Source organism: Panulirus ornatus, chromosome 3 (assembly GCF_036320965.1).
Source record: "Panulirus ornatus isolate Po-2019 chromosome 3, ASM3632096v1, whole genome shotgun sequence".
Classification (NCBI taxonomy): domain Eukaryota; kingdom Metazoa; phylum Arthropoda; class Malacostraca; order Decapoda; family Palinuridae; genus Panulirus; species Panulirus ornatus.
This window is the reverse complement of record NC_092226.1, coordinates 12,394,178-12,504,326: the sequence shown is the minus strand read 5'-3', so window position 1 is coordinate 12,504,326 and position 110,149 is coordinate 12,394,178. Positions and strand designations below refer to the sequence as shown.

General features: G+C 41.1%; 4 protein-coding genes across 4 annotated transcripts; 1 reads left to right on the top strand and 3 right to left on the bottom strand.

Moving 5' to 3' along the window:
• Window positions 1-3,434: 3,434 nt before the first annotated feature.
• LOC139760502 (peroxidase-like) lies at window positions 3,435-38,540 on the bottom strand. The gene is made up of 19 exons (XM_071683792.1): window positions 38,167-38,540; window positions 24,417-24,554; window positions 21,380-21,453; window positions 19,071-19,143; window positions 18,498-18,689; window positions 18,098-18,297; window positions 14,460-14,636; window positions 14,216-14,294; window positions 13,798-13,943; window positions 13,368-13,495; window positions 11,447-11,560; window positions 10,701-10,833; window positions 9,974-10,101; window positions 9,251-9,360; window positions 8,599-8,691; window positions 6,999-7,168; window positions 6,094-6,202; window positions 5,605-5,696; window positions 3,435-4,042 (listed from the first exon to the last, which is right to left on the bottom strand). Exons 1-19 carry the CDS (start codon window positions 38,253-38,255, stop codon window positions 4,029-4,031), a joined length of 2,259 nt encoding a protein of 752 aa, XP_071539893.1. The 5' UTR covers window positions 38,256-38,540; the 3' UTR covers window positions 3,435-4,028.
• A 786-nt stretch (window positions 38,541-39,326) lies between these two features.
• LOC139759708 (uncharacterized) lies at window positions 39,327-46,131 on the bottom strand. The gene is made up of 3 exons (XM_071682107.1): window positions 45,349-46,131; window positions 41,176-41,714; window positions 39,327-40,832 (listed from the first exon to the last, which is right to left on the bottom strand). Exons 2-3 carry the CDS (start codon window positions 41,644-41,646, stop codon window positions 40,014-40,016), a joined length of 1,290 nt encoding a protein of 429 aa, XP_071538208.1. The 5' UTR covers window positions 41,647-41,714; window positions 45,349-46,131; the 3' UTR covers window positions 39,327-40,013.
• Window positions 46,132-50,688: 4,557 nt separating this feature from the next.
• Window positions 50,689-59,560, bottom strand: LOC139760493 (uncharacterized). The gene is made up of 7 exons (XM_071683780.1): window positions 59,267-59,560; window positions 58,555-58,725; window positions 57,475-57,632; window positions 55,696-55,860; window positions 55,433-55,542; window positions 55,100-55,314; window positions 50,689-51,887 (listed from the first exon to the last, which is right to left on the bottom strand). The coding sequence occupies exons 1-7, from the start codon at window positions 59,438-59,440 to the stop codon at window positions 50,949-50,951; spliced, it is 1,932 nt and encodes a 643-aa protein (XP_071539881.1). The 5' UTR covers window positions 59,441-59,560; the 3' UTR covers window positions 50,689-50,948.
• Window positions 59,561-68,069: 8,509 nt separating this feature from the next.
• On the top strand, window positions 68,070-105,308 carry alphaSnap (Alpha-soluble NSF attachment protein). The gene is made up of 6 exons (XM_071683759.1): window positions 68,070-68,243; window positions 86,780-86,976; window positions 94,249-94,355; window positions 96,736-96,894; window positions 100,397-100,570; window positions 102,782-105,308. The coding sequence occupies exons 1-6, from the start codon at window positions 68,152-68,154 to the stop codon at window positions 102,926-102,928; spliced, it is 876 nt and encodes a 291-aa protein (XP_071539860.1). The 5' UTR covers window positions 68,070-68,151; the 3' UTR covers window positions 102,929-105,308.
• Window positions 105,309-110,149: the final 4,841 nt, after the last annotated feature.

Below are 110,149 nucleotides of genomic sequence, written 5' to 3'. Positions count from 1 at the left end.
GATACATCAATAAACTTGTTGGTAATACTCTATAAACTAGTTAGCAAAACCAAAATTATCAACTGCCATTTTCTCAGTTTCAAAATTTGTGCTTAGGTTCACTCACAGAGAGAACTGAGGAGTGTTTGTACTTCTGAATGGGAACTTAAACATAGAGTACACCATAGTAATGTATGATTGAAATGTGCTTCCCCCACTGAAATGCATATGGCATTTTAGGAAGCTAGTTGTGATGAATCGTGAGTTTTATGAAGCATGCAGAATTGTGGAAACCATAATGTTTCAAGATGAAACAAGTAACCTTACCCAAAGCTAAAGATCAGTAGGTAAACATGGTTTTGGATTTGTCCATATAGAACAGAGTGCCAAGAGAGCTATTTTTCTGTGTTATAGGTTTGCTTTTATGACTTCTGTACTGGACAATTGTCTGGATTACTTTTTTCTGAAAATTATGAACTTGATTTAATTCTCATTTTGAATATTGAATTTTTTGTACCCTGCAAACATAATATTTTTATAAATAAATTAACTTTATGAAGTTAACAGAAGATAAGTTTTGTGTTACCAATGAAGGAAGGAAACTGACTGATAAATGCACAGTTATGGTACAGTATGATTTTGCTAATTCTTTAAGCAGAATTTCGAAGTTTTCAGTAATTTATCATGCACTTAAAAAAAAAAAAAAAAAAAAAAAAGAGCAGGAAAAATATGTACCTGTGAAACAAATATCACTTCCCACTTGTTGTCCACGTCTTGTACAGTAACGTGATGGGCATGGTGGTGAATTAGGAAAGAAAATCTCTTAAGACTCAGAAAGAACTCCAGTTAGTGATATTTCATTTTCTCATGTGGAGCCCCACATGGTAACATGGTGTGTGTCACCTCCTATGGTTGCCTTACTCAAGTTGCACCAGCATCCATAGCAATAGTGGCTGCTACTACCTTGTTTGATATAGTACATATTAAGAATATGTACTATGGTGTGGGAGGCAAGTTGCTAGAAGCAGAGAAAAGTTTTTAGCGAGGATGTAAGGCATGTGTACGAGTAGGAAGAGAGGAAAGTGATTGGTTCTCAGTGAATGTCGGTTTGCGGCAGGGGTGCGTTATGTCGCCATGGTTGTTTAATATGTTTATGAATGGGGTTGTTAGGAAGGTGAATGCAAGAGTTTTGGAGAGAGGGGCAAGTACGCAGTCTGTTGTGGATGAGAGGGCTTGGGAAGTGAGTCAGTTGTTGTTGCTGATGATACAGCGCTGGTGGCTGATTCAGGTGAAGAGTTGCAGAAGCTGGTGACTGAGCTAAGCAAAGTGTGTGAAAGAAAGCTGAGAGTTTATGTGAATAAGAGCAAGGTTATTAGGTACAGTAGGGTTGAAGGACAAGTCAATTGGGAGGTAAGTTTGAATGGAGAAAAACTGGAGGAAGTGAAGTGTTTTAGATATCTCGGAGTGGATATGGCAGCAGATGGAACCATGGAAGCAGAGAAGTGAGTCACAGGGTGGGGGAGGGAGTGAAAGTTCTGGAAGCATTGAAAAATGTGTGGAAGGTGGGAACATTATCTCAGAAAGCAAAAATGGGTATGTTTGAAGGAATAGTTGTTCCAACAATGTTATATGGTTTACGAGGCATGGGTTATAGATAGGGTTGTGAGGAGGAGGGTGGATGTGTTGGAAATGAGATGTTTAAGGACAATATGAGGTGTGAGGTGGTTTTATTAAGTAATGAAAGGGTAAGAGAGATGTGTGGTAATAAAAAGAGTGTGGTTGAGAAAGCAGAAGAGCGTCTATTGAAATAGTTTGGTCACATGGAGAGAATGAGCGAGGAGATTGACAGTGAGGATATATGTGTCAGAGAAGTGGGAGACCAAATTGGAGGAGGATGGATGGAGTGAAAATGATTTTGAGATCGGGGCCTGAACATGCAGGAGGGTGAAAGGCATGCAAGGAATAGAGGGAATTGGAACGATGTCGTATACCGGGGTCGACGTGCAGTCAATGGATTGAACCAAGGCATGTGAAGCGACTGGGGTAAACCATGGAAAGTTCTGTGGGGCCTGGATGTGGAAAGGGAGCTCTGGTTTCGGTGCATTATACATGACAGCTAGAGACTGAGTGTGAACGAATGTGGCCTTTGTTGTCTTTTCCTAGCGCTACCTCGTGCGCGTCTCCGACGTCTCACAGAAGATGGTTAACACCAGTTTCACAGCCTGCCGTCGCGGCAGTCATTCACAATAGTTTCACCTTTAAAACACTTACTCTCCAGTGGAGTTCCCAGGGGAGCAGTTCGTTCTCCAACTCACTTCAATCTCTTCCTTCATGACCTTCCATTACGTCTAGCAACCCACAACATGAAGGTTATTTCATATGTGGATGACCTCACAATCACAACATTGACACTACAAAATTAACAAATATGCAAACTGCATTATACAAATGGAACAATGGCTCACCCAGATCAGAATGTATTCACCTACCTGGAAATCTTCATTCACTCTAAATCTTAAGTCAGACAAGAATCCAGTTCACACCTCCAGTCATCTTGAATGGACAATCACTCCCTATAAACAAAACACCAGCAATCTAGGCATCACATGTGACTCACACGACATTCATTCCCCCATAAATAACATCAATGCAAATGCAACACATAAACTACATGGCTACAGACATTTAACTAGCACCAAATTTGAAAAAAAAAAATCCTCTACAATCGATTCACTTGCTCTACTGTAAACTACGACTCACCTGCTTTGTATGCTGTCCTCTCGAAAGCAATTTAGACAAAGTTGCACTCTGCATAAAAAAATAATGCATTCTGAACAATCACTGGCTGCCTAGACACTACAAACACTTGCCATCTTCACATTGAAACAGAGACCCAACTACTAGTCTCAGTATCCCCCCTCAACATGCCTGGCACTCAATCCTATGCAGTAGCATTAGAACCCTCATCCAAAACATTCCACTACAAACCACTAACCTAACCCTCGAAAAGGAAGAAAAAGCTTACCCCAGCCTCACACTTACAGTAACTTTTACACATACATCCCCGCACTCGACACAACTGTAACAATGATAAAACATATACCCTTCAAAATAAACCAACACTACATACACCCTTTAAAAAACAATCACTTAATAACTAATCCTCCGGTCATAAACTCCAGCCCAACAAACACATCGCAAACCACTCCACAAACGTCACACTCTCCTGCTTACCTTCTGGGCATCACCGATCACTACAAACAATTTGATATGTCCCAAGACCCTTCATGGGCGATACAATTACAGTACTGTAAAGAAGACATTGCACTACTCTCTCTACACAGACGCTCACACACACACACACACACACACACACACACATCACAAAACTTTATGAACCAGTGGTCCTCACCAGTGGATGTGCTGCAGGTTAGAAGGGATTCTAAAATGGGTGCTGAGGTTACATATGTTAATATATTTTCCTAGACTATACTTCAAAACACTGAAAGAGCAACAATTATAGATGAGAAAAATAAACGAAGCCAAAATTCAAATACATTGTTCAAAGATAAAATACAGTTCTTAACAATAAGCAGCACGAGTTCCCTGTAACATTATAACAATATATTAAACATATCTTCATAATTAAATACAAAGATAAATGAAAAGCGATCAGAAAATAATTGAAACTACCTGGAAATCCCTCTGCTCTCCGAATTGCGCTTAAGCAGTTTCACACTATAGTATCTAGGTAAGCAGCAGTAGCCAGAATGGGATTTCTCAGTTGTGGACTTAAGTGAGCTAAGTCTCCACCGAGAACATGGATGACAACACAGTGATTAGAAAGGTTCAAGAGTGAAAATAATGACAGGTTACTGATCTGGGTATCATAAGTGTGGTCCGCTCCCTTATGGCGCTAGGTGCGTTGAATTAATGAAGATCGGCACAAACCAAGGGTTGGCAGGTAATGCTATTCACTGGTGGTGTTTGTATGAGATAGGTGCCTCACTGACCAACTCAGGTGTTTGGAATGGATCCAGGACTTGATATCACCATGCAGGAACTGAAAGGATACGTGATGAAGTTGATCAGAGACAATGGTATGCATGTGGAACTCATGAAGGGGAACCAGAGGGCTTCAGCACTGATCTGCATCACAATCCTGACCAACCAGCCTCCGTTTTCTCATGTTGCCCACCACATTCACATGTCCTTCAACCCACTCTATCCCAGCTGTTACTACAGTACTATTGTGTGGCAGGTACAGTCTGCTATTGGACAGGAGACGGATATCAGTGATGGAATGTTGCTGATCATGACAGATCCTGATTTGAGACCTATTACATACAACAATAAGGAGTTTAAATCTAGTAAGCATTAATTACAGACACTGTGATGAGGTACAAACAGTTGAACTCCAAAAAACCTAGTTACCCTCTGATGATGTGCAAAGAAAAAATGTTTTACACTCTCTTCCTTCTCTTTGTCCTATCTGTAGATATTTCTATGGCTGAACAATCAAAAGGTTTAAACACTGTACCCCACCAAAGGTTGATAAAGAAGTTAAAGCTGCAAGCTTTGTCAGTGGATAGAGATTACCTTATTGAAAGGGGGATCAGGACGCAGATAAGAGGAGCATTCTAGAAACGGGCCGAGGTTATGATTGAGTGTGCAGGGCTGTCTTGGACCCGCTGCTGTTCTTGGTGCGTGTAAGATTATCGTTCTGATGGACTAGAGGCTTACTTAAACATGACTGTGGGCCATCCCAAGGTCACGAGAGAACAGTTAATGATAAAGGTCGCATCAGATTTTAGACGAACATGGACGAACTCCATAGTGGTAGTCTGATATATGACTGATGAAATCCAGACTATACATAAGGTAATGAGGATAAACACAAAGAAGGCTTCAGTGCAACTGTTCCCTCTTTGGGAGACATTACGGGAATTTGATTATGAAAAAGACCTAGGGTTAATAATGTGACTAATATCTCGTCAAAGCTGCACATGAGTAAAACTGCATTGGTGGTAAACTTTACTGGTGAATATTGGAACTGCATTCAGGCGCATGGATACGAAAATGTTTGGTAAGCTATCCATAAAACAGCCCAAACTTGGACTATCCATCCTGGGTCTGGCCACCGCACCTAAAGCAACTCAAATATCTCAATCAGAGGGTTTAGAGAACAGCACTTGAAGATGATAACTGCTTTAAGAAAAATGAGCTTCATGATTTTGAAGCTGAAGGTTACAGATTACTCCATCATAGAGGAGAGAAAGAAGGACGTTATAACAGTCATCAAGTTCCTGATTCAGTTAAATGATGTTGACAGTGAGCAGTTGTGTATGATATGCGGTACCTGCCCAAGAAACTGAGCAAGAAGATGGTTGGTAAGGACATTAAGGAAACTGCTTTAAAGTAAGGATGGTGGAAGGTTGGAATAGACTGAACAAAGAAACTGAATATTTGCAGCTTACAAAAGATTAAGAGATAACTTCAAAGAATATACAGTTCAAGAGATGGGACCCCAAGAGTCCAGAACTCTCTCCCTACTCTCTATCATTAAAATGTGAACACAAGGTATTGTGATAAATGTTAGTACAACAAATATGTAATGATTCATACCTTCCCTGAAATATGGATATTGTGGAGGGTCAGTCCAGGGAGTGAGATCTAGCCTAGGTATAAAACCACTCTCACATGACACCCGAGGGTTACTACATCCATGTCCGTGACAAGCGACCATCATGGAAAGATAAAACATTTATTACACATTTAAGAATTTGATATCCTCTCTCAGAGGTAAGTAATACATTCAAAAAGGAATTTATATACACTGTAATGGACTAATACTATCAAGTTCATGAAGTAAAATATAAAATGGAATCTGTTTTCATCATCACCGCTAGCTGTCAACTCACAAGGATATATTACTTCAGTGATTTAATATTAAGAATATTCAGGAAGTTATTACCAAAAAGTTCTGTATGATCATCTTTATTCCTCACATGAAAATAAAATCCTCTTGCAACTTGATTTCTACAACCTATCCTCTGATGACTATAAACTATTGGTCAGCATACAAACCAAGGAGGCGGCGTCTGACGCACTTACGTTATGTGGTTCAGTAGAGCCATGGGAGACAGCTGTAGGGTGAGTAGGAGATCCGTGTTATCGCACAGTATCCGGGCAAGGCTCGTTGTACGAATGGATTCCAGTTGTGCTGATGATAATGATGATGAGGAGGATGAAATTATCACTAGTTTTACTATTTACTTTATGGAGCAGTACTGGAAGGTGAAGACACTACATGGCACATCTGATGGCCATGATGTAATGTAGGAGGGAAATAATGCTACGTGACATCAGATGGCTCTGAGGGGGGAGGAAATGACAACTATGTGACATCACATGGCCATGAAGCAATGTAGAGGTTATGCAACAGTGTAGGAAGGACACAATATGGTATATCAGAGGATTATGAAATAGTGTGGAAAGGAGACAACATCATGTGATAACTTAGAAAGTGGGTACAAAGGGTGAAAGCTAAGGTGCTGTTTACTGCTTAAGACTGCATGATGAAGGTCACGATTACTATAGCACTGACTTCCACATGAGGACGGATGAGGTAGCTGTAAAAACTGGAAAATCAAGAAGCAGCTGAGGATGGATCAGGCTACTGTAATGACTGAACAGATAGTAGGAAGAAACTGGAGAGAGATTTGGATAAGTAGACTTTCTGCATTGTTTTTTGTTTTATGCACGTTCTGAAAAAAGGTATCAGAACTTTTTCACGAGGAACGATTGTGTGAAAAATTCTGTGAAATTAATTCGGCTCTTTATATAACAGAGATAATGAAATGCAGTACAAGTGTTTGAGTATCATATGGCGTTAAACACTGTTGGTCAAATTGTAAGAGATTTAAAAGCTGCAATGATAATGACATGTTCATTTCTATTCCGGCATGATGAGCAGTGATTGTAATAAAAAAAAAAAATCATCTGAGTCAGGTACTTACGGAGAGTGAAGGAGGAAGGCTGGCCGGGAACCTCATACCAGTAACGGTCACCTTGGCGGAGGCGCTGCATCTGAAGAGCCACAATACAGGCGAAGGTTGGCCCCAGCATTGACCCTGGCAGCGGCCGCTCCGACACTCCACCACTCCATAGGTCGATGTCGTCTACATGGCTACCAGCCAGCAGTAGTAGGTTAGTTAATAGCAAGGCAAAATGCTGGTGTCCGAAACTATTATGTCGGCAGTCGTACTATCTACTTTATAATCTACTAAACGTGTGTATCTACATTCTTGTGGTTTAGTATTTATTTTGTGTATCCACCTTGGAGAAGAATTCGTGAAAGTGCTGTAGTTATTTGCGTGTCAGCAAAGGGATCAGTGGCCAGTTGTAGCCTTGCTGGAACCTGCCAATACGTTACCAAGTTTTGTGAAATTAAGATGTATGACGCTGAGCTTTGCACTGGGCAGGTTCTACACACGTACAAAATCTAATATCAATATCAAAGAATTATACTCTAGAATTTCATTGTGGATCACAAGGTAATGTTATAATTCAAGAGGAATGTAGCATACAGCGACGTCGATGGATTTATAGTTTTCTCAGATATCATTTAAGCTGATACACAACTGGTTTTGCAACATCAGATAATGACGGAATATATATTTGGATTAAATATGTATATTTCTAGAGACATGTAAAATGAATTTTGATGACATTAAGGCTCATAATGAGAAATACCGGGGTTTGACAAAATTCATGTTAAGACTAGAGTTCTCCCAAAAATTCACTAGTGTCCTAATATTTTACGAAGATGGGACTGAGTAAACCTATATTTATTTGAGCTTCTTTAAAGAAACGATTTTTTTGAAGCATTTTCTTCTTGAACGTATTTGCTTGATATTCTAAATAAGGATACATCCAAGATAATCAGTAAAGGCTCGGGTTTGACATGTGTGAAGTTAATCAAGTTACTTTAAGCAATAATGTAAGGTCTCAACATTACTGGAAGATCTTCAAAGGCTTTTGACCACCAGCATCCTTCAATGTACTCTGCATGCAAGCTGTGAAACTGCTGTCGTATTAGACACCGATAACCCACCCAACATTACGATACGCATCACCTCAGAAGGGTGACCGATTTGACCCCTCTAACAATCGTCCAGTTGCTTTGACATCTACCATTTCCAAAGTCTTTGAATCCCTCCTCAACTCCCATATCCTTAAACACCTCAAAAATCACGGTCTTCACTCTGATCACCAGTATGGCTCGCGTAAGGCGAGATCCACTGGTGATATTCTTTCCTGTCTTTCTAATATGTGGGTATCATCCCTGAAAGATTTTGGGGAGTCATATGCAGTTGTCCTTGATATATTGAAGGCTTCTGATAGGGTGTGGCAACGGGGACTCATCTTTAAGCTCCCCTCTTTTGGCTTCCCTCCCTCAATTTGCTCCATATTTAGCTTCCTCTCCGTCCGATCTATCTCTGTGATTACCGATGGATCAGCCTCCCACCCCTCCTCCCACAAGTCACGTATAATAACATTTGCCACATGTGTTTTTGTCATATATAATACGAGTGAAAAGAGCAAGTAAGGCCTCACCTGTAGAGATCCTGGTACACGTTGACTGTGATATTGGCCATGTAGTAACCCAGGTCCTGGAAGGAATGGACTGGTGGCAGCCCACAGAGCCGTCTGTGTGGACATAATTTCTCAATTCGCTTTCTATGACATACGAATGTTGCCAAATGACTTTCTGAGTATTTAACTAAACTTTGAATTACTTCTACACTAATTGCATGTATACATTGTGTATGTATCTATACATACATACAGCACATAGACCCAATTACACACCACAACACTCTTAAGACCTGTGCAACCGACTGGTTGACATGGCCAGCTTCCTGAGAGCCGAAGGATCTCTATAAGGATAGAAGGGATTCCAGGGGTAGGAATATATATATATATATATATATATATATATATATATATATATATATATATATATATATATAATATATATATATATAGATAGATAGATAAATAGATATAGATAGATAGATAGATAGATAGATATATAGATAAATAAATAGATAGATAGATAGATAGATAATTGATAGATTCTTTGCATTTAAGAAAAATGAGGTTGTAGCTTACTCAGCTGTACTGTTCGTAATTGCATGACAACATTCACCGAGCAGGAAGATGGTCCAATGATTCACTGAGGACCAGAGCCTATCGTAAGACGTACCTGAAGGAGGTGTAGCCAGGTAGACCAAACTCTCTGCCACGTTGTAGGTTGATAGACACCAGGTCCAAACCGTAGTGCTTCCCTGGCTGCTCGAAGAGATGGTTCGTCACCTACAGAGAATGCAGCGAGTACCAGTAACGATCAATTTCCTAAGCCTGTGAACTATTTATTCTCTATTACAATAAACTTATACAGTCGAACAGACATACTGTTGTTAGGTTGCATGAATTGCAAATGACATTATCGTCAGCAGCATCTTTATCGCCTGCCATACATCCTGGATGAAAAAAAAAATACTTTCATATTAAGGAGTGAGCTCTGCTCTCTTCGGTCAAAAAGATATATCAATTTCTAATGAAGAGTAGTGTGCCTGTCACCGCTTTTCCTCACCTTCCGACTTGCGTGCCTCCTTAATCAGTAAAACAGTAGTGATGCTTTACATACCTAAATATTTTCATTGTGGTATAGAATCACAGTTATTATCATATCTCATTAACCTTTTAAGGAAATGAAAGATTCTTATCACGTGATTTTGTAACACTTCAAAATTGGGTTTATATTTTCTATAGCTCTATTCATTTCTGATGTCAACAACAAAGACATCATCTATGGAAAGGCTAGCATCAACTTACAACCAGCTAAAGAGAGGTAATACTGGCACTTGCCAAAAAAATCTTATCATTATGAGTTCTGGGAAGAGAATAATTATCTTCGTGTCCGTACCTCCTGCGTGACGGAGTTGTCCACGGCTTCTGCCGGCTGGTTCATGAAGCCAACATAGTACTGGTCCAGTATCCCCGGCCGGTACATGTCCCATGGCTGTTGGATGAGCTTGCTCAGCCGTGTGGAGTCTGCAACACACACACCGATATCACAACACAACCTCATCATCATGTACTACCTCACCTAGTACTACCACCGCTCCCTTGCTCGTCATTACCAAGGTGTTGCCGCTGACTTGCCAACCTGCGCGAGTGTGCGTATGTATGCTCATAATTAGTGCGTGTACATAGATGGAATTCTTGATACACGTGAAATACGGAGGAGAACATCAGTCCTTAGAGGAGAGGCGTACATGGCAATAAGAAATACACGTTCTGAGTATTTTGGAATGATTCATCATTTACTGTAACTCAAACATTCATTCTGAGCTTCCCAGACCTGCTTGTAACACAACCAACATGGTCCACCTGGCGTTTATAAGATCACATAGCATTCTAAGTCGGGTAAATGTTCTCTGGTTAGGTCGCCAGCTCTTCACTGCTGAAGGGTAATGTAAGTTTTATAATGGCTTTTTCTACATCATTTAATCAACTACAATAATTCGATATTGAATCTTGTGTTGAAAAGCTGTGGTGGTTTTTTCCTACATGACTTTGTTATCTGAGGTGACTGAACCTCCTTACTGAATCATGACCTTGAGTAATGGATTTCCTTTGCTTCCACTGACCTATGAACCTGTGGGAGGAGCTCCACCTCTCCACGGTAGAGGGCACGAGGGAGTGGCCGAACCTGTAGGCGGCGGCGACGAAGGCAGCGGTCATGGAGGGGTCCACGGAGGGGTCATGGCCCTCCCAGTAGCCCTGAGAGGTCACAACAAACAGGTCAGCAAGGGTCACACTAATAGGTCACAAGTAAGCAAGGTCACACCCGTCGTTCACAACACATAGGCCAGCAAAGATTACTGAGGGTCGCAACAGGTCAACAAGGGTCGCACCTCACAACACATTGGCCAGCAAGTCACTAGTGGTCATACCCAAAGGTGAGTAGGGGTCACAGCCACGACAGAACGATCAGAACATACGGGCTAACAGGGGTAACAACACAGGTCATTTGGGGATCACAACCACATCAGGTTGGCAGGGATCAGTGAGCGTCACACCCGCGGGTCACAACACACAAGGGGTCACACCCATCACTTAAACCTTACTGAACCACTCTTTCCCCACAGGGACAAGTGGTCACACTCTGCCTCAGATGAACTGTATTGTCTTACTCCTTTCATCACAAACATCTTGCCCAGGTGTGTTGGGAGGAATATGGCCTAACTTATGATTTCCTCTTTGTTTTTGTTTCCCCCCCTTGCGTCATCATTTTCATTCGTGCTTTCTTTATTCTCATCTCTCTCTCTCTCTCTCTCTCTCTCTCTCTCTCTCTCTCTCTCTCTCTCTCTCTCTCGTGCCCTAGGGTACTCACGGACTTCTGCAGCTGTAGCTGGTACCGGGCCATGACCTGTTCCCCCAGCACTAAGGGAAGGAACTCGTTGAAGGTGATGTGTTGAATCTGTGCCACCACGATGCGCCTCGTCTCCTGAAGTGGAATGCACGGCTACAGCCCTCCCTCCCTCCCTCTCCACGGTGATACACCTACTGCGTTGTGGAAGGTGTGTACAACGTGTGATCAGACACAACAGTAAACATCTGACTGTGAAACAAGTGATAGCAACACGAATGAAGTTCGTATATATATATATATATATATATATATATATATATATATATATATATATATATATATATATATATATATATATATATATTGATTTTCATTATACTTTGTCGCTGTCTCCCGCGTTTGCGAGGTAGCGCAAGGAAACAGACGAAAGAAATGGCCCAACCCCCCCCCCCCCATACACATGTATATACATACGTCCACACACGCAAATATACATACCTACACAGCTTTCCATGGTTTACCCCAGACGCTTCAATGCCTTGATTCAATCCACTGACAGCACGTCAACCCCGGTATACCACATTGCTCCAATTCACTCTATATATATATATATATATATATATATATATATATATATATATATATATATATATATATATATATATATATATATATATATCTGTGTATGTATACGTTGAAATGTATAGGTATGTATATGAGCGTGTGTGGGCGTTTATGTATATACATGTGTATGTGGGTGGGTTGGGCCATTCTTTCGTGTTTCCTTGCGCTACTTTGCTAACGCGGGAGACAGCGACAAAGTATAATGAAAATCAATATATATATATATATATATATATATATATATATATATATATATATTATCCCTGGGGATAGGGGAGAAATAATACTTCCCACGTATTCCCTGCGTGTCGTAAAAGGAGACTAAAAGGGGAGGGAACGGGGGCTGGAAATCCTTCCCTCCCGTTTTTAATTTTCCAAAAGAAGGAACAGAGAGCCAAGTGAGGTTATTACCTATAAGCCTCAGTCATCTGTTCTTAACGCTACCTCGCTAACGCGGGAAATGGCGAATATATATATATATATATATATATATATATATATATTTCTTTCGTCTGTTTCCTTGCGCTACCTCGCAAACGCGGGAGACAGCGACAAAGTATAAAAAAAAAAAAAATATATATATATATATGTATATATATATATATATATATATATATATATATATATATATATATATATATATATATATATATATATATATATATATATATATTATCCCTGGGGGTAGGGGAGAAAGAATACTTCCCACGTATTCCCTGCGTGTCGTAGAAGGCGACTAAAAGGGAAGGGAGCGGGGGGCTGGAAATCCTCCCCTCTCGTTTTTTTTTTAATTTTCCAAAAGAAGGGACAGAGAAGGGGGCCATTTGAGGATATTCCCTCAAAGGTCCAGTCCTTTGTTCTTAACGCAACCTCGCTAATGCGGGAAATGGCGAATAGTATGAAAGATATATATATATATATATATATATATATATATATATATATATATATATATATATATATATATATATATATATATATATATTCTAGAATGTATTTCATTGATAAGCTTCTAGTAATCAGGTGGTATGTGGTGTGATTTTCATGGTCGTCCTGGCACCAGCAACCACGTGGTATGGTCGTCTCTGCACCAGCACCCACGTAGTTTGGTCGTCTCTGCACCAGCAACCACGTGGTATGGTCGTCTCTGCACCAGCACCCACGTGGTATGGTCGTCTCTGCACCAGCACCCACGTGGTATGGTCGTCTCTGCACCAGCACCCACGTGGTATGGTCGTCTATGCACCAGAACGCACCTGATCTAGTCGCTTCTATACCACCACCCACCTGGTCTGGTCGTCCCGGCACCACCACCCACCTGGTAGAGTGTCTCGTCGTCCCAGTGGGGGTTGAGGACGGCTAGGAGGCGCGCCAGTCGGTTGTGCTGGCGGAACCAGAGTGTGTGGATAGCAGTCAGCATCAGCTGCTCGTTGACACGGGTCTCTCCTGCCGGAGGCACCAGATTCTTAAACTGTAAGTCTCTTCATCACAAGAGGACTGAATGCCACTACAGAAAACAGAATATCCATAACCAAGACGGCACTGAGCAATATCGTCTGCAACAAGAACGAACTAAAAGTATACCCCTTAAAGAAGTGGAATCGAACTCTATATCGAACTAAAAGTATACCCCTTAAAGAAGTGGAATCGAACTCTATATATATATATATATATATAAAGTTTTTTGGAAGTTTCATAACTGTTTCACATACGAGTTAAGTGCAGGGTGGCGCCACGGTCGCACTAACCAGCCAAGAAGCAGTAGTGGTCTGGGGATAACCTAATGCAGCCTTGGTCCGGGTCGTCGAGCTTCGGAGGCAGGAGTTCCCGAAGCCCTATCGAGGCGAAGGAATCGTTCATCCTCAGGAGTCCTCCGTGCATCGCCCTCAGACGCCTGCGCCACAACACCACACATCAAAGCTAAGCCTCAACTCCCTCACAACTGGTACGTCAACAGCGAGTGTCTGACGGTCACATTCACACCAATATAATAATTTCTACGTTCAGTATCCATCAGACTTAATGTAAGAGATAATGATGAAGTAATGAAGCAATCGCTCCTGTGTATGATAGAGCCGGGGAACGATATTCAGGTCTACTGTGAAAGATAGATTTCTACAGAGATGTTCCAGTACGTAGTTACCTGGCGTGGCTGTGGGAACTGACCTAGAATGGGATAGGCTGCTGCCGTAGACGGTGTTGGCGTCGATGACACTCGTGAGCATGTTGAAGGGCGCTCGGACACCTGTGTGGGTCCGCAAGGTTCCCATATCGTTAATGAACATAACAATCAAGAGATGGCAGCACTGGGCGACTTCGTATACACTCTATGTTCGATATTACCAATCTTGTGAAGGGGAAAAAAGATACTATAATTATCACTCAAAAGTAACTCGCAGTTCCTCCTCACCTAGTCTGCAATCTTGCCTCACACCAGAGAGGGCCCTCATGAACTCCATGCACGTCATTTTGAACTGCCTGTAGAAGTCATCGTTCTGCGGGATACGTATGGGGAGGCAGTAGGGACTGGGCGAGGCGCCCGGGGTAGACCGGCAGCATCTCTGAGGCTGGTTCCTCGCCGAACGACCTGTCCCCACCAAACACAAGTTACCGTAAATGAACAACGCCAGAGATGTCTTTTAAGTACATGGTCCGTCACTGAGATATCAAGACGTGATACACGACGTAACCTCAGCTGGAAGTTACCGCAAGGGTCTGTCCTCCATACCTGAGGGGATTACTTTAATAGTGGTCCAGAGGAATGCAACAAAACCGGTACCAGTACCGGGTGGAATGAACCACACACACACAACACACACACACACACAAAGTAAGTTCTGTATCTGTTCTCTTTAGGAGGAAGACTATGAGGAGACGTAATAACTATGATTTATTTCCATACCGCCATACCAGCTTTAATATGGAATGGTTCTCTTCGAAGCCAGAAGAGAATCCAGGACAAAAGGCAATAGCTGGAAGTTCAGTAAGAGAATTGAACGGAGGGAAGTAGGGAACCATTTAAGGAACAGAATAATGCACGAGTTGAACCAGATGAACAATGAGTAAATGCGACTGTAGTGAGAAACGTCAAAAACATATGTAAAATTGCAGGGATAAGAAACAGGGTCCAACGAGTGTAGTCGTACGCATGTGCAAACTGGTATGCACAGACATACATTGAAATGAATAGACGGTGTATCTACAGAAACCATTGGTCACTGTATTGTTCAGATAAATAAAGAAGGTGGGTCTCCAGGCAACAATAAGAAGACTTTCTGAATTATATAAATGACTTTTTGTGGAAGGGAACAGAGGACGCTTGTCCGAAGAGCCCTCTGGAAATGAGATGAGGTCATCAATGGAGTACCTCACAGCTCGCTTCTGGGACCAATGTTCTTCTTGAAGTTTGTAATTGACTTACTAGAAGGACTGAATTCATACATGACTATGTTTGCACATGATGTCAAGGTCTGAGGGAAATACAAAGCGAGAACCACGTCAACTTACAAGCTCCAAAACTTTAAATGATACAATGTTGATGAAAATATTCAACCAAAAGTGAAAATGAGGATGAGACACGATGAAAGATGGATTCGATAAGAAAATCATTACCTCACAAGACTGTGTGTGCGAGTGAGACTTTATAGTCGACAATATACCTTACCTGGGGACAAACTGTCTCCAGGCAAATATTAGGAAAACATTCACGTACGTGGATACGGAAATATTTAGCAAACTGTTCATATCGTAATTTGTGCCAAAACTAAAGAAGGCATTCTCAGGTTTGATTTCTGCACTTCATGAAGCAAAAAGCTAACAGAGGAAGTTTATAGGAAGGGAAGATCCCCGTACAATACCAACAGGTAAGCACACCGAAATATAATGGATCTTCTATATCGTATTTATATATAACGTTAATGACATGGTCTTGATGAGGGCAATCAGTTGACCTTGCCGTCTCAGAAAACAAAGAAACGAATAAACAAAATACAAAAAAAAAACATATGAATTCATGAAGTTATGGTGTGGTGGTACAGCGATTCAGAGATGGGGGCCGCACGAGTTCAAAAACTCCCTCCCTGTTGGGTACAAATACTCAGTTACACACACACACACAAGAGGTCAACCAATGATGATACCAGAATTAAGAGAGCTAAGTTACGGGGGAAATGCCAGAGGCTTTAAATTTCCCCTACTTGGAAAGGAGAAGAGTGGGGAATGACCTTTCAGTTCACATACCAGCTTCATGACGCAGGCGAGGGAGCAGATCTTCGAATAGAACTGAACCACTAGAAGCCATCACGATACCATATAAGAAACTATTAGGATAAGATGTTAGGAATTAATTTCACAGTATGATAGTGGATACGCTGAAAACCATGGGATAAAATGTTAGGAATTGATTTCACAGTATGATAGTGGATAGGCTGAAAACCATGGGATAAAATGTTAGGAATTGATTTCACAGTATGACAGTGGATACACTGGAAAACCATGGGATAAAATGTTAGGAATTGATTTCACAGTATGACAGTGGATACGCTGAAAACCATGGGATAAAATGTTAGGAATTAATTTTACAGTATGACAGTGGATACACTGGAAAACCATGGGTAAAATGTTAGGAATTAATTTCACAGTATGACAGTGGATACACACTGGAAAACCATGGGATAAAATGTTAGGAGTTAATTTCACAGTATGACAGTGGACACACGCTGGAAAACTAGGTTAGGAGATGGTTAAGGTGGTCAACGTAGTACCTCGGTTTAAAAAGTTGCATGATAGTGTTTACAAGATAGGCCAGCACTCCCTCCCCGTACAGAACAATCAGATAATTGCACAAACAATGGGGAAATCACCAGAGAAACGACACACATTCACGGAAAGGAGGTTATACTTAACAAGCCTTCTAGAATCGTATGAGTGAGCTCCATTTTAAACAGACGGATGGATGGATGGTGTTCCAGAACTGACAAAAAGCGTTTGACACCATACCTCACATACGTGGTTGTTCAAGAAATTGGGTCTTCAGTCAGGAGTACGAGCCATTCTCTATGAACAGAGAATGGCTTCAGTGGAAGGTAACACAGGACGCACGTCAGAAGACCTTACCGAAGTGGACTGAGATCACCAGTGGTGTGCCACAAGGATCAGCATTGGAACCATTGCTGTTCTTGGTCTGTGTATATGACTTACAAAATGAACTGAAATAATACCCGAGGATGCTTACGGGTGAAGATAAGGTCACGAGGGAAAGTGAAGAATGATATTTACATCACCTTGCGCGGGCTAGAAAGTCTCCGAGGTTGATCTGATACATGGACGAAACTCTTTAACCACAGTAAGTGTCATCAGGATGGGGTAGAGCAAAACAAAATTGATATGATCATCAACTAATGCGAAACAAGCTTCAACAATCTCTGTGGAAGGAACTTTGGGAGTCGATACTCTATCAAATCTAGATGCTGCTAAAAACTCCACCTTAAGAGAATGATAATAAAGACAAGCTGACTGCTGGCAGAAATTATGAATCGATTTTAAGTCTATGGATAAAGTAATGCTCAGAATCTATTCACATAGTATGTTAGGCCAGAAGTAGAATATGTTTCTCAAGTTTGGCTTCACCGCAGAGACTTTCAAAAGGAGGGCAGTACAAGGTAGTGCCAGGGTTCAGGAAAACAAAAGTTCCAGTGACAATCATGGGCCATAAACTTCATAAGCGACATCTGGCTGTGTTGGTTCCTGGCGCCCAGCCACTTACCTCACGTCCACACTCGAGCTTTACCTACGGTCGTGGCTGAGTGAGTTGTGCCTGACCTGCGAGGGGGACGGGGTGAGGGCCTGACCTAGGGGGGGAGGGGTGTTTGAGCCTGACCTTGGAGGAGAAGGGTGTCTGAGACTGACCTAAGGTCGTGGCTGACCTGAGAGGGAGAGGGAGTGGGAACCTGACCTTGGGGGGTTTCTGACCTTGACCTAAGGGGAGGTGGGGGCTTGAGCCTGACCTAAGGTTGTGGCTGACTTGGGGATGGGGGTTGAGAGCCTGACCTACGGGCGTGGCAGTGAGGGTAAAGTCGTGATCCATGAACTGGCCCCAGGCGACCAGGTAGAGGGTGGCGGTGTGGTCTTGGAAGGCCTGGTCACGGTGAGCCACACTGGAGACAACTCGGGGCGACGGGAGGCGGCCGCCCCGCACCACACTGTCCCGCGGGGCCCCCACACCGTCACTGTACGCTGGGGGGACCAGCCTGCAGAAGACAAGGCAGGTAAAGGACTTGTATATAGCTTATATCTTCACTTAATATACATCTTATATCTTCACTTGCATACATCTTATATCTTCACTTGCATATATCTTTTATCTTCACTTACATATAATATCTTCAGAAGCATGAAACAAGCTGCCCAGCAGCTGGCCCCAGCACGGGGTGAGGACCCAGTACGGTACCTGGCGAAGACGCTCCTGGTGGCGGCCAGGGTCGGGAGGCGGAGGTTGTTGCAGCGGCCGTCGTGGGAGCGATACCTGCAGGCCACGCAGGTCGTCGGGACGGCGAAGTCCGGGCAATAGCGGCCCACCAGCGTCCGGCTGACGTTCATCTTGGGCAGCGCTGACCACACCTCCAGGTAACTCAGGCCGTACCTGCCGCACCACGACACTGGTCTACTACCAACACACACACACACACACACGCACCACAGGTCAACCAGCTGGTGATCTACAAAATAAATCTACCCAGGAAATTATGCTCAAAAGACGCCTAGCTCATTTCTGACGCTGCAGGAATGTCGTGTCAGACGTCTACTCGCTGTGAGGGTCGAGGTTTTGCTCAGGCTGAAGGGCACACACAGATAAAAGTAGCCATTTCATGAATGAAATGGCTACTGATGTTGACAGACTAACCTCAAACTGTACTTGACACTTGTCAGCTAGTGGTACTTACCTATGGGTCAGTGTCAGGTGTATGTAGCTCTGACCTGGGCCAGTGTCAGGTTTATCTGGCACCTGACCTGTAGCTCTCACCTGTGGGCCAGGATCCTGGTGGTGTCCAGCAACACCTCCCCCAGGGACGCGACGTCCTCAGGTTGCCAGTCTCCTACAGGGGGTACCAGGACGGTTAGGGGAGGTCTGACGTCATGCACTAGCACACTGTACACTATGATAACGAATTCGTTATCTGATGCTTATAACACTATTCATGACAACGAATTCGTTATCTGATGCTTATAACCAAGACAACTTGATCATCTATCTGTCATGGATACAACCAAGATAACATAGCTTCGTAACTCTTGTAAACAAGATAAAACGAACTTGTACCTGATAACAAAAAAGTAATGTCATGATACAAGTGCTTGCTGCCTGAATCAATTGGACCTGTTCCTCTCATGCGCGTTCGTGAGATAAGCACTTCATGATTACTAACAGTTTACCTTTGTACTGCATAAACCATGACAGAGTTCATTTGCTCTTTTTCTTTTTAACCTAGACTGTTTATAAGCTAACATCACGCAGTTCTGTATGGAATAAAAAATCAAATATTACTCCTCAGCTTCGGTAAAAGGCAAGCAGCGCTAAACTTTGTCATTATGGCTAAAATAACTAAAATGCGGAGGGTCTGGATTAGTTTCGTAAACTCGCTACGTCTACTGTTGGAGGAACCCGCCGCTGAAGAGAGCGAGGCAGGTCAAGGGGTGGCTGCGTCTGGGTGGCGAAGAGTTTAGCATGTAATGTCTCGTCTCCCCATTATCTCCTGCCGCAGGTGTTAAAGATCTCCTAACAGTTCTGCGGGGGAAGCTCTACTCTGGTCTAATCGATAATACAAAACTGCTGCTATTTACCAAACGATCGCAGGACCTAAATATCCGAAAGTCCCGCTGTATAATATTCCCATAACCAGTCTTATCGAGGATGGTAACAGCTGTTGACGCAGCGAGGATTCTGAGGCAGCCCGGGTTATTGTGTCTTTCCCTCGTCGTCCTCATCCATTGCCGCCAGTAGATACAGTAAATACGAGGCGCAACAGCCTTACATCCACCGTAGTGAGATAAGTGATCCATCGGAAAAACTTGGACACACGAAGACTTCTCACACTCTCGTAGGAGTGAAGGTAGTTTCACATACAGAAGGCAGGCTCGACCGACGCACCAATCTAGGGAGTTAAAAAGACTAAGTGCCGGCTACAGCGCTGCCAGCCGAATGACGTAACTGTTTTGTCTGAATTTTCTGACCGACCTTCTGAGCTCAACATGTACGTGTAATTTCCACAGGTCATAACTAACACATGTATCAACTCTAGGGACAAATGAATGACGCTGGGCCAACAGCATCAAGTAAATGCGTAGTGGACGAGCATGGCCGGATTTAGGGCAGGTTTGAGTGGCCTGTTGCACACGGCCCCCTACAATATAGAGGCCAGTATAAAATTGCTTTCAAAATGTACGTTTCATTAGCGCACAGGGAGCAATGCAACCCCCACTCCATATAACATAAGGACGCCGACATCTCACCTGCCATGACCAGGTGACGCCAATACATAGTCTATCATGACCTGGGGGACGTTAACACCTGACCTGTTGCCACACCTGACCTGGAGGCCGGCAAATAACGTAATGAACCCGAGGTAGACCGATACCAGACTCGTCCTGACCTGGATACTGCCACTTGACCTGTTATCATGACCTGGATACTGCCACTTGACCTGTCATCATGACCTGGATACTGCCACGACTTGTCATCATGACCTGGATACTGCCACTTGACCTGTCATCATGACCTGGATACTGCCACTTGACTTGTCATCATGACCTGGATACTGCTACTTGACCTGTCATCATGACCTGGATACTGCCACGACTTGTCATCATGACCTGGATACTGCCACGACTTGTCATCATGACCTGGATACTGCCACGACTTGTCATCATGACCTGGATACTGCCACGACTTGTCATCATGACCTGGATACTGCCACGACTTGTCATCATGACCTGGATACTGCTACGACTTGTCATCATGACCTGGATACTGCCACGACTTGTCATCATGACCTGGATACTGCCACGACTTGTCATCATGACCTGGATACTGCCACGACTTGTCATCATGACCTGGATACTGCCACGACTTGTCATCATGACCTGGATACTGCTACGACTTGTCATCATGACCTGGATACTGCCACGACTTGTCATCATGACCTGGATACTGCCACGACTTGTCATCATGACCTGGATACTGCTACTTGACCTGTCATCATGACCTGGATACTGCTACTTGACCTGTCATCATGACCTGGTTGAGGCTGTAATGGGAGGGAAACAAAAGCTCACCTCTCCTGGTGGAGGCGTCGAGGAAGGCTCTGTCGACGTCGCTGTAGGTGATGCAACTCCAGCTGACTGAAGGCCTGTCGGCGAAAGGGCAGCCGTCAGTCGAGTCAGTGTAGCAAGCCTAAGGTTCGAATCCTACACAAGTTACCGAGACGATTTACATCCAGTAATTCTATAAGGGCGTAAACATCAACTAGAAGTTGCCAGATTAAATATCAGGTTAAGCTATATGGTTTAGGATGATGTATATATATATATATATATATATATATATATATATATATATATATATATCTTTCATGCTATTCGCCATTTCCCGCGTTAGCGAGGAAATGGCGAATCCATACATTCCTCAACTGCTCCCAAAACCTTTGCCTCCTTACTGGCACTATGACTCATCTCCACACCCACAGTTCCATTTGCTGTCACATACATTCCCAGGTATCTAAAACAATTCACTTCATCCAAATTCAAACTCACATGCCAGCTAACTCATCCCCATGCACTACTAGCTAACAATCTTGCTAGTATTCACATTTACTCTCCGCTTCCTCCTTTCATACACACTCTCCCAAACTCAGACATAACTTCTGTTGCAGTTTCTCATTCGTATCTGCCACCAGTGCTGTGTCATCAGTAAACAACTGACTCACTTCCCAGGCTCCCCCCACCCTCTTTCTCATCCCCCCAAAAACTGCATGCTCGCCTCTCTCCCCAGAGCCCTTGTATTTACTTCACTCACCACTCTATCTACAGACAATTTATGATGAAATCACACACCCCTGCCACACACCAACCTTAATCTGGAAACACTCACTTAACTCTCTCCCTACTCGTATTTCTTGATAAAAACTTTTCATTACTTCTAGTAGGTTTCCTCTTACACCTATATTCATAAAACTTTCCACAAGGCATCTCTATCAATCTTATCATATGTTATCTCCAGATCCGTAAATACCACATACAAATCTTTCTGTCTCTCAAAGTATTTCTTACACTTTCTCTTATACACCTTCCAGTCATTTGCACTCTTTCCCTATATCTCCCATACACCGCCCTTTTCTCTTTAACTGCCAACTTTACGTCAGACATCCCACCTATCACTATCCTCTCTCACCTGTTTACCTCCCACTTCAGCATACAAATGACATCTCTTGCACATGCCAGCACCGCTTCTCTAATTTTTTCTTTTTTTATATGTTGTAGCTTCAGTCACGGACAAAAGTCCACATCAAGGCCAGGCCTTAATTGGAACATAGGGAATTATGAAACATAAAAAGACAAGGGAAAGTATATATGTGAATTTTGGAGGAAGTGAAAGAATTGTCTTTTGAAATGTGCCAGGTTATAGATATTGGGAAGACATGAGAAGGTAGAAAGTTCCAAAGCCTTCGACGTGTAGGGAAAGAAACAGGTATCAAAACAGCCCACCCTTGAGTTGCCGATGGCCACACAATAATCATGTGACGCAGCAGCTTGCCGAGTACTGCGTGGTCTAGCTAGTGGCGGGGGCACACAAGCAGACAGCTCTCGGGAACAGAAGCAAAAGTAATACCTATAGAAGAGGGAAAGTGAACCAACTTTGCAGCAAAGGGTAAGGGGGTCAAGTTTGGAGATTAGCCCGGGAGAGTTTATGCGTCGGATCGCTTTCGACTCAACCAAGGATGCAGAGCTAGAACCACCCCAGATGCGACAGGAGTACCCCTTGTTCCTCAGTCACTCTCTTAGCTTCGCTTACTCTCACCTTTGCCGTTCTACTCAATCTCTGATGGTATCTCTTCGCACAAGTCTCTTTTCCAAGCTCACTTTCTCCACCCTCTTCTCGCATTTATCGTTTCCTCTTTTCCGAAAACCTCTACAAATCTTCACCCTCGCCTGCACTTAGGCAATGATCAGTAATCCCACCAGCTGCCCCTCTCAGCATATTCACATCTAACGTCTCCTCTTTTTCATGGATATCAGTTAGAATGCAATACAATAATACCCTCTTACCAGCTCTCTGTATGTACCTCTTTTTAAGCAAGGTTATACTAACCACCAGCTCCCCCCCCCCCCTCCCCCTTTTTTTTTATCACACGACTCAACAAGATATTCACCATTTCCATTCACCTTACTGAATACTCCATGCCTCCCAAGTATACCCTTAACTCGTACATCACTCACATTCACATTTCAATCACCCATCACTGCTACCCGGCCTCTTGCATCAAAACTGCTAACATACTCACGCAGTTGCTCCCAATAAACTTGTTTCTCATATTTTTTTCCCCTCACAGTCCGGTGCAAAGGCACTAATAATCATCACCCATCTCTCGCCATCCACCTTTGATTTTACCCACATCGGTCTGGAGTTCACTTTCCTACACTCTCTCACACACTTCTGCAACTCCCGTTTCAGCAATGGTGCTACCCCTTCCTTAGCTTTTACCCTTACATCAACCCTTCACTTTACCGGCAAGACATTCGACCCCATTCTTTCCCTTCATCCTTGAGGTTTGTTGCACTCAGAGCCACACCTTGCAGGTTACATCCTCAACATACTACCTATCTCTCCTCTCATCTTGGTTACATCCACACACACACACACACACACACACACACACACACGCACATTCAAGACACCCCCAGCCTCAGTCGTTGAGGAGGATGAGCACTCCTCGCTTGGCTCCTTCTTCTGTTCATTTTTTTAGAAACTGAAATACGGGAAGGGAGGTGGTGGTGGTTCCCCCCTCCCCCTCTCCCTTTCTCCTTTTCCCGCCCCGCCCTTCTTAGTCGCTTTCTACGACACGCTGAGAATATGGAGGTAGAACTTCCGGCATGTACATACTGTATATGTAAGAAAATTAGGGTATAAAAAGGATATAAAATATTGGTATACTAGTTTCATGTAGTCAAGCAGTCTATCGATCGTGATCTACTAGATTGACTGACACCTGAAAAAAAAAAAGTCAAATATGGATTTTGAAGTGTGGCCTCCAGCAGAAGAGACGAGACCAGTATTCCTGGAGGAGGTTTGTGCGGGAGGTGAAGAGGAACTCACGGTGGCTGGAGGAGGAGGAGGGGGTTGAAGGTGTGGACGAAGAGGCAGGAGGTGGGAGGTCGTGGCAGGAGGAGAGCACACTGCATGTTCCCTCCCGTGGTCACCCCCTGTACCCGCACAACACACGCCAACACAACCCTGCAACAGAGGCATTGTTATAACTCACTCACGTGGACTGGGAAAAGAAATTGCTTGACGAGACACGTCCATTCGAATCGAAAATGATGATGACATAAATATTCATCATTCTTGTAAAAATATTCAGTTTATTGCTTAAGCAACAAATATTTTGTTAACGATTTTTTTTGTTCTTACTGAATCGGTAGCGAAAGAACGATAGAGCTACTAAACCACTATCAGATATCTTAAACATCACTAGTATAAGGCAATTAAACCTATAGTTTGAACAGTTTAATATAGAAATTTATTACAAAAAGTTCCTTTCTTATATATCTCGATACGTAATCCAATCGTTGTTGTTCGACTGTTGTAAACGTCATTCAACTTATACACTGCTGAATGATTTATTCATTGTTGTCTAAATTCTTTTGAACACTTTTCTCACAATAATATATTTCAGTCACTGAGGCCCAGTACCTTCTGTGTACTCTGTATCCTTTTTTGCGTCACCGCCCACGGGATGGGCAGCGGCGCACAGTAAAATATAATATTCGCTCCTACGGCAAGAATCAAAACAAATCTTACCTTGGCCCTTGCTTCTCTATGTATTCAAAAACCTATTCTTGTACACACCAATGAATATATATATATATATATATATATATATATATATATATATATATATATATATATATATATATATATATATATATATATATATATAAACAGAGGACTGGGCCTCTGAGGGAATATCCTCACCTGGCCCCCTTCTCTGTTCCTTCTTTTGGAAAATTAAAAAAAAACAAAAAAAGAAGAGGGGAGGATTTCCAGCCCCCCGCTCCCTCATCCCCTTTTAGTCGCCTTCGACGACACGCAGGGAATACGTGGGAAGTATTCTTTCTCCCCTATCCCCAGGGATAATATACATATATATATATATATATATATATATATATATATATATATATATATATATATATATATATATATATATATGAGAAAATTTTTTCAAATGACAGCTAAGATTCGACAATGATTCGTCTTATCGTATTAAATAATCCAAAGCATTCTTCTTCAGCATTTGTAAATGTTAGCTCATTTGGAACGACGTGGTCTACAATGTAGACTCAATCTTTCGTATCGTGTACTTACTTTTTGATCGAAAAGCGCTTCTTCAGTGAACTCAACTTGCTTCATGTCCTTGACGTCCAACCTCTGCAAAGTTTTTGATAATCAACTCTGTCACATGTCCATTAGAAGGAAGCATGACTGGATGTTTGACGCTTTAATCGGGTTTAAATCTAAGAACAGGCTGATCCTATTTAATCTACTGCCTCATTTTCTTTGTGCAGCTTATTCTTCAGAATCCTCCTCCAGAACCCCTATGATCGATTCCTCTGCTTAATGTAACTCTTTTACTGTGACTTTGAGAACCTGGTGCACTTCTTGGTTCTGATGCCCAATACTACTTTGAATACGCAGAATCATGGCAACCGTTTTCTTCAGTCTCTGCCTACTTAACAAGTACTGAAACAACCTTCCAGTCGGGTTGTCCTCTACTGTCATGACATGAATCATAACACAGCTCTTCACTTGTAAGTCACTAGTATTCATCTCTGACTTCGTCAGTGTCTCCTGCGGCCAGTTACTGCCTTCATGTCGCGGGGAAAAAAATCGGTCCTGCGGGCCAACGCGCTGTCTATTGTCCTCCTGTGTCGATCAGTTGGATTTGAGCATAAGGTTGACGCACCTCAAATGCTCTGGCTGGGATTCAATGATCATGGATTACCGCATGACGATTGGCGACAAGCGTAGGAAATTCAGCCTTTATGTATGCTATGCACCTCAAGCCAGCAGTTTTATACGTCCAGAAGACAACCTTTAATCCTGGATTCAACCAGCACAAGTAACGTAGCAGCTATCAAATTCTAATCGTGGCTGGCACTGTGTTCGTCTTCATTGCTGTTTAGCAGGACTTACCAGATAGCAATGTAGGGTAACCGTTATCTTTTGTGTTACAGAGTCTTAAGTATGCAATGGACCCATATTTCATTCCACTGACATCTAGAAAATGATGCAACTGGAATAAAACTTTGGTGCCAAATTCTCTAAGTATAATGCATCTCTTCAGCTTTGCGCAAGCTTGATAAATCAGTGATACAGGCTTCCCAGTCTTATCCTACAAACTTCCTGCAAAATCACTGTGAAAAAAACTGGTTCATACACAGCTCCAGCAGTCGACAGCTACCCTCGCTGATCTAGCCTCCGCATTAATTTAATAGCAAAGGCAAAGTTATCACACCATAAATTCCAAAACAATCTCAAAGTTTTCCCTACTGGCAAGCTGTCGCAATACAAGTCGAGCAGAGAATATACTGCCCCCACCCCCCGACGTCACACCTAGGCCCTGGCATCCACCGGGATGTCAAGACTTCAAACTTCTTGGCGTCACTGAAAGCGACGGCTTAAACTGGAAGAGTTACGTCAGCACTGATATCAAGTCTTCCACATACCGTATGTAACTTCGCCGACAAAAAAGGCTTTTCACCAACAGACTTAGGATTAGGCGTCCTACTAACAGAGTTCAGGAATGTTTATACCATCTTCAGTCTACCTAAGCTCACTTTGACCTCCTCAGCCAAGTCCTCCTAACAGATAAACAAAGGGGACCAGCGAGAAAGAGCGCAGAAAAGGGCTTGTAGAATCACCTAGGCCCTATTTACACCATCTCCAGGAGCCCCTCATCTTGGTGAACCTATCCACCTTCTCAACCAACATGGGCAGCTTACACGGCAGTTTGGCAATAAACTGCAGACCCACCCCCAACCCTCTCCCACCCTACTCCGACGCCCCTCCACCTAGGACCGCGGTTCGTCACCACAACCGACTTCATCCAATCACAGCTCGTAGAGACAGATGTTAAGAAAAGTCCTATACCTACCACCGTAAACGTCTAAAACAATCCATTAACACGTGCATAGCTATGCACTCAGTCTTCTGTTATGCTATGTGATATGTCAACTACTGTGTTACTATAAGTACTCACCACTTACTGGGCAACCAAGGGCATAATGTATAACTACACCATTTACTTTGTAAACATCCCTCAATATCCTCCACGCTGTCTCTCTAGATGTACCTCACCCATGTGCCTATCCAAAGAGTGGAAATATCCAGATTATCTTAATCTCTTTAACGATTAGTTAAGTAACTATTATGACCTCCCATTTCTGTAATATCTGTAATATCTTAACTGTACCTTTAGCCGAATGGTTGCCTAAATCAAATACACAGTGATCTATCTCTTATAACTAGTTTTTGTAATCATAAGTTGTACATCATTTCTAATTTCTTTAAGGATGTGTTACCTTATGGTTGTTCTACAACAGATATCACTGTAAATGACTGAATTAAAGCTTTGGTATAGCGGGCTTTCCGCTACACTTAACAAACCTTAAAAAAGAAATCTCCGTCTCTAATAGGAATACAAATAATAATGACTGATGATATAGATTCTATGACTGCGATGAAAGCATGAACACCATACCTGAACTGAACAAGCAAATCCGTTGATGGAAGAGTCGAATCAGGACCTTAAAGTAACGTATCGCTGAGCGTTACCGCACAAACACATTACGCATATTGTTGGGTGTATGCGGGTGATTTACACCATGATACGGCATGGATCATACCCCATTTGTCTTTAGTGCTTAAGCCGTCCTCGGGAAACGCATATTCTCTTTTGATCATGTCTTATACAGATTCCCAGTGATCCTGAGAAAACCTCTCGTATCGTGAGTACTTGCACTCTAAACTTGCAATCTCTTAAATGCTGTCTGTCGTTTGGCAAAGCTGGATTATCGTCTTTAAATGGGATCGCAGTATCACGATACTGTATCTAGTGCTTTCGCTGTTGCGCGGCTGTTTTCCACCTGCCTAATCCCGCTTCGGTTTTTATCTGAAATGCCTCTTACCTGAAACAATACCTTGAAATTTTCGGTTACATAAACCGACAATCAATTTCATTATCAGTATCATTTACAATGATCCGATTTAGCTCAACATTATTACTTGTATTCTTTAAGGGTCCATAGATTACTCATAATTTGGTTCTCATGGCAGAGTTCCTCTCCATGTGGACTAAAAGTTAACTTTTAAGGATCCAGCTGGTTCTAGGCTTGTGGTATATCATTGCCTGTCATCCAGCCCATCAGACATGGCAAGTCAATACACTGCACTGTGTCTAACGTTGAATTCTTGTCTCGTGTGAAGACAGCACCTCACTATGTACTTTAGCCTTCCTGTTGTGTACCACTCCAAATGGCATATAGATACTCGTCATCGTGAGCTTGCTACTTAACATACCGCTGATTTTATAAATGACCGATACGGAGTGACGTTTCCAATGAACTTGTACTTTAGCCTTGGCCATCAAACTCAAGGTTTTATGCAATCAAAGTTTCCCTTAAAGTTTTGCTTAACAGGATCTGAAATGTTCACGCGTGGCTTGCCTGTTGAATTATCAAACGTGACCTGTGCTAAACTTAGGTGTGGGTGTCCTTTGTCACTGGGCAGCGAAGTTGCACAATGCTGTGTGGACAGCTGTTGATGAAGAACACCTTCTGCACCTCTGTACCCATTATCGTCTACATTCATATTGGACTGCAGCCCGGCAGAATTAGTTAACAGCCTTGCCATACTCAATTTCATTTTCTAACATTGCAAATAACGGTTCTCTAACGCCAGCTGGGTTCCAAATTCTGTATCGATATATTTTCCTTACTTTGCTTTTTTCTTTTTCCCGTTTTTGGAAAATTTTGCCTTAGCCAATACCCCTCCTTTACTTGGAGTTTCCACTGCCTTAGTCATCACGACTGAACTTCGATTACAGCGAGGAATTATGAAAACCTGTTGTCTTACGTGAAGCCCTTGAAAGATGATAAACAAAAACATCAGAAACATATGACTAAAGTCTTTTACAAGTAAAGTTACTTGAATCGCTGCCTTCTATAAGAACTTTTCTAAGACAATCTTTAAGCGCAGTTTTGAGATTACCTTCAATGAACTTCTCCATGTTGATGCTACACACTAACTCAAATTATAAAAAAATATCAATAATTCTAAGAAAAATCATAACACAAATGATGAAAGATATCAATAATTCTCTAAAAAGAATTATAATACATCATAGTAACCATGAACAAGTACAGATAAAATACAAATAAGAGCAATACCATGCAAATATCATAAAACACATTTCAACCATACTGTAAACTTTTCGAAATGTCAAAAATTCAGGTTTATAAACTTGTAAGCGTTGGATACCTTGAACCAAAAGTGTTACTTGTTGCCTTTCCGTCGAACCTCAAAATTCTGACTTGACCCTCTTGGTTGTATTACGTAACTATAGCACCGTCTCTTGCTACTTATCTTTCTTTCCTGTTAATCAAATCCCAAGCGGTAAAATTCAAGTTTAGCTCCGCATCGTTATTAGCTGTGATATTAAGTGGTTATGTTCTGCGGTGCTAATGTGTTTTGAGACTACAGCAACAGCTGAGGAGCGTGATTTGAAGCGACAGCAGCATGGGTTATGAACTTTGAGAAAAGGATGTGGCTTTAATCAATGGCGAGGCAGTAATATTCATGAAAAAAAAAGAAATAGGAGCCTAATGCTAAAACGGTTAGGAGAAATACGCCACCTGTAAACTGGTCTACTGTTAGGGATCTATAGCCTTACGTTCTTGTCTGATACGAGCAATGCTCAATCATTGGTGTAACTGGTGTATTACGACTAGAGTATTGAATGAAATAAATGTCGACTGCTAAGGATGATCGGTGAAGTTTCCTGTCCTGTTGTATTCACATTTTCCCTAATAACATAACCCTCACTACTATACCCTTATTCAGAATCGTTCATTACAAGACATTTTAATGTTCCAAATCATGCTCCGCATGTTATTATACTCGCTGAACACTCCACTAGTACTGTAGAACAAGATCAATCAATATCCAAAGCTGATAACGACACGGAACTATTCATCTGCTGGTCTTTTATCCAAGTGCCAACGTAGCAAGCCAGCCTCCATGCAGAGTCAGTCCAGAAATCACAAGGATGGAAATATAGCCGAGCAGACAAATCCCAGGAAAGCCAACAGGTGCCAAGTGCAACTTGACACCCTAGATGACAGTCACAACAAAGGGCAGCGCTCAGAATATGGCTATTTATATGTCATTTGCGTACATGTTCCTGTGATATATAGGTTTATGATTGAAGAAATTTTCCACTAAGGAGACAGGAAGTCACATCAAGTGACAACAGTTCATTGTAACAGTTGTAAAATTCCAGTTTATTACTACGCCCCCCCCCAAGAAAAATTTGAATATACTTCGAGTATATTTATTTAGATGCATAAATGTTTCTCTAAACTAAAAGAATAACGCCCAAAAAATGACATGTTCTTACGAATGATGAGATCATATTCTTTACAAGGTACTATAATAACATTTTTATGCATTATACCATATCACTCTCACATTAATGACATTCCTGTGTATCACACCACAGCCAAGGATATGCGAATTATAAGTGGCAAATACAATTACAAAGATAACACAGAAAAAACGTAAACAGCCAGACTTTTAGCCAAAATTTAAAGATTGACCCAATAATCTTTAAATTGCTAAATGTTTCATGTAAATTAACACACTACGTACGAATACATACAAGGACTTTTAAAAGGACCCACCTCGGGTTCCCATGGACAGCAAATTTCTAAAGGTTCCATGTTGATTTTGGAGGGTTATTACCTGATCTTCCCGAATTCGAACCTACTTCGAATCGCCACAGAGCCCAAGTGCGATTAGCGCCCAAGAGGACAGTCGCTACACAGGACAGGCACCCGACAATAGCAATATGTATATATAGCAATAGTGAACGTAATTTAACCTTCACATTCGCCACACATTTACGTAAATCGAGCAAATCGGGTCAATGCTCTCCTAAAAAGACCAATCCCAAGCTAATGCTCACCCTTACCTGAGAGAGCAATCTAAACCAATGCTCGCTCACCCTTATCTGAAAAAAAGGATCCTAATCTGATTCCTGGCCAAAGCTCACCGAAACCTGTGTGGCGACTTGTCGAGGCTGAGGGTGAGCACTGGCCTGGATTGCTCTCCTTTTACATAATACAGTGTGGTGACGGTGAAGCTGAGGGTGAGGATGAAGATTAGATGAGAGAGAGAGCACTGGCCCGCAGTGCTCTCTTTACACACAATCCTAGGTGGTGGTGACTCAAGTGAGGTCAAGGCTGGAGTTGAGGGCAAGTTTGAAGGTTAGCATTGCTCGGGAATACTCTTAACTTATTTCCTGTGAGGCTGACTGTCTTCAGTCAACCCCTCGAGGCTATGGTAGCACTTAAACTTACCCTTGAGAAGCATTCTCTGAAACAGAAGGTGGACTTCACCACAACTAATACGGGAACCACTAAACGTCAACTCGACATCGACAATGTTTTCAGATTATGAAACACATTTATAAATATTTCGTTTTATTCTGGATCATCCTTTGTTTACGTAAGTCAACCAGAAATATCAACAAAAAATCTCATATACAATACAAAGCCAGAAAATGCCAGAAAATCGACATAACTTTGTAAATTACAGCGCCTTATTTTCCCTGGCAAATACACCTAGAAGGCTCTCAGACCCGCTATAATAACAAGGGTGATCATTTTGCGTTAGTGAGATCTGTATAACCACGCTCTCAAGCCCATGCGGGTCTCTTACCTATTATATGGTTGTTACTTACTGAATAAATGAATCACGGTAGGTCAACAATACTTGAAACATTGGAAAAGCAAAGTACACGAAGAAAGAACTGACGGATTTTTGCCACAACTGCCCTCCTACCCAGCCTGTCTGTGGGTGGTGACGCAAAAGAGGATACAGAGTGCACTAAAGGTTCATGGACTGGTGGGCCTCAGTGATGGAAATACATTGCAAGTTACACAGCGAGAAAAGTGTTTACATGGTTTGGGAAACATAGTGAATGATTTGGCAAATTACATGGCAAGTGAAGTTTGCAGCAGTTGACCAACAGTGATCGGATTACGAATCTAGTTAGATAAGAACAGAACTATTCTTACAATAAGTAAACTTATGATATTCTACAAGTATCCGAGGTAGAACACTGTTGTAGATGTAATGTTTGCACATATTTTGTAAGTGTTTGGCAAGTATATCTCTGAACTCACTGATTTTAAAAGTCAAGGATGTAATGCTTCAAGGTGTGAGCATTACTTTGTTGGCATAGTTTACATTTGGTTTGTTCACTATCAGCAGGAGGGGCTAAGGGATAAGAAGATAGCGTAAAAGAATTTGTACCGAATTGTATTGCGAGCTAATGATCCCCTTTACTGCTACTACGACTTGTACAAATCTACTCAAGCAAAGTGTGGAATAAACTGAATTACATCCTCTGCCAGAAGTGTAATTTTATGGTCTTATCTCTCAAAGCTAAACTGTTCTACTTCGTCCATCAGTAGTTAGTTATTGGTGCAGCTCATTTAGAGATGTCATCGCAACCTAGTCTTCTCAGATCGTGGAAAACTTACAATGGGGTGAAAAGAATAGATAAAAGACGACGGTCAGGAGTGTTTTGTTCCGTCTGTGTAGGGACGTGCGTCATTAATAGCAACAAGAGACTGGGTCTCTCCACATAGACATGTCCATTATTCGCTTTCTCGACTTCGACTGTTCAAGTCACAGTATCACTTTCTCCAGTTTACCGCTCGACTTGCACGCAGTAAGTCTTTCACTCCCCTTGTACTCTATACTCTCAGACTCGCAGTAAACATAGATTCGTGTTGAAAAAAAAACTACGCTTTGTTATGTCAAGGGACATACAACAATCATGCTACTTACCAAAATAGTCGTTACGTTTGCCGGCCAGTGCACACAAACATCAGAAAAATAATAAAAATTATGGTTACATTTCTGGCCATGGTGTTATCACTGAGATAATTGTTACAACTATTATTGCTAGCATTACACTTATGATTTTAACACGAATTATTATCATAATTATGTGATACTAATACGAATCGCTATCATTGATTATGATTCTTAATACCAATCATCATCATTATCATCATTATCAAGGAGCCGCTGGAACTGGTATCTGGTTACCAATTCATATAGGTTCAAGAACGGAAGAGTTGAATTCACGGTGTGACAGCTTGTCGTTTTATCCGTTACTTTTGCTCTATACTTACAAACCGATGACAGCGTTATCTTGAGTTGACCGTCTCGTAGCAAAACAATATCGTGAGAAAAAAAAGACAAATTGATCACAGTCCCGTAGGCATTTGTAGACCTGAATCTTTAAGGGAAAAAGGAAAGACAAAAGGAAATTCCACAGCTTAGCTGTTCGAAGAGAGCCGGCATCCACCTAGGAACTATGGAAACCAACAGCCTAAAGTGTGGCAAGAAAAGCGGCCAGATAATGCATTCATGCAACGATTCTTGGGCTGAAAAACAATGCTTAGGAAAATTGGCTGGGCTGTTGAAAAAGTGAAATTAGGAAATGATTCGATAAGAGTATTCAAAGTTCTTTTCCTCGCTCATAAACAGCTTAGAAACGACCAAAGGGTTTGTTTATGTTTGTCTGTGGTCATTTTGAGGAGTTCGTCTTATTTCTTTTTTTTTTTTTCTCAGCCTAACTTAACTAACACCTTAAACCTAACCTAAACGCGTGTTCGAGATCTCGCGTGACTATCTGATTTCCTGGTTCCAGAGCCTTTAGAAATCAGAAATAGGTCACTGGTTCCGGAAATGAATATTATTTTCATCATTGTTATTGTTGTTGCTGTAGCTATTATTGTCGTCGGTATTATTTTCATTGTTATTAAAATCACTATTACAACAAATAAGAACATTGTTAGAAATTTCTATATTTTACATAATGACTTTAATTTCACCATCATTCTCATGTCAGCTTCTGACTTGTATGGACAAGCTTTCCTGTCTTACTGACAGATGTTAATGCTGGTGAGTGCTAGGACGAATCAACAAGATAACATTACAAGCTTTTTGATATCCGTTTCTTTCCCTACACCGCGAAGCTTTGGAATTCTGTACAGTCTCATGTCTTTCCCAATAACTATGACCTGATACATTTCAGTTCTTCACTTACTCCAAAACTTTGTAAATACTTTCCCTTCTCTTTTTTTCTTTTTCTCCTTTCCTTAACCTTTATATATTTCATTCAAGGTTCGGCCCTGTGTGGACTTTTGTCCTTGACTGCAGCCTCCAACGTAACACGAAAGAAAAGAAAAAGTAATTGGAACAAGGATTTGCTAAAAAAGAAAAAAAAAAAATCCGGCGTTTTCCTTACTATGAATGAAACATATAGTCAATATCATCATAGATGCAGAGAGCCAGTACGTTGTCTTAGTGGATGTCACTGAATGACCTGAACACTTCAGGAATATTTCCACCAACAAGCTGCAGACCTCCCGTGGCCTTGACTCAACCCAGGACGTTGAAAGGATACTGCAAATATCCATCTGTCAGACAGACAGGGGAAAAAAATTCCGAACACGGACAGGATCAAATGTTTCCTTGCGTGTAGGGAACAAAAGTACACAGGTAAGTCTCTTATAAAGTCATAAGTTTTTCTTTATGAGTGAAACTTATGTACCTCTGTGATGACACTTTCTCAGGCCGAGGTGTTGGTCTGGTGTAGACAAATAACCTTTTCTTTTTTTATTGCTATTATTCGTTCAGTATAACATCTAGAATTTCGGCGTGAGTTGCGCCAGTAAGTCTGGTTGTGATCATCAGATTTATTAGGGTTATTGATTTTGTTCTCCAAAATAAAGGTTATGATCTACATAGCCCCTGGGAAAAAACTGGTGGAAAGCGCATGTATTTACAGACACGAACGCGGTTCGTACCCACACCTCCAGAAACACACTCGTAGCTACTGCTAATCAATATGCAGTCCATTGGTTAAATAAACCAAGGACCCAGTACACTTAGTGTTATGAGTCATTCGTATGTATCACTCGCACAACTTAAAAAGTTAATATTATCAGGGGAAACATCCCCAGATAATGAGTTGTTCTGTTATCAGTCTGTTTCCTGCAAATGCTGCTGTCATATTGATAGGCACCGCGTCAAGCAACAGCTGCTGCCCCTGTTCCGTACACAATTCTATTTGCTCTAGTCAGAATCTATTACCGAGACCAGAGTCTCCCTGACCCTTTGACTAACGAGTCTCTCTCGCGTCAACCACACACTCCCAGTGAACCAACAGTCTGTCTGTCGCCTCTGTCCTGAGATTTATCATTCATGAGTCCTTGTTGTTCTGATTCACCTGGAGGGGGGATTCTCACCCTTTCTCGCAGTCTTCTATCTTGAGGGTACAAGTAGCTCACAGTTCATCATTCATAACAAAGGTATAGAGGATGATTCACGGGAAAGATTTTGTTTTTCTTTGTAAGTTGAGGTACGACAGGACATACTTTCTTGACGCTGTCAGTAACGCTAACAGCTACACCACGTGTGTGTGTGTGTGTGTGTAACCCAAGGACTCCTTTTATGGGGCTTATGCAGCTATAAGGCTGTACTTCTTGCGGTAGCATGGCATGGTAGGGTCCTTAAGGGTGGGAAGAACCTTGACAAAACCGTATTCTTTTCCCGTCTGAGAGAGCCTCCGCTCGCGGAGTTACCATTTAGAGGAGTAATCAAGAGTGTGTGGAGAGATGCGTCACTCGGTGAGGGCGTGTTTGACGGTACAGAATTCCCGACAGTGTTGTATGGGTATGAGGCGTGGGACCCTGGATGAAAAAGTACGGAAGAGGGTGAATGCGTTGGTAATGAACTGTCTGAGGACAATACGTGGTATAAGGAGGGTTGATGGAACAAACAATGATTGGATGAGGTGGAAGTGTGGTAGTAAGAAGAGTGTGGATGAGAGAGCTGAAGAGGGTGTGCTGAAATGATTTGGATATATGGAGAGAATGAGTGAGGTGAGCATAAATAAGAACTTAAACTCGATGGATTCAGAGGGAATAAGGAGAAGGAGGGAACCGGGAGGGAAGTGGAAAGATGGGGTGGGATACAGTGTTCGAGGTCTGAACATGTAGGATGGCGTGAGGTTTTCATGGGGAAGAAGCAAATTGGAGCTTTGTGGTATACAGGGGGTGATGTATAACTGTGGGCTGATTTAAGGTACATGGAATGGTCAGGGGAAACCATTCTTGTATTTCCCCTGACGATGTAATTACACGAAAGTGCACCTGGGAACTTATCGCGTTCCAATTTCCTCGTGATGATCAGCAAATGCTAGACCACTCGCACCATTGTGACCTACTGTAATATATATATATATATATATATATATATATATATATATATATACGAACATAGTGCACAGAAGCGCGCACCTTCATAGAACATACAAACCTCCAACAGCCAGGATTGAACCCGGGACCCCTGTGCAAGAGGTGGGAATGCTAACCGATAGGATATGGGTCCATAGCCTACCTGCTAGCATTCCCGCGTCTTGCACAGGGGTCCCGGGTTCGATCCTGGCTGTTGGAGGTTTGTATGATATATATATGTATATATATATAACCAGGACCCTTTTACTAAGCTCCTGCTGCTTCATGAATGTGCTACAATCAGCACCAGGGTAATGAGGAACTCCTCTGGAGTGAGAAGTTCCTCATCATGACTGCATTCCTGGTCCTCTGACGAGGATACAGCCTCACTGAGGTGACTGTCCTCTCGCCGTATAACCAGGTACATCTTCACAGTGTTCCCCCCAAGTACACGAAAAACATAAGAATTATTACAAGTCGATTGGGATAGGTTAATCCTAAAACTGAGAGAAATCCAGTGCAGCCACAGCAGATCTAAAAAAGCCTGCAAGTCTTGCTGTGGAAAAAAATAATTAGCCGCTTGTTACGAAAGACTAACTCATTACTCTAGAAATCCATGAGATGAGAAGGTATTAGAATAATTAGTCCAGGAATACACTAAATCTATTACTTCTGTAATCCGTTAGAATGATTACTTTACAATTGCTAGATCTCCGACTTCATAATGTGCTGGTTCCATTCGTGTTAAATAATATTAGATACGTAGGGATTTTAAGAACGCCTTAGATATGTAAGTCCAAGACTGTGTTAGACTTGTTACAGCAAGGATAGTGTTAGACCAGTCATGGCAAGAATGCGTTGCATCAGTTACACCAAGAATAAGGCAGACCCGTTTTGCTTTAAGAGTAGGTTCCATCGCTTCGTGCTAGGATATGTTGCTTCTGTTACGCAAGGAGTACGTTACATCCATTATGCTAAGAATATGATAGATCCATTACGCCAGAAATAGATTGGACCCGTGATCCAAGAATACATTAGATCCGTTACGTCAGCAATACGTTAGATCCACAACACCAAGAATATGTTTAATCAAATACGCCGAGAATACGTTCCACCTCTTACTCTTAGGCTAAGACGCATTGGCAATAACTTCATGACTGATCACGCCCAGAGTATATATATATATATATATCCCAGTGATGTTTGAGAACCTAACCGCGAAACGGAGAAAATAATCGACTTACCAGGTGAGTGTGGAGAACCTGGCCATGATGGCGTTGGTGATGGCCCCAGAGTGTGACCCTCGTCTGAGGTCTGTGTTGTGTGCCGACATTAACTGACGCGAGGGACTCCCTGCGCCACGCTGATGAGTGTGTCAGCAAGGTCGTCGCCGCGCTGCTGTCAGCTGATGTCAGGCCGTTGCTTGAACTCTGTGCCCAGTTTCTTTAAGAATGCAGTGGTTCCTGAGGCATTATGTTTGCCTCACTGTCCTGCTGCAGTCTGTCCTCAACACAGAGTTTGCGGGTACGTATCGTCAGGTGTTTGTATATCACTATAAGAGTGAGGACCTGTGTCGACCGGTGTTACACGGGACACGGCCAGGCCTGGAGTGTGTGTGCTGGACCCATGAATGGTTGTGTCTCCTCCAGCGGGTAGGGGAGGGGACCCTGCTGGGGGTCGTCCTACAGGTGAAGGAGGTTGGGGAGGTCAGGGGAGTGTGGGCGCTCCATAAAACAGTTTCGTATATTATTTACTTCCCAGTCCACACATTGCGTATGACTCAGGTGTATCCCCAGATCTTCCAGCAACTGTGGTCGTAATGGTTTCAGACATTCGAACATACGTTAGGGCTAGGATGAAAGAGTATACTTACCTACGAGGAGACCTTTGCCAAAAAGGCAGGGCTGACGCGTAGGACTCAACACGAGAAGACGTCAAGGAGAACGAGTCTTGTGAGTTACGTCTTGTTACGTATAAGACAGAGAGGGAGTATGTTTGTGGACTGGACGCCAGCAGCCCACGTGTGGGTGAGGCAGTTAGACAATAACCCAGGCCAAAGAGTGCAACTTAACAGCCACTGAAGTACTAGCTCACCGTGTCGCCGTTATCAACCCTCCCCACACCCAGGAGGGTAGCACTCCCTGGCTATTATTACTTACATGAGAGAGAGAGAGAGAGAGAGAGAGAGAGAGAGAGAGAGAGAGAGAGAGAGAGAGAGAGAGAGAGAGAGAGAGAGAGCCTAACTGACAGACCTACAACAAGGTATTTTGTCATTAGGCAGGGTTAGCGCGTACTGCTCACTGCAAATAATTGCATCTAAATAGTTTGCCTGTGTCAACAGTATATCATGTGCCTCTAGTTAGGTTATGATTGTAAGAATGATACAGTAAACGGTCATTTAAAAGACATTTTTTATTAATCTATACATGTAATCTTGGAACAAAGTAGAGTTGAGTTTTGATATACAGAGCCAATACTCTACTTTTCTAAACATGATCGTGATTCTAAAATGTCTGTTGGAAAAAAATAATCGCCAGTTCCTGTACTGTGTAACGGTGGTAAGCAACATTAATCACCTCCCGTGTTCACATTATTTCCCTATAGTGTTTGGAGGCATATAGTTCTTTCATATGACTCTAATCCCTTAACAACCACCACTTTAATGTACGGGCCAGAAGTACTCTCGAGTTGCCAGCTACCATACATCCTCACGCACATCGCCACGTATACACCTGGTGTGTGTGTGTGTGTGTGTGTGTGTGTAGCAGTAATGATACATATGTATACAAGGTTAAATGGACAAGGTAATTCGAGTGTAAAACTCTCACCCTGTAACACGCAATATGATAATCACAATTAATAACACTAACCCGGACCTCCACTTCCCGTTGTTGCCTAGGAATAATAATTGTCTTTCACCACTCTCTGCCATGGATGAAAGCCGACACTAACGGATATTGTTCTACGTTATCAATTGAACATCACAGCTACTCCCATGGTCATCATCCCACCAACAGACCACTGATATTGTTTCATACGTTCGGAAATTTTGTCCTATATTTGTAGCCGACATTCCGAACGGAACAGTGTTTTACTGCGAACACACATTGTTGGCTGCCTCGATGACATCCCTACCAACGTGGCTTGCCGGAGGGGTATCGGCTGGGTCACTATTGGCTGTCGGTGTCTTCAGCTTTTCCCTCACTATTTCCTCCTCCAGTAATAGTATTCTCATCCTGGCAGCGTGTTCCCTGGCTTTCAGCTCTGAGTCTTCCTTCAGTATCTTCATTCTTTGGTGATGTTCGTCCTGGGCCAGCGTGAGGAGCTGGGAGTGCAGGTCTGGGCAGCAGCAGAGAGCGGGAGGACGCGAGGCGAGCCTCCCGCACCCGCCGTAGCGGACCGTGTCTGTCCTGAACTCCAGTCGTGGCTTCTTGGCTGCGGGGAACACATCATGCGTCATCGGGCCTTCACCTGGAGCCACAGGGTGAGTAAATAAACTGACAGGGCCGACGCTATGAGGAGAAATGTGGGTTGTGGCCACCAATGGCTTTGGAAACTGGCTGTTAGAAGATGGGGTAGGATGTGGACTGACTAGAGTCGAGTGGTTTGGCAAACTGCATGTTGGGGTTGATGTCTGTTGGTGGTAGCTAGGTACCGCAGTGTGAGGCGGCGTCTGAGAATGTTCCGACGTCGTGGTGAGAAGCTGAGGTGATTTATTAACTGTGGCCAGAGGGTGTGATGTGGGTACTGTGGACTGGGAGACTGGACTCTCAAGAACCGATCCTGGGAACAGTTCTGTGGCCGACACATCCCCGTCTGGGAGGTCCTCGGGTGAGCCTAGCTCGTCTTGCGGTTCGTTCTTGATTTCAGTTTCGCTCGTTAGTCCTTCCCTCAGCGAGACTTGCATCATCTGAGGAATAGGTTATATGAGCGGCTATACCAGCTTGATATATTACTTTGGTCGGCTCTTCTCTAAATACCGCGGGAACAGAATAGCAACATTATGTACTTAACAGTGAATTTCTAGGTTGCTGTGGGCATTGACTGGGAAAGTAGTTATAAAATACTCAAGAATATTTGGAGTGAGGAACGTAGCCTAGTTTTATTTTAACAGAAAATCAGTAAAACTTAAGAACATGCTTTCTCATGCAATGGATACAAGAAAAATGAAGCGTACAGTTTATTGTCATCAATGTAACATTAAAACTATTCCCGGACAACAGTGAGCCTTTCGCCACACCTCTGAACCTTACCTGCTCAGGACTGACGATGTTTGTGTCGTAGTGTTGATAGACCTTTAGGGCATCGTCACCAGACGGGGCTAGGCTGTGGCTTTCCACGGTGACGAGGCTTTGAAGGTGACGCCGCTGATGCTGCATCTGCTGGTGCAGCAAGCCAAGCAACATCTCCGATATGGGATCTGGATCAGGTGGAGGCACTCCTGTCGACACCTCTGCCAGTCTAGCCTCGTACCTCCGCGCCTTAGCCTTCATGTTCTTGTACAGAGTCTGGATCTGTTGACGTGATCGCGGCGCGGACGTGTTGGCGTTGAACTGCTGAGTTATTTCGTCCCACAGTTCGGATTTTCGAATGATGGTCTGTGCGTCGTTTTCCCTGGCATCCAGCACTCCCATGTGGTTGGCTAGAGCGCCCAGCAGTAGAGACCTTTCAGTAGAGGAGGCGCTGCTGCTCCGTCCTCCTCGCACCAGCATTATGCCGTCCATGAGATCAGAGTTCACTGCCTCGCGTCCCTCGATATGCGGCCGCTGACACACACAAAGTTCACTTCTCCCTGTTGATGGAGGACCTGGATGAGATGCTGAATAACTAGCTATGGGAAAGAAAATCAGACATTAGGACACGGTGCTTTGATGCCTGGATGAGACAGAAAGCGATAAGTGACTACAATTAAAGTGATAAGCGAGATATAAGCAAGTCCAAGAAGGAACTTAGACAAACAGGACCCATATGTCTAATGGTAACTCATCTGACATACTCAAAAAGTGTGCTTAGACACTTAAATGGTCACTTAGAATGTTTATGAATTGACTAGAACAAAAAATGTTTCGCTGGAGTGGCAAACGAGCAATGATTGTAGTGATTTGAAAAACTGATAGGGGGGAAAATATGTTAAAATACTGGTTATTGTGACTGATTAAGTCCATCTGTGGAGGTGTTGAAAAAGATAATCAGGAAGCAAATAGATGAACACTGAGAAAAGAGGAATTACCCACGTGAGAAGCACCGTTGGTTCAAAGTGACGGAAACATGCACTCCCCTCCTCCTTTCTCCCACTGAAACCCGTTAAAGAATGCAAAAGTAGATAAGAGGAAGGCAAGTGGCGGACCGCCAATAAACCACACAGAAGGAAGAGTACCCATGTGCCAGACCCATGATACAAACAAGTAATCTCATCTTTCTACCCTACCCCGAAGTGGCGGACCAAGGGAGAGAGAGAGAGAGAGAGAGAGAGAGAGAGAGAGAGAGAGAGAGAGAGAGAGAGAGAGAGAGAGAGAAGCAAAACCTACAGTCAGCAGGTAGTCAATGGGAGACACCAAATGAGGCAAGAGGAAGAAACCCCCGTCAGTCCTTTAGACAAGTTATGAATGCTAAGTGATGGACGTGTCAGACTGAAAGTAATGTATATCATTGCACATGGACAGGTGATTACTGTTAAAGAGCTGGAATTCATGGGAAGTATAAGGGAAAATGTGCCTGATATTGTCGGAGTTATGGAGACAAAACTTATCAAAAAGGAGGGAAAATGAAGATAAAGGAGGAGAATGACTGGCCGTTTACATAAGCTTACAAAGCTTCAGGAAATACTTGTAGACGACGCACTCAGCGAGTAATTGCATGATGGAAGTGCAGAGTGGTGTTATGCATATATAATCCTCAATAGAAATTTAATGGACAGGAAGAAAGATACGACGAAAAATATGAATGTACAGTTAGAATGATACACGAATGGGGTGAGACACACACTTCTGATTGATGGTAAGTTTGATAATGAGGGACTTCAGTTATATAGGGAATGACCAAGGGAACTTGGATTGTCAAAGGAGAAAGAGTGTCCTGGAAATATACGTCGGTGGAGTGTGCCACCATGTCACCGAGCATAACACGATCAGAGAAACTGACACGCCGTCATCACTACATGTTAGCTTCACAAATACAAGCATGGATATGGAGAGTACCATATGTGTTATACCAAGTGGAGAAAGTTAAGCTTGATTATGTGGTAAACTGGGATTAAAAAAAAAGCATAAATACGGCCTTACTCAAGGAGGAGGTATGTATGATCGTGCCTTACTCAAGGAGGAGGTATGTATAATCGTGAAAATAAGACGGAATTTATTACATCATATGGTGACATAAACTGAGAAAAGGAGTTCAGTAGCAAGGAACCAGGGCATTGGGGTGAAACATGCCGTGAAAGTTACAAGGTAGGATTAAGAACTTGGTTATCTTTAACCTCAATTACACAGCGAAGAGGGGAAAAAAAAGGAAACATGGTTATATGAAAGACGTCAGATAGTAGAGGAACTTTGTGATTTGATGTGAAAATACAGACAGCACCAGCGAGCCTGCATTTGGAATGTATAAGAGAACAAGGAATGAATAAAGCAGAATGATAAACGAGGAACAGAGAAGCTCTGTAAAGGATATTGTATATAAGGCAGGAGACAATCCAAAATTTTTCCAGACACTAAGAGTTAAATTTTCAGTTATCCAGTAGGTAGTAAGTAAGACTACGGCATTGAGACAAACGAGTTTTAGGAGAAGATGTGAAGATAATCCAGGTACTGAAAGACGAGGTTAGACAGTGGTTGAACTGTGGAAGACACAATAGCCCTAACTCCAGTGAGACCGACTGGGGAATATGTAGTAGAAAGCAGTCTTACATCTAGGAAAGACAGACAATATGCGAAAGGCAAACAACATACGAAGGGCTTTTCATCTTTGTAAGGTTCACGACCTGAGGAAATAACTCCATATGTGCCGAAGATACATCCAGATACACTTGACATACCACTTGTAAGGTTCGAGAGGTCGCTAGAAGAAGGCAAAGGAGGAGGAAATGAAAAAAAACATTAGAAAAAACTGAAGGATGCTTTGGGCCACAGACCGATCTCCCTGGCGAGCATGGTCTGGAGAGTACTGGAAAAGATAAGGAGAAAGCAGACGGATGACTCCCTGCAGAGGCATCAAGTGAGAGACAACGCTGTTTCAGAGAAAGAAAGTCATGTGCAAAGAACCTCTTGAATTTCTACGAGAGAGTGAGCTCCGTTGGAGGCAAAATAGATGGCCGGGTAAATCGTCTGTATATGCACTGCCTGAAAGCATTTGACACTGATGGAGAAGTTAGATCTCCAGGTCGGAATAAGGGGAAACTTCTTTCATGGACAGAGGATCATAGAAGCGGAAGGGAACAGAGGACGCATACCAGGGAAACCTTCTCGAAATGGGTTCTATACCAGGAACATTGCTGGACTTCTGCCAGAACGTGTTTGCAGATGATGCGGCGGTCATAAGGGAATTAAACAGTGATAAGGTCTGCATCAACTTACAAAGAATCTTAGACAAACTCCAAAGTTAGCCTGAGAAAAGGTTGATAGAATTCAACTCGAGTAAGTGTAAAGTGATAAGGATGGAACACAGTGTTAGAGAGTGTCTCAATTTTGAGTGTCAACTAGAAGGTAACAAGCTGCAGGACTGTGTGTGTGACAGGGATCTAGGGAGTTGACATCGGTCTTAACCTGTCGCCAGAATCTCACATTAGGAATATAGCACAGGAGACAAACTGTCTGCTGGCAGATATTGAAATAGCTTTCACGCAGTATATGCACAGGGGAAATATTCAGCAAACTGATCACATCCTGCCGAAGGCCAATTCTAGGATATGTTCCTCTCGTTTGGTCACCGTACGTCAAGAAGCACAAACAACTGAGATGAATAGTCCAGAAGAGGACAACCAAGATGGGGCTTAAAAATACGACAGCTGAGTTTCAGGGAAGGGCTAGAGCCCTTCAATTTACCCACCACGGAAGAGAGAAGAGAGAGGGGTGATCTGGTCACATTCTTCAAGTTTTCAATCAGATTGATAACATAGACGGTGAACAGTTCGTCGAAAGAAGCACGGATGAAGAAAAAAAACAAGATAACTGCTTGTAATTCTGCAAAGAATTATTTCTATAGTATAAGACTTGGTGGATGACGGGAATAAACGAAACGATGAAATTGGAAATGTCGACAGTAAACAGTATATGATAGTAGAGCAAGTTCAAATGATGCGGGGGCCCCACGAGTGCAAGCAGACTTTCCATACTATATGACATGGACAGATAATCACACACACACACACACACACACACACGTACGTACAACCGCCAGTCGTGTCAATCACTTTCTTTCCATAAACTCACCTGAAAGTCATGCGCCGTAGACCAGGTTGTACCTGAGTGTACCGTCAGCCCCAGGTACTGTACACTACCTCCCGCGGCGTGATCCAGGCTGTACGTAACGTCCTGGTGTCTGGTCGGTCTTTTCACTTGTCCGACAAAAACCAGGTACTACCAGCAGGGGTCGTGGTTCTGGTTACACTGCGGTTGTGATACGACACCAGGTACTACCAGCAGGGGTCGTGGTGCTGGCTACACTGCGGTTGTGATACTACACCAGGTACTACCAGCAGGGGTCGTGGTGCTGGCTACACTGCGGTTGTGATACGACACCAGGTACTAACAGCAGGGGTCGTGTTCTGGCTACACTGGGGTTGTGATACGACACCAGGTACTACCAGCAGGAGTCGTGGTTCTGGCTACGCTGCGGTTGTGATACGACACCAGGTACTACCAGCAGGAGTCGTGGTTCTGGCTACGCTGCGGTTGTGATACGACACCAGGTACTACCAGCAAGGGTTGTGGTTCTGGCTACACTGGGGTTGTGATACGACACCAGGTACTACCAGCAGGGGTCGTGGTTCTGGCTACACTGGGGTTGTGATACGACACCAGGTACTACCAGCAGGGGTCGTGGTTCTGGCTACACTAGGGGTTGTGATACGACACCAGGTACTACCAGCAAGGGTTGTGGTTCTGGCTACACTGGGGTTGTGATACGACACCAGGTACTACCAGCAGGAGTCGTGGTTCTGGCTACGATGCGGTTGTGATACGACACCAGGTACTACCAGCAGGAGTTGTGGTTCTGGCTACCTGCGGTTGTGGTACCGACACCAGGTACTACCGCAGCAGGGGTTGTGGGTTCTGGCTACACTGGGGTTGTGGTACGACACCAGGTACTACCAGCAAGGGTTGTGGTTCTGGCTACACTGGGTTGGTGATACGACACCAGGTACTACCAGCAGGGGTTGTGGTTCTGGCTATACTGGGGTTGTAGTGGGCTGTGCAGTGTATCGAGCTAGCCAGCCTTATCTTGACATGATATCTCGGCTATCGAGCCGTCGCAGTGATAGCGAGCGAAGATAAAAGCGTCAGTTGGATAAGTAGGATAGAGCCGTGTGTGTGTGTGTGTGTGTGTGTGTGTGTGTGTGTGTGTGTGTGTGTATGCGCGCGCGCGTATTGAGCTGCACAGTATGATTGCCAAAGTAAGTTTCACGCGTATTCATGCTTTATGTATGATGATATACTGACAGGTAGATTTCACACCCGTTAAGTAGGTATTGTTCTGGGGTATGTTATCACGAGATATTTACGGAGGAATACAAAGGAATTCAAACAGCGACACATCACTGGGTTACGAATACAAAGGAATTCAAGCACCGTCGGACCACTGAGTCCCTTCGGAGGTGTTTGTTAAGGTGGAAGAAATATGAAATCATAGATCAGTGTGGTGAGAGCAGAAATACGTACGTATTAAAGACAGAGAAACATTTATAAACTCTTCTTGTAGGTAAGGAGGCGCAAATGATGTCATCCGTGGATTTGAATCGAATTGTTTATCAAGTCTGTTCTTAAACGTGTTTGTTCTACTGAAACGTTTGCCCACGAGTATGTAACAGTCACTACGAGTGAAATCAGAAGAATCCATCCCCTTTGTAAGTAGTTAGATGGAGATAATCGAAACCTTTGATCATTCTGAATGCTTGTAACGGATCATCTCTTTAACTTTCTCTTTTCTAAACTAAATAGATTGGGATCGCTTGATCGACCCTCAAGGATTTGTTTCTCATTCAGGGAAACATCTTGGTAACTCGTCTCTGTATTCTCCTCGTTCTGTGTCTTTCCTCAAGCAGGCTGACCAAAATTGAACACAATATTCGAGACGGGGACGCACCAGAGACTTATAAAGAAGAGTAAGGATAATTTCCCTGGACAAATTCAATAGTCTTACCAATATATCCAAGAGGTTTGTTCGCGTTGTTAACTGCTTCGGTACACTGACAAAAAAAAATTGGTCGTAGATCACCAAAGATTATTACATCCAAGTCTTTTTCCTCATGTACCTTTTGCAATTCAAAAGAATTCGTACTGTTACTGGCCTTTTCGTTTTTACGACCTCATGTAAAACTTTGCACTCATTGATACCAAAATCTATTTTCTACCAATGAGCCCAGTTCATCAGTTTGTCTTCCGTCTGAAGCTGCAGATGTGATGTGGTTGCGAGGTCGTATTTATACAAAAGGATCTTGTTGTTAAGGTCACTAAACATTATGGAAGATCGCGTAGGAAGAGAGTGAAGTGTTGGAGAAAGAACTGCTCCTTGGGGAACTCCCTTGTAGAGTTCTGGTGTTTTCGAGTTGAAGTTGTTGGGAATGACTACCATGGCGGCCAGCTGTGAAATTGGCCAACCAGTTTTTGTCACTGTTCTGGAAAGCTTCTCTGAGAATCTTTTGTGCAAGGATGTGTCCGGGGACCGGGTCAAAGACTTTGTTGATGCCCACTGCCACTAGTACTGTGCGGGACGGGGGTCTTTGATTGGTTGAATCCATCTAGGATATGGTGTGTGAGCTCAGTGTGTATTGTGATGGTAGCGTGTCTGGTTCTGCAACCATCCTGTGTAGTTGAGGGCGATGTGTTTTTGCGGATTTTTCCCCCTACAGAGTTTGGATACGGAGGATACAAGTTATATAGGGTGGTAGGAGGAAGGAGAGTTGGATGGTTTGGACGGTTTTAGGATTAGTGTCATGTTGCATGTTTCTAGATTACATATATATATATATATATATATATATATATATATATATATATATAGATAGATAGATAGATAGATAGACCGTTTGCATATGTATGCTTTCAATATAGTTACGTGCTCCAGGCACCAGTTCTACCATTATTGCTACATGAATACCTTTTATGCAGTCCGCCATGGTTCTGTAAATAGATCTTTGGCGGAGGTTGTCGTGTGTCGGGAGCGGCTGGCTGTCACAGCGAGAGGCGGCCGGCGTCCACATCAGATGTGTGGCATCAGGGTTCATTAAGGCGTCAGTGAAGCATCATTTGTGGAGGAACCGGAGCATTCTGGAGACACTTGTTGTTGTTGGTTGGTATCAAAAGCAGCCTTAGATCAGACGCACTTACGATCAATACTTGTTAATAGGTAATGCCAAACGGGAGGTAATTTTGCTTTTTTCATGTCTACGGTGTGAGGAGGACTTTTTTATCTTTTCGTTTGAGGCGGAGGTCATTTTTTCCTTGTCTGTCTGCCCAAGGCGTCAGCACGCCTGTTCAAGACGGTAGTTAACTCTTGGCTTACGAATAGTGATATAGTCATTCCCTTGTGGCTGTGGCGTCACTGGCAGCCAGCTCTCTGTGTCAAAGACTTAAGAGTCAGCAGGTCTGTGTCTCATTAATGAACCTCTTTATCCCGTCCCTCCCCACGGCAGGTCAGGTCAGGTCAAGTCAAGGGACTTCCTCCCCTCCCCATACACACTGCGATCACCGCACTTTACTCCTTTGCATCTTTCGAAGAACTTTTCATTGCTGGTCATCAGACTGGTTTAGAAACTCGAAAGCTGCAATAGTCACCCCTTACTCTTTTCTCTTCCCTAGTGGACAAATGTTTGGTCTCCAGTCTCTCACTTTGTTGTCTTCCTCTGGATTTTTTTTTTTTGTTAATTCTTTGTGCTTCTTTAAATGCGGCTACGTAACTGCAGGAACAAGTTAATAGTTTACATGTCCTCAGCCATGCATTTCTGATATTTGACGGCAAACAGTTCGTCCTGTTAACTATACTCTTACGGTGGAGCTCTGGCTTGAGGGCACGTGTATAATATCGACTCCCAAGTCCCTCTCTCGCACGGATTCCTTCAGTTATTTCCTGCTGGAGATGACATTTGTATCCTCCGCCACTCTGTCCTGTCCTAATTACATTTTCTCTGCCTGAATCTCAACGGCTACAACAATATGACTAACTTTAGAGTTTGTGTAAATCCCCCTCACGTTTTACTTCACTTGCTGGAGTCCACTTTTTCTTGAAAATGATACGTTTGCCCTCTTCCACTCCCTTGGCGCTTCACCTTCCAGCGACATCTTTTAACATTCCAGCGGCTGTGTATCTGAAGACATCCTCAGACACTTGTGTTGCATGTCATCAGGACAGAGTCTTATATGGGTTCAAATAGTTCGTATTGTGTTTTCTAAGCATTTCAAGGCTTTCTAAGGCCTCCATCCCATTCGATCTCGCTAGGCTTAGGGTTCTTCCAGAGTAAAAGCACATTCGTTCTCTCTAGTCTTAGGCTTAGGGTTCTTCCAGTGTAAAAGCACATTCGTGTTATTCACCTCCACACAGATCCCTCCATCTTCTATAACTCTTTCGACTATTACTTGCACTTGACAATTAACGCCTGATGTATTTATACATTGTCCACCTTATCTCTTTCAACGTCTCTCTCTTCCTCCTGTTTTATCATGGAATACTTATTTCTTAATCTCTCATACTCAGGCTGGCTGGTGCGTCGCCTGCATCGTCTTCACAGAACATCCCTATCCTCTTTCGCTATTTGACATCCTTTTGGAACAAAGTCATTTTCTTGAACATGTCTTCATTTCAGACTAAAGGTATCACCAGTTTTCATAATCCTCTGATATGAATTAACCTGAAACTTCGACAACAGTGACCCTCATCATGTCTTCTGAACTCCATTTCCCAGTTTCTGTTCCTGGAGATTTTTTTTTCTTAGTTTAGTTTCCAGTATTGTATCTCTCCCAAGTCTGGCTTCACCTGGCTTTTAGTGCTCGTTTAATATAAAAACTTAAACATTACATTATCACTTTTCCCATTGTGTGAAGACTGACGAACCTCCATGTACGTAAGAGCTTACATTCTTCTCCCATCGTACCAGTCATTCCAGAGATCTTTGAAGTTCCAGAGAATATCACCGTGTGTTCTCGACCATCACAAGTCCTCGCACCAACAGCACTTCCGTCCACACACACACACATACTCCTGGTGTGCATACGGTGTAGCGAGGCTCGACAGTAGTCGCAGGGACATCTCATGAAACGAATGACCCTTGTTAGCTCAGTGGAGAGAGAGAGAGAGAGAGAGAGAGAGAGAGAGAGAGAGAGAGAGAGAGAGAGGAATATGGAAGAAGCGCACGCACCTGTTGAGTAGTGTATACCATTGATGACCCCAGGATGACCTGACGACCATACCCGTGCACTGATGGTGGTACGTTTCACTTGGATCCATTAATGATTCGCACGATCACATTTACTATACCTTATGCAGCCCCAGCCAGCCTCGCCTCGCCTGACTGAGGTTCTACAAAGGGACGTCAAGGTGATGTGCATACACAACTGTAATCATGTAAATTTTAATGAAACAGGTATTGCTACTGTATAATATATTAGTAATCGGGTATTCGATTACAACAGAATCGGCAAATTCTAATTCTATAATAATCGACTGTTTCCCCGCTATCGGAGTGGCGGTTCGAATCTTTCCGATCCAGGACATATACATTGTATCTATTTATTTTTTAATAATATTGCAACATCTTACAATGTATGAAAACTATACCTCAGATCCCTTTAACATGATTAAACCTCAGCATCACAATTCAGTACAGTGTATCGAGCTGTATGCCAGCACACTCGTAGGGTGGCGGAGGTTGGGTGAGAGTGGAGCACAGGCCAGAGAAGAGACAACCGAGTGAGCCTCCCCCGCGACACACCAGCCCACGGGCCGCCGAGCAGCCCTGTGACGCCGCTACCGTGATGCCCACCTCCTTCCCACACTCCGTCTGGAACTTGTGTCGACCCTGCAGTGCCCCGCGGCATGTGACGGGTGCCCATGCCCCGCTGGGTGCTGAGCATCGGAGGTCAGCGTGATGCCGCGCGCAGTCCACGTGTAGATGGGCACCTCGCTCAGCTGGCACCAGGAGAGTTGGGAGATTCGAGTGGACACTGACTTCGCTGACTACCTTGGCACCTGTCAGTTCCTCCAAGTATCGCAGAACGACGCTGCATCCCTTACCAGATACCAGCGGCTTCAGTAGGTCTCGCGTCACCAGCACTTCCTGGTAGAGTCGTCGTTTTATACCTTTACGAGTGATATCGTACTGCATGAGGGGCAGCCAGCCGTCCGTGGCGCCCACGAGCCTCACGCTGGCCGACATGGAGTTCACGGGCACGTACGCCGTAACCACATACGCTCCGCGCCACGTACGCTGCCCGCCCGTCAACAACGACTTCGAGGCAGATACGATGGACTCGCTGGGTGAGAGCAGCAGCTCTTCTTTCAGGAAACTACCGGGCGAGTCGTCATAGGCGCGGTACATGAACGTGAGGAGCTCAGATTGGTTGGTGCGCATGTGGTCATTCAGCTGCGTCTGGAAAGGCAAGATCCAGACTGCGGAGAAGAGGCTGTCGGCTGCCTTCACGACTTCCCAGCTCTCATAGTCGCCCAGCAGCAGAATTGGGGTGGATGTCAGGACATAGTGATGATTGATCCGCTCGGCCAAGTCTTCCTTGTTGGTCGTCTCGTAGTAATGAAACACCTGCAGGGAACCATACAATGATTACAATCCTCACTCAAGGTTACTCACTTTGGATATATCAATGTTGATTGTTAGGGTTATAATTCATATGGCCGATATGATGTACACCGAGTGTATATTTTTAGATATATCTCCTTGATCCTCCTAAATGTGTTAACACATCTTACTCTACTGAAGAAAAGTTGTTGCAGTCGTTGGCATCTACAAATTTGAAAAAGATTCTTTTTTCAGAGAAAACGAGAAGGTTTAGGTTAGAATGGGATCTGGTGTTTTTTTTTTTTTTTTTACTAATCTGCCAACATCAACAATGCAATCTAATCGAGCTTATCTTGTATAAGGAAAAACAAAAACGAATTTCATCATAGGATACGTATGAATTTGGCATACTAAACATTTTTCTTAAGTAACCTACCAATAAGAGAGCACAAGTGAATATTTATCGTACCTCATTTTGCAATGAATTCGTAGCCTGCATACTTCATCATTCAATCACGCACGAGAAATTTACAAGTCAAACAACATTCATTTTGCTACACCGGTAGGCTATACGATGAGAGCCATTGCTTTCGTGGACATTTCCGTCCATTATCAACCATACCCTCCTGCGCCTCCCAAGTGGAAAAGTATTCAAAATGCGCTGTCGTATTCCTCTATATTGTCTAATCTAAAAATGCCATCATGTTCGTGTTTCGCTGGAGAAAACAAATATGTGAAAAGATAAGATTTTGTCACGTCGAAACCTTCCGAACTGAACTAACTTCATGTCAACGCCATGGCAAAAGTGGTTTGGGACTTAAAGCAAAGGGAAAATGTGGCCTTATAAGAAAAAACTAACCCCACCCTGGTCCACAGGGTTTCGTTTCATTCAATAGTTATTTTCTGAAATTCAAATGCCGCCAAGGTGGGGTGCATACGCATTTCACCCCGTAAATGTCGAAAAGAAAAATGCCAACAACTAATGTCTTCAATACATTAATGGACCGTAGCTGATAACTAATCTAAGACATATTATGTAACCTAATCTATGAGAAGATATCGAAAACACGATCTCTGATGAATCGTCTGTGGGTCGCAAAGGAAGATGGTGATGGATGTGCCACAGAACAAGTCAGTGCCATCCACCGAGATATGAACTATAAAAAATGAAATATTGTGTGTTACACGCTGTAAGCTACGTAATCTCTTGTCTCTGTAATACTTTCATTTATAAGGTAAGCAAAAATATAGAATATAAAGATGGAAGTTTCCTTGAATATTAATGTCGGTGGCTATTACAATTCTGTTACCTTACCTCCTCAGCAGTGCTAAACACGGTAGAAAAGTGTATCCGGAGGCAGGGCCCGTGTGAGAGGGGATGCACATGATGCCAAATATTGACTAGTCTTCGGTGCTTGCCCCATGTGACTAGGCTTCGGTGCTTGCCACATACGATGCAACAGACTAGGCTTCGGTGCTTTTCACTTAAGATACAACATACTAAGCATCAGTGCTTTCAACACTTGATACCAACAGACCTTTTTCAGTCATCAAAATGTAAGATCAAGTTAACACACTATATGAAAGATACCCACAAAGAACTTTCAGATGGGGTGAATTTTGTTAAGCATCGTATCTATGTCAGGGTACATTCCCTTCTTAATCTGTACTTGAAATTTTGAATCATAATAATTTGTAATCAAAAGAGCACAAAACACACTAATTCTTTAAGGTACAGCGTGTGTTCTTACATACCACTCGTGTTTTGAGCTGTTCCCAATCATCTTGGCGAGTTCATAGCTCGTCCTTCCCTACACACCCTTAACCAGTTACGTCCTGTACACGAGCCTGATTCTCCTACTAACATATTCCTGCTGTCATCGTCATGGACAGTTAGTGGCCACACAACGTTTTCCGCCGTGGTCTGCGACTCTGATACAATGCCCTACTTTCACCCATATATTTTTCTTCACGGTCAAGAACAAGCAAATGAGACTCATGTATGTTATCAACTGATATCTTGAACGGAATAATTTTTGTTATTATTACAAGGATGTTGCTATAAAATTTTAAGTATAAGCAATGCTGTAACTGTAATGTAAAAAGGAAAAAAATGCGACACTCAATTGGTGAATTAATGTTAAAAGTAATCATGTAAAGCGTATTAAAACATTCCGTTTCATCTGCTTAAATTTAGGTTAGCGGTAATAAATCATTCGAGGCATTTTTATCAATACCATAAATAATGCCTTTTTATACTTTCAATAAAGCCTTTGCCATACTGTTATACCTCTCTCTCTCCCCTCCACCTCTCAATGAGATAGCTGCTAAACCACTCGGTAGAGCACACTGACCTCTCGCTCTTTTGACATCTGGATGAAGTCATATAAACCTCCCTTCCCAGGCTAGCACCATGGGAACCAGCATGCCACCTCCTCTCCCTCCACCCTCCACTCCATCCTGGTTCCCTGTTCCTTACTAACCTTCCTGCCTATCCTTATCGCAGCATCATAGATGAGGGAGGGTACGCTCAGCGAGAATCGGTTGACGCCAGCCTCATCTGCATCTTTATGTTAGCATTATCTGTATGTCAGCCCTTATACCTGTACTTGGGTGTCATTGAGCGTTGTTGTTAACGACCGGTGACGAATATTTGAACACCTAAAACTCATTTATGTAAGATAACCTTAGCAAGATAATTGTAGTGTACAATAGTATTTTAGTTTTACTGTGGTTTCTATACCTGTCGTTTCTATACCCGTCGTATTCATTGTCTATAACTCGTTTATTATCCTGAAGGGTTGTAGCACATAGCAATATGTGGTCTGAGGGAGGGAAATGAATGAAGGAATGCTGGAATCAGAAGTTGCACCGGAGCTAGATTCCCGGGCCCTGCCAAGGTGGAGCAGGATGCAGGGAGATTCGATTTGAATGATAATACTCAGTCGTCAGTTAACGCTGTCTAAACTGCATTTGGCGGACAAACTGATATTGACTATCCCGACACCGATATAATTTGGTTTCCCAAAGATAGGCTGTTCGGATGGTACTGGTCGCTTATATATTTTTAGGCACTCATGAACACCAAAACCCAATATACCATAGCTCCCGGGAATCACTATCAAAACAGTGCGTTTACGTTGAAACATGGGACAGATATCTACATTTTTTATCAGCATAAAGACCTTCCTTTGATACTAGCAACATTTTCATCGTTGGTGCAAGGGTGCAAATACCTTGGCTGGTCTGAGACCGACGGCGTGCAGCAGGCTGAGGAAGGAGTCAATGTGGAGGGAAGCGCGAGCCACCACCAGCGGCCGCTGGCTGTGAACGGTAGCCAGCAGGTCCCCGACGGCCGTCGCCAGCAACCGCGCCGATGGCTGCACTCTGGCTACATTCTTGGCGCTCTCGAGGTAGGTAGTAGTTGCCGTAGGCGTAACGAACCGTGCTCCTGGTGGTAACGTGACCATAAGACTATTATCAATCATGATCATGAGCCTCGCCACAATCTTTGATTGTCATTTCCCAGTAATCTCTACTTAATATTTCAACAAGGAGTTCATCCTCACCTGGAGCTTTGGCACGGGCCCAGTGCGCCACAGTGAGCGCCTCCTCGTCAGTCAGATAGCCGAAGTAGCGAGTCGTACCGTGGATTTCGTAGAAATGTTGCGTCAACTTCCTTCACGTACATTAACATGGGAAAGTTCATACGTAAATTAGACGAGTAACAAATCTCTACTCAGTAAAAACCCTAAACAATAGAAGCGTATGTCCTTAACCAAGTCATTATTTCTAAAACGTACCTCAATATCCAGTTGGTAGCTCGCCTTACCTAGCTACGTCAGGGTCGCCTTGGGTGTCTCTAACCAGTATGGTGGAGGGGAAGTAATGCGACGAGTCCATGACGGCGGGAGGTGGCTGCAGGTCCTCTGTACTGTTCTGCGTCATTGCTGCTTCGGCCGCCTCCTCCAACGCCAGCTTCAGCCGACTTCCGTAGCTGCAGCATATTTAATGCACTAACATCATTCGTACTTTAGGGATCTTACAAAATTCAAACTTTCTGATCCATTCACTGTTGATAATGATCTAAGTAAATTGATAACCTGTTGGTGATACTGATATTTGCCGCATTGTGGTCAACATCCTTGCTATATTAGGGGCAGTATCACAGTTAAAGATTAACCTGAAGGAGACCACTGAAAACAGGCTTTCTACTTTTTTGTTCTATTTATAGATGTAAATGACACGAAGTCGTTATAGACCAGACAGTCTAAATGAGAAAGCCTTTGTAGCAATGATGACACTTTAGAGAGGTATTAATTCTACAACGGAGTTATATTTAACAATCACAAATACAGTTAGGCCTGTAACTTCAATTTAAACCATATGAATCAGAATGCTTTTGGTTTTTAATTAAAATGTTAAGTGTTAGTAAAGAACGCTCAAGTTATGGGGCTCCATATGTGTAGAAACCCCGCGTTGTATTGTACAGGGAAGATCCAAGTCACTGTGCACTTAACCTATACGAGACGTCCGTCTGCTGTGCTAATTTACAAATGGACTTCTCCGGTCTTTGCATTCTCCTTCTCTAAGGTCTGGTCGATAAAATGGGTACCTGGCATAGATTACGTTAGATGCATACATACACAAGAGTAAAGACGCAGTTCCTATGACAAGGTTATGTAACGGGGTCCCCAGAGTTTAAAACTCTACCCGTAACACACAAATAGTAATCATGGGCACGAATCTGTGTATGAGCGAGACTTTGGGATCGACATTGTCCTTGATCTATCGCGAGAGCTCTAAATAAGAATCTGTAAGAGGCAAATTCAGCTGGCAAGTATCAGCATCGCATTTGTGCATGTAGGTAAGGAAATGTTTGGTAAATTACAGTGTATTCGTAAGATATTTAATACCAAAACTGGCTTATGTTTCTCAAGTCTGGTCATCGCACCTAAAGAAACACAATGATTTAATCGAGAGGTTTCTTAGAGAAGGGCAGTGAAGGTGGTGTTAGTTTTAAGAGAGCTGAGCTACAAGAGGCTGAGCTACATATATGTCCACTATGGTCGAGAGAAGTGTGTGTGATGGTGCGATTATAGCCTTCAAGTTACTAAATCGGACGATGTTGTCAGTGAGCAGATCTTCATGGTGGGCAATGGTAGAGTAACCATAGGCCATTGAAAGAAGCTTGTTAAGGAAGGACGTGAAGGAGTATACTGTTTTAATGGTGATGGTAGACTGTTGGAACGGACGTACTAGCCGAACGCTGTAGTGTTGGGTCCCTCTCCTATTTATATGGATGTTACTTTGGTTTCTTCTCCTGAGAGCTAGCTGCTTGCTGGTCTCCGTCATTAAATATACCACGTGATACCCGGGTGGCCGTCGACAACTTAAAGGTTGGCCGTTACGAGATGTTTCCTTCCCCCTCCGCCCCACCAATCATCTTAACGAGGATATTAACGCGACCTCATCCGAGGTCAAGGTCGCTCTATCCTCCTGTTCCTACCAGTAACTAGTAAACATACAGGTAACCTCGTCATGGTCCAATAGGTTGTGTCAGAATTATGTGTCTATACCACGTCCTCCCGTGTGTACTAAGTGACCTCACCTGATACCGAGGCTCCCGCCGTGACCTCGCAGGGGGAGGAGGAAGGCCACAGCGTTGGGGTCAGCAGGGTCCTCACCCACGTTGTCCAGGAGAGCCTCCAGCTCATCAGAGTACTCCAGCAGGTCCTCCGTCACCGCCTCCTCCGTAGACACCTCCACCTGACACCAGGTCAGGTCAGGTCAGGTCATCACCAGAGACAACGTGGGTCAGGAGAGAGGAAAGTGAATTATGCCCAACTAGGAATTCAGGGCAGGTCAGGAGAGAGGAAAGTGAATTATGCCCAACTAGGAATTCAGGACAGGTCAGGACAAAGATGAGAAAACAGGTCAGGGAAGGCATTATGAGTACAGGTCATTAGGGGTGAGGGGTGGGTTAGAATGAGGACAGGTCACATGGACAAAGTATAGGACAAGTCAGGGATCCTCAGTGGAAAATACATGAAAAATCTGTTATTAAAATAATGACCATTTGGTATTCTAATGATGAATCGCATCCCACTGGCTTACATAAGTGTGAAACGTGACGAGGTATTGCAGTGGTCAGTCCCACTATACAAGTGGCTAGTCACAGTGTCGGAACAAGGTTATTCACGCTATCAGAATGGCTGGTCACAGTATCTGAATGGACTGTAAAAGTATCTGAGCGACTATAGTTATCATATCTGAATGGCTACTCACACAGTCTGAATGGGTTAACCACACCTAAATGGCAAAGTGGAGCTAGACTTCCAACCCATTAATTCTTGCCGTCAGTCACCCTAATTATAATGGGCCTCTCAGTCCATTATTTACGGTGACACTTACCTCAAGATCCTCACCACACTATAATCTAAGGTGAATCTCGTACTCTAACGTCCTCACATCACCATCTGCGATAGTGAACTGTCTTGGGGAGGCTCCACCTCGCTCTCTTTTAAGCTGAAGCTTGAACCGTAGGATTCCCACATCGTCAACCATAACGAAAAACGTCATTCCCTACTTCGTACATATCATTAACGAAACTTACACTATAGGATCCCCCAGCCTCTGTTAATGTACACTGTCTCACCCCGAGTCAGGGTACCCTGGGTTCGTGTCCCACCTGGTGATCCTCGGCGGTGGCCAGCCCACTCATCTGCTTCTGGACGGTGCTGACCATCTGTTGGATCCGTTCCATCGCCGTCGCCTCCCTCAGGTCTGCATCAGCCAGTTCGCTCTCCTCCTCGGAGTCTACCACCAGATTCTGGGCTGCAGAGTCCCTCTCCGACGCTCCCTGCAACGATCATTTCACTCTAGAGCAGTGCTGGTGTCCGGGGTTAACACGGCAGAAAACAGAGGCAATTGAAATGAACCTCACGGGTCTTGGCTAGAATGTTAAAAGCCTCTCTACTTTGGTCGCGTCAAAGGAACTGTCAAACCCAGTCTTCTTCTCTGATCAAGGTACATTGCATTTTACTAACAAAAAGTGATATGCTATATTTACTTTTTCCTTCCTACTCCCTAGAGCAAATACTTAAAATTTCGAGACACTTATGAGGGTAAATAGCGTACATGTTCAGAAGAGCCAAGTCCTCTGTTGTGTTCAGGACGACCACAGACCTAACGCAAACGCTAGTATTCATGATGCAATGCCCGGGACAACAACATTAAGGACTTCACTCCTTACGTCCTGGGACGCTTAAACCAAGGTTCAGCACGCCCTTATATGGTAAATCCTTCAAAATATACTAAAGTATATCCTACAGTGATGGAAATCAAGATGGCGTAGTGTTTTGAAACTCGACTTCCTATACAGTGACCGTGTTGGTACTCACCAGGTGAAACCGTAACCTTGGCAGGGTGACCGCTAGGCCCACCACACAGGTGACCAGCACTGCGATCGTCAGCAGAGGAACCATCGTGTTCAACAGTTTATTCCTCCGCTCCTCTTGCCCCAGCAGCCTGGTCCCTGGCTCACAGAATAACGTCACTTCCTCGCAGCAACCCATGGTGGAATGACTTTTAACTTGCGTGCCATCTCAGGACAATCCTGAGTGAAGCGTTTCGTTCACGAGGTCCGAACCATCAACGCTTTGTTGGCAGTATTGGCTACCGACCCTCAGGAGACTATGAGGCTCACACAAGATCCTTACTTATAATTTGCTAGCATCATTCATACCTCGGCCACAGATCAACAAGGATTGTTTCGTGAAGCTCTGGTAAGGTCAATGACCAGATGCCTGGAGTGGCAAGGACTAACTAGAGGTGTAGCTTCAGAGGCCAAAACTGCGACTAGAATATTGGGCGAATGGAAGGATGAAAATGACACCTCTTGGCTATAACTACACCACCCAGCTGTGAAGCAAGTGGCAGGACAACTTCAAGTTATGTGAATCACGACATTGGGCTTCGAGCGTCGTGAAACTTCGGCTGATCCGAAATCATACGTCACAAAAAATATAAATTTTTTTTTTTAATTTCAGTAACGTCATGGATAAGCCTTTACAAGTTCGTCTTGAAATACGGATCTTAGGTTGTGTGAAAATTGCTATCAGGGAGATTTGTTTCATTGATCAATTAGCTGATGATCTAATTCCATAGCAGGAATGGGGGACATAGAAATAACGAAGCGGCTCCATGATGTTTCCAAACGACCGAAATGAACTGAACCAAACAGCTCTTAACGCTGTAGTTACTGGATGAACCGCTAGGTGGAGTTGGCTGTCATCTTTTGTGTCCTGCTCCTCTGGCGGCGCCATCCATGACTCTAATGGGAGTTTGACTGTGTCCTTAACCAACGCCAAACTAAGAGAATAAAGTAACGCCCATGAAACACAGTATATTCATCATATTTACATTGAGGATCATGTATAAACAATGTATGCACTATAGGCAGAGAGGCGGGAGCATCTGGTGGTGGACGGACGGCTAAGCTGATGTTGCTGCGTCATGTTACATGGAGAGGAGTGGTGGCCCCATGACTGGGGGGAGGGGAGGGGGTAGCTATTGCTTCGGGGCCAAGGCCTGAGCGCTTTCTCTCTTTTTTTAAACGCCACTTAATGCTATTCTAATTTGCTATTGTTACCTAATATACTCGATGCATTTTTGCTTTGCTTACATGAGCTCGTTTTTCTCCTATTTTGAGATCTTCGTTTTAGTAAGTTATTTAAAAAAAATGAAAAAGGAGGAGGCCCTTAAAAAACATTGCCAGGCCGCCACTCCTCCCTCACCCTTCAAAAAAAAAGGGGGAAGGGGGGGATGAAAGTTGTTAGCCCGGGGAGGGTGTTGGCTGGTTGGCTGACTGGTTGGTTGGTTGGTTGGTTCGTGGTTGGCAGATCAATTGGCCGACAGTCCTTTTTTGTTTTAAGGCCAGAACTCCCTGCGTCGTAAGCTCAATAGATATGATAACCTAATTACGTAAAAAAAAAAGGTGCAACAATTATATAGAAAAAAATAAATAAATAAACTGTGCGTTGGCTAAAAGAGACGACAGGAAAACTGGATAGCGAACACTCCCGTTAGGTTAATTTTTTTTGGGCTTTAAACCTGCTGACTGCCAGGGTCATTAAGGCTACCAACTTCATTTCGCATACGAGTCGTTCGGCAGGGGACGGGGGAGGTGGTGTACATACCTCCCTACTTGATCACTGCCGGGGGGACAGTGTGTGAATGAATCATTTACTCAATTTTTTTTTCGGTGGTCTGTATACAAAGAACTATTCTGAGAGCGAGAGAGTGGGTGAATTTTTAAGTGATTTTTAAGATGTAATTTTACGACTTTTGAAAAGAAGTAGCAAAAGTTGGTAATTACAATCAATATATAGGGGATAGGGGATTAAGAATACTTCCCACGTATTCCCTGCGTGTCGTAGAAGGCGACTAAAAGGGGAGGGAGCGGGGGGCTGGAAATCCTCCCCTCTCATTTTTTTTTTTTTTTTCCAAAAGAAGGAACAGAGGGGGCCAGGTGAGGATATTCCAAAAAAGGCCCAGTCCTCTGTTCTTAACGCTACCTCGCTAACGCGGGAAATGGCAAATAGTTTAAAAGAAAGAAAGAAATATATATATATATATATAAATCCAATACCCTTTTATGGTGTTAGAGTAGCTTCGATGATCAACAATTCCAGTGTGGTATACGCTGTTTTTCTTTGTTTCCGGCGGACTTTGTAGAAATTTCTTCTCCTTTGATTGGTCCATCCAACCAACAGTTCTGATTGGTCCGTCCAACCAACAGTTCAAATTGGTCCATCCAACCAACAGTTTTGATCGGTCCGTCCAACCAACAGTTCTGATCGGTCCGTCCAACCAACAGTTGTGATCGGACCGTCCAACCAACAGTTCTGATCGGACCGTCCAACCAACGGTTCTGGTCGGTCCGGCCAACCAACAGTTCTGATCGGTCCGTCCAACCAACAGTTCTGATCGGTCCTTCCAACCAACAATTCTGGCCGGTCCGTCCAACCAACAGTTCTGATCGGTCCGTCCAACCAACAGTTCTGATCGGACCGTCCAACCAACAGTTCTGGTCGGTCCGTCCAACCAACAGTCCTGATCGGACCGTCAAACCAACAGTTCTTCTTCGAAGTTCGTCGTAAACGTTGTTATTGGTGTATCATGTTGAGGATCAGTCTTGTGACGTCGCTTGGTTGTGACAGGAGGGGTTCGTGCATCGGTGAGGGAGTGGGTGGTAGTCGTTCTCACTGACTGTAGTGTGTGTGTGTGAGGTGGGCAGCGGCGGGGGTTGTGCTGGCGGGGGTACAACACACGGACGACAAGAAGGAGGAGGAGGAGGAGGAAGAGGAGGAGGGACGGGAATTTCGACTGCGAGTATGACGCAACCCTAAGGGGCAAAATAAATACATGGCTCACGAGAGTTGCTCTCGGTGATGTGTTCCTCACGCTGTCTTGATGGTGGTGGTGGTGGCAATAGTAGGTGGTGAAGATGATGGCGCCGCCCCGATCCATAGGGCAGGGCTGTTCCTTTTCATCATGACTGACAAGACGAGGTGCAAAACATACCCCAGTCATATACACACAACTCAGGTTGAGAAGAAAATAGAGTGTGAGAAATTTGGTTGGTTGATTGGGCTTTAGGCTCGTCAACTGCCAGGGTCACTAAGGCCGTCAACGTCTAGTTTCATCCACCAACCGAAAAACCTTAAAACCTCTTCAGAAGTTGATCGTCATTCTAAGACCAGTTACGCTCTCAATTACGCATGCGAACCATGACGTATAAGCTGGTTGGTGAGTCCTCTGCTCTTTGGGCCCATTGACTGCCAAGGCCGTCAGCCTCAAGCTACAGCCACCAACCGAAAAATCTTGAACACCTTCAGGTTTTTAAATATGATCCGAAGACCACATACACCCCCCCCTCACTGTACGTGTGGCCCATGCATGATAGAATAGTGGAGAACGTGCAGTATTGCACTTGCTTACGAATGTTGGTGCTTCTAGTATCAAGAACTTTGTATGTCTTCCTCCTTTTATTACAGTTATGTATTCAACAACAGATCAATTCTTCTTTTTTTATATTCTTATCATTACTGTTATCATTATTATCAATACCTGTACACATGGTGGGAAGCTGAACTCGTGGGACCCAGCGCATTATCCATGCAGCAAATTAAGCATGTCTCTGGGGCGTTCAATTATGTCGCTTTTTTAGTGTTGGTGTTGGCCTGAGTGAAGGGTACGGGAACATGGGTCACAACATCAACAATGCATCATGGATGATGCTCAGAGATGGTGTAGCCAGAGGCAGGGTACCGCTGGAGTTGTAGGATTATGGTACGAAGCTAAGGCGAGGTTTTGGAGGCTGGCTCTGCAGGAGTCCTGTAGTGCTGGTGAAGATGTAAGAGGCGAAACAAGCGCCCCCATAAGAGCGTGTGGCTGACGTCTCGTGGAGCTTCTGTAGGAGGGAGGGGGTGCGTGCCGTGGTGCTTCATGGTACAGTAGGCCCCGGGGGCCATAGACCAGTAGTTCAAGCTGCTTTTCCCAAGCAGGTGGTTGTACTGTCCTACCGAAGGGGGACGTCGGAGATGAGGCATCGCAGAGACCTGCCAGGACGACGAAATGTAAAGGGGTCACATGATGGACTGCTGTTGACGAGAAGGCACTCCAGTGGCTCCATCAGTCTGGAGTCACATGATGAAGACTTAGGCAACCAGATTAAGTGTGCAAGTTGACCACTTTGACTGCCTTGCCCTTCCATCAGGGTCGACGGTGGCTGGCTCTGGACCTCACCTCTTACGCTGCGTGACTCAAGTGAGGTCAGCCAAGCTGTTCCCAGGGAAGACGTCAGGTCAATTGTTTTAAGGCGATAGTTACAGTTAGTTGCCAGGTGGTGCAGCCTGTGACTAATGTCGCCATCCGACACTCGAGAATGAGTTTCAGGCCTAAATGACACTACAAAACTCTCTCTCTCTCTCTCTCTCTCTCTCTCTCTCTCTCTCTCTCTCTCTCTCTCTCTCTCTCTCTCTCTCTCTCCACTCGAGAATGAGTTTCAGGCCTAAATGGCACTACAAAACTCTCTCTCTCTCTCTCTCTCTCTCTCTCTCTCTCTCTCTCTCTCTCGTTCGCGAAAACTTGGATGGTGATGAGCTATGATTTCCGGAGGCCACGGGCCACCTCCCAAATGAGAGTGTATGGACGTCGTCTTAGAATCGTCCTCAACAACTTAAAGAAAGTGTTGAGGGTTCGTAAGTTGGTGGGGCGTGGCTTAACGATGACCAACCTGGCCATTGACAGGCCTGAAGCCCAAAGAACCAACCAACCCCGGAGGTCATTGCCTGGGTGTCGTGCCCAGTTACCAACGCTTTGCTTCAACAGAGAACAGGGGTTACCCAAGCCCGCCCCCTCACTTCACTGCTGGTGAGGCCGATGGGAGGTGGTTCCTGATGGCCGGGAGGAGGAGGAGGTGGGTGTAGTTGAGATCCTGTAGGAGGCGCTGTGGGAGATAACAGTGTCCCGCAAGGCCCTCGTTGGCAGAGGGAGACCCTTGCGTCGTCTGGGGAGCTGCTGGATTAACAGGTTGAAAATGTCAAAGAGACAAGAGAGTAGAGAAGAAGTTGCGTGGGGGTGCCGCTGGGGGAGGAGCAGGAACAGGATCGTGACAATAGGCATCCAATAAGGTGGACAGTGAGCTCTGCGTGTGTGTGTGTGAACTTGTCCGAATGTTATTTTGATGCCACGTTGGAAGCTGGCTTGGTTGGAGAACCTGCGGTACCTACCGTAGGATGGCGTGGCTGCTGAGTCTCGTGTGGCTTCTGCAGGAGAAGATGTAGGACGTGTTGTCGCTGCTGTCCTTCGTGCTACAGGGCTAGTTAACTCCCATAAGTCAAACTACCTCTCGAGACGGACGAAGGCGATGTCTCATATGAGCTTTGCTAAAGGTGGACGTCAGGGATGAGGCACCACAGACACCCGCCGCCGGGAAGATGATACGTTAGGAGTCGCAATGTGGAGTACTACTGACGGAGGAGGTACCCCAAGGGCTCCTTCCGCCTGGGATCATATGATCGAGACTGAAGGCAACAGAGCGGTGCACTTGTTGACTGAAACACACCAATTTCTTGACCGTCTTGCACATGGTAGGTGATGCCAAGGAAAGTGAGGGCTTTAAAGGAATGGTACCAGCCTCTCGATTGGCTAGAGAGACGATGAGGAGGTGAGCACATGATCGCTGATAGGCTGGAGAAAAAGGGGAGGCACTGTTGATTGGCAGAGACCAATAGGAGGCGGAGAGTTCAAGTCAGTTGCATAATGCGATCATAACAGCGACCGATGTTGGTGATCCTGTGACCGATGATGTCACCCCAACACTCGAGAGATGTGTCGTCGAGAAATGACACTTCACATATATGACAGAAATTCAAGGATATAAGATAGTGATCTACGGGTGTAAAGCTTTCTTTCTTTACAAGTACAATATATATATATATATATATATATATATATATATATATATATATATATATATATATATATATATATATATATATATATATATATATATCCCAAGTGCACTTTCGTGTAATAATCACATCATCAAGGGAGACGCAAGAGAGAAGTATAACAGTCAGTTGATATACATCGAAGAGACGAAGCTAGGACGCTAGGACGCTAGGCCTTGAAAAATGTGTGGAAGTCGAGAACATTATCTCGGAAAGCAAAAATGGGTATGTTTGAAGGAATAGTGGTTCCAACAATGTTGTATGGTTGCGAGGCATGGGCTATGGATAGAGTTGTGCGCAGGAGGATGGATGTGCTGGAAATGAGATGTTTGAGGACAATGTGTGGTGTGAGGTGGTTTGATCGAGTGAGTAACGTAAGGGTAAGAGAGATGTGTGGAAATAAAAAGAGCGTGGTTGAGAGAGCAGAAGAGGGTGTTTTGAAGTGGTTTGAGCACATGGAGAGGATGAGTGAGGAAAGATTGACCAAGAGGATATATGTGTCGGAGGTGGAGGGAACAAGGAGAAGAGGGAGACCAAATTGGAGGTGGAAAGATGGAGTGAAAAAGATTTTGTGTGATCGGGGCCTGAACATGCAGGAGGGTGAAAGGAGGGCAAGGAATAGAGTGAATTGGAGCGATGTGGTATACCGGGGTTGACGTGCTGTCAGTGGATTGAATCAAGGCATGTGAAGCGTCTGGGGTAAACCATGGAAAGCTGTGTAGGTATGTATATTTGCGTGTGTGGACGTATGTATATACATGTGTAGGGGGGGGGTTGGGCCATTTCTTTCGTATGTTTCCTTGCGCTACCTCGCAAACGCGGGAGACAGCGGCAAAAAAAAAAAAAAAAAAAAAAAAAAAAAATATATATATATATATATATATATATATATATATATATATATATATATATATATATATATATATATATATATATATATATATCTTTTCTTTCTTTTACACGATTGCTGTTTCCGCGTTAGGGAGGTGGCGTCAGAAAGAGACGAAGGCCGAATCCGCTCACATACATGCTCTAGCTGTCATATATAATGTGCCGAAACTACAAATTACTGTACACATTCAGGCCCCACAGACTTTTCAATGGTTTAACCCGGACGCTTCACATGCCTTAGTTCAGTCCATTGTCTGTATATAGACCCCTGTATACCACATCGTTCCAATTCACTCCATCCAGCACACGCCTTTCACCCTCCTGCATTGCTCAAAATCATTCTCACTTCATCAGTTCATCTCCAATTCGGTCTCACGCTTCTTGTTCCTGACACTTCTGACACATATATCCTCTTTGTCAATTTTTCCTCACTCATTCTCTCCATATGTCCAAACCATTTCAACACACTCTCTTCTTATTACCACACATATTTCATACTCTTTCATCACCAACGCGATCAAACCACCTCACACCACTTATTGTCCTCGAATATTTCCTTGCCTATACACCCACCCTCCTCTGCGCAGTCTGAGATGGTTTGGACATATAGAGAGAATGAGTGAGGAGAGGTTGTCAGAAGTGAGGGAGACAATTGAGAAGGGGGAGAACAAATTGGAGACTGAAGGATGGAGTGAAAAATGCTTTGAGTGATCAGGGCGTGAACATGCAGGAGGGTGAAAGGCATGCACGGGATAGAGTGAACTGAAACGGTCTGGTATACAAGGGGCGACGTGCTGTCAACGAACTGAACTAAGGCATATGGAGCGTCCTTGGTAAACCGTAGAAAGGCCTGTTGGTCCTGGTTGGGGGTTAGGAGCTTTACTTTCGGTGTATTGCACACGAGAGATAGAGGATGATTATAAACAAATGCGCCTTTCTTTGTTCCTGGCGCTACCTCGTTACCACGGGAAACGGCCAACAATTGCAAATATTTCTCTACTATCCCTGGAGATAGGGAGAAAGAATACTGATGGAAATCCTCCCTTCCGGTATTGCTTTCTAAAAGAAGGAACAGAACAAGGAGCTAAGTGAAGAATTATCCTCTAAAGCTCTATCATCTGTTTTTGACGCTACCTCACTCACGCGGGAAATGGCGAGCATATTTATGTATGCATATAATCACCGTGCGTAGTCCATGACCTATATAGTTCTACCTGGTGGATGTGGCTGGCTCTACAGAAGGGATCCTGGTAAGATATATTTTAATTCTGGGACTTCGCCTGCAAATGGTAACGCCTCGAAAAAGCTTTATAAGTGCTGAGGGCCTTCATATCCCAAATGAGTCATATCATCCTGTTTTTGCTGGAAGCGTGGCCTAAAAGCTGCAGGAGCCCCATAAAACGGATCATGGGGTTGCGAAATGAAGATAACGCTATTTTTTCAGTAATCATAATTTCTTGCTCATACGGGATGAAATTTGAGGATAAGAATTTGCTTGTAAAAAATTACAATATGTTGTTTTCAATTTCTTTCTCCTTGTGTGACCTATTTTCAAGACAGAGTGTCACTGGGTACCCAGTCCATGTGAAAATCGTTCTGTCACTGGTCGATTGTAGTGCCATCTATTGAGTAAATAGTATGTATGCAATCGATTAGTCAATACTCTATATAAATGATTTGAGGAAGTAAAAGTAAGAGATCTAATACCTTTTAGAAAGTATTAGATCTTCTTAGTTTTATATAATATACGATTCAATTATATGCTGAAAACAGGCTTCAACCACAACACTGATACTTATACTTGAAGAGCAGACGAGCTTTGTCACTCCGTCTGGAAGGTGCATTGCTTGACATATTGTTAAATCTCTGTCTTCAGGATGGCTGACGCGGAGCAGAAAGCAATGCAGCTGATGGCTGAGGCCGAGAAGAAGTTGTCTTCTTCAAAAGGATTTCTTGGATCTCTGTTTGGGTAAGTTTATTTGATTATATATACTGTGGTCTTGGAAGTGGGTGGATAAATACATCACAAGCTCCCCATTGTCATCAGATTTGTAACTTACAGTTGTGACATTATACCCCGGAAATACACAGCTGTTTAGTCTAGGGACGGCATTACTCTGAACCCCATATGGGCATAGTATCTGACATTTTATTTAGGTTAGCCAGTAGTGAGGGTGGTGCTGCTGCAACTTTGATGTTGCACGAACATCAGGTATTCATACTTCTCAGAGATAAAGCATAGTTATGTAATAGGCATATTCATGCATACACTGGATAAGAAATAAATATACCCGATATAGACCGAGAGCATCTTGAGAAAGCTGTGAGACTGACTACCACTAGGGTTCTCCTGCAGGTACCACAGGACGGACGTGTATAACTTGTCAGGGTAAATTACCAGTACAGCCATATATCGAAACTAGGTTTCAGTATTGAGTGAACTTGACATACAGTATTTGTGTCGTGTTTAGAGAACATAGTGAGTTGCAGAGCATGGTAAGGAACATTATGTTATGTTTAGGAATATCAGATGATGTCATAGTGGTCAGGGTTAGATACATAAGGGAAAATGTGGAGTTAATGTAAAAGCGTGTGAAGGACTTGGAGATAATCATCCTCTGAAAATCTTGTATAACCTTCATAGTAGTAAAGATTTATCTTAATGTTTGCAACAAAGTATTTTAGGCAAAATGTTCCACTGACAACCATGATTACCTGTCATGTTAACTTCTCCGGAATATTAACAAATGAAAGACTTCGTGGCCAATCTTACGACAGCTTAACCTCCCAGCAGGCAGTGATTCCAAATTATCCCCAGCAGGAAACCAATTTTATTATAGATATACTTTGTAAATGATTTCCATGTTATTTTTTTTTAATCTTTCACTTTTGATAATCCCACATTTTCCATAAAATACATTAGATTCGCTGCAGAATTGCCTTTGCAATATTATAGGATAAGACATGATATTCTAAATCATTCCTTGCAACTCTCATTCAAGTCTAAACACTACACTAGCATTGCAAAACTAACTTTTTCATTATTCAGAACTAGTTTTGGGGCATGACTAAACTGGTAATTTATCCATTTGTTTTTGATTTTGATTGATCAGAGGACAGAAACACCTTCAAACCATATGAACATTGTCGGATAAGTATTGTAGTATAAATCTATGGCTCGTATGCTAATTGACAATGTGTTAGATAAAAGAAAAGACTTCATCAACTTTTACTAGTATGGACGTTGTAGAAACACCAGTAAAATCTAGTGGAGGCTCCTCAGCTCATTAACTTGTGGGGATTTTTGAGAAGTGTATATTACTGGACTCCAAGCACTTCATAGAAGCGATTTATATGACTGCTGAATCATTTTAAACATTATTGTTTCCTTCTTAATGAATAATTGAGTGTGTGAAGGGCTATGAAGGTTAAGGAAAATGTTGGGTTAATTAACAGATAGAACACTGGTAGAAGTCAACAGAACGTTTGAAAACCTCATTTAAGTTTTAGCAAGAGATATGTAGTGTAGGTACATCAGATTAATGTGCTGTGGTGTTTGGGACTTCTCGGAATGATGCTTTTTGGGGAGGATGGGCAGTGGACTCCCAGCCACCATCTATCAACATCTGTATATATGTTTTTTTGGCAGTTTGTATGATGCTCAGTCATGGGTATGACTAATATATTTCAGCAGTAGCATTGAAAATTAAGATGTTTCAGTTGTAAATTCTTGTGATTTCTACAAGTGTTTACACTACTTTACTTTGATCAACTACATTTTCTATGATCTTCATAGCATTCCCCATGCCACTTAATTGTTGCTATAGGATAAGAAACAATGTTACTGTTCTTGTAGTTTTTAGCTAAATTATTTCTGCTAAGTTTGAGGAGTCTATTGACATAAATTTTTTCCAAATCCATAGAGCAAGAAGGTGATGCTCATGAACCAAAATTTTAGAGAAAACAATTTATGGTCTCACAACTTAGTAAAGGCGACTTAGACCACTGTTGTGGGATATGTAAAATTATGTTCTTATCCTCTGATGATGAATATGATAGGGAGAAAGGCTCTGAAGCTCCAAGAAAATGTGAGTTTTAGGGGTGGAAAGGTGAAACACATGTAAATATCAGCAAGATATATGCAGACCTCACATAACATCCCCTTGAAGCCAAAATTCCTCTTTAATTAATATGCTAGAGATGCATGGTTTTAGCTTTATGCTAACTGCCAAAGCACATAAGCATAGTTGAGGACACACCTGAGGAAAATTTATGCAGTTTTGGAGTGGATATGAGGGTTAAAGAATTAAATGAGAGTGAAGGAAGACATTGATTTTGATGGTTTTCCTTAGAGAAATTGATGATGCCAAGGGTGTCATAGGGTGTCAGACATAATATTGGAGTGAACAAGCGTCTTCCACTAATATACCAATTGGAAAACTGGATAAGAAAGCTAGAGGACATTGCTAGGGACCATGAAAAGGGCAAAAATATGTATTAGAAGGAAATCTAAAGGACAAGTTAAAGAAGCTGGAGGTTTATACAAGGGGCAGTGAGGTATGTCAGAGAGAAATAGAGGTAGACAAGTCAAGCTGAACTGTGATGGAGCATTACAATAAGATTGATGAACTGAAGGATGAGCTCAGCATGGATACACAAAAATGAAGGCAGGATTTCAGTGGAAGATGACTGTGCAGCATTGAGGAGGCAGTCAGGGATAGGAAAATGAAGGAAGTATAAGATAGAATTAGTTGAAGGAGTTGAAAGGGCAAATATTGTCCAGAACAGCTGTGCATCAGTTGAACAAGATGGGTCTCTATGCAGATTCACAGTGCAGCTGTGCAAAGAGAGGTAACAAGGCATAAGATGATAATGGGCTGTGAGCTGGAGGAAGATCTACCTGCCGAGCATGATGGAGGAATGAGTACCCAGGGAAGGAAAAAAAGGTCCAGGGCAATGGATTTGATAAAAGGAAATGGAGAAATTAAAGAAGTTAGGAGAATGGGGAGGTACAGGGAAGACACCAGGGGAAGACCACTCAGGGTAACATATGATATAGAGATGTGTAACCATTAGGTAATGAAACAGCTATATGAACATGCCAGAAAAAGAGTGGTACAAAAGAGTGTTTTTCAGCAATGACAGATTGAGGGAACAGATAAAGAGAGCTGACAAAAGGCAGTAGATGTGAGGAGTCAGATTGGGTCATAGTAAGTAGTCCAAGGAGGCTAGAACTAGTTAGTAGCAAGTACATTAGGCTGAAGGTTCTGTATACAAATGCAGATAGCCTGGAGGTAAATGGAAAGGGGCTCGAATTGAGGGACTGTTTATAAGATTGCAACCCAGACATTGTGGGAGTGGTGGAGATGAAACTTACTCATGAACTTTAAAGTAGTCTGTCCAGACGGATACACAATAGCAAGAAGAGCTAGAGGAAAATTGAGCATGGGGATTATCCCTTTTGGTAAGGCTTTCTAGGAAATATCAGTAGATATTGTCTTCAGACACTGCATAATGGGTAAAATTACTATGGACAGGAAAGGCATAATGATACTTTGATTTATAATCCTCCAAAGAACTGCAGTAATGTAGAATTGGTATGTACTGAGAATAGTGAGGGCACAATAGATATGGTGAAGGAAGCAGCAAGACACTTCCTCCTAGATGGTAAAGTATTGATATTTGGAGATTTCAAATACAGGGAAATAGACTGGGAGAACATAGAGGCACAAATTCCTTGAAAGTATACTGGAGAAATTCTGCTTCATGTCACTGAGCGTATGAGAACTTTGGGGGTTGATATGATTTCTCTACTTGAATTTGTCTTCACCCTCTGCATTATTGAAATATAACACATGAAGTATAATGCTTCTTTTGGAAAGTGATTATATAGTGCTTGAGTTTGAATATTTGATGGTGGAAGATGGATCATAAGGTGCACATGAACCAAAGAGAAAGTATTGCCATGGCAGCTACATGGAACTAAATGATTTCTTTGTGAGTATAAAGGTCTCTTGCCTACCACAGTTTGGAATATGCATGCATAGAATAACATATACCATTTTACCAACCATAGCATCAAGTTTTGAGTATCCACAATTTTCCATGGGACCACCAAAACTGTTTCCATCCAGTCGGCAAGTGTCACTTGGCCTTGGGCCGCTTGTGGCCTAACCCAGCTGACTGCCTTATCTAGGAAGAGGCAGGAGTGTTATAACCTATGGGTGCTGCTTGGGTGAGTATCAAGGTAGCATTTGATGCAATGTAGCTGGCTGGCTAATTTTGGGGACAATGGAAGCACAGCATCAGGGATGACATACTGCCATTATTTCCATACTATGATATTATGTTACAGGTAATGATACAGGTCGGGATGTCTTGAAAGTATGTGAATATAACAAAGATGAAAGGAAAGGAGATATAACCAAGATGAAAAGAAAGGAGATATAGTAGTATGTTTTAGGAAAAACCAAGATGAAAAGAAAGGAGATATAGTAGTATGTTTTAGGAAAATAACCTGGATGTTCTATCTCAGAGTGAGAAGAATGACTAGGGGTAAAGTCAGGGTTAGTGTGAGGGTGAAAGCTAAGAAATGGGTAGCATTTTTGTCAAAGGAGGTGTAGTAGGAATGTATGATGGAGTGTAGTGAAGTGAATTTGGACTGCTTTGAGTAGAAATTAAAGTGAATTGCAATAGGCTGGTGTTTATATAGGTGGATGCTTATTAGTGCATATTTACTAAGCCATGAGAAAAAAAATGGACAGTTGTTTAGGGAGTAACAGTGATTATGTCAGCAGTTTTGATGCATGAGATTGGGTATTAGTGATGGGTGATTTGAATGTGAAAATGGGTAAGGTGGTTGTTGAATGTGTAATTGGGGATATGGAGTATAAAGTGAACAGGAATGCTGAACAGCTTGTGGTGTTGTGTTGTGTACTGAAACAGCACTAGTGGTTAAGAATACATGGGTTAAAAAGAGGGACTTAAAAGTATTTGTGGTTGAGTGGGAAAGATAAGTGGGCTTTATTGGATTATGTACTAATTGATTGGTGTGCTAGAGAGAGGCTCATGGAGGTGAATGTGCTGCTTGGGGAAGCTGGTGAGATGTCTGATCATTACCTGGTGGAGGAAAGGGTGAAGATATTGTAGAGGCTTTCAGAGAAGAGGATGTGATATGGATGAAAAGAGAGTGATGAGAGTAAGTGAGCTTGGAAAAGAGTCTTATGTGAAGAAAATGCTAGGAGAGAGTGAGTGCATTATGGCAAAAGGTGAGAATAAACAGTTAGGGGAGTGGGAGATGTTTAGGGAAGCAGTGCTAGCATGTGCAAGAGAAGTATATGGAAGGTAGAAGGTAAACAGGTGAGAAAGTATAATGAGTGGTGGAATGACAAAGTAAAGTTGCTAGTGAAAGACAGAAAAAAAAAGGTGTATGGACAGTACTTGCAGGGAAGGTTTGCAACTGAATGGGAGATGTACAAGAAGAAACAGTAGCTAGTCATGAGGAAAGTGTAGGAGCAGAAAAAGAGGGCAAGAGAGAGTTGTGGTGAGTGATTATCATCATACTTAAGGGAGAATAATAAACTGCTTTGGAAGGAGTATGAGAAAAAACAAGAGAAATTTGGTAACACTGGTGAAGGGTGCAGATAAGGAAGTGGTAACAAATAGAAATGAACTAGAGGAGCTGGGGGTGATTAACTTGAAGGATTGTTGAATGTGTGGTTGATAAGGGTGGCAAATGTGGGGTATTTGGTTCAGGGAGATATGTGAAATGAGTCAGGGTAGGTGGTTTGATGAAAAGAAAAGAGGTGGTGAAAGCCTTGTGTAAAGTGAAATATGGCAAGGTGGCTGAAGTGGAGTGGATGGTGCTTCTGTTGAATTTTTAAGAAGGTGGTAACTCTGTTCTTGATTGGCTAATTAGAATTTTCATTATATGTATCGATCATTGTGAGGTGCCTGTGGATTGGTGGAATGCATGTATGTTGCTGTTGTATAAAAGCATTGGAGACAAAGGTGCTTGTTTGAATTATTGGCATATAAGTTTGTTGAATGCACTCAGTAAGTTGTTGTGAAGAGAAGTGTTTGAGAGGATGTTGGCATGCACAAATGCTTCAGATTGGAGAGGAATAATGTGGCTTTAGGAGTGGTAGAGGCTATGTTGATTAGGTGTTTGCTTTGAAGAATGCGGCATTTGTGGATATGGAGTAAGTGTATGATTAGGTTGATAGCAATGCTTTGTGGAAAATGTTACAGATATATGGTGTAGGGAGAAAGCTACCCGAAACTTTGAGGAGTTTTTATCAAGAGATTAAAGCACGTGTTTGAGCAGGTTGAGAGGGGGTTTGAGTGGTTCCATAAGAATGGTGGTCTGTGGCTGAGATGTCTCTTTCCACACATTCTTTAATGCTTCCAGAACCTTCACCCCTATATCTGCCCCTCTTAGTTACCTTCTATGGCAGGCATGAAATAAATGGGCCTTGTTCTTTCGCCCCTATCCCCAGGGATATTTTTTTTTTTTTTCATACTATTCGCCATTTCCAGGGATATATATATATATATATATATTATATATATATATATATATATATATATATATATATATATATATATATATATATATATTATTTTTTTTTTTCTTTTATACTTTGTCGCTGTCTCCCGCGTTTGTGAGGTAGTGCAAGGAAACAGACGAAAGAAATGGCCCAACCCCCCCCATACACATGTATATACATACGTCCACACACGCAAATATACATACCTACACAGCTTTCCACGGTTTACCCCAGACGCTTCACATGCCTTGATTCAATCCACTGACAGCACGTCAACCCCGGTATACCACATCGCTCCAATTCACTCTATTCCTTGCCCTCCTTTCACCCTCCTGCATGTTCAGGCCCCGATCACACAAAATCTTTTTCACTCCATCTTTCCACCTCCAATTTGGTCTCCCTCTTCTCCTTGCTCCCTCCACCTCCGACACATATATCCTCTTGGTCAATCTTTCCTCACTCATCCTCTCCATGTGCCCAAACCACTTCAAAACACCCTCTTCTGCTCTCTCAACCACGCTCTTTTTATTTCCACACATCTCTCTTACCCTTACGTTACTCACTCGATCAAACCACCTCACACAAATGCAAACATACTATTTCCATGAGATCAGTCTCTGCGCAAAAACATGCAGCGTGCAACAGTAGAGTTGTTGGGATATCACATCTTAAAAATACATATATGCTTTGGAAAGTATCGATAACATCTCAAGGAGAATTTGGCCCTACTTGACACTGGTTCATGGTTATGCTGCAGATCGACTCGGGAATTAAAACACTACTTCTAGTTTCATTCAATACCTCAATTGACTGTGATTCAACCTTGACTAATTACTTGCTTGTGGTTTAAGTTGCAAATTGTATTTGTTCACAGATATTGAAATAGTCACAGGTGGTTTGACTGAAAGCAAAGGGTGGTGAAGCTTAGTGAAAGTGAAATATCGTCAAGTCTTATCCAGTGATGTCTTCATACTTGACCTTTTAAGAATAACTCTTTTCATTGACTCCCTAATAAATTCATATATTATACGAACATTGTGAGGTCCCTGTGGATTCGCTGGAACATGTATTTGCTTCTGTATAAAAGACACGAGCCTAAGTGCTCGTTTGAATTTACTGGCTTATAAGATTTTTGAACACTCAGTATATTGTTTAAATTATTGAAGGCATGTTGCAATGCTACATATCCCATTCAGATTGAATGAATACATCATTGCTTTTAAGTGTTCAACTATTCTTGAATACTGATCACTTTCCCTTTGAAGCAATGCGCATTTTGATATGATAGTGTATATTAGGTTATACAATCTTTGATGGAAATGTTACAGATTATGTTAGGGAGAATAGTACGAAACTTTGGGTTAGTTTTTTTCAAGAGTATTAAGCACGTTTTGAGCAGGTGAGTAGGGGGTTGAGTGGGTTCCATTAGAATGGATGCTCTCTGGCTGAGATGTCTCTTTCCCCTTCTTTGAAGTAACCAGGGGATATATATATATATATATATATATATATATATATATATATATATATATACATATATATATATATATATATCGATCCCTGGGGATAGGGGAGAAAGAATACTTCCCACGTATTCCCTGCTTGTCGTAGAAGGCGACTAAAAGGGGAGGGAGTGGCGGGCTGGAAATCCTCCCCTCTCATTATTTTTTTTTTAATTTTCCAAAAGAAGAAACAGAGAAGGGGGCCAGGTGAGGATATTCCCTCAAAGGCCCAGTTCTCTGTTCTTAACGCTACCTCGCTAACGCGGGAAATGGCGAATAGTTTGAAAGAATATATATATATATATATATATATATATATATATATATATATATATATATATGTGGTGTGAGGTGGTTTGATCGAGTAAGTAACGTAAGGGTAAGAGAGGTGTGGAAATAAAAAGAGCGTGGTTGAGAGAGCAGAAGAGGGTGTTTTGAAATGGTTTGGGCACATGGAGAGAATGAGTGAGGAAAGATTGACCAAGAATATATGTGTCGGAGGTGGAGGGAACGAGGAGAAGTGGGAGACCAAATTGGAGTTGGAAAGATGGAGTGAAAAAGATTTTGTGTGATCGGGGCCTGAACATGCAGGAGGGTGAAAGGAGGGCAAGGAATAGAGTGAATTGGATCGATGTGGTATACCGGGGTTGACGTGCTGTCAGTGGATTGAATCAGGGCATATGAAGCGTCTGGGGTAAACCATGGAAAGCTGTGTAGGTATGTATATTTGCGTGTGTGGACGTATGTATATACATGTGTATGGGGGTGGGTTGGGCCATTTCTTTCGTCTGTTTCCTTGCGTTACCTCGCAAACGTGGGAGACAGCGACAAAGGAAAAAAAAAAAAAAAGAAAATATATATATATGGTAAAGTGTGTGAAAGAAGAAAGCTGAGCGTAAATGTGAATAAGAGCAAGGTTTTTAGGTAGAGTAGGGTTGAGGGACAAGTCAATTGAGACGTAATTTTGAATGGAGAAAAACTGGAGGAAGTGAAGTGTTTTAGATATCTGGGAATGGATTTGGCAGTGGATGGAAGCAGAAGTGAGTCATAGGGTGGGGCAGGGGGCGAAAGTTCTGGGAGCGTTGAAAAATGTGTGGAAGGTTAGAATGTTATCTCGGAAAGCAAAAATGGGTATGTTTGAAGGAATAGTGGTTTCGACAATGTTATATGGTTGTGAGGCGTGGGCTGTAGATAGAGTTGTGCAGAGGAGGGTGAATGTGCTGGAAATGAGATGTTTGAGGACAATATGTGGTGTGAGGTGGTTTGATCGAGTAAGTAATGAAAGGGTAAGAGAAGTGTGTGGTAATGAAAAGAGTGTGGTTGAGAGAGCAGAAGAGGGTGTTTTGAAATGGTTTGGTCACATGGAGAGAATGAGTGAGGAAAGATTGAGAAAGAGGATATATGTGTCAGAGGTGGAGGGAACGAGGAGAAGTGGGAGACCAAATTGGAGGTGGAAAGATGGAGTGAAAAAGATTTTGAGTGATCGGGCCCTGAACGTACAGGAGGTTGAAAGGCGTGCAAGGAATAGAGTGAATTGGAACGATGTGGTATACTGGGGTCGACATGCTGTCAGTGGGTTGAATAAGGGCATGTGAAGCGTCTGGGGTAAACCATGGAAAGTTTTGTGGGGCCTGGATGTGTAAAGGGAGCTGTGGTTTCAGTGCATTATACATGACAACTAGAGACTGAGTGTGAACGAATGTGGCCTTTGCTGTCTTTCCCCCCCTCCCCCCGTATGTGCACGAGGTAGTGCTAGGAAAAGACATCAAAGTCTATATATATACACATATATTTTACTCAGTGATAAGTGCTCTACCAATTTTCAATGTCAGAATGTGAAAAGATCATTCATTTGACTTAATGAAAATCTTTAGCACTTTGAATATACAGTAAACCACAGTGAATGGGTTAAGAAAGGGATAAAGAAACTGCTTTGAACTACAGGCCAGTCTCACTAACAGGTGTGTTTTTTAAAGCATTTGGAGTATGCATTGCAGTGGCTTGCTCAGAACTGCACTGTGTAATTAATGGTGAAGGCATGTAGGGAGCCAGCTTTCGGTAATAGTAGCATGTAATATCTATAGAAACGAGAATGGAAAACAGAGTGACTTTCAATGTTTGGTTTGAGAGAGTTGCTTTAGATTTAAATTCTGTAAAGCTAGAACAGCCATAGATAGGCAGTACTCCATTCAGGGGTGAATCAGCCCTTTTTTATATTTTATTTGTAAAGGGAGTAACTGTTCACAAGATATGTCTTTGGGAAAGACACTATTTTAGGGGCAGCCATTTGTATTTGTGTAATGTAGTGGTTTCTTGAATAGATTAGATGGTACAGTTATACCAAGTATGGTTAGCTCATTAAATGGTAAAACCACCGACCCAAGAAGAAAGTCATGAAAAGTTTTAGAAAGGATTGAGAAAAAAAGTGGGCTTTATGTGAGTTAAGCTTAATTAGGTTGTTTATGGTTCTGAAGTGAATTGATTACCGTATTTATATTTTACTTTAGTACTACTTTATGGTGCGGTACATGATAGAATGATTGATGCATTTGTTTTAATGACTGGTTGTAGTTCTTAGGAAAGACACTAGTAAAGATTCTTGAAGCTGTTGTCAAGATGCCAGCAGCCACACACTAATCATCTGATGCAGTGGTTTGTTTTATAATGCATGGCCTTACTTGTGATGGAGGCATGCAGATATCTAGATCCAGGAGCAGAAATTTAGTATCTCTTGAAAAGAAAATCAACATAACTGCTGAGGGAAGTTGGACTGCATTTTGAAGTCAGTTTAGGAGATAAGCAGTCAAATTGCTGTAAACTAAACTCTGTTAAATACGTATATGGATCTAGAGTTGCCTTGCCTCTGAGAGCAATACTCTTCTTTTTAAGGATGAATGAGGTCTTTAATTGGAGTAACTGCGAAGAAGATTCCCAGTTTTTTGTAGCAAACTTAGCTATTCCTATGATGTGAAGGATTTCAGAATAGATTTAATGTTACAATGATTGCAAGGATGTTCATTTCATTGAATGATGAAACTGCTGACTTATCAAAGGAAACAGAAAATCATAAAAGAAGGAAGATGAAATTTAGTTGTAGAAGTGTTAGACATGGCTAGGTTTTATGTAGATGTATATGATACAGACTACATAATCCCTCTTTTAGTTTGTTGTCTCCCTTGTTGAACTACTGTATATATATACTTCATTTTAGAGTGAATGATTTGCTGCTGTTTTGCAGTTTAGATCAATTGATTTCTGTGCTGTAAGTTTTCATAGTTTTTGTTCAGTTTATTTTGGGTTAAGAATGATCATTATTTTATTGATTTGTGTATAGTTGTATGCTATATTTTGGTGTGTTCTTTGTTGAACTGCTGGATGTATGCTTCATTTTAGAGTGAATGATTTGCATTTGTTCTGCAGAGTTTAGATTTATTAATTTCTTTCTGTACTGTAATAATTTTGTTGAACTACTGTATGTATACTTCATTTTAGAGTGAATGATTTGCTGCTGTTTTGCAGAGTTTAGATTTATTAATTTCTTTCTGTACTGTAATAATTTTGATAGTTTTTGATTGATTTATTTTGAGTTAAAAATGATCATGCTTTTATTGATTTGTATATGATTGTATATTGTATTTTGGTCTTCTTTATTGAACTATTGTATCTTTGTTGAACTACTGTATGTATACTTCATTCTAGAATGAATGATTTGCTGTTGGTTCGCAGAGTTTAGATTTTTACTTTCTTACTGTACTGTAATAGTTTTGATAGTTTTTGTTTGTTTATATTGGCTTAAGATTGATTGTGCTTTTATTGATTTGTATATAGATATGTATTAAGAATTAGTTGAGGATTTTCTCTTGATTTTTGGTGTTGTTACAGCACTGAACTTTAATTAGGGTCTCTTTCAACAGATTGAATGAATATGTATTGTTATATATTAAAGAAAATAGGAAACCAGACATTAGCAGAAATCTTTGAATACATGTGAAACCATATTTGTGTTTCATAGAGAGAATGCAAAAGCTGAGCAAATCTTCCTGGGAGAGTGCTGTCAGGAGCAATGAACTAAGGGATGGCATATGCAGTTTGAGGATTTGAATCAGATATCAGGAAATGGGCAGTGTAAGATTATGAGCAATAGGTGTGATCAGATATGAGTAATTGGCACCTGTGAATATAAGGTGAGATCAGTAATTGGTGATCTTGATGGGAAGAGGTGAGTTGGTATTCAACTTTGTTAGTTTTGTTCCAGTGAAATAGATGTATTCTGTGACAGGACCACTTTCTAAAGTATGAGATGAAAAAAGACAAGGAAATACACATACACCTGAGCATGTGCTCAAAGAAGGTGACACATGTAGTTCTGAATTACAAACTAATGTCATTAAGAAGCATGGCCTACAAGAAACTAGAGAAGATGATTGATCGACTAACAAGTGATTTTGTGACTTGCAAGAACTTGTGCAGTGAAACATGCCATGACTTCAGAAAGAGATCATGTGCAAAGAATCTTTTGAACTTAATGTGAGCATCGTATTAGAATAGATAGATGGGTTATCTGTCTGTGGAATACCAGAAGAGCTTTGAGACTTTCCCCACAGATGATTGGTAAAGAAGTTACATTTTCAGACTGGAATCAGAGGGACTACAAAGCAGAGAGAGTATTGAGTACATATAAGGGAGCCTTTTTGAGTTTAGCAAAGGTTATGTGTTGGGTCTCTTAGGGATCAGTTTTGTGACCGTTTCATATCAAAGTAATGATTTGTCAAAAGAAAACAAATTAAAGCTTAATAAGTTTGACTTCAGATGTATGGAAGAAATGCAACAGTTGTTAGACAGAGGATGAATGAAATTTAACCATAATGCATGTAATAAAAATTGGAATTGGCTGCTTCCATATTGGTGAACAACAGGTGAAAAGAATGTGTGTGAAAGGGACCTTGAGTTAACATTACTCTAGAGTTTTTACTAGAAAATTGTGTGAAAAGGCTTGTTATAGAATGTGTTTTCTTGGCTTTATCAAAATTTATCAAGTGAGTGAATACTGAGGTGTTTTGAGGGTCTTTACAATACATAGTTGACCCAGTTTGGACATGTGGCAGTTTGGTCAGTGCACTTGATGGAGCACTTAGAAATGTTTAGGGAGATTTAACAAAATTCAGTGAGGATGGTGCCAGAATTAAGCAAAATGAGTTATGAGGAGCAAAATGAAAATTCATTCATATTTGAAGAAAGAAAGAGAAGGGGAAACATTTTAACTATCATGAAATTCCTTAAGGATTATAATGATGTTAACATAACCTATTTGAAATTCACTGGGACTCAAAATCAGTGTGGACATAAGAAATGAGGCAAGACAAAAGTCTGAAAGATAAAAGGTAATATTTCTTCAATATTAGGCAAGATGAAAGTCTGAAAGATGTAAGGTAATATTTCTTATTTGACAAATTTGTGACATAGATCAAACTATGCAAAGATGAAGTGAATGCTGGTACTGTAGTACATGGAAGGTTCAAGACTTTATAATAGAATTGTCAGGTTAAAAGATATGAATAAAAGGTGATGATGTATATGTAAATGTGTATCAGTGATTGGTTTTAGTGATATGTTTATGAAGTTTTTTGTTGCTTACATTACAGGGGCTTCAAGGGAGGTTTTGGCTTACAGTGAATGTTTGTTGAATTAGGAAAAGAATGCTGGAACATGTTGGTTTGTGGATATGTATTAGTATGTAAGAAAATTACATGTAGGTGTGAATTCAATTAGCCTCATATTAAGAATAGGTGGTTGTAATAAGAATACATATGCATGGAAAGGAGATAAAAAGGTTACAGTAGTTAGAATGTGGTATTTTTGAAGGAGGCCAAGACACCAGCTGAGTTAGGAAATAAACAAATTGCTGAGGCTTTTAGAGGAGTAGTGATAAGAACATATATGACTAAGTTTGATAGTTGTTTGGAGTGTTGCAGATGAATGGCTAATGAAATGGGTGCAACTGAGATGCTTCTGTGAAGTAGAATTGGCAGTGAGGAATGAGAAAGTCAGGTGGACATTCTGTTTTTATTTATAAAGTGACTGTAAAAGAATAATATGGAGCAGTGTAAAGTGCCCCTGAATAATCTGAGTGGGGAAGCATATAAAGAAAAGGTATGATAATGATGGAGGAACAGATTGAGGGAATGTATGTGTTTGTGTCTCTTTAACATAAATTTCTGAGAAGTGGCATTTCCATGAACCATGTGGTAGTGTAAGATGTCGATCACTAGATTGGTAGTAAGAGGATAATGATTTATATTATTGGTTGTTATTTGGAACCCATCCTCTGACAATTTTATTTTTTTCAGGTTTTTCTCGTGGGTAATGCTTCACTTTGTTCCTATGTCCTGGTCTTGTTAATGAAGTATCATGTCAGGAATGAATTTGAAAGAATTATGGTACAGTACTAACATGAAAATTGTTTGAAACAGGCCTTGTCAGGTAATGTGTTTTCTTATGTTAGAGATGCCTAACCACGGACTGCTGGGTGTTTGTGGTGATTGCCTTGCATGTCAACTAACTGGCTTTTCATGTAAATTGTAAAGGAATTTTTTTTACTGACCACTAACCAGCTTCACCATTTGAAGACATTGGTATTGTGACAGAACAAGATTAAAGTAAAATGTCAGTTATACTATTTTTCGTCCATGCTTTTTATTGCAGGCATCTCAGATTTTAGCTGACAGTAGATCTTAATGCCTCTTCTGCTCTATGGAGGATACAGAACATAGATGCATTTCCCATCTTTGTCTTGATAAATACATCTGAATCATCTTTTTCTGCTTACAAGCTTTGCAGAGTAAAATTCAGTTTTGATTTGACCTGGTGAGGTTACTCCCATTACATATACCTTCCGTTCCTTCATGCCCCAGGAATCCTTTCTATCCTTATGAGGCTCCTTCATCAGTCAAGAAGCTGGCCATGTCAGCTAGTCAGGACCACAGATCATAAAGTGTTGTGCTGTTATGTGTGCATCTATGTGAAGAAAGTGCAAAGCAATTGAGCTTTAAGTTAGAGTCTTCTTTACATTAGTTACATCACAGGCTTGAAGGACCATGAGATATGTTGAAACAGTGTTTTGTGGTGTTTTCATGATAGGTGATGTCCAGAATGTGAGCAAGAAAGTAATTTGTATTGGTCTGGTGAGTGTGGTTTCTGTGGTATGTATGGTAGGTTGGATTTCAAGACCAAGTTGGGAGGTCGGTTTTTAAGTGCTTGTTAGGTTGTTTCAGAGTGTATGTGTTCTGTCAGTGTTATATTTGTTGGGGATGGGAGAATTTGTTAATAAAGGTTTCTGAAATGTGAGACAGTAGTTAGCTATTTATTTTTACAATGGGGTTGGTGGTAAGTTATGGAGTGGTTAAGGTGGGAGAGGTTTAATGCTGCTGCATAGAATTGAAAGCTGAGTATGTGAAGGTGGGACTGTATTGGGAGAATCTTTGTTCCATTGTGCAGATGTGAAGTGTTAATCAAGAGGACGATCTAGTAAAATGCCTCCTACACCAGAATCTGAGGAACAAGGCTCCTCACCTTCCCCATAAGTATTTGAGGAACAGTACTTCACATTTCACCCCCCAGTATCTGAGGCACAAGACTCTTCACCTCTCTCGTTAGTAACTGAGGAACACTGCTCCTCACTTCCTCCACCAGTTCCTTAGGAACAAGGTTCCTCACCTCCCTTAACAGTATTCAAAGAACAAGGCTCCCCACCTCCTTCACCAGTATTCGAGGAACAGTGCTCCTTACTTTCCCTGCTAGTATTTGAGGAACAAGGCTCCTCACTTTCTGCACCAGTATCTAAGGAACAGGGGTCTTTGCCTCCCCCACCAGTCCCTGAGGAGCAAGGCTCCTCACTTAGCCGTCAGTAGTAGAGAAACTAGGCTCCTTCCCTCCCTTCTAATATCTAATGAACAGCTCTCCTCATTTCTCTCAGTCAGTTGCTTGGACTAGCTTCTGCTACCATTAAAACGAGTGAATGAGAGGATAATAATAATCAGTCAGTCCATCATGTCCTTAGGTGATAAAAAGGTTTCCCATATGAGGAATATTCTGCTGAAGATGATGAAGAAAAGGCTAAGAAGGTACTGTTGGAATATGGTAGCAGTGGTTAACAGCTTGCAGTATAGAATCCTTTCAGTGTAGGGAGGGGAGTCAAAATGTACATTTCACTTAGTAAATTAAACAGTAAGTTGTATTCTTTATATATTTTTCTTCCTATTTCTTGTTAGTAGGTTCATGATGAATTCATGCTCTAAAAATGAATTGAACATTAAGAAAGATAAAGGAATTAAAGATGGTACAGTAGAATGTTTGCAGTTCAGGGAGGCAAGGTGAGGCGATTGATTACATTTCATTTGAAAATATTAATTTTTTGTGAGTGATAAGGTAAATTGTATTTTATTTATACTCTACAGGTATTTTTTTTCCATTCAGTTCTCTTCAGTATTTTTTGATGCATGAACTAATGATTATCTTTAGATTCAGAAAGAATTTATGACAAACCCTTACCTGGCCTACCTCATTGTCCTGAAGAAATGTGGATGTGAGAATTAGGGGGATACCTCTCCTATCATTTTCTGTATGTGTTTTATATGATTTTTATTGCTTTGATAATAGTTTGCGTGTTATTTGGTACATTATTTCCACTGTTTACTTAACATTTTGGGTTTATTTTTTCTTTTAAGCCCATGATTGCTAACCTGTTATTAACATGGAAATGGATGTCAGTATATTGCCATTCAATACAGCACAAACCTTTTTGATAATGTTCGTTTGGTATATTTTGACCTAACTGCATGATGCAGTCATGCCTTTCACTCCCCATGCCAGTGATATTAACTCAAAAGCAACACACAAGGTCTCAGGACACTAATAGGCATGAGATTTGAACAAGAAAATGAATCTGTTAATCTCCTCAATAAACAATGCATCTTCACTCTAAACTACACCTTATCTGCCTTAGCAAATGTAATGAAACTGCAACCCTCACAGAATAGTGAACTGAGAACAGTCACAGATAATCAAGACCTACACCATGAAATAAAGATCCACCCAGTGCAGTTCCACTCCAGCAAACTCAGCACTTGACCCCTCCTACCTAAACCAAACCATAACTAACCGCCAACCTCCAAATAAAAATGAAAATACCAGCTCCAAAATAAGAATAAAAAGCTTACCCCAGCTTCACACTGTAGTATGTACCCTCCCACCCCCAACAGGTATAAAACTGATAAAACATTCAAACAACTGAAATAACACATCAAGTACCGAACAACTGCTCTCTGAATTCAGTCTAAAATTTCACCCCGCTCATCAGAAGCAAAGCCCCACTGAAGACATGAGTCACACTTTCCTGTTAGTGCTCTGAATATCACCCATCCCTAAAATGCTAAAGGCACCATTTCAGTATATCGTGTACCCTTTATGCCCATGATGCAGTTACCACAACAAAGACATCGAACACTTACTACTCATTTAGCTTGCACTCTCTGCACATAGATGCACACACAGCATTACTACTATTAATGGCTTATGATCCTGACTGGTGGACGTGGCCAGCTTCCTAAATGTAGGAGCCGAATAAAGACAGGAGGGACTCTCATGGCAAGAAGTAAGTAAGCATTTTGCTATCCCTGGTGTTAGGGGAGAATGAATACTACCCATAGGTGTATCTCCTACATGTCGTAAGTGATGACTAAGAATAGCTGGATTAGGGGGCTGGTAATTCTCCCTTCTTGTGTTATTACTTTATCTATAAAAGTAGGAACAGAAAAACAGAGTAGAGTAAAAAGAATAAGGCAAAGTCCTTAAAGGATTAGTTTTTGATGCTTCTTTGATAAGGTGAGAAAGATGACCAAATAAAAAGAGAATGTACTGGTTTATTGGACTACATTTTTTTTCCTGCTTTAATGAAAAAGATACTTGTTTGCTTGGACTATACATATATGATAAAAATATCATTGTTACCTTTGGTATTAGATCTTTCCATTGTTTGGTTATGAATTTAACTCTGGTTTGGGGTTACCAGATTTCAAGTTTTCTTTCTTTCCAGTTAATACAGTACCTTGTAGCAAACTGAAGTACGTTCATAAATCCAATTCTTTTGGCAAGTGTTTTATAAGATATAACATGTGTCACCAGTCACATTATTAATGAATCTAGTGGAATACCAGATACTTTTTCATCCTTGTGGTAATTGCCTGAAAACTTTGTGAGTGTACTTGGAAAACATATTCACTTACTTTTGATGGTTAGATTTATGAGTTTTCTTCTTATGAAAATGGAAAATTAAGGATGATAAAGTGAGATAAATTTTAATAAATATTCTTCAGTACATTGATTTTTTTAAGTAGAAATGCCTTTAAACAATTTAATGTAATAAGTTGCTGCTTACAGTATTGATTACCTTTCCGTAGGGGATCCTCAAAGGTGGATGAGGCCATGGACCTCTATCAGCAAGCTGCTAACAAGTTTAAGATGGCCAAAAAGTGGAGTTCTGCAGGACATGCCTTTACTGAGCTGGCCTCTCTTCATGGTAAAGCTGGATCACGCCTGGATGCAGCCACTAATTTTGTAGAAGCTGGAAATTGTTATAAGAAGACTGACCCCAATGGTTTGTATAGACAGATTGTCATTCATCAAATGGTTTTCCTTTAGGTTTCTTCATACCATAATGCACTTTGGCACAAAAGATGTGGTGAGTACTGCTGTATGTGCTACCCTCTTTTCTTGGCTAACTTTTGTTTAAGGCACTCACAGGTAGGTAATTTTTCTTTCTGTGTGAGTTCAAGTCCTGGGAATGGCAGTAAATGGGTACCTGGCTTAGGCTGGTGTGTGTGTGTGTGTGTGTGTGTGTGTGTGTGTGTGTGTGTGTGTGTGCACACATATATACATAGGAGTAAAGACATGGTACATGTATAGTAGGTTAAGAGAGGGAGCAACGTAAGTTTCAAACTCAATCCCTGTACACACACAAATTGTAATTGACACACACACACACACTCACACACACACACACACACACACAAACAAACACACACACACACACACACACACACACACACACTCACACACACACACACACACACACACACACACACACACACACACAGCATGAAAGTAAGCAAGAAACTTGTTGAAGAAGATGCACTGAAATACTTTTATGGTTTTTTAGTTATGGATGAATGTGATTGAATGACTGAGGAAATGATTAATGTGGACAGCATATATAGATTTAAGATTTATGATAATGACAGGTAGTAATTACAGACTTGAGGGATCATGAAGTTTTGGAAGATCTTACACTAGAAAAGAAAGAAAGGGGTAAAAAGATGGAAACACTTATTAAAAGATTGCTGGAAGCTATTGGTTTGCCATATGCAAGTTCAGTAATAAAGGAAAGAAGAATTGGTGATTGTAATCAAGCATTAAAGGGGTGACCAGTTACAGTTCATTTGCCTTGAGGTCATCATAACCAGGAGGTGCTTAGGAAATCACAGGAACATAAGGCAAGGTGGAATTCAGTGGGATATTCATCAAATGGTAAGTGGGAAGAGAGGGAGAAAAACAGTGAGCACATGCAGAAGACAAAACACGGCAGATGCCAAATGAGACATGAGGATGGAGCACCCCTGCCAGCACTGCAGAGAAGTCAGGGATGATAGTGTTAGATTGAAAGTTATGTATTCAAATGTTGATGGATTAATTGTTCGTGGGAAAGAACTAGAATTCAAGGATTGTATGAGTGAAAGTGCTCCTGATATTGTGGGAGTTGTGGGAACAAAGCTTACTAAAGAGATAAAGTTTCACCTGTCTTGGCGATATAGGTACACAATAGTAAGGAGGGAAAAAGAAGGCAAAAGGAGATGGGTGGAAGGGAAGAGGGATGGAGATTGGCCTTCTTTATAAAAGATAGCCCTGAATATAAAAGATAGCCTTGAATTTCAGGAAATAGTGGAGGATTACTGTTCAGACAGTACATAATGGGAAGAGTAATTCCAAGGAAGAAATGCCTTGTGATGTTAATATTATATTGTCCTCCAAAGCATTGAAGCAATCCAGAACAAGCATACAATAGTAATAATGAAGGAACACTCACTTCTCAGAGATGGTAGTGTATGGGCAATGGGAGATTTCATTTATTAAGAGATGGACTTGGGTCATTTGGATTCTCATTGTGATGGGAATTCATAAAGACACAAGTTTCAGTCTGTATGCAGAAGGTTTCTTGTAACAACATGTCATTGAACAGACCAAGATGTGAGGAAATGATACACCATCATTGCCCTATCTTATCCTCATAGGTATGTACTAGTATGGATGTAGAGAATAGAATACATATGATACATTGGGTATTGATTCCTTGTGTGTTGTAGAAAGAGATTAAGAAGAGCAGTAGCTCAGAGCTGGAAACCCCCTCCTTTTTGTATTTCAATTTCTAGAAGATAGAACAAATGAAGGAGCTTAGTGAGGGGTGCTCATCCTCCTTAAAGGCATAGGCTAGGGTCACTCATACTAATGTGGATTTTGAAAATGTTATATACTGTACACCAGTTGAAAGGAGTGATCAGGTAATGCTCATGTTTGAATGTAAGGTAAAAGAGGACATAAAAGAACAGAGGTGAGACAGGAAATAAAAAGGAGATATAATCATGGAAACTACTCAAGCCTCAGTAATTTTTATGATAACATAGATTGGGAAATAGAATTCAATAGCAGGAACTAGGGCTCTGTGTTGAGAGGTTTTATGAAATGTACAGTTGGGGCTGGTTGGTAAATGGGTATTATACTTAGGTTTGGGTGTTTATTGCATACATACATAGGAGTATAGAGATAGTCCATATGTAGAAGGTAAGAGATGGGGCAGTGTTAATGTAAAACTTTTATCCCTTAACAGACAAGTTGTAGTTACAAGTAGTAATCACACATACACTCACAGATACACACATTACTGCATGGTAGGTTGATTTAGAAGCTGGAATACCAGGTAGGAAAAAGGGGTTAGACCTCACTAATGGGTAGAAGATTATCTTAGTAAAAGGGAACAAGGGACATATGTCAGGGGAGCCTTCTCCAGATGAGTGGAGGTCAACAGTGGAGTGCTCAAGATTCTGTTTTGGGACCATCACTTTTCTTGATCTTTGTGAATGACCTAACTGAAATTATGAACTCCTTCCTGAATATATTTGCAGATATGAGAGTTTTGAGGGAAGTGAAAAATGAGGAGGATTGCAGTATCTTGCAAGGGTATGTAAACAGACTGCAAAGTTGGTGTGACACATGTTAAATGATGAGGATGGGACAAAGTAAGAGAAGGCCTCAGTATGATTATTGCCTAGCCAGAAATTAGCTTCAGGATTCTATGTGTGAGAAGGAATTAGGAGTCAAACATCATCCCTAACCTGTTGCTTAATTCCTTTATTAGGAGAATAGGAAAGGAGACAAAGTGTCTTTTGGCAAACAGCAGAATAGATTTCAAGTATATGGATAAGGAAATGTTTAGGAAGCTGTTTATATTCACCATAAAACCAAGATGAGAATTGCTTTTCAGTTTTGGTCACCTCTCCTAAAGAAGCACAAAGAGCTAATAAAGTTTCAGAGGAGGGCAACAAAGATGGTATCAGAATTAAGAGAGCAAAACTAGGTAAAGGAGGTGTAGAGATACAGTGTGGTGGTGATGTAAAGTGGCAGGTGACAAGCCTGCTTGCAGATGATACTGTGCTGTTTGCCAAAAGCGAAGAGGAGTTGCAGAGAGTTGTATGTGTTTTATGATGTGTGCAGGTGTGGGGTTTTGATTTTATATACAAGTGAAGGTAAGGTAATGGTGTTTGAAAGGAAAAAAAAAGTGAAAGTATGGATTTTGCAAAGCCCTGTAGAGTGAGAGAAGAAAGTGTACTACACTGTGTTATAGGTATGAGGGGAGAAAGACTGAAAGAGATGGCAGAATTTAGGTGTTTTGAAGCTATCTTGAGTAAAATTGGTGACATGGAAGGAGAGATAAGGAAGAGATCAGTATAGAGGAGAAGAGTCATTGTGTTCCTCAATAGAATAAAGGGTGGGGGTGTAAGTATGGAAGTGAAGAAAAGATTTAGGAACATCATAGTCCTCCCAACCCTGACCTATGCAGCTAAAACATGTACCTGGAATGAGTCACAGATGTTAAGATTCCAGGCTGTGGAGACAAGTTATTTGAAAGGAGCATGTGATATGACTAGAGGTAATGAGGAGGTGTATGAGATTTGGTATGGCAGGGATTACAAAGGGAATGAATTGTGCGATAGCGGAGAATGTTAAAGAGTTGGGGGCCCCGCAAATTTAAATCTCCTTCCCCTTATAGTACAAGTAGGTAAAAGAAATATGAATACAGACCCCTCTTGATGCATGCGATAATTACCTTCATAGAGATGTTTTGGTTAGTCAAAAACGTGGAAATCAGACAATGTAAATTGTGAAGATTAGGGTTTTCGTTATTGATAAGACAGTGTAGAATATTTTACCATTGAAAAACTATGGTAGATATGTACTACAAAACAATTTTAGAATCAGTTATAAATTTTTCAATCACTGCCTGGTATGGAAAACTTACGTGCAAAGATAAAAAGAAGTTGGGAAGGATTGTTAAGAAAGCAAGAAAACTAGGTGCAGAGACCACATCACTGAATAAGCTGTATCAAAAAGGTACAATGAAACAAGTAGACAGAATGATGAAAGATATAACGCATCCGTTACATAATTGTTACACGTATCTTAAATCTGGTAGAAGGCTAGCTCTGCCCAAGCTGCGCACTGACAGATACAAAAAGTCGTTTGTACCAAAAAGCATTCTGCTTTTCAATCATCTGTCATCACTATAACTTCTAGCTTTAAGTTTCATGATAACTGTAGGTGATGTGGTTCATGATAGGGATGGTGACAAGCTGATATCGCATGTACACAATAGCAAAGTAACATTTTATATGAAATAACCTATGCAATATTTCTTGTTAATATTTTAATGTTTTTTTTTTTTTTTTTTACAACTACTAAGGAGCTCTAAAGCCAAAACGAATTTCATTTTGTATTACATTTTGTATAACAATTTGACGAATAAAGTATCTTATCTTATCTTATCTTATCTTATATAGAATAATGTGATACACATACTCTACATTGAATTCTAGTAAATAAAAGCAGAAAATAAAAACTTTATTCCAACACTCACTTTTACTACTGTTTCTGAATTGTTTATTGGAACTGATGGAGGGGAGGAAAGAGAGTGGAGGAGTTACAGAGGAAGGGAGTCATCTAGTTCAGATGACACAGTTGGTGAAATAGGTGGTGATGGTTGAGTGGGTTCAGCTGTTATGTCACTAGATGTTTGACTGGTCCTTCTTATGCATGTCTTTTTTTTTTTTTTTTTTTAAGTAATCTAGCATTGTCTATTTAGCCTTTATTGTCATCTCTTGTTGATTTCTTCATAACACCTGATATTAGCTAGGACATTTTGGGCCACCTTTGAACTGTATTGTGTGTTTAGGTCATCCTCATCAAATGTTGTGAGAGCAAGGTCACTGTAGTGAACTGCTTCAGCTGACCTCTCGCCAGTGAGAGAACACACCTGCTTGACCTCTTCTTCATTTGTTATCTTATGTTCCTTTTCCAACTGAAGAACATCATTCAAGGGCTCTTCCTTATGTGATTCTAGCTACTCCTCCTCATCACCCTCATCCTCATCATAGCCAACATTTTTTTGCCATTTCCACAGTGTGTACACATGCTCTTCATATGTTGGTGTTGACATCAGAATTGTGGAATAATTAAACAAACAGAGGGCAAAGCTTCTGTCTCATTCTTTTCATACAGATACTGGTGATTTCCTTCAGGGCATCACTAATGATCATGATGGTATCCCTGACTGAAGAACTTCCAGAATATCTTCACAGTCCTCTGGTCATTCTCTGTAGCATTCATGAGTTTTGCAAATGTTCTTAGATAATAGGCTTTCTAAGTAGATATCATCCCTTAGTCCAAAGGCTGGATTAGAGATGTAGTGTAGGGTGGAAGAAAAAATACTGTAATGTTCTCATTAAGGTCCTATATTGAAGTTGGATGGCCAAGGGCATTATCAGTTAGAAGGAGAATGTTGAAACTTATTTTTTTCTTAGCACAGTACTCCTTTGGCTCTACATGGAGCTTTGCAGCAAAATGATGTCACAAAACTTTGTTATCCACCGCATTGGATTAGAATAAAGATATGCAGGCAACACTTGCTTCATGTATCCCTAAGAGCCCTGGGATTTTCCAAATAGTATACCATTGATGATTTTAGCTTGCAGTCACTGTCTTCATTGCCCCCACAAGCAGGGTGAGACAGTCCTTGGCAGCTTTGAATCCTAGCACAGTATTCTCTTCACTGGGAATGTGTTCTTAAAGGCTTCCTGTTCCAAAATAATCCTGTCTCATCTGTGTTAGAAATCTTGTTAGGAGAATAACCACCTTCCTTAATTATGGTCTTGAGAGTTCCTCAGAAAAATTTTTAGCATCAGCGACATAAGTTTAAGAAGCATCACTGGTTGTTTTGATGTAACTGGAGCTTATCCTAAAATTTGTGAACCAACCCGTACTTGCATGATATGTCTTTGCTGCTCTTTCTTCCACTGCCAACTAATTATGTATACCCCAGGTCTTTGCTTATTTCAAAGTGTGCTGACAGGAATGTTTTCATGAGTTTGGTGTTCAGCCCATGTGCTCAACATTCTTCCCATTCTCCCTGTAATAGAACTTTGGGAATATGAGGTCTTAGTTGCACTTTTGGCACTCACCTTGATCTTCTGTGCACTATCACATGGCACTCCCTTGATCTTCTCTGCACTATCACAAATAGTCTGTAAAGGAGATTCACTAATTCCAAGGGCTTGCCTGATATCAGCTCTTTATTTCTCTCTCTCGTGGCATTTGGGCACATCTGTGTTAACCTCAGTGATGATAGCCTTTCATTCTTAGCACCACTGTTACCAGGAGAACTTGAAAGATGCTTTGATGAAATGATGCAAGGGACAAAACATGATATACAGCATACTGTGGCACAGAGTACTGTAGCAGTGTGTGACTGTAGACTATATCCATGCTCTGAAGACTTCTAGGTGGGAAGCTGCATACCCAAGCCACATATACATGTGCTTCTCGCACAGTGCTAGCAACACCACATTACCATGCTGCCAGCCCATTGATGATCATGCTATTCCTAAGCCAACTATTAAAAGAATCTGTAAATGAACAATGCGTATTATTCTAGAAATGGCATAAATTAAAAACATGTAAACCAAGAGGTCCCTGTACACTCACTTTTTTTTATTTCCATGAAACATTTAATCCCAGTATTCAGTAATGGCAGTGATAGACTCAGCCCACTCGTGGCTAAATATAGAGCAATACTTTCTAAAATAAAAACCAATTTCATGGGTGCACTTATATATATGTGCTTGACATCAGTTTCAAATGATATCAAAACATTTAGTAGCATTTGTTAAAAGCTGAGAGAGGTATGATCCTCTAAGGGTGTGTCTTCCTGATCTTTTGTCTTTTATCTGTTTTAAAAGTCTTCAAAAATGTTGCAGATTTCTTTATGCCTTCATTTTCAATGATGCTTTTAGGTTTCACCCTTGTGTTTAGAATATCGGAGTAATTTTGATCTCTTATATCTTTGTCATGTTCATTGTTTTATTATTATTTGGGTATTGATATAATGATCTATCATGTGCTCGTTACAGTTTTCCAAGTTTTTCTTCCAGATACTTACCATCTTTTCATACTTTCTTTATGAGAACACATTTACAGTAATTGAATATTCATTGACTTGATCATTGGAGATTTTGACCAATGATGTACGCTCTTTTTGTCTTTTCAGAATCTGTCAATAGTTTGATGAAAGCTATTGAAATTTACACAGACATGGGAAAGTTTACAATGGCTGCTAAACACCATCAGTCCATTGCAGAGATCTATGAAACTGAGGTAAGATTTGAATGGTATTTCTGAAGAAGTGTAGAAATGTTAAATAGATTGTATACCTTGAAAGATTATGAGGTGGGAGAAAGGATGTGATGAGAGATGAGGGTAGGGCTCAAGAAATAATGTATTAAAAGGGTATGGATTATTAAAGATGGAAGGGGGAAAGTTGGTTAGAAGTGTTGGTGGAGAGAAGATGAGTAAGGAACTTACTTGTTTTCACAATCATATTTATGCCCAGGTGCTCATTTACACTGTTTGTAGGCAGCATGGTTTGTTAATATATGGGAATTCAAACAGCAACAAACTGTTGGGTCCTTTTTATTCTGTTTATGATAATAAATGTCAAAAACTCACAGATTAATTGTAAGAACAGAGAGGCATACAGATTTTTTGATAAAGAAAAAACTTGCAAACTTTGCACTTAACTAAGATGCAAATGAAAGCAGTCTGGGACTTAAAGCAAAATATTTATCAAGTTTATTCTTAAAATGTATCAGCCTCTTTTTTTTTTGGTAGATCATTCTATATATGAACAGTCATGTTGAAGCAAGAGTCCTGAGTTCTTGGCCTCATTCAAGGTAAAATGTTTGCCCATAAATTTGTATCCATTATCACAAATACAGTCATATGGATGAAGCCTTAGATTGCTTTATAGATCTGGATTGTTGAAGCTTTTGATAATTTTGAGTACTTAGATTAGATTACCTCTTAACACTCTTGTTTGTATGCTGAATAGTTTAAGTCATTTAGATGGCTCAGCAGGATTTGTTTCTCAGTCCATGAATCATTATAGCTCAGTGCTGTACTCTCTCCAGTTTGTTCATATTTTTTCAAGTAAGGTAATCAAAACTGAACACAGTAATCATGATGGGGATGCACCAATGAATTGTAAAGGGTGAGGATGATATCCTTGGCTGAAATTCAGAAGTATTACCTATGAATCCAAGATGTTTGCCCTCTTTACAGCTTTTGTGTACTACTTACTTATCTTTAAGTCATCAGATGCCACTACCCTCAGTGATTATAACATTGACAAAATGCATATACTTTGAAGTAACCAAACAAGCCCTGAACAGCTACTTTCTCAACTTAGTCTTAAACTCCACCCCACCAAATATATATCCATTAAAATACAAACTCCCCAGACCTTCAAGTCCCACTTTCCCATGTGTGATGCCTTGCATGGTTGCTCTCTTGTTCAGTGGGAGTGATTGTCCATTCAGAGTGACTAGAGGGTGTAAGCTGGATTCGTGGCTGTCATAGGTGAAAAGAGGGATTGAAGATTTTTGTGGTGATGCAGATATTTTGTTTTGGATGAGGTGTTATTCTAATTGAGTACTGTAATGCTGCATGTTTGTTGTTACTATTGTGGTGTCTGGGTGTTGTCTTGTGTTTTCGAAGTTGTCTGTGTTGAAAGGACCTTTATGTTGTGGTTTGCTAGAGATAATGGGAGGTTGTGCAGGAAAGACTGAAGTGGGATGGAGAAAGAAGTGCACCACGATGAGCTCCAACGTATCATTTGTGTTTTAGAGGTGAAGCCATGGCAGTTGGCTCTGAAATTGGTCACCTGCACTCTGTTGTTGTTATGGGCTGGTGTCAATATCTTTTGTGTGAGAATGTGCTGGGGTACAGTATCAAATGTTCTGTTGATGTCTGCTATCACTACTACTGTTCAGGGGGTGTTGTGGTTCGATGAAGTCATCCAAGATATGTTATATGAAGTAATTTTGTAGTTTGGTGGTGAAAAGGTTGGATCTGAAACCATGTTATGTTAGTGAGAGCAGGATGTTTTATTTAATTCTTTTGTGGATAGAAGGGATATATGATGATAGGAGGAGAAGAAGTTAGGTGGTCAGTTAGGTGGTTTGGAGGGTTTTCAGATCATCTTTATGTTGGGAAATTTCCAAATATAAGGGGATTCATTGTGAAGCCAGGGGTGGTTGAAATATATGTAATTGCTTAGATTACCACTAAGCAAAAGTCTTGTATGTGACTGATTGGTATATTTGTATATATTGTATATATTATGTGAAGTGTTGTAAGTTAATCTCATTTGGTCTTGGTGGGGAGATTTTATTAGCTTACATGAATAGAGTGGTTCATTTTTACCAATGACAAAAGTTTTCTTGTGTGAAATTGTCTGTGGCTAGGTTTATCTCCATTATAACCACAATCTGCCACTTAATTCATATTTGTGCTTGTAGCTTTTATGTTTGAATATTGGTAATGATTAGTTATAGTGGACTAAAGCTTACTATAATAACTTTTGAATATACTTTTACCTGTGTATATAAATGGTTCATATGTTTATGGTTAGATGGATATGCAGACCAATGACTTTTATGATTTCATGATCCATCGTGATAAATGTTGTTTTATGCAGGTCTCAGATATGGAAAAAGCCATCCAGCATTTTGAACAGGCTTCTGATTACTTTCGTGGTGAAGAAAACAATTCATCAGCAAATAAGTGTATTCTTAAGGTAGCCATGTTTGCAGCACAGATGGAAAATTATGAAAAGGCTATCCAGATTTATGAACAGGTATGGTATTTTTCATCATTGATGTTGAATAGCACCTCAGTTATTCAAGCAAAAGATCACCCACAAAAACACTGTTGGAGAAACATAAGCGTACAACTGGAATATAATTTTCCCACATTAGTTTCCTTTCTGTGAAAATTCAGTTTCTTTGGCCACATAACATTGCAGTGTTTCTTTTTTTTTTTTTTATAGAAAATGCAAACAGCCTGAGGATATTATGTTATATTTTGTTTTTATTTGTAATTTTTTTGCACTTCACATGATACTAGTGAATTACCTCATCAGGTAGAGATTTCCTCATTTATCTAACTTACTGATTTATTTATTTATTGTGGATATATGAGCCGCAAAAACAGGAAGCTCTAGTTTGCTTGATTTTTGCTCTACCGAATATCATATACAGATAGAAGTGTAAATATCAGCAGAAATATTAACTAACCACAATAGGAAGATTTTTTTTTTAACCTCTTTGGTTCTCCCACCAAGGTGAGGTAGCATCAGGAACAAATGAACAGTGGTGTCATTTGCACACATTCACTTTCTAGCTGTTATGTGTAATTCAAGGCCTGCTTACCCCCAGTAGACTGAATACCTGCTTCTCTCTCCATACACTGCATTCAGTTCCCACACCACCCATCAGTAAACATTAAACAGCCATGGTGTCATAATAAACCCTTGCAACAGACTCACCTTCACCTTGTACCACACACCCTCCTCTCTTCCAACTAGCACACATGCCATACTTTCTTGTTAAAACCCCACTGCTTCTAATAGCTTTCTCACTACACCATATATCTGCAGCATCTTCCATAGAGCATCTCTATCAACCATATATCACATGCTGTCTTCAGATCCATAGATGCTATATGCAGATCCCTCAGTTTCTCTCCTTAGTTCTCACACACATTATTCAAAGAAAACACCTGATCCATGCATCCTGCACACACTTGAAACCACATTTTTCTTTTCCAATCTGATGATCTGTGCCTACCACTGTGCTCTCTATCACCATTCAGTCTTTCATACAGCTTACCTGGTACAAACGACAAACCTATACCTCTGTAATTTGAATACTTACCTTTGTCCTCCTTGTCTTTATACAGTAGCATTATACATGCATTCTACCAATTTTCAGGCACCTCACCATGACCCATACACACACTGGAAATCCAAACTAACTCGTTAACTACACAGTCACCTCCTTTCGTGAGAAATTCAACTGCAATACTATCCACTCTGGGCGTCTTGCTACATTTCATCTTATGCAAGGCTCTCACCACCACTTTTCTCTTCACCATACCACTTGCCATGACTTTTTCACTACGCATACCTTTCCATCCCAAACACCCACATCTGCCACTCTGTCATCTGACACATTCAACGATCTTTCAGAATACTAATTTCATCTCCTCTTCATCTCATCACTTCCTGTTACCACTATCTTATTTGTCTTCTTCACCAATATTCACATTTGTTCTCTTTCATTTCTTACACTGTGGACCTCCTTCCAAAGTATTTTCCTATTCCTAAAGTTTGTTAATACTCACTTCAGTTCTCATTTTCTCTTTTCAGCTCTTGCACCTTCCTCTTGACCTCTTTTGCATTGGGGAGAAAGAATAATGTCTACATATCTCTTGTGTGTCATAGAAGATGACTGAGAGGGGCGGGAGTGGGGAGCTGGAAATCCTTATTTCTTTGTGCAGGTTGAGCATCCCTGATCTGAAAACCCAAAATCCGAAATGCTCCAAAATCCAAACTTTTTGAGCAGCGACATGGCAAGTGGAATTTCCAGACCTGACCTCACTTGCCTGTGTTGGGCTCTGATGCTCTGTTTCAGCCAGTTTATTATAAACTATCGTCACCATCAGACCTATGTGCCTTAATCACTGTGTTTTTTCCTTATTATCTACTATGTGTGAATAAGTGCAAGAAAATGATTGCTTATCAGTAGCATATAATAAATTCAGAGTCAGGAATGAAGGTGATGACAAACAACCACAGATTGTCTCCATGGGTGGCTGACATTGTGACACCTTAGCTTTCTGATGGTTCTATGTTACACAAACTTTGTCTCATGCACAAAATTATTAAAAATGTTGTATACATTACCTTCAGGCTATGTGTATAAGTTGTACATGAAACATAAATGGACTTTGTGTTTAGACTTGGGTCCCATCCCCAAGATATCTCATTATCTTTTACCCATTGTGACAAATGTGAAAAACAGGATGGTATGGAAACAAACGGGTTAGAGTGAGACATACCTCGATGTTTCAACTGTTCAATGGTCTTCCCCTGGAGATACTGATTCCAGCATTCAGTGGGACCATATTCCCCAGCAAGTGATGATCACCCAGTAGGACGCCAAGGTGTGTCGCTCTCTGATTAGATTGTTTGTTCTGCTGCTTGCACCCATTCACAGAGATCTTCGCTGCCTGAAGTGACCAGCAGATGACCACAAACCTTGTGCTAACTTTGTTCTTAATCCCTTCCTCTAGGTAAGCTCTCACATCATCACTAGACGGTTGATGTTAAGGCAACTGCAGGCAAGTGACAAACCGTTTTAGTTATAGTGTGAGAGTTTACCTAGAGGAAGGGATTAAGAACAACGTTAACACAAGGTCTGGATTCATCTGCTTGTCATGTCAGGCAACAGATGTCGCTGTGGATGGGTGGAGGCAGAAGGACAAGCGATTCAATCAAAGAACGACATGCCAAAGCATCTGACTAAGAGACCATCACTTGCTGGGGACACACAGTCCTGCTGAATGCTGGGATCAGTATCTCCCGAGGAAGACCATTAAACGGCTGAAATGTTGAGGTATGTCTCGGTTCTAACACGTTTGTATCCATACCATCCTGTTTTTCATATATCTCATTATGTATATGCAAATATTCTGAAATATGAAAAAAGCTAAAATCCAAAACTCTTCTGGTTCCAAGCATTTCCGATAAGAGATATTCAACTTGTTTCCAAAAGAAGGAACAGAGGAAGGAGCCAAGTGAAGGATTTTTTTCAATAAGACTCATTCATCTTTTCTGATACTACCTCACTCATGCAGGAAATAATGAATGTGCTTGAAAGAAAGAAGATATGTATATTTGAATATGTATTAGTGTTTCTCAGCCAATGTTTCCCAGAAAGGAAGGGTTCTGTGAAATTCTGCAGTGATAAAAAAGTTAGGGAGGCCCAGTAGTATATCATTTTTAAATGCAGCTCGTTTAATCCGAGCTTGGTTAATGGTTGCTATGAAATTGATTGTGAAACTATAAAATTTTGCTGAAGAAAAAGGGGAAAGGATGTTTGGAGAAGTTCAGGGTTCCAGGAAATATTGCATGTTGCTTACAGTGATCCTCAATCGAGATATGGTTTAAGAATCTTTGATATGTACATCTATGTATAGGTATATATAGGCTTAAGAAAAACCAGCAAATGCATGATTGAAAGCTAATATATGTGCATATGTGCTTTAAATACTTTAAAATTTTGTTTTTATTTTAGGTTGCAACAAGCTCCCTTGAAAGTTCTTTGCTCAAATACAGTGCTAAGGAATACATGTTCCGTGCTGCCCTATGTCACTTGTGTGTTGACTTGACCAATGCTAAGATTGCAGTGGAGAAGTACGAGGAGATGTACCCAGCATTCCAAGATTCACGAGAGTGTAAACTGCTTAAGGTAGGATCAGATTTACCATAATGTTTAAATTGATGCCAGCATATAGTTCACTGGTTAGCTCTGATGAATGTGAACTCATGCACTATGCCCATATGGGTTCGAATCCTGGTTTCGACAGTCAGCCATATCAGCTGTCCACCTCCTTAAGAGATCTGCTTTAGGCTTTGGTATATATATAATATTTAGCCTATATGAGAACCATAATGAGAGAATTTTTTTTCCCAAGTCTCTCATCTGTCATAGAGAAAAGTATGTGATTGTTTGGAAGTACAATTTTGTAACAGTAAGGATAAGAACAAAAAAAAAAAAAAATTTGTAGAGCCGATTCCCATAATTTTGACACTGCCACCGTGAAAACCTTGTCATCTTGACCCCTTGAATATTTATATGATTTATTCACTGCAAGTTTGGAACATTATGAAATTTAACTGATGTTCACACTACCTAAGGAAGAAGTTTTTTGAAATCAAGACTGGCTAAGATGACCTGTTTGTAATGGATAGAAAATGAGTGTGGTTATGAGAAAACAAGATGTGCCAATACAAAAGCAAAAACAGACCTAAAGTGGCCATATCAACTGGCTGTAGGTTCCTCTCATTAGGAATCTGTTACTTTAGATGGAGTCACCTTCGAAGAAATATTTCTAGGCTGTGCTGGAACCTTCTTCAGGTACTTGTAGGTTGCCTCATTTTTTCAGTGCCAGATGCATTTGATTAAGCCAGACAGTACCTGTACATGATTTCTAGAGCATATTAAGTGCTCATATATTCATGTAGAATTTCAAGAAATAATGTAATGCTCACCAAATTTGTATGAGAGGTGGTTGCTAATTTTTTTTTTAGAAAGCTGTGTTATTAGGCTCAAGATTATTGACAAAAAAGTTGTCATTGTTCATCAACATCTTAATGTAGGATTGAATGAGTAGACTGAAATGTTGAGTGGAAGGTGATGTTTTGTAAAGTGAAGATAATCTTTCTAAGTCTTTCTGAAATCTTTATGATGAAGTTACAGTTTTAGCTGTTCGTTAGACCAATAAGCAGTTCTTTTAGTGGTAATTATAATAAGCTGTACTCATTATCATTGGGGCTAGAAGCTGCAGGGGAATTACAATAATCTCAGAATTATGTAATTTTTTTTTTCTTAGGACACTTGTCTTTCCAATTGTAAAGCATGGGTAGTTGCTTGTATAGTGGTAAAAAGAATACAGTAACTGTGGTAAAAGCTTCAGAAAGTAAATCCTCAAACTATAAGGAATCATTCTTAGGTTTCAGGAGTGGAAAAGGATGTGTAGAACATGTTTTGAAAAATTTGTTAGAAATACTTGGAGGAAGTTAGGGATTTAAGTGTGGCATTAATGAACCTAGAGAAAGTGCAGGATAATGTTGACAAGGATGTGTTTTGTTGGAGGAAAGTTGCTTGATGTAACAGGGAGTTTATATTGGGAGAGTATGAGAAGGCGGCAGGAGGCTGAATAGTTCCACGAGAAGGTAGGTCTGCATCAAAGGTGTGATGTCACCTTGGCTGTTTAATCTGTTCATGGACTGGGTGGTGAGGGAGGTGAATGGGAGGGTCTTGGAGAGAGGAGCTGGTCTATACTTTGCTAGAGGTGGGGTTTGCCTGAGAGATGAGTCATTTGCTGTTCACAGATGACATGCATCTGGTGACAGATTGAATAGAAATTCCTGAAGATGATGACCGAGTTTGGAAGGGTGTGTGAGAGAGTAATGAAGGGGTGTATGAGAGATCTTATATGACAAGGAATACAAAGGGCATGAATTGTGTAGTGGTAGAATGGATGAAAAGTAATACTTTGAGGTGGTTTAGGCACATCGAAAGAATGCAAGATGGGGAAGTTTACAATGGGAGTGTGTGATAGTATGATTAAAGGGGTTGGTGTGAGGAGACCACCTGTGACATGGGGAGATATAGTGGAAGAGTACAAGAGGGAGAGAAATGGTGGAAGAATGCATGGAATGTGTATGAGGGAAGCATGTGCTGTTACCACTCCCTTGATGGGAGTTCCTGGGTGGGAACGGGCATCAGCGATATAGATAGACAGATTTGAAGTCTTACCCTGTAATTATTTTTACTTTATTTGTCCTTACTTTGGCTTTTCTTCGTCAGATGTACATATCCAGTAATTTTCAACTATTTTATCAATAAAGCACTGATACAATAGTTTTTTATAATGATTCACCTTTATTATTCCAGGCACTTATGAACCATCTTGAGGAGCAAAATGTGGATGCATTTACAGATACAGTCAAGGATTATGACTCAATCTCACGGCTTGATCAGTGGTACACTACAATGCTACTCAGGATCAAGAAATCAATTAATGCTGAGGACATTTGTTAGGTGCTTCAGAAAAGAAATTATATTAAAAAAGAATTGAAGAGGCACCAGCAGTGGGTACTGTTATGGAAAGCAATAACTAGGGTGATGGTACTGTGGCACTGATGACATAGATATGGGAAAAGATATGACTTGGATCATTGGAAAGTTAGGATGCTATGGCATCATATAAAGTGCAACTCGGAATTAGCATTTGGGAATCAGGATGGATGTGTAAATTTCTGTGCAGTTGTGTAATCATTGATTTAGAAGTAGAGAATGACAGTAGAATAACTATATAAGTTGAGAGAATTCCTGGTAAAGTGTAATAAGTATAAGAATCTATATCTTGATCTCTCATGATTTAGATTTTATTGTAAGTGTTCACATTTTACCTTTATTCAAGATTAAGATAAAACCAACAAAATCTTCAAGTGACTGTACATATAATTGGGTTAGGTTGTTGCCATAATGATCTGACACGTATGGGTAAAGAATATGAAAGATAGAATAAAGAATACTTTTGGCCCTTAAGAGAGTGAATTGTATACTGTAGAAGTGTGCCACAGAAGATAGAAACCTCATCCTAGTTGAGTTGTGTGTACCCAGAACTTTCCCATCATTTATGCGCTTGGTTAGTATGCCAAAATCTTGAAACTTTCTTTGTAAGAAAGTAACAGGAGCCTCTAATCTTTAGCTTAAAAAAGTTGTTAGAAGAAATTAATGTAGGAGTTGCTGATAAAAACTGCGAAAGTTTTCATTTCGTATGTTATTTGGGCAATTGACTTATGGAGGGAAACTGATATGTGCTGTCATGAATTACGTGAAGTTATCATCATCCTAAGTTAAAGATGGAGTACTATTTTCTACCACATTGAACAGATCTTTTGTTTTTATTACTGGTAAAATTCTCTGGTGTGAAAATATTGTGTATTGTTAGTTGCATTAGTATAGTAAACTATGAAAACTTGATTATGAGTATTTTACAGATAGCCTTGTACACTGCAGTATTGTATATTTTTTGCAATGCAGTACATGTTCCATAATATCACTAGTAACAAAGGATCACATGATGCTTCAAAATGCAAGTTTTTGTGTATAAACCAAAGAGGGAATGGTGCAAAATTTTGTAGGGTACCTGAAAAATTCATATGGGAATTTTTCACCGCCAAATACTGTAATTTCCAGGACCAAGATGCTTGTTACTTGAAGATGACCTACAGTTTACATTTTTAAGTGATTATTATCTATGTTAGAAAAGAACTTGATTATTTTTTAAGTATGGAAAAAATTTTCATGATTTATTATTTGCTTGAGCAAGAATTGGTCCTAATTTCTGTGTATTAAAGTAGACATAGCTGTTATATGTTTTTCATAGTTTCTAGTGCAAGCTATTGATGTATGCAGTAGAAATTGTCGTATTCAGAGAGGCCTGACATTCCTATCTTTAGAGGAAAGATTTTTATTCCATTTAAGGTTTTAGTTAATTATGAATCATTTGTCATTTATTGGACACCAATGAGCCTGTGAATTTTGAAACTAATGGAAGGCCTGATGAGAATAATAGCTGGGCTAGGAACTCTTGACCTGGGAGTTTCCTAATACTGGAATACTTATAGCTAATTTTATGATGAATACTTATAGCTAATTTTATGATTACAATCCTGGTGATTGTTGCTATATGTATCCCCAGCTCGAGAATCTTTGATTGGTTTCACCATAAGTATGGTAAATTGCTTCTTTGGGATCTCTCTCAGCTAGTTTAACTAGTTGAAATTGAATACAAATTTGAAATTTTAAGTATATTTTTGTAGATTTGTTACTTTCATAAAAATTACTAGTATTCATAAATTTCAACTGTTTATTACTTGGTTTCACAAATGGAAACTGTTAATGCAAGCATAAGAGACACATATACTTCACAGTGAAATAATTATCCTTTTGATTTGCTCTAATATACTTTCTTTTTAACATGATGTTTTGTGTACCTACATGAATTGTTTTACATAACAGAGTGTATTTTAATTGGATCTTTATTTATTGAAATAAAAATATTGTGAGGAATTATACATTTGCCATAAGGTTTGTTAACAAATTTTGTTACATATAGATTAATTGGTCTTGTCTTCTGCCCTTTTTTCAGTTGCTTATAAGTTGTGACTGAGACCTCAATCACAATCTTGGCTTTAGTTACATAGTTTATTTTGGTGGTTCTGCAGTATTCGAGGCAGATATTAGTAAAGAGTACCTCTGAAAATGTCGAATTAGAGGAGCACCTGCAGTCTTAAAGCTGTAACCCATTTTATGTAGTTTGAATAATGATGACTTGTTTTGTTGGATATTTTAATGTTAACTGCATGCCTGTTACTTATGAGACTTTTTATTAAATCATCTGCACAATAAATTTACTTTGTAAATCCTTTTGATAGTGAAATGTTTTTGAACTTAAATAGCCTCCAAACATAGGTAATAGTCTAAAAAGCTAATTTTACTATCTCATATTTGCCATCACACGTAGAATAAATTGCACTTTTTCATTTATTGAATGTGTTATTTAGAAATAAGAATGACTGATTTTGGAAGCAGTTGTGTAAGTGAGAACATTTACGTTTTCAAAATGCCTCTATAGTCCTTAATTTTCCTGTACCTACGAGTAGAATTTTGCACTTAAAGGGCTTTATTGCTCGGTTGTTTATATATATATTTGTTTTAGAAGGCACTGGCTTGTTGGCATCAGATGGCCGTAGAATTTTTTATGTGGGAGAGAATTGTTAGAGTGTCAGACTAGCTTTCTTGTTTATGGCCTTTTTCCTCAAGATGTTCTCTCCACAGTATTAACACTTTTGTGTATTATTGTAGACAGAGCTGTTGCTGTTTTTTTTCCCTGTTCTTTTTCTAATATCTGTGCCAATGTTTGTACTTGGGCTACTTATTTTCTAGGGTTACCCTCATTCCTTATAGACTGAAGGCCTTCATTTCGTGAAATGCAAGCAGAATTCAACATTTCTCCATAGTCACACTATCAGGTAGAGTTTTTCAGATATTTATGTTGATGTTGGGTATGAAACATGAGAATATGAGGCATAGTGACTGAAATGTTGGGAGATTATATTTGTTTCACCTTGCTTGGAACATATGAAATTGTCTGTTAGGTACCATTGGTTGTCTTGTTTTTTAATATGGACGTGGTACTATGATTTTATAATAAAGAGTGTAACGTTTCAAATGTCTGCTTTAGAGAGACATTTAGTGAAACATTTCATGAAATCTTTTAAAAGTTTTTACAAAAGAAGAGCACACTGAATTTTTTTGAGCTAGAACGTGTTACATGTTAGAGGTGATTTGATATTGATACTCTTGGCATTTTGTCCACATTCATATGGAATTAGTAATACTAATTAGTGAACAGATATGTGCTCTTGTGTTACTATCACTTGTTATTTGCATTAGTTTATTACATAGCTACAGCTTGTATTGACAACATGAATTCTCATACCAAGTTTAAGGAACATTAGGTAACAGTATACCATGATACGAGTGGTAGTTTTGTACATTGTCACTGTTGGCTTATGTGAGTGTAGCTTAAGATGTAATTTTTCATTCTGCCTTTGAGATCTGTGTGGCTTGTTAATTGACTAGCAGTCTTTTACCAAGAGCATTTTGACAGTTGTATGAAGCCACATAGTACATATTATCTATAGGTATATTAATTTCATCTCTTCCTGGCTCTACCTTGCTGAGGCAAGAAAAAGTAAGCAGGTATAGAAAAAATATTCTGAAACATTTTTTTTTGCTCATTTGCTTTCTCACTGGTCACAATATCATATATACACTTTTCTTATTACAGACCTGAGGATTTCTTAGTTTGATTATTTCATAGTTGTAGTGTGTATGGTCATCTCTATGAAAGGTCACTGCATACTTCATTACTGGTATACTAATGCCTGTGAGTTAAACTAGCTTCCTCCTTCATTGGTCTTTGCAAATTTAAAGTCAACCCTTGTTGACAAATATAAATGAAAAAACCTTCCATGCTATTTTTTCATGTTGATTTTTTTTTCATAAGATTATCTGTCTCAATAGTCCTGTATTTCGAAAATACTATTCAGCCACTCAATTCTACAAATGTTTCATTTCTTCCATTTGTGACCATTTAAGTTATGTAACTTCATTCATTTGAGAAACATGGCATGGCTCGATAAGCTACTATAAGAATCAGAGTTAGTCTTAATTTCATATGCAATTGCTCAGTATTCTAATGGTTGTGTTGAATGAATAAGATGGGGAAAAAGGGTGTAAGAAATATAGAAAGTTCATGAAATGTTGTGCTATACATTTTGTTACAAGGTACTGGAAAATATTAGGGTAAACAATGTAAGAGGAAATAATACTGAATAGATTTAAGGATGAAATGCCATAATTATGCGAAAGGATAGATATAGCATGGTGAAACTCCTGTGAATCCAATTGGGTTAGCATTTGAGAAATAGAAATTTTGGTTAACCACAAGACTTGTTAGACATGTCAAATACATATTTTGAAATCAGATCTTGTTAACTTTCAACAAGCAGAACTGTTTTAACACACAATACCAGAAAGTTACTTTTACCATGATTTTTATGAGAATAGCATAAAAATCAGTAGGATTATTTGCACCAAGAGGCTGGGGAAGTAATGAAATGGCCTCAGCTTTCAGGATTCATTCAAGTCTTTCAATTTGATTACCTTTTTGTACAGTACAGAGGAAAAGTTCTACACTCATATGAACTTTCTTTACTGTCAAGTAGGTTTTCAATAATTTGTAAACTGCTGGCATTTATAGTTTCATTACTCTGACTCTACCACCCTTACACTAAAACAGTACCTCTTTCATATCCTTTCAAGCTGAATGTTTGCGTAGCATTTTGTTATGAACTCAGGCTAGTATGACATTGCATCTTGTGAAGAGCTGTTCACTGTCGAAGTTGTCCAAATTATTTAAATACCTCACTGCTCTGATGTGGTCATCTCTGTCTCTCTTCTCTTCATTGGTAGACAAATGTATAGCCTTGCATTATAGGTCATCTCTTTTAATTCACGTACTGTATTTACTCATATATAAGCCACCGATATTCCCCCAAAAATTTGCAAAAGTTGGGGGGTGTGGCTTACTGTGGAATACGTCATGAAAGTTTTCTAGAGTGGCTTCTACCAACTCTGGACCTATTTCAAAACAAAACAGCCAATGCCCAAGTGTTTGCATGGTTCGTCTGTCCGTGCATCTAGCTTTAACATGCACAAGAAACGTGGTTTCTCCATAATGCTTTTGCTCCATCAGTTGAGTTTTTGGCTAAATACTAAATAATTTTTTAGTAAAAAGAAAAAAAAGACATTTTGACCCTCCCAAAATAGGTGAGAGTCCAGCATCTATCAAATTTGCCAGTGACATAGAAAAGCTGTCATAACAAAGATGGATGTGCTTATTAGATTTGAGGGAGGATGAAATCAGTAAAGTGGTTTATCCTGCCAAATGATATTACTGTTTGATGTATTCAGGTTACTCATAAAATAGCCGTGTATGCTGTATGAGAGAAACTGTCGATAAATGGGTACTTTATATTCTAAACATACTTGAAAATTCTGAAGTTTTTAGTTACATACAAATACAAGCACTAGGGTTTGTTTGGTTTGTCTGTCCATGCATCTGGATTTAATATTAAGAATTTTGTTGTCTCCTTGCGCATTTTTTCTCTTCTTGTTGAGGTTTAGGTAAGTATTGAAGCTTTCTTGTGAGTAATTATAATCCTAAGTTAATTCTGGGAACTTTTATTCTGAAAATTATTTTCAGAGAAAACTTGTGGGGGGTTTCAGATGTTTGCTGTACAAGGGGACCTCAGTTTACAAACGTTAGGTTCCTGGACCATGTTCATAAGTTGGAAAATGTAAGTAAGTGCATAGAATTAAAGTAAAAACTTATACCTGCCTTAATGTTGTATTCTGCAGTAAATTTGGTTACTGGAACATCATGTTAAGAAACACATTATAAAGAAAAAGATGCAATTTTGCTGTTCAGATGTATGAGTAAGTGGTTGTGCGTTGGACTAAGAATTAGATGTGGAGCTCATTTGTAAGGACATGTATTCACAGGTTGGATACTCTTGAATTGGAGACCCATGTAACTTCCAGGAGATGAAAGGATAACAGGTGTTGTATGAGTAGATGTCACCACAAGGACTTGTTTACATTTGCAGATGACAGCTGGTGGGATCTCAGAGATGGTGCAAGGATCTGCCTTTTTATGCTTGCTATGCCACCTCCAGAATGCTAAGTGATGATTTATATTGTAGTGATGACTATACAAATACACGATGAAGACACCTCTTAAAAATCCATTGAAAAGGGTTGTTACACCATGGTGCATATGGAGGTGGGTTCCCAACAATATCAATTCTTACACTAGTACTTAATATTGAATGGCTTCCTTCAGTAATAGTAATGGCTCTGCAGATGGTATTTCAGTAGTTTATAGATGAAACGAAGACATTGTTAATATAAAGACCATTAGAAAGCAAATTTAACCAACATTTACAAGTTTGGCAGAGCTTGCAGTGCAGTTGATCACTAGTGCTGTGCTCCAACAGAACAGCTACACCTTCCTGGCCTGCTCTCCATCATCTCCAGTGGGTTATTCCTTGTATGGGAAAGATTTTTTACAACATAGAATGTGGTGGACTGACTGGTTATTTTTATCTTTTCACTGTTATCAAGTATTGTTTAAATAGTTAAGAAAGCTAGTCTAATTGACTGATCCACATGTGACTGATGTTTGCTGCCCCAACCCTGCATATAACTTGCATATTCAAGTCTGTATTAACCACTTTCATAGGCACCTTGGATGCACTTGCTGGCCACTTTCAAGACATGATGGGATTGAAATGTTCTCTAAATACTCATAGGAGATAGTTGAAAAGTGAGCAATCGGAAATGAACTGATGCAAATTATAGCAGGCAGTTCACACCTGGATTAGAGAATATAAATGAAGATGGTGGCAGATAAAGTCATCAGTTCTTTTTCTTTAACATTTATTTTTTCAAAATTTGCTTTCCAATGATTATTACATATATTACACATGACAGCTAGAGAATGGATGCGAGAGGATGTGGCCTTTCTTCATATGTTTCCTGATGCTATCTTGCTGTTGCAGTGGGTGGCGATGCTGTTTCCTGTGGGGCAGGGTGGCACTGGGAATGGATGAAGGCAAGCAA

Excerpts from the sequence above, each read along its gene's own strand:
- LOC139759708 (XM_071682107.1), bottom strand. The coding sequence starts at position 41,646 with ATGGACGGCATAATGCTGGTGCGAGGAGGACGGAGCAGCAGCGCCTCC. Across the intron at positions 40,833-41,175 it reads ACATCGTCAGTCCTGAGCAG|ATGATGCAAGTCTCGCTGAG; the intron begins GTAAGGTTCAGA and ends CCTATTCCTCAG.
- LOC139760502 (XM_071683792.1), bottom strand. The coding sequence starts at position 38,255 with ATGTCGGCACACAACACAGACCTCAGACGAGGGTCACACTCTGGGGCC. Across the intron at positions 13,944-14,215 it reads AGCAGCCTATCCCATTCTAG|GCGTCTGAGGGCGATGCACG; the intron begins GTCAGTTCCCAC and ends GTTGTGGCGCAG. Across the intron at positions 10,102-10,700 it reads CTCCTCCCACAGGTTCATAG|ACTCCACACGGCTGAGCAAG; the intron begins GTCAGTGGAAGC and ends TGTGTGTTGCAG.
- alphaSnap (XM_071683759.1), top strand. The coding sequence starts at position 68,152 with ATGGCTGACGCGGAGCAGAAAGCAATGCAGCTGATGGCTGAGGCCGAG. Across the intron at positions 96,895-100,396 it reads CTATCCAGATTTATGAACAG|GTTGCAACAAGCTCCCTTGA; the intron begins GTATGGTATTTT and ends TTTTTATTTTAG. Across the intron at positions 100,571-102,781 it reads GAGAGTGTAAACTGCTTAAG|GCACTTATGAACCATCTTGA; the intron begins GTAGGATCAGAT and ends TTATTATTCCAG.
- LOC139760493 (XM_071683780.1), bottom strand. The coding sequence starts at position 59,440 with ATGGGTTGCTGCGAGGAAGTGACGTTATTCTGTGAGCCAGGGACCAGG. Across the intron at positions 57,633-58,554 it reads CCACCGCCGAGGATCACCAG|GTGGAGGTGTCTACGGAGGA; the intron begins GTGGGACACGAA and ends ACCTGGTGTCAG. Across the intron at positions 51,888-55,099 it reads TCGGTCTCAGACCAGCCAAG|GTGTTTCATTACTACGAGAC; the intron begins GTATTTGCACCC and ends GGTTCCCTGCAG.